At 43.3% G+C, this 144,179-nt stretch overlaps 3 protein-coding genes and 1 long non-coding RNA gene across 5 annotated transcripts; 2 read left to right on the top strand and 2 right to left on the bottom strand.

Annotated features, from left to right (window-relative positions):
• Window positions 1-11,437: 11,437 nt before the first annotated feature.
• ADPGK (ADP dependent glucokinase) lies at window positions 11,438-33,042 on the top strand. Of its 2 annotated transcripts, none has more exons than XM_081839094.1 (8): window positions 11,438-11,673; window positions 12,660-13,006; window positions 13,862-14,087; window positions 15,956-16,018; window positions 18,795-18,915; window positions 26,330-26,526; window positions 26,901-26,999; window positions 28,038-33,042. In XM_081839094.1, the coding sequence occupies exons 2-8, from the start codon at window positions 12,789-12,791 to the stop codon at window positions 28,584-28,586; spliced, it is 1,473 nt and encodes a 490-aa protein (XP_081695220.1). In that variant the 5' UTR covers window positions 11,438-11,673; window positions 12,660-12,788; the 3' UTR covers window positions 28,587-33,042. The 2 variants fall into 2 exon arrangements, with proteins under 2 accessions (XP_081695220.1, XP_081695219.1); XM_081839093.1 differs by having other exon boundaries at window positions 28,035-33,042.
• Window positions 33,043-34,845: 1,803 nt separating this feature from the next.
• Window positions 34,846-72,923, bottom strand: BBS4 (Bardet-Biedl syndrome 4). The gene is made up of 16 exons (XM_081839029.1): window positions 72,786-72,923; window positions 66,328-66,379; window positions 57,097-57,176; window positions 55,056-55,119; window positions 53,103-53,214; window positions 52,156-52,228; window positions 50,129-50,182; window positions 45,736-45,863; window positions 44,433-44,487; window positions 43,508-43,576; window positions 42,939-43,091; window positions 41,844-42,015; window positions 40,722-40,791; window positions 38,434-38,572; window positions 37,080-37,281; window positions 34,846-35,615 (listed from the first exon to the last, which is right to left on the bottom strand). The coding sequence occupies exons 1-16, from the start codon at window positions 72,807-72,809 to the stop codon at window positions 35,503-35,505; spliced, it is 1,560 nt and encodes a 519-aa protein (XP_081695155.1). The 5' UTR covers window positions 72,810-72,923; the 3' UTR covers window positions 34,846-35,502.
• A 2,649-nt stretch (window positions 72,924-75,572) lies between these two features.
• LOC309329017 lies at window positions 75,573-78,976 on the top strand. Its single transcript, XR_014151020.1, has 2 exons — window positions 75,573-75,915; window positions 78,075-78,976. It is a non-coding gene; the product is annotated as an uncharacterized lncRNA (long non-coding RNA).
• ARIH1 (ariadne RBR E3 ubiquitin protein ligase 1) lies at window positions 78,225-136,788 on the bottom strand. Its single transcript, XM_081839006.1, has 14 exons — window positions 136,157-136,788; window positions 120,130-120,197; window positions 114,362-114,506; window positions 99,683-99,775; window positions 98,766-98,821; window positions 93,141-93,207; window positions 91,654-91,760; window positions 91,256-91,298; window positions 90,577-90,648; window positions 89,291-89,421; window positions 88,929-88,986; window positions 87,868-88,128; window positions 82,682-82,794; window positions 78,225-81,375 (listed from the first exon to the last, which is right to left on the bottom strand). Exons 1-14 carry the CDS (start codon window positions 136,538-136,540, stop codon window positions 81,291-81,293), a joined length of 1,683 nt encoding a protein of 560 aa, XP_081695132.1. The 5' UTR covers window positions 136,541-136,788; the 3' UTR covers window positions 78,225-81,290.
• Between the last annotated feature and the right edge of the window lie 7,391 nt (window positions 136,789-144,179).

Raw genomic sequence — 144,179 nt, 5'->3', positions numbered from 1 at the left:
TAATGGGCTCACAGCCCATTCTCTCACTGAGTGAGAGATCAGAAAGCCTCCATGCTATGTATGCTTATGGGTAGCAAGTATACATGGGCTGCCTCAAAACCAACAGGGAAAGGCATTTCTGAAGGCAGTAAGTTTTCTGCATTTTTGTGCATAGCTACTGGTGAAAGAGCTGTAAGATTAAAGAAAGATAGTGTGGGATTATTCTTATTTAATTTTAATCCATATATTGAATGCCGCAAGTTGGCCTGTAAGACATTTGAAGGAAACCAACCAGTGAATCACCTAGCAGGTCATTTCTCAGTAAAAACAGGCTACCTCACTCTCTGTTGAAAAATTCAAGGGGATGCAATTCATGGGACATTAGACAGAGTGTCATATGTAGTCCCAATAAAGCCTCTCCATAGTATCCGGGATGTGTATGAAGTTGCATTTGCCTTATCAGCCTGCATGATCCAGTGGTTAGTATTGAGCCTAGATTGAAAAGACCTGGCTGCAAATCACAGTGGAAGGAAATTATAGGCATTCTTGAGTAAGTCTCAAAAGAGTTGTTCCCTCATGTCTCTCACACTGAATGTCTCTTCTAAGATTTACACTTGTGGCAATGCAAGCGCTCATCTCGCTCTATAGGCCGAGGGAGCCAGCATTTGTCCTCAGACAGCTTCTAGGTCATGTGGCAAGCAAGACTAAGCTGCTTCTGGCGAACCGATTACCTTCCCGCTGGAGCGGTACCTATTTATCTACTTGCACTTTGACGTGCTTTCGAACTGCTAGGTTGGCAGGAGCAGGGACCGAGCAACGGGAGCTCACCCCGTCGCGGGGATTCGAACAGCCGACCTTCCAATCGGCAAACCCTAGTTTCAGTGGTTTAGACCACAGCGCCACTTTCGTTCATCATCTAAAACAGGGGTGGGGAAACTTCCTCCACCTCCTCCCGCAGCTGTCATTGGACTATACCTCCCATCATTCATGACCCTGGCAAAGACTGATGGGAGCTGCAGTCCAACACCATCTGTAAGGCTGCAGCTTCCTTAGTAAATGTAAAGGGACCCCTGACCATTAGATCCAGTCATGACCAACTCTGGGGTTGTGGCGCTCATCTTGCTTTATTGGCCGAGGGGGCCGGCGTACAGCTTCCCGGTCATGTGCTGACCTTCTGATCAGCAAGTCCTAGGCTCTGTGGTTTAATCCACAGCGCCACCCACATCCCGCAGCTTCCTTACCCCTGCTCTAAAAACAAAAAGGAATACCTTTCACTGGTATGGTTTTGGTCCAGGCTTTTTTTAGCCATAAGACTGGATCATGATATTGCAAGATTTGGTGTGTTTTTTTAATCTCTGTTATTACATCACACTGTCAATGATTAGCCAACTGAGATTCATTTTATCGGCTAAAGGATTGAAATATGTTAATAAACAAATTACAGTACATTTAAAAAAAAATCACGATTGCACTTACAACAACAGGGTTCACCTAAGGACTTCTCTATTTGTAGGGTGTTGTTCATTTCTACACAAGTTATGGCCGGGTTGGGGGTGATCTGAGACAGGCTCAAGAGCTATTTCAAAGCAAATGGCATTGGAACGCCTTGGAAGAGAGGCCCGCCCCAAACTTCAACCCCAGATTTCTGACTGAGTGTTAAGTTAGTTAATGAACTAATCTAAAACAAGACTGAACACTTTGTCCTGTGTGATCCTGATTTGAGTGATGCGAGGTTGACATGCATTTTGCGGTTGTCGGAGACTTGAAAGCGTTCTGTCATTAACACGTCGCTGTATAATTAGGGAGCCCAGCAGGGAGGAAAGGAGGGGGGTGTTCTCTGTCGGCTGACAGTCCGTTTGTAGAAGGAGTGTTATGAAATCGTGTCAGGTGACAAGTGAAAATGAATTTTGCAGTTCAAATGAAACAACTTGGCACAGTTTTTCCATAGCTGGTATTATCTGCTCAACAGAGAGCGTGGAACAGAATACTAGGGGGCTATACTGCATGATCTTTGTATCGCATATGGAGCAGGCGTGTGAATTTGCATATCACATGCCAATAATCTTGCTTCCACCTTTCAGATTCATATATAATTGCATTTAAAAAAATAAAAATACAACTGTGAGACAAAATGCTTCCCAAAATAACAGTTTGCACAATTTGGAAGGGGGCATACCCTTTAAGAAAATCCAAAATCTTATTCTGTATTTGTCTTTGACAGAAATTGCAAACCTCATTACTGCAAAGTGGTGGGGGGTCTGCTGAAGATCAACATTGGGCTACATCTTTTGTTTCAATTTTTTTAAATTATATTTTTATTGATATGTCGATTCCTATACAAAAAAACATTAATGTTACGCAGACATAGCAAACTATAACCGTAACAAATAAAAATATAACCATACTCTTTTATAACAGCACAGTTAAGGGGATAAAATAAGAATTAGCAGACATGGAGTGAGTGGGGTCCCATCAGAAGAAACAAATCCTAGAAATAATGGAAGGGGGCAGCACACCCCAAACCAGGCAAAATAATAATAATAATAATAATAATAATAATAATAATAATAATTTATTTATACCCCGCCCATCTGGCTGAGTTTCCCCAGCCACTCTGGGCGGCTACCAATCAAATATTAAAAACTATACAGCGTTAAATGTTAAAAGCTTCCCTGAACAGGGCTGCCTTCAGATGTCTTTTGAAGATAGGATAGCTACTTATTTCCTTCACATCTGAAGGGTGTTCCACAGGGTGGGCGCCACTACCAAGAAGGCCCTCTGTCTGGTTCCCTGTAACCTCACTTTTCGTAATGAGGGAACCGCCAGAAGGCCCTTGGAGCTGGATCTCAGTGTCCGGGCTGAACGATGGGGGTGGAGACGCTCCTTCAGGTATACAGGACCGAGGCTGTTTAGGACTTTAAAGGTCAGCATCAACACTTTGAATTGTGCTTGGAAACGTACTGGGGGCCAATGTAGGTCTTTCAAGACCGGTGTTATGTGGTATTGGCGGCCGCTCCCAGTCACCAGTCTAGCTGCCGCATTCTGGATTAATTGCAGTTTCCGGGTCACCTTCAAAGGTAGCCCCACGTAGAGCACATTGCAGTAGTCCAAATGGGAGATAACTACAGTCCAGAGAATATAAGCCAAAGCCTTACAGGTTCCACCAAATAAAGTCATAGTACCATTCAGCTCAGCTAGCAGCCTTGTACCTGACAGTACTCAGGAATTAGTTTTTTAAAATGTAATTTTGCAAAATTCATTCTGCCATCTTGATTCAAAATGGTGTCTAGTTGCAGCTAAACATAGGCAAATGCTTGCTCCTTGATCTCAAGAACCACCATGCACAATGTGATTAAAATCAGAGCAGTTTTGAAAGGCTACCTGCCATCTTGATTCAGAATGGCACCCAACTGTATTCAAACTTAGATGAAAACTTGCTTTTTGATATCAGGAACCAAAATAGGGTTAAGAGGAGTCCAAAGGCACAGCGAACAGATAAAACAACTTTCCGGAAGTATGTAATAGCAGAACAGAGGAGGTGGCTTGGATCTGCAAGATTTCTCACTTGCACACTCCAGTTCTAAGTCATCTCGTGTCAGAAAGTGGCTTAATAGATTAATGAGTGGAAAAGGAATGGGCTGGAGGTTCTTTACCAAGGACATGGCTCTTGTTGGAAGAACGCAAATGCGGATTAGTTTCTGGTAATGTTCAGATGATGAGTACGGCACATATATCTGAAGGAGCGTCTCCACCTCCATCGTTCTGCCCTGACACTGAGGTCCAGCACTAAGGGCCTTCTGGCGGTTCCCTCACTGCAAGAAGCCAAGTTACAAGGAACCAGGCAGAGGGCCTTCTCAGTAGTGGCGCCCTCCCTGTGGAACGCCCTCCCACCAGATGTCAAAGAGAACAACAACTACCAGACTTTTAGAAGACATCGGAAGGCAGCCCTGTTTAGGGAAGCTTTTAATGTTTGATGTATTATAGTATTTTAATTTTTTTTTGGAAGCCGCCCAGAGTGGCTGGGGAAGCCCAGACAGATGGGCGGGGTATAAATAATAAATTATTATTATTATTATTATTATTATTATTATTAGCCAAGGGTTAGAAGGCATGGCAGGTGGAACGCATGGCTAAGCATGCTAAGATGTTGGGGTGACGAGCTACATGCTTCCTGCCTTTTGCTTTTAAAGAGCAGGGCTGGCAAAGCTTTAGCATGGCAAGCAAGAGGTGTCTTTCAACTGGGCAAGCAAACGGGAGCTCCTTCAAGTGGCTATGGTCTGAGTGGTCTTTTCACACCGGTGCTGGCATTTCCATGTCCCCAGGCGATGCAGGAGGAGAAAGTGCCCACTCATGTCAGACTTGTCATCCAGGGTCTCCTCTGTGGGTGCAAGCTGATTGACAGGAGGGGGCACCATAGGTCATGCCTGAATGGCAGAGTGCTGCTCAGAAGCATCAGGACACATAAGGATGGACTCCTTCTCTGACATTCTCCTTGGTCCCTTCCAGGGATCGGACTCTGTGCTTGCAGCCTTCTGCTCAGCAGTCTCTGAATCTCCCCAGGAACTGAATGAAGCCCATACCAACCCACTAGGACCCTACCCAGGACCATCAGACTTTAGTTCTTCAAGCTCCCCTTACCATTTTTCTGATCTGACCATCCCCTCTAGGATGGCAGGAGGAGCATGCTGGAATATGAACTATCCCCACCAGAGATTAAGTGATAGTTGAAATGGCTGGAACAAAGAAACCTATTTCTTTTCAAAGTACAAAGCTACTATTTCTATAAATGCTAATTAACCTGAATTTTATGTGTAAATCTCTTTCTTTTTGGTGATGTGGATGCAACCACCCTATTCCAGCCCTTTGTAGTCTGAAAAACTGTCCAGAGAACCTAATAGTAGAATATGATCTACAGTATCAGAAGTGGGAATCTGGGAGAATTCATTTCTATATCTTGACTCAAGGAAATGAGAGGCGGGGAGAGATGTGGCTCATGCAAGAGAAACAGAGAGACAGGAACTTTGACTTGTGCTTGGTGTAGTCTTCTCCTTTCATTAGCAGCACATTAGAAAGTAATTAAAAACCACCCTGAACTGGGATCATAGCTAATAACCTGTGTGCAGAGTTTGTAAGCAATCTGCTTGCAATGTGGCCCTCTGATTAAGCCTTACTAATAAAGGAGTCCCTGAACTGTGACAATACTTTTGCTTGTTGCTGTCTTAGAGGCATGTCTAATTATGATGTTTGGTGACAAAGAATAGGCTCCTCCAGGTTGAGATCTTATTGTGCTGAGCTTTGTCTACTTTTAGCAAGCTTCCCTACTGCTTACATGGCCATAACTTAAGTCTGAAAGTAACTTCCTCTATCAGGAAAGGCATAAAGCAGCAGCGTATTGCATTGATCTTCAATAAGTTATGTTGCACCACTAGCACTGCGCCAGAATAGAAAGATGGGGAGTGGTAGAGAGGTGAGAGAATAGCAGTTGGTTGTTTGCAGTGCTGCATACAAGCCACTTAGTTGTACGCCTGTCCTGCTGGCAAAATGTGTAGCATTTAACTTGTGTGCATTCAGCTTTACGTGCTTGGCAAATTAAAATTAAAAAAAAATAGGGGGTGGAAAGCAGGAGAGCATCTGGGAAACAAGACTTTGGCAATCCCACTCACCGTTGAACCCAACTACAGACGATTTTTACTTTAGGCGTGATCCCCAGAATCTAACCCTAATATAACTTGAGGGCTTCCTCTACTACCAATTTACACCACTTCTATACTGGTTCAATAGGGACGCGGGTGGCGCTGTGGGTTAAACCACAGAACCTAGGACTTGCTGATCAGAAGGTTGGTGGTTCGAATCCCCACGACGGGGTGAGCTCCCGTTGCTCGGTCCCTGCTGCTGCCAACCTAGCAGTTTGAAAGCACGTCAAAGTGCAAGTAAATAAATAGGTACCGCTCCAGCAGGAAGGTAAACAGCGTTTCCGTGCGGTGCTCTGGTTCGCCAGAAGCAGCTTAGTCCTGCTGGCCACATGACCCGGAAGCTGTACGCCGGCTCCCTCGGCCAGTAAAGCGAGATGAGCGCCGCAACCCCAGAGTCGGTCACTACTGGACCTAACGGTCAGGGATCCCTTTATACTGGTTCAGCTGTCATGACTTCTACCAGAACATTTTGGGCACTGTAACTTGGTGAGGATAATAAGAATTGTGTATTAGAATTTTTCTCTCTCTCTCTCTCCAAGATGAAATGTGGTTTCCTTCCAACAGAAGCACAATAGAAGGCATGTGGGCCACGTGCAAGAAATATGAAGCACATGCACATTTGATGGGGGTAGGAGAGGGGAAACCCTGATTGGATGGACAGGCTCCGGCTGTTTTTGTGTAATCTGTGTAATCTGTCGCCAGCCTACTTGAGGATCGAAGTGGTTAAGCAGAAAACTTAACCTGCAGCAGCTGTTTGTGCAGCATAGATTTCTTCTTCAGGGACTGCGCTCCACAACTCAGGCACTTCAATGAAATTTACTGCAGCTTATACTAAAAAAGATTGTGAGCTTTATTAAGAGTTTCTCAAGGGCAATTTTCCTTCCCTGGAGTTATATCTCTTTGATTTTCAGTCGCAGCAAAGGGAAGAGGTGAATTCTTGTGGAAAAAACGAACAGCTTATAAAAAAAGGAAAGGAGGGGAAGAAAACACCTAAGGATTTTCAACAGAGCTCTTCTTCATTTTTCTTTACAACTTTGAAGAACAAATACTAGAATTCAAGCACTAAGGAGAAAGGATAAGCTAGGCTAGAAAGGAAAGTTTTAAAATCAAAATGGAGGCCAAGAGCCAGTGATGTCTTTTCAAGTATATTTCTACAAGCATGAGGGTTAGCAATGGTGTTTTTAAAATCTGTGGTTTCCCCTCCCCCCCCCAAGGGAATAATGCAGTTTTTGGATTTAAAGAACCCGCTGTAATTACATGTGAAGTTGCCACGTACTGAGCCAGACCACGGGCCCATCAAGCTCAATACAGTGGTACCTCAGGTTAAATACTTACAGTACTTTGTTTCGGAGGTCCGTTCTTAACCTGAAACTGTTCTTAACTTGAAGCACTACTTTAGCTAATGGGGCCTCCTGCTGCCGCTGCACCACCGGAGCACGATTTCTGTTCTCATCCTGAAGCAAAGTTCTTAACCTGAGGTACTAGTGGAGTCTGTAACCTGAAGCGTATGTAACTTGAAGCCTATGTAACCTGAGGTACCACTGTATTAGCTACTCTGACTGACAGCAGCATTCCAGGGTTTAAGATACGTTATCATCTTATCCTTTTGACTGGAGAAAGGGATGGGAGAGAAATCGATCCAGTTCACATTTAAACACAAAGCTAACTAATTTGCACTTTTCAAAACAGGGAACTGAAACACAAGACATCCCTTGGAAACCACACATCTTCAAATTTTGCAACACAGTTAGTTCTCCAATCAAGCAATGTGGCACAATAATGTGTACAGTGGTACCTCGGGTTACAAACGCTTCGGGTTACAAACACTTTGGGTTACAAACTCCGCTAACCCGGAAGTAGTACCTTGGGTTGCGAAGTTTGCCCCAGGATGAGAACGGAAATCGCATGGGGGCGGTGTGGCAGCAGCAGGAGGCCCCATTAGCGAAAGCACGCCTCAGGTTAAGAACGGTTTCAGGTTAAGAACGGACCTCCAGAACGAATTAAGTTTGTAACCCAAGGTACTACTGTATTATAAAGTGTGCAAAAAATGCATATATTTTTGAAAATTTGACAGGAGCTATCTGTCCATCTCATGGCAGACTGATGGGCGAAGGCTTAGTAGGGAGAGAAGTAGATATCAGAAAGAGAGGGAGAAAAAGGAAGTCAGAAAGAGAGAGAAAATATCCATGGGTACTCAGAAGTAATTTCAGAGAGAGTTCATTAGGACTTTCTCCCAGGTAAGGGTGAATAGAGTTGCAGTTGCAAGAAGAATTGGAGGATTATAAGACTGGCTAATTATCTTAGATAAAACAGAATCAGACCAGCACTGGAAAAGCGATGGAGGAAAATGAGGTTTCCTTTCATTATTGGTGGATGCAAGGAGAGGCCAACATGCTTTGGAGTCTGATTTTATGTGCACTCCATAAGATCTTGGAAGAGAGACATAGTATGGATTATTATTTTATTAAAAGGGTTTTGTTGACTTTGGCTAAAAGGTGAGTTCCCAAGGATAAAGAGGCATTGCTGTTTTACATGATTCTGGCAAGCAGAAGTATAGCAGGTTCTAAAACTGAAGGCATGGTTATTTACAGGCCCTGTAAATTGACTTGGGCTGGATCTAGACACATCAAAGAAGTGTTTCAGTTTAAAGCGGATTTAAACAGGGAAATTTAAACAGGGAAAACAGGTAGAGAAAAACGGGACTCCACATCGCCATCTGGTGGCACATACACAGTGGTACCTCGGGTTACATACGCTTCAGGTTACAGACTCTGTTATCCCAGAAATAGTGCTTCAGGTTATCAACTTTGCTTCAGGATGAGAACAGAAATCGTGCTCTAGCAGTGCGGCGGCAGCAAGAGGCCCCATTAGCTAAAGTGGTGCTTCAGGTTAAGAACAGTTTCAGGTTAAGAACGGACCTCCGGAACGAATTAAGTACTTAACCTGAGGTACCACTGTAAATCGCTTTTTCTTTACCAGTCTAGCTGAGTCCTTGGTCTATTAGGGTCAAGTCAAGAATTGTGCTCTGTAAATAAGTTGGAAGAGGAATGCACAGGGTTTCAACATTTCTGGAATGATAAACAGAATGTGGTTTGTTGATATTCCTTTCCCTTCACTGTGAACTTGGTTAGAAGCATGTTTCTGTGGGTTGTTTTTTGTTTAGTTTTATTTAATGCCATAAAACTAGGGAAGGAACCCTTTGTTATTTTTGTAATTGCCTCAGCCATGTAAGCCGAAGTAACCACCCAGTGGGATGCCTGCAGTGACTCAGGCTTAGGAAATTACATCTTTGGTTGGGGAGATTCAGCAGACTTTAGGGTTTAAATTACAAGCCCCTAACAAAGAAAACTAAGGAAAGAAAGGAACTCTTATTAGCATACCACTTCCGTTCTTAGGTGTTTGGCTTTCATTAAATCTCACCCTTTTCCAGATTCACCTGACAGTGAAGGGTCTAGGATCTGCTTTGTTTGCGGACGGTCCCAGGTTCTCAGCATCTCCACGTCCGAGTCCTGTCCAAACTCCTGCCAGGCTGGTGTAGACAATACAGTGGTACCTCGGGTTACAGACGCTTCAGGTTACAGACTCCGCTAACCCAGAAATAGTACCTCGGGTTAAGAACTTTCAGGATGAGAACAGAAATTGTGCAGCTGCGGCACAGCGGCAGCATGAGGTCCCATTAGCTAAAGTGGTGCCTCAGGTCAAGAACAGTTTCAGGTTAAGAACGGCCCTCTGGAATGAATTAAGTACTTAACCCGAGGTACCACTGTACTGAGCTGGAAATGTGGCCAGCCAATGCAGGCAGTACTGACTGGCCTGCCTTCGTATATGGCAGCTTTTTATGTTCCTATGATATTTGTCTCCTAGAAATCCATCCATCACCATCACTCAGTGGAATGAAACACAGATAGACGTGCTCTGCCATTAACTTCAGATAACAATGTAAGAGGGGTGGTGGAGGAAATGTTCTCGAACATGTACAAGGTGTGTTTCTATAACCATTGTGACTACAGTTATGCTAATCCAAGGGCAACTGGGCCTCTAAATCAAATGGTGACAAAGAACCTTGAAAACTAGTAGGCCCCCCATACCCCCCAGAAAGCCCCAAACAGGATGGTTTAATAGAATTGTAGAGTTGGAGGGGATCCTTAGGATCATCTAGTCCAACCCCCTGCAATGCAGGAATATGCAGCTGGATCACCTACAGGGATCTAACCTTCAACCTTGGCATTATCAGCACCACACTCTAGCCAACTGAGCTATCCAGGTTTACAACATAATAACATAATGCGCAACATGATGTACATAACATCCATTAAATGAAACAAGAAAATAAGGCAATTATTTTAATGCAATACATAATACATAACAAGCAATGCCAGCAACTGAACCTGGGATTTTTTTAAAAAATTCTGCTTTTGTCATGCTACATGTGTCCTCTGCCATAATTGCTGTCAACCCAGGCTGGCAGCAGCTCTCCAGAATTTCAAACTTGGGGATTGAAACTGGGATCCTTCTGCATACAGAGCACCGGGTGAAGGAAAAGAACCCTTTTCTGCCTCTTCTATTCTCTCCCTTTCGCCTCCTACCCATCCTGAGTCAAGGGCTCGCCTTCCTTGGAGGCTTTTAAGCAGAGGCTGGATGGCCACCTGACATGTATGACCTAGCTGAGATTTCTGCATTGTAGGGGGTTGGACTAGATGACCCCCAAGGGTCCCTTCTAACTCTGTTGTTGTTTAGTCATGTCCGACTCTTTGTGACCCCATGGACCAGAGCACGCCAGGCACTCCTGTCTTCCACTGCCTCCTGCAGTTTGGTCAAACTCATGCTGGTAGCTTCGAGAACACTGTCCAACCATCTCATCCTCTGTCGTCCCCTTCTCCTTGTGCCCTCCATCTTTCCCAACATCAGGGCCTTTTCCAGGGAGTCTTCTCTTCTCATGAGGTGGCCAAAGTCTTGGAGCCTCAGCTTCACGATCTGTCCTTCCAGTGAGCACTCAGGGCTGATTTCCTTCAGAATGGAGAGGTTTGATCTTCTTGCAGTCCATGGGACTCTCAAGAGTCTCCTCCAGCACCAGAATTCAAAAGCATCCATTCTTTGGCGATCAGCCTTCTTGATGGTCCAGCTCTCACTTCCATACATCACTACTGGGAAAACCATAGCTTTAACTATACGGACCTTTGTCGGCAAGGTGATGTCTCTGCTTTTTAAGATGCTGTCTAGGTTTGTCATTGCTTTTCTCCCAAGAAGCAGGCGTCTCTTAATTTTGTGGCTGCTGTCACCATCTGCAGTGATCATGGAGCCCAAGAAAGTAAAATCTCTCACTGCCTCCATTTCTTCCCCTTCTATTTGCCAGGAGGTGATGAGACCAGTGGCCATGATCTTAGCTTTTTTTACTAACTCTACAATTCTACGATTCTACAAAGGGCATCATTACCACCATCACCAAACCGGTCCAAGCAACTAAGGAGAACATGTATGCGTACACCCCCGCCTTGCAACGCCTCATGGTACATTCCTCTCCCTCCCCTTTCTTTATTCTTTCCACTTTCCATCTCTAGTCGCCCACCCCTTTCTCCCGATGATTGGTTACGTTCCCATTTGATTGGCAGCTAAGCTTCGCCCGGCCGGCTTCCGAGTTGCGGCGCCCGACGATTCTGCAAAGCTCGCCGCGCCGACGAGAGGCCGCCCGCCGCGCGAGAAGTTAGGCAGAGCCGCGCAAGCTGCGCAAACTCCGCAAAGAGGCGGCAGGGGCCCCCTGTCCTGCCGAACGGGTTGAGTAACGCGGCCGGCGGGATACGGAGATGGCGTAAGGGAGGTGCCCGCTTCTGAGGCGGCCTTTCGAGAGCCTCGGGCGGCGGAGAGGCGCTGCAGGGCCCGCGGCCGGCCGGCGGTTCACCTCGGGGACGGGAAGAGCCGCGTTTCCTGAGGGGAGCAGCCCGCGGCCTGGGCTCCGGGGAGGGGCGGGAAGGTGCCGGGCCCCTGCTGCCCCCTCAGCTGTGAGGTAAACCAGCCCGCGCTTTTCTCTCCGCCGGAAGCCAGCGAGGGGTTTACCTCAGGGAAAGGGAGGGAGGGGCTCGGGGGGGGGCTTCTTTCCCCCCTTGGGTCGTGTCGGGGGGGGGGGACTGTCCCCTAAGCGCGCCGAAAGGGAGGGAGGAAAGCTCGTTTTGCCGGGTAGGCCGCCTGCAAGACCCTCCTTCGCCTTCCCCCGGGGTCGGGGGCTGGGGGAGGAACGAAGGGTCCGACCCCGACCCCGGCTTCTCCTCCTCCTCCTCCTCCTCCTGTCCCCGTTCCTTGCTTTCGTTTCCTCCTAATCGAGGCCAGAGAGGAAAAGGGGTGGGCGGGGGGGGGGAGAGTAGGTATCTCTATCTTTTATATATCACGAGGGGCGGACTTTGGTAATAGGGCGCCCTGAGCCAGAACAAAGTTTGGCGGGCACCCCCCCAAAATATATATATATATTATTTTCACAATAATTGAGTAGGTACCCGTATAAATAGAGATGTGGTGGTGTTATTTTGCATCCCTTTGGTTGTATACCCTGTGGGGGGGGACGGCCGTTTACACAGCCCTAAATCCGACTCTGGTTACACGCATGTGTGTATACACACACACACACACGTGCCCAACACTTTATCTCTCTCAGTACCCCCTCCTCTCTCTGGGGGGTGCAATTTCCCCCACAACTAACTCAGTAGGTCTTCTCTGCACCCCCACCCCATACCTTATTGTACAGTATAATGAAATTAATAAATATAACAGAGACGTATAATGTATTTCTGGTTTTTATGGAAGCCGGCCAGAGTGGCTGGGGAAACCCAGCCAGATGGGCGGGGTACAAATAATAAATTATTATTATTATTATTATTATTAAACCTAGAGGAAGGAGAAGGAAAAAGGAAAAATAACCTAGCAAACTAGAAGGATGTGATCATGAGGTGGGGTTTGCTATACAAAGTCTAATGCTCATGTTTAAATATTTATTTATAGGTTGTGAACAATTATAAACATGAAGGTGGCCGTTGTGGAGAAAAACAATTTTCAGGCCGGATTTACGAGAGCTGCCATATAAACTTCATTCACCCTCTTCACCTTGAGCTTTCACTTCAAGACATCAGCATGTGGAACAAGTCGGTTTGTGTGGCCTTGTTGGCTCTGGCTACAGGCTACGTCTTCCTACTGGACTCTGATCTGCCAGATTCAGTGCTGAAGTATCTCTCAAGCTCCTTCCTGTATCAGCTGCAGGGGGATCTTACGTCCCCAGAGAGCAGCATGGCAGCTGCCTGGGAAGTGCTTATCACTCAGCCGGGCAAACAGTGGAACAGAGTTGCTGTCGGGTGAGTGATGTCTTAAATTATTGTGTATAGATCTCCCTGAGTGTTCTTTGGAACACTAGCTAATAAAACGTTCCTGCTGTAGATCAGTGGTCCTTATATTTTCTGCTGTGGAGGAACGTGTTGCCATTTATTTTTGACTACTGAGGATCCCCTGCATGCTTGCCAGGCAAATAATCTAGGGCACATATTAGGGTGCAAACTTCAATGTAGAATACTAGCCAGTCCTGCTGAGCCTTGATGCTACTTTGTATAAACTAAGTGTAAACTAAGAGCATGCATTAGAACACACTTATTTGTGGTTGTGCATTGCAAGGGAAGGTCAGATAGTGGTGGGAAAGCTTGTGCAAGTTAAATGCAAGGAAGGAAGTTATTTTTGCACTGGGTTTTCCCAGTATGAAAAGAGCCTTTAAGCTCTTTGACTTGCTTGGAGGCAAGGCTCTCTTGGTGCACCAGTTCTGGGATGCTTTCGCAAGTCCATCCAAGTTCCCCTGAGATCTCGTGTGAGTACCCCTAAACTTTCTTAGCCAGTACACTGTGGGGGCCTTGCCCAGCAAACAAGACAGAAAGCTTAAACACTCAGAGATCCATTTCTCAAATACAGAATTTATGAAAAATCTAACTTTCAGCTGCAATTTCATACTCTCATGAACTCAGTAGGACTTACTTCTGAATAGACATGCATATATTTCCATTGTAAGTAAATAGTAGCAATATGATTCCTCAGTGTTGTTTGTTAAACTCTACAGAATACTTATGTCAATAAACTGCAAAATAAGCTTGAATGCATATATCCTTGTAGATATGTTCCTTAAAAATTAGCCTAGATTATAGCTTTTCATCTCCTGTTATTGGTAGGGTCAATGCCTGTGTAGATGTCGTCCTTTCTGGTGTGAAGTTGCTGCAAGCCCTTGGTCTAGATTCTGGTGTTGGGCAAGACCACTCAATCTTGCATTCCACAGAAGATTTGAAGGAAGCCTTCAGCCACTTCATGGGGAAGGGAGCTGCTGCAGAACGCTTCTTCAGTGATGCAGAGTCCTTCCGCCACATTGCAGAGACTGCTTCGGCATATCCTGGGGCACAGGTACATTCTCTAGCTTGGAGCAAACTCTTTATCCCTCTGTGACACATAATACACTGCATATATCCAATACCTCTTTATAGCTTCTGTGGTAAATTGTTTAGCTTTCCCTTTGTTTGCTATCCTTTCTGCTCTCTAGAGCAGAAGTGATTTAACATTTTCTGGCTTCAGGGCCACATCCATCCCTGGCAACCTTCCAGGGCTACATGCAGTTGGTGGCTGTAGCCACCCAACACTTTGTAGTACACATGCAGGCACACAGCCCCAATTTACATATGCAGCACTGTCTGTTTTAATTTTGCTTGAACTGTTATCTAGGCCCCCAAACTGGAAGTTAGCAACACGCCATAGAACTGCTAAGTAGCCACTATGTGGCTATTTTGGGGGGAAGTATGGCCTTCAGCTGATGGTACACATTTTTCAGAAGAAGAGCTCTGTAAATCTGCAGTAGCAAAAAGACACAAACTGTCTTTTAGGCACATTGTCTCCATAAAGAGCTTGGCAATCAGCCTCATGCTTCCATGCTTACTGCTTTACCCTCACTGCAGGGAAAAGTGAATCATTAAGTGATAGTTGTTATTCTTATTTTGGAATATTTAAACCATCAGAATTTAGCCTTCCTTTAAAGCATTGTGTGCTCAAATAACCATTTTCCTATAATTTTATCATTCTTTTTCCCTGTAGTTTGGCAGGGATGGAGTGGAATGGGGAAAATAGTGTCTTGTTTGGACCCAAAGCATTTTATATGTTATGAGTTAACTTTGCTTCATCAGATATATAAAGTGCAATCTAATAAGCTTTACAAAGCTTATGCTACACAAACTACTATATATCAAGAGCCCTGCAGTTTTTTCATCTTTTGTATACACTTAGTGATGAGCCCTTCTCAAAATGTCACTTGTATGCACTATTGTATCTTAATAACACTATTAAGAATACTGCCTAGTATAGTAGAGATGAAATTCTGTCTGACAAGATTGGCCTTGCAAAATATATGTTAATTATTTAAAGTTGCAGGCAACAACATGCAAAAAAGCTTAAGAAACATGAAACTTTTCCAAAGGTTGGAAGGGTTGAAACTAGTCTTTCAGGACAACTTAAAGCCATTGCTTCTGGGAAAACCTGTTTCTATATTTAGGGTTTCTAGAATAACTTGTTTTTACTGCTGAGACTGGCAGTAGGCTTTTGACGAAGTCCTCCATGATATTCTTGTGAGGAAGCTGGTAAAATGTGGGTTGACCAAGGTAGCTGTTAGGTGGATTTGTAGCTGGTTGACTGACCGAACCCAAAGGGTACTCATTAATGGTTCCTCGTCATCCTGGAACAAAAGTGATAAGTGGGGTGCCACAGGGTTCCATCCCTGGTTTTGTTCAATGTCTTTATAGACTACTTGGATGAAGGAATTGAGGGGATGCTCATCAAATTTGCAGGTGACACCAAGCTGGGAGGGGTAGCTAATGCCACAAAACACAGAACAGTATTCAAACTGACTTTAGCAGATTTGAGACCTGGGCCCAAGCTAACAAAATGAATTTCAGTAGGGACAAATGTAAGGTCATGCACCATGCACGTAGATAGGAAGAACCAGGTGTACAAATATAAGATGGGGGAAACCTTGCTTACTAGCAGTACATGTGAAAAAGATCTAGGGGTCTTAATTGTTTGTGAGAGCCAAGCAGTCAGTGGCTAAAGTGAGTAGAGCAGTCTTGCTGCAGCTTTGGCATACTAGTAATTAGATAAGTGAACGTGTTTATTCCACTGATGGTTATATTCTTGATAGTACACATATAAAACTCTGCAAAGGACTGTGATCATGTAAAGATATGTAGAAATTGCAGATTAAATGTGTGCACAAATTTGTGTCTTAACAGTTGTATGTGGGAGGCAATGCTGCTCTCATTGGCCAGAAAATTGCAACAAATCCAGACCTAAAGGTAAGAATATCACATGCCAACTCTCACTGATTACCTATAACTGCATACCTCCTCTCATTGGTTTTCCTGTTTAAAATTCTGAACGTAGCATCTAATCATTGTCCCCATTTTATCCAGTAAATATGCAGGCATGATGCAGAAGAATTTTTCAGTGGAAAAGTTCATTTTCCTTTCGATGACAAACTTTTACTAGTGATGCACATGCTTGTAGCTATTGCTTGAGGCACTCCGGTGCCATGCCTGGCTTTTTGATTATGCTTTTGCAAGGCAATGAGTAGCACATGGGCAAAGTACTGGGTAATAATGTATGAAATAAGTAAAAACAGCACAAGCAAAGGCAGTTGTGCAAGTTACTTTACTAAAGTGTAACTACCATTGGTTCCTGGCATCTCTAGCTGAGAGGCACACGTGTGAAGAATGTTACTCTAATAAAAAATAAAACCAGGCCTCTGACTATGAGAAGCAGTATATGGCTGAGAAAACAGCAATTGCAGCTTGGTAGCAGAATGTGTGGAGCTTCTGAGTGAACAAATGTGATCAGACATACCAGGAAATTAAAAGAACTTGGAGGAAAGTTCTAAACAATATTTCACTTAACTCTTTGGAAGAAGGGGTTATTACTTTTTTCTTACCTCTAGTATTGTGCATAGAGATGTACTTGGAATGTCAAAAGGAATCAATCCGTAGTGGAATGTCACTTTTTCCAAGTGTCCATATACATTTGTATATGTAACTTAGTGCAGTGTTTCCCAACCGGTGTGTGCCGCGAGACGTTGCCTGGTGTGCCGTGGGAGGGAGGCGGGCGAGTCGGGCGGCGAGAGGCCTTAGGCGCCCTGCAGAAAGGCGTCCTTTTTGTGGGTGGGTTCTCCCCCCTCCCTTAGCGCATCGTATTTAGTTGGGGATTCTGGAGAGGGGGGCGGGGGCGCGCTGGCCCCGAGCGGAAGAGACGCGCCGTCGTCCCCACCTCCCTCTCCTCAGTAGCTCCAAGCCGACTGACTGAGGGTGGGACTCGGCCAGTGGCGTCCTCTCTCTCTCTCTCTCTCTCCGCCTCCCAGCACCGCTTTTCCCGAGGCAGGCGCGCGCCTAAGGCTGAATGGGAGCAGCCTGGAGGCTTGGCGGCCTCTCAGCGGCTCATGACGGGCGTCCCCGAGGCGGGAGGTGCTGAGCAGGGGCTCTGCGAGAGGGCGCGAGGGATGCGTGGTGGTGCCTGCGCGCGCGTGACTTAAGAGGGCGACCTGCTGCCTCTCCTCTCTCTCCCCTCCCTCCCCTCATGGGCACGGAGTCCCCGGCACAGCTTGGCGCTACTACAGCTACAGCTGCTGCTGCTCCTGCTTGGATGAAGGCGGCTGCTTCTTCCTAACGCCCAGCCTCTGAGGGACCGCAGTCTCCCGCCCTCTTTTTTTTTTTTTTTTTTTTTGGCGGGATGCTGAGGTAAAGGATCCCCTCGCGCGCGGGCGGGCATCTCTTTGGGCAGGGCGCGTGTGGAGGCTTAAGGTGGGGAGTGTGGAGGGGTTGCCGCTTGCGAGGGGAGGGTTCATATTGTATTGGGCTGCGGTGTGGGCGACACGGCTCTCCAATGGCCAGCCCGCGGAGGAACATTGAGTTGGAGCATTTCGAGGAGAGGGACAAAAGGCGCACTGAATAAAGTATTTTATAATTTTTCATATTTCTGTTTACTTACTATTTCATAATAAAGTAATTATAAAATACTTTCTTTGTGTTTATTTGATTCCTATTAAAGAGAGTTACTTTATATATAGTCAATATAGGCACAGAGTTAATTTTTTAAACATTTTCTAATGGTGGTGTGCCTCGAGATTTTTTTCATGAAACAAGTGTGCCTTTGCCCAAAAAAGGTTGGGAAACACTGACTTAGTGGACCAAGTTATTGGGAGCTGTCTGCTTATTTCAGCAGTTATATGTAATAGTAGCTATTCATATTATGACATCAGTATACATGGTCTTTTAGAACAGGGGTGGCCCTCCAGATGTTCCTGAACTACAAGTCCCAGGGATGACCAACATCTGCCAACCTTGCAGTAGTAGTAGTGACTTGTGCTATGAGATTTTGATATGCAAAATTGTTTGTGTGTCTCCTCCCCCCGCCCATGCCCCACATATTCCTAGTACAAGAAGCTCTGCACGGCTTCATTTATTTTTTTTAATAGGAAGAACTCATTGTTAGAGAAGAAGCCAGACATAGTTCAAACTCGCATGCTCATTAGTCCCATGGATAGGAGAAAAGTTGCGTTCTTGGTTCTTCCATTTCCAGACAACACAGAACTCTTATTGTTGGTGATAAAGATGTAGTACTAAATGTCTTTTAAGCAAATTTGGATATACAGAGAAGCAAAAGACATACCCATTTTCATGGGAAAGTTGACTTAACATCTCAACTGTGGATGTGATCCATATCGTTTGTAATTTGCCTTCTAGTGTGGAGATGTCATATTAGGGTGCTTATTGGTGTATTGGTTGTTAAGTGAGTTGACTTCTCCCCACCCCCACCCTCCACACTTGATGCTCAACTGTTTCTTCAGAATGGGCTTTGGAATCTGAGAGCTTGTTACAAATGGTTATTTTATTTTGAAATATTCTGACAATAGAACTGTATGACCTGTCTACACACATAGTTCATCTATTTGGAACAGGACGGAAAAGTGAATGCATTGGAATCCAGTTTATAGTGTCTGTATTAGAGTGAGAACCATCTCATTGAAGATTGCACTAAACAGAGATGATAAGAGTTAACTGGTATCAATTGGTTGATTTGTAGGTTCTGCTGTGTGGCCCAATTGGTCCTAAGCTGCATGAGCTGCTTGATGAAAATGTAATCGTCCCTCCAGAATCAATGCAAGAATTTGATGAATTTCACCTCATTTTGGAGTATCGAGCAGGTATGCTTTATTGAAAGATGCAAAAGGCCCAAAGCTGTACAGTGGTACCTTGGTTTACGAACTTAATCTGTTCCAGAATTCCATTCTTAAACCAAAGCGTACTTAAACAAAGGTGTGCTTTCCCATAGAAAGTAATGGAAAATGGATTAATCTGTTCCAGGCGTTGAAAAGCAAAATAGCAATTTTACATGAATTTTACTATCTAACAAGGCCATTGATCATAAAATGAAAGCAGTAATCAATGTACTGTACTATAAAATAAGACAGTATTGCAGATGATAAAAATGAAAATTAAAAAAAATTATTACCTGCACTGATTATAGTCATTGTTTGGATTGGGGGGGGGGGCTTTTATCTATTTCCACAATCAATCAGCAGCTGAACTGGGATCCACACAGATCCTGCCCCCCTCCCCCCGCTGCTGTGGGAAATGCTCCCTAGAGCGCACGCCTCCCACAGCGGCATGGGGGGGGGGTTCCCTTTGCCTGGCCGGGCTGCGTGAGGAAGGCGCTCTGTTGCGTGGTTTCCCCAGACTAGAGCCAGCTGCTTTGTGGGCATGCAAACCCCCACCCCACCCCTGCTGCTGCGGGAGGAGAGTGTTTCCCGAGGCCAGACAAAGGCAGCGTGCGAGCTCCATCCAACCTGCCCGCCTCCCTTCCCCGGCCATGTTTACTCGGAAGAAAGTGCCATTAAGTTGCATGGCACTTACTCCCAGGTGCGCAGAACGGCAGCCAGCTAGAATTGCCTCCTCTGACTTACTGGGGCAGGCAGCCAAGGCAGCTGTACACACGCCTCCACATAGTTCCTGGGGAGCGACCGCCGCCGTTCTGTGAGCAGAGCGCCTTACTTCCACAGCCAGGCAGGACAGAGGGAACATTTTCTTGCTGCTGAGCTGCTTGGGAGACGGAGGTGCATGGAAAGGCCGCGTGGTTTTCCCAGACAAGAGCCAGCTGGTTTGCGGGCACGCAGCTTCCCTCCCTCACTGCGGGAAATGCTGTGACGATCCCCTTCTCTGCCGGACAACGGAAGTGTGGCACTCAAAATGGAAGTGCACCTCTGAACGGAGTACGTTCGTATACAAAACAAAAAAGCCCCCCACAACCTGGAACACTCATTTCCGGGTTTGAAGTGGTCGTAATCCAAAAAGTTTGTTGGCTAGGCTGTTCGTAACCCAAGGTACCACTGTATTTGTATATATATCAGCATTAATGTGTTGTGTTGTTGGTGTAGCACAGTGCTTAAGAAGTGAGCTAGCTATCAGCTGGTAAGTCTGCTTCAGTTTTCAGCTGTGAACCCACTGGGTAACCAGGATCTCTCGGCCTCATCTTCCCATTTGTAATTTGAGTTTTATAATAGTGGCCTACCTTTTATATTGTGACCATAGAGATTACAGGTGTTTATGTATGTACATTGAGCACTGAAAGAAACTGCTATATTATATGATCAGCATTAGTTTGAAAATTGGTGCTAAATTAAAGAAGGCAATTGCTTAATGGTCTTCATGCAGTGTATGTAAAGTTATAGCTTTACATTTTTCTATGTTGAAGAATTGCTTGGAAAGCTGTTATCAAGAGTTGTGTGTTTGCTGTGAGCTGCTTTCCATATCAAAATCGTAATTAGCTTCATAACATCATCTAGGAAATGAGAATCCTCCTTCTCTTTTTAAATGTGCTTAGAATAATGTGACAACCAAACCTGCTATGGAAACTAGAAATATAATTTGTATACTCCCAGTTGTGGTGTTCTTAGGAAGTGAGAGTATCTAATATAGAAACCCTGATTACATTTTTTGAAGACACTGCAAGTGCAGCATAGAGGTACTTTGGTTCCATTGATGAAGAATCCCTTGTTCTTCACAAAATACTGCTGCTTGTTAGTTGTAGCCCAATATAGAATGTGGTTCAGTTATTCAGAGGCTTGGTTTGATTCATCTGAAATTGATCCAGGGTCTCTGCTGTCAGTTTTAAGCTTTTAGCAGCTTAAATTAAAATTGGACATGGAGATTGCATTGTGAAGTAGGTGCATGAGTGGAGGGAGTTCTTGATATAGTGAGTCACACTCTGAACTCTGGTACAGAAAGTCCATAACTACTGAATAATTTGGTTCAACTGCCATGCTGTGGAGTGCGGGGGGGGGGGGGGGAGAGAGGTTTGGCTTTGTTTTGAGCAGTGCGGGTATCCATGTGACAAATAAGCAGTTCCCTGCTGTATGGGAGTGATGATCCTAGCACATGCTGGTGTCAGGCAGGAGGTTACACCCTGCCCCACATAATCTCAGAGTCCAATGCCATATCAAAAAACAACCACGCTGCAAGAATGAGAGCTTGTTTCTAATACATTCGATTAATTAGATCAATAGTATTTCTTTTTCAGTTTCCTGAGAAATTACAAACACCATATCTTTTCTGCAAACAGTAGACTGAGTAAATGGAAAAGGCCCTGTGACATTTAACTAACTCATGGTGTCCCAGGAACACTCCACCCATTTTTACTTGTTATAAAATGTCACTCAGGTCCAAGATCAAACTCTGTGCAATAAGCCCTTTCAAATTCAGGATGAAGCAGTATGATGTGTTTTTCCTAAATGTGGGTACACAAAATATCTCCATTTTGGTCTAGCCTTCTTCCCAGGAAGTTGGTTTGCACCACTTTGGATCAGTCTCATTAATAGTTTCTTTTCCATTTGTGTTGTCTCAAATTATGAGCCTGAGGCTATGGATTTTCTGCTCATTTAGTATTTGTAAGCCTTCCTTAGAGACTTTTTTGGCTGAAGGGCTGCATAAAAATGCCATCAACACCACATATTCACATAAATGTGGGTACTGGCACACTAGCGAACAACATATATCTAAAAATGGCAAAATACAATTGTGAATATGACACATGCTTCTGAATGGCTGTTGACTTGCTGTTTACGCAGAAGAAGCATTTTGGAAAGGATCCATGCTTATTAAAGGGGAACATATGGGACCATTTAAACTTGAATTGTATCTGAGTTGAAATGTGAATTTCTAGAGATCTGAAAAAGTCTACTGAAGGAAGAAAAAACTGGCAGTGACACCAGTGCACCACACCCATTGTAATACACCACCAAGCAATCTGATGCAACCAGGATCTTTATTTCCTATAGTGAGTGTTGTGAATAGGTCTGCTTTTATAAATTGGTGGTTCTATTACAGGTTGCTCAGTATGAAAGCAGAAAACAATAAGTTCATTTTCCTTCAGTGTGTGGAAATTGGCGAGGTGTTTTCTGATTTCATTTAGGTTCATTTAGTAGAGTTTGAGAAGCCCAACATGAAAGTCGTGATGACTTTTGGCAGTGAACGTTGTGCTCCAGAAAAAGAATTCAGAGCATTAAGCAGTTACATATTTTTTTTTACTTGAAATACAATGTGAAAATGACCCATTTCTGCAACAGGTTTTTGCAAAACTTCTTGCAAGAAGACAATCTAGATTAGATTGATATTTTATTATATTCTGTCTGAAAACTGTATCTTCCGCTTTAAATGACAAAAATGCTGATTATCAGATATGGTAGGATGTAGGTGATGAGTCATTTCGCTGTTTCTAAACTTTGTAAGTGGGTGGAGGAGTAACCTAAAATTTATGTGTTACCGCTGCAAGTGTTTCTGTTGCAAGTGTTCTGGGTGGAGCCTTAGCTTCTTAGAAGTGACTCTTTTTTTAAGTGGTGTAGTTCCATGTGATACTTCCCTTCTGAGTACTTTATTATCTTGGGAACAGTTCATTGAGTGTGCTGATTCTTCCTAGACGCTGTCAGGGTTAGAGAGTGAGGAAATCCTGTTCTTTGAGGTGTTTAGGTTAACTTAGTGGGGAAGATGCATTTGTTTGGCAGAGTTCAATGATTTCAGATTTTTGTAAACTTGAGGGGGTTTTTAAAGTTGCTTAGATGCCACCATGGTACTGATTATAACCCTAGTTTATTTTTGACTTTATTATTTACATCTCAAGTAAATTTCTTAGCAGTCAAGCATAATCTAAATTAGAATTAGAGCTGCCAGTTTTGGTGTCTGGTACTCCTGCTGGATTTATGCAGCTTCCTAGGTTGCTGGGTGAAGCAGCAGCATAAGCTGCAGCAAGCTGCTCTTTTCCATTTAAACTAGAGCCCCATAAATGCTCTTCTTCCTCTATTTTCTACAGCATGGCTATACTCTTAGTCTTTAGTGTGCTTGCATGTTTCAAAGTGAAAAATCTAAATGATCTTTCTTTAAGTGGAGTTGGAATGAAACCTATAACCCAGAATTCACTTGATCTTCTTATAAATTCCTGGCTTGGTTGGTGGTAATCGAGAACATTTCTTAGTTTCTTCCTATGGCATTGTGGATGAGTGATAACTGGCTTCTTCTCAGAGCAAATTGAATATATGCTTTGTGAGAATGAAATGCTGGGCATGATTGTGTCTCCAGTGCACATTTTATTTCAAGTCATCATTTCTATCATGCTTTTCTTTCTAAAAAAATAATTTTAAAAGCATTATTGGGCTCCCAATTTTGCTTGATACACAGAGAATAGGAGCATGACTGGTTCCAACGTATTAAAAATAAACTGACTCTGTGTTGAATTCCTACCTGCTAAAAATGTTAAGAGGAGCCTGCTGGACCAGGCCGGTGGCCCATTCACTCCAGCATCCTGTTCTCAACAATGGCCAAACAGATGCCTTTGGGAACTGTTATAAGAATTTTAAGGTCTTAGATTTATAATTAATGTACCAAGCAAACACGTACATAAATATATAAACCACATGTCTGGAGCAGCACAGGAAGACAGCCCTGAAACCATTTTGACTCCCAAACTGACCAAATGTTTCTCTGCAAGGAGGGAGGAGGTGAAAGAAACCTTCCCATTGTCTCAGGAATTAAGTAATTACCATCTCAAAGGAATGGCCAGACTACCAGGAAAGGCAATCAGATAAGGCGTTATCAGACAACCTGGCAGACAGGAAAAACAACAAATTCAAATTTCTGTTGTAGACCGCCTTTTCTATAATGCAGGTATGATGTATCTGGGTGGTGGTCTTGGGCTACACCCCTTCTCTGATGTATGTATGATGTTTCTGGGGGTTGTCTTGGACTCCAGGGCAGGCAATTTAAAATGTCTATATAAGGGCAGGCACACCTTTGTTCTGGGTCCTTCTCCGCTCTCCTGTGTGTGAAGGGAGCATCCTGTTGCAACAGTGTTAATAAAAATCAGGCTTACTAGCTGCTTTTCTTCTCAATATTCTCTGGTTGGCTTCTATTATTTTCTCCTACCGATGGAGAACCTACAAAGGACTCTATAAGGGCTCTTGTGTACCCCGTAATGGAACAAGACCAGATTTTGTTTACAACAAAACCCACAAGCAGAACCCGAACACAAGAGCACTTTCCCCTGTATATGGTGCCCAATCCTGTTAGTAGTGCACATTTATGCAAGTTGAGCATTAGCAGAGCTCTCATAGGTTTGGCACTTGGAATTTACAGGGGGAGCAGAGAGAGTTACAGAGATGAGCAGAAGGTGTGGGCGTCTTAGCGACTGATTTTATAAAGCTATGGATGGGGTATGATTTTGCTGTAATTTGTGGAATTCAGTAAGGGGCATCACCTCTTTCCCCAAAATTCTATCACTGCACTGGTCTGAAGTGCCTGTAGATTGTGGGTTTGCTACAGTATAGACAACTGTCTTAGTAGGCAGCCCCTGAAATTATGGCAACAACCAGATGATCACATTTCTTCCCTCTTGGCTAAAAACATTCATTGCAAGAGAATCAAAAGAGATATGTGTCCAGGGTTGCAGCTGCTACACAAACACATTTGCAAATCTGGGCTTTGGAAGAATCAAAGCTGCCAGTGTTTGGATTACTGTATCTGAGACGGAGAAAGGAGAGAGATTTCACTTCTTTAAAAAGGTCTCTTGAAAGAAAAAAAATGTAGCCAGTATTGCCATGTAATTATTAGGATAAACCCAGCTCCCAAACACAGGATATTGTTCATTGATCCACATTAATTTATCTCACATTTTGTTGTTCAGCATAGAATTTTCCCTCATGCCCACTGAAGGCTGCAGCTGACTGTAGGATTCAAATCCTCTCAAGATTGTGAGGAATTCACGAGCTGTGGCTAAAGGGATAGCACTCTGCTTTCATGTTAAATTACTAATGCATGGCAGTTCAGCAGGGCATGGCTTGCTTGCATATTCTTAAGCAGCATCTCTTCAAAATGCCTTAGGCTTCAAACAATGTGGCTTCATTCAGCAAGGGTAGAGGTACTTAAGAATAAAATTATTGAACTATTGAGACTTAGTGGGAGTCTCATGAAGGGGATACAGCAACTCCCCTATGAAGAAAGGTAGCAGTGTTTGGGACATCTTAGTTTAGAGAAAAGGCAAGTGAGAGGTGACATGATAGAAGTTTATATATGATGCATGGCATAGAGAAAGTGGATAGAGAAAGCACCCCCCGCATCTCATAACATTAGAACTTGTGTACGTCCAAAGAAGCTGGATGTTGGATAATTCAGGACATATAAAAGAAAGCTGTTCTCCATGCACTGCATAGTTAAACACTAGAACTTGCTCTCACACAAGGCAGTAATGTTCTAACCTAGATGGTTTTAAAAGAGGATTAGACAAATTCCTGGAAAACTAGGCTATTGACAGCTACTAGCCATGATGGCTATGCTCCGCCTCCATAGTTGGAGGCAGCAATGCTTCTGAATACCAGTTGCTGGAAACCACAAGAGGGGAGAATGCTGTTGTACTCAAATCCTGCCTGTGGGTTTCTCAAAGGCATGTGGTTAGCCACTGTGAGAACAGAATGCTGGACTAAATAGTCCATTGGCCAGATCCATTAGGCTCTTTTTATGGTTAAACCAGAGCCTAGGACTTGCCGATCAGAAGGTCAGCGGTTCAAATCCCCGTGACAGGGTGAGCTCCCGTTGCTCAGTCCCTGCTCCTGCCAACCTAGCAGTTTGAAAGCATGTCAAAGTGCAAGTAGATAAATAGGTACTGCTCCGGTGGGAAGGTAAACGGCATTTCTGTGCACTGCTCTGGTTCGCCAGAAGCAGCTTAGTCATGCTGGCCACATGACCCGGAAGCTGTACCCCGGCTCCCTCGGCCACTAAAGCGAGATGAGCGCCACAACCCCAGAGTCGGTCATGACTGGACCTAATGGTCAGGGGTCCCTTTGCCTTACTTCAGTTTGTAATAGTGCATTGAGTAATGTGGTGTTGATATTTGTATCCTGCAGGAGGACGCAGGATAACACTGTGAAGCAGATGGGGAGAAATAAAACCCACCCTACTTGCTACTCTGATGAAAGGTCAAAGTTCACTGCTAAAGAAAAGAAGCCATTAAAACTGTAATTCAGAGGCCTATCTATATGGATCCCATATAATTGTGTGTCTTTTGGGGGTATTCCTTAGGTGAAGAGTGGGGGCAGCTGAAAGCCCCGAATGCCAACCGCTTTATCTTCTCTCATGATCTGTCTAATGGGGCCATGAACATGCTGGAAGTATTTGTGTCCAGTCTGGAGGAGTTCCAGCCTGACTTGGTGGTCCTCTCAGGTCTGCATATGATGGAGGGACAGACAAAGGAGATGCGTCAGAAGAGACTCCTAGAGGTAAGAGCACCTTGTTCCCTCAGACTCTAAAGCATTCCAAGGTGCACTCTGTTGGTCCTTCTGTCACTGTGCAGGGCATTAGGTACAGTCATTGCCCTACAAATGACTTGTTTTTAATTTTGTAGCACTCTAAGATATGTGTGGGCCTCTGTCCACTAGCTCATTTACTGGGCAATCCTATACATGTCCACTGAGAAGTAAGCCCCCAGGGTTCAATTAGACTGTTGAATTCCATTAGACTACTTTTATGGGATTGCAGCTTTATAAATATGACAACATCTGCAGCATATATAATACTGTACTTTTTATCAAGGTCATTCTCTCTCCACCCCCTTTTTTCCTACTATTAAGTTTTTTTCCTTTGTTTTCTGCAGGCTGTAGCTTCCATCTCTGACATTCCCATGGGTGTACCTGTACACCTGGAACTGGCCAGTATGACTGACCCAGAACTTATGAGCGCAATCATTCATCAGGTAACCTAAATGGCAGGGTATGACCTGTACCTCAGACTTCTAGTCAATTAACTTCTTGTTCCCTCCCGCAAAAGTCTTACCTTACTAATCTGTTAGTCATTTGAGTCAACAAGCAGACAGATAGAGGTGATCAATTGGAAACTGTGTATTTAGACTTTCAATAAGCTTTTGACAAACTTCCTTACTACTAAGCTTAGCAGTCAAAATACATAGCCCTTTGTGGATCAGTAGCTGGTTAAGAAACAAGAAATAGAGAGTAAGAATAAATGGACAGTTCTCCCAATGGAAGGGTATAACAAGTGGAGTCCCAAGACTCCATATTGGGACCTATGCTTTTTAACTTTTGCATAAATGCTCTAGAGCTAGGGGTGGAAAAGAGGGAGCAAAGTTTGTTGTTGATAACAAATTGTTGGATTGTGGAGAACTTCAAAAAACACCTCCAAGCTGAGTGAATGGGTGGTAAAATGGCAAATGCATTTCAAAATAAGCATGTATAAAGTGATGTCCATTGCAGCAAAATTATATGAATAAATTTCACATATGCATTCTTGAGATCTGAACTGGCCCTGACTGACCAGGAATGAGATCTTGGAGTTGTAGTGGATAGTTTGATGAAGGTATCAGAACAGTGTGTGGCACCTGTGAAAAAGGTGAATGCCATGTTAGGGATCATTAGCAAAGCAGTTGAAGATAAAACTGCCTGTATTATAATGCTGTTATAGAAATCTATGGCGTGGCCACATTTGGAATTCTGTGTAAAGTTCTGTTTGCCTCACCTCAAAAACATTGTAGAGCTAGAAAAGCTTCAGAGAAAGGCAACCAAAATGATCAAGGTGATGGAGCAACTCCACTATGAGGGAAGGTTACACTTGTAGCTTTTTATTGAGAAAAGGCAATAAGAGGGGACGTGATAGGTATGTAAAATTATGCATGATGTGGAATATGGATATAAAAAAGTATGGTATATGTTTGTCAAAGTCTAATCTAAAAATTGGACTCCCCTGAAGCCAATCTGTCACTTGCTCTGTTTGTTAGCAGGTCTTCCCTCTTGTGAACTCAGTTGGTTTGAATGAACAGGAGCTACTGTTCCTCACTCAAGCAGCCTCTGGACCACATGCCTCACTGGCTTCCTGGAATGGTGTCCCAGATGTGGGTGTTGTCAGTGACATTGTCTTCTGGATCTTGAAGGAACATGGAAGGACTCCTGGGAAGGCATCAGATCTTACTCGTATCCACTTTCACACTTTGGCCTATCACCTCCTAGTTACTGTGGATGGATATTGGGCCAACCAGGTGGCAGCTGTTGCTGCTGGTGCAAGAGTAGCAGGGACACAAGCTTGTGCCACCCAAACCATTGATGCCAGCAGAGTTTTCCTTAAAGCGCCACTGGAGTTTGCCACTTCTAAGATGGAGGAGGCCTCTACAGTCTCCTTAAATCCCCACGAGCCTGTGTCAGAATGGCACAGGGATGGGGTAACATTCCATTACACTCCTGTTCTGGTGTGCAAAGATCCCCTGCGGACCGTTGGCCTTGGTGATGCCATTTCTGCTGAAGGACTTCTTTATTCAGAAATCTACCCTCATTAACCTGTGGAATTAAGATACACTCCACACAAAAATTGAACCATGCAGGCATGGGCTGGAAGTTAGCATTTAGTAGAAAGCCAAAGAATAAAAGTTAGGCACAGCTCAGCTGCTGCGTGTTGCTACAGGGATGTCTACAATTAAATAGTGAGGTATGACTTGTTAAGTATATGGGCTGCCTTTTGCCCAGAATGACAACTTAAACCAAAACAGCTTCTGCTTTAAGTAAGCCAGTCTTATCTGCAGTAACTTAAAAAGCTGGGAACTGAAAGAAGTTTGATGTGACTAGCTATCACAGGAAGGCTATTTTGGTCTTTTACACCGTCATATTTCTGGGAAGGCAAAGGTAAAAGATAATTGTGTTACCTCTTATCACATTCCGAACATGGTAAGAGCCATTGTTTTGTTTGGTAGTGGTGGAATGAAAAAGTATAGCACTTGGGCTGCACCATGCCAAAGGGAACACTGTCCCAAGCGAATAGTACAAAAGCTTGTTCTGTAAGCCCTACAAATGGGAGGCAGGCAAGATGAAAGCATCATAAATTGTTCTGTGGCAAGGAAAGGATGCTGAATGGTACCTTTTTTCTCCTTTTTTGGACCTCATGAAGTGGACATCAAAATATTGGGAGTGTGGCATTTTGTCACATGTGCTTCCTCAGCTAGTGTATGCTAATTTTGATCCTCTGTTTTGTTTTATTGCTGGCAGGTTAATCTACTTTTAATACAGTTGCATACCAAATGCTCATGCACACAATTATTTTACCTCTCAATAGCCTCTTAAGCAGTGACTTAGAGATCAGTACTATGAGTGAGAGTTTACAGTACAATTGCTGGTGACAATTAGTCTGGGTCAAATTCCAAAGAAATGTAATGTACAAAACCTGAAATGACTCCTAATAAATGGCATAAACATAATTTTCAGTGGAGAAGAGGCTAGGGACCTGGCACATTCTACTATTCCACGGTTACTGTATTATTCTGCAAGGTTTTGTGGAGCTGTGATCACATGATCATAGTAAGTGTTGCTCATAGCACAGGAAATTCCATTGAACAGGTTGTGTGTGTGTAAAATCCATATTCCTTTCTGTGTACTTACACATAGCAATAGAACTATATAGAATCTGAGATACGAAATTTGACTTCAGGATGAGGACAAAATCTGGCAGTGATGTACTATGTTAGCAGAGTGTTGGGTTTGGATGGGAGAATCCACGTGCAAATCTGTACCCAGACATGGCTCTCACTAGGCTTTATCTTTGCCTAACCTACCTCATGGGGTTGTTGTGATGTTAAGAACTGTACTAAGCCTCAGAGTAAGGGTGGGCTACAGTAGTAAAAAATGATGAAACTGAAAATTCCCAGAATGCCAGTAGATATGATTAAAACAGGTCAGGGTATGATTAATGCTGGTAGATCTGAACAGGGCTTTTGGTAGCTAGATTTGGTAAGATTTGGAATCTTACCAAATTCCTTTACAATTAAGGAACATAACAGGATCTGCAGGACTCCATCTGATTAGCACAGATTTTCATTAGTTTTTTACAATGTGGTGAGCAGAAATTTTGCACTGTATACGTAATATATTCCAGATTTTGTTGTCTCTTAAGGTCAAACTAGATGTTACTTCAAATGTTTTTAAACCTATACTATGGGTTCTGTGTGCCTCTTCTACCAAAAGCAGTGGTGGGGCCTCTTGAGTGAGAATCAGGGAGGATGACTTCAATTCTTCCCACGCTCTGAGTGCCACAGTCTTGCTGAAAGTTTTCCTTTGCTGCAGATAGTGGTCTGGAGACTGGGTGGGGGAGGTGGTTTTTTCTATAGAAAAAAACATCAAAAGGACTTTATAATAAGGGCTGATAAGGTTTGACTTCAGAATTACAATTGACATATAGGTCTTGAACCTGATCAATGATGTGTTCTCACACTAAAAGTTTCAAAACAGTGGCTTAGGGCATGCTGACAAGTTTTACATCAAGGTATAATGCTTGTTGCTCAAATTGCTTTTTCTGTCAGTCCAGGGGTGGAGAACTGTGAAGGATGGCCTCTTCTTTACTACTTCAGTGCTGCATTTAAAGGCAGTAGCAACAGATGATGCATGCAGTTAGCTGCTGAATAGCTGTTAGAGGTGGGGTAGCAACTTCAGGTGAAGAAGTAGCAGTGCAGAAACCATTCCTCTGCTTTCTGTTCTCTTCACTGCTTACCCCTGGCTATTTTCCTCTTAGCCAGGTTTATATCCAAAAATTGAGTCTTCATAAGAAAAGAAGAGGAAGTGATGGAAAGTTGTGGGCAAAGGAAAAGTTCAGAACCTTTGCCCAGTGGCGGAGCACTCATTTTGCATGCAGAAGGTCCTGGGTTCAGGTCACTGGCATATTCAGATAAAAGGATTTAGTAGCAGATGACGAGAAATACTTTGATGCGTCTGAGACGCTGGAGAGCTACTGCCAGCCAGCATGGACAGTACTGGATAGAGGGACCAAATAGTCAGACCTGGTTCAAGACAGCTTCCTATGTTCCATTTTCCTCTTCATCTGGAACTGACATCTCTTCCCCTATTTATACCAGTATGGTAGAGAACTTTGATAATACAGATGTTCTACCATCTCAGCTAGTTTTGTCCTTAGTCAATTGGCTTCTCTTGGCTCTTTGCAGCAGAGTAGGCCTCACTTGAGTGAGCCCCACCTGCAGGCATTTTGTTACCCAGCTGCAGGCACTAAGATGCTAGCTGTGTCTATTTACAGTCATATCCTTGCTGGCATAAACCGAAGTACGGAACGTCAGTAGAACACTCTTACCAAAACATCACCTTGCAAAAGTGTTGCTTCTGTGTGCATGAATAGTATTACCAAAAAGGACTCCAAAGGGTTGCAGTAGACCACGGGCTGTGCTTTGCTTGGATGAAGGTTTAAGAACAGGGAGCTTGACTGTGCTACATAATCATGTTCTTGTTTCTGTGGGAAGGGCTTCTGACTTTAGACATCTCGAAACAGGTCACTAGGAAAGCATAATGTTAGCAATCCTGAGCTGTAAGACTGAAGTATTCTCTTTGCATTTGCTGCTTTTGTGAGACAAATCATAGTGGTTAAATATGCAGCTTTATTTTCCAGGTTTTGCTGTTGAGTTTAGGATGTGCTGTACAAAGCACTATTGTAGAACTTGTTTTCATTCCATAAACAAAGTAAACGAATGGCAGCTATACAGCAGTGGTGCTTGTTGGGTTTTTCTTAGTTCCTTTGCTCTTCGCAAAACTGTATCCTAATTAGATCCACATGTCGTTATTTATTATCACACATATTCCAGTGGTGACAGCCTCCATTTGTACATGTGTTTCTCTACTTGATATGTGAGGCCTTGGTAACCTTATCCCCCCACCACTGCCACTCTTGTTAACACAGGTTTATTTGAGTTCAGTAATTCCTACCTGAATCAAGAGTGGCCCTGGGTAGAGGTGAACCTACTTCTGTGCACTCTTGTATTTTACTCACCCTTTCCATTAGAAAGACAGAAGGAACATGAACCCCAAAGTCCTCTCCTACCAGCTAGAAGCTGAAGCCTCAAGTTAATTGTGTCTAAGAGTATCTGTAAAAAAGATATTTGAATGCATTGGTTTTAGTACTTCTCCTGAACACTGCCTACCCCTTTCCTCTGCCTGTGGTGCTTTCCTGTATACAGAATCATAGAATTGTAGAGTTGGAAGGGACTCTGAGGGTCATCAGTTGCTATACTAATAAATTGTTTTGTTCAGCCTACGGAATGAGCCTATCCACTTGGCCACAAGCCAAGCCAGCTTTAACGGCAATAACAATGTGAGTGCCCAGTGCCAAGGCCTCTTACCAATGGGTGATGTGAGACAAAGTCTTCCTTACAACTCTCCTTGCACTAGGAAAATATTCTGTGAAGCAGAATACTGAAGCAGGTTCATCCTCTCTATATCTGAAACCCTATGGATAGAAAGTAAAGCTTTGCTAAGAGTTCTAGCCCATGCTTTACACCCAGTTGTTTCTTTAATGTGACAGCTAAAGTGAACTTTTTGCTCTTCTGAATGGTATAGTTTCTTGCCCACATTGTCAAATTGGAACAGCTCTCTGTCCCACCAGAATTCTCAGGGAGTTGCTGAGCCCAGAATCTAGCATGGGATCAGAGGCTTCAGAAACCAAGCATCTGTCATCTTGGTGCCTGGCACTTGCTAATACAAAGGGTGGCGAAAGTCACCTGTGCTGTGCAAGCTACACTTCCTGTTTTCTTCTTTTGTAAATAGCAGGGATAGAATAGGTGTATTTTGCAAGAGCTAAAAAGCATCCTTGAAAGCAAGTTCTCAATAACTTCTGTTGCCAAATTGTTTTGCCTGTACAATTCCTATGAAAAAAAGTATTTCTGGACATTGTGTTCTGTTTCAATGTATATGATTATTAAAACCTTAAGACTCTGGCGTTACCATAAAACATTCCTTTTGCATTTAGAATGTACTGTGTTCTCTCTTTTTTTGGCAATTACTTGGTTTAAAGTTCCATGGCTTTGAGTGTGTGACTAATCTAGAAACATCAGAAGGTGCCTTATACGAAGATCATTGGTCCATAGAGCTCAGTATGTATGGCCTGCAATACTAGAATGCCTCTCCAGGGCTTTGTATAGGTAACTTTCCCATTGTTACTCAGTTGTCGGAGATTGAACCTGTAGCTTTTGCATTCAAGGTATGTTCTCTCCCACTGACCTATGGCCCTTTCAGCTTTTTTTATCGGGGGAAACTACTCCATAGCAAATCAGGGATTGTTAACCTTTCTACTGACACCATGTCAAAGGTACCATACAGCCTTGGCTTCAGGGCAGTGGTGCAGTGCCTCTAATGCCTGAATGCTGCTTTCCAAAGCCCTATTCAGATGTGGCTCAGTGACAAAGCACTCAAACAAAACAGGAGACAATTCAAAATTGTCCACTGGCTACTACTGATCAGAAAACCACAATCAATATACAATTTGAACAAAAGCTCTTTGAGAGGGTGGCATTCACAATAGGCTGTGAGTCCTTGAATGGTGTGGTCTGGCTAAGAATGAAGAAAAGTTGGTAGGATGGAACTGTTGGCTAGTGAAGAGCCTATGATTGTTCTAGACATCCTACAAGAACAGTTTCACAGCCAGGCCCCCCTTACTGAGTTTTGCTTCTAGATGCACAGCTAGTACTAGGGCAGTGTTTCCCAACCTTTTTTGGGCAAAGGCACACTTGTTTCATGAAAAAAATCTCGAGGCACACCACCATTAGAAAATGTTTAAAAAATTAACTCTGTGCCTATATTGACTATATATAAAGTAACTCTCTTTAATAGGCATCAAATAAACACAAAGAAAGTATTTTATAATTACTTTATTATGAAATAGTAAGTACCGTATTTTTCATCCCATAGGACGCTCCGTCCCATAGGACGCACCTACTTTTTTTGGGGCGGGGGGGAAATAAAGGAAAAAATTTTTTCCTTTATTTCCCCCCCCCCAAACCAGGTCGGGGAACAGTGGGATGGCGGTGCTGCGCCTCCCCGCTGTCCCCCGAGCTTGTGGGGCTGGCCCATGTCTGCCTGGCGCGAGGGGCGCTCTGCTTCAGGGCGCCCCGCGCGTCGGGTGGCAGGCTACAGTCCTCTGTTTCAGGGCGCCCCACGCGCCCCCCGGGTGCGCAAGGCTTGCCAACACGAGCGCGGAGCACGGGGCGTCCTCCGAAGGGCGCCCCGTGCTCCGCGCTGCCGGCTTCCACCCGCAAGCCTTGCGCTCTCGGGGGGAGATCCCCCGGGTGCGCAAGGCTGGCCAACACCAGCGCGGAGCACGGGGCGGTCGACCGAAGCGAGCGGCGATGGGATGTGGGAGGGAGCTCGCTCGCCGCCCCGCGTGTGCTCGCCGCCGCCGCCCCGCCTCTCGCCGCCCGACTCGCCCGCCTCCCTCCCACGGCACACCAGGCAACGTCTCGCGGCACACTAGTGTGCCGCGGAACACCGGTTGGGAAACACTGTACTAGGGGCTAGGATTGCCTCTGTCAAACTGAAACTGAGAAGCTGGCTGAGCCCTTCCTTCATGACGTGCCCCTATCCAGCTCTGATACATTTCTCAGGTATCTAATCTGGAACCTTAGGTAACATTGCTCTTTTATTTCATTTGCAACTGAGACTAGTCGTCTTGTATTTGTTTTCTAATACTAAGATATATATGTGCCAGGTGAAAAGATAGCAAACATAATCCATCTTCAAAGTTAATAAGGAATCAAGTAATACATGGGACAAGTTAAATAGAAGCGTTTCAATCCTTTTATTAAATATTTCTATTTACATCTTTTAAAAAGCTCCCCCTATATATAAAGTAATTCAGCCAAATTGGCTGTAGTGATAAATTCCACCATTCAGTGATAGAAGATATCTGCTGATCATTGGTCTGCTTGATCTTTCTGGGATCCTAAAGCAATAGCTTAATCCATTCAAAATTTGAAAACCTCGGAGAACTTGGTTTGAGAGTACAGATGCTTCAGGCTGCCCTTTAGCAGTTAGCCACTGGCTACTATCAGTACAGATATGTTAGGAGAAGGCAAGACAAAAACACAAGGAATGCTGCAGTCTCAATTTTTAGGGCACCTCTCTACAGTTGTGTTTTTCTGTCAGTAACTTGAAGAATAACTGTAAAACCCAACTTCTGCTGCAAAGAACTTAACTTTTTCCAGGACTACTCCCAAATTTCATTTGCTGTTATCTTGAGGGTATCTTTCATAATCCCTTTAATTTGGAATATTGAAGAAAGTAGATTTTAAACATTTCCCAAGCATCCTGCTGGCTCAAGGATGGAGAGAGAACCACTTGCTGGAGCAAGGCTTGGGTGATACCAACTTTACACATCTTGCTCCTCTCGCTAGCAGGGCAGGTTCTGCAGCTCTACAAGCTGTCCTGGTAGTCTCTTCAAGTTTCCTTTTCTTGTTCCATAGGCGGCTCCTGCCCTTCAGCTGATGCAGCTTTCTCTGGATCAGAGGCAGGCTTAGGCTCCACTGGCTTGGCCAGCTGAGTTCCAGCGCCTGAAAATGAAAGTGAGCACAAATCAGCAATTTGCTTTTCTCTTCTAAACAAGAGAGAGCTTTTGGTGGATGATGAAATTCCTAGTGTTTCTATATTGCTTACCGTGCAGGTTAGCCCAATTTCATGAGCAGCCTTTGCTCCTGAGCATCCTTATGGCTCAGTTGGACCAAATCACATTGTAAGTAACCTGGAATTTTTTTGTCTGAAAAACAAGCATTTCTGAAGTAACAAGCATTTCTCTTTGGCCTTGATTGAGGAAGAAGACTTCTCCCATTCCAGTAACTTCTAGAACCATCGAGTGAATAAACTATTGCACATTTTTTTTTGGGGGGGGGGGGGCGATGTGGGAAAATGGGTCACCCTGAACAGCAAGCACACGTGCCCACAGAGGCTTTTTCTACTGCCCACATGGTTTTATTCCCCCTGCTAAAATTAGGCTTGACAGAAGAAGCATTATATCAAGAAATCTGCCGGGTGTCTGTGATGCCCACAGCAGTTTCTCTGGTTTGCAGATGTGCCCTCTGGCCCCAAAAGATGGGAAATATCTGTTAGTGGGTAGAAACTGCTTAGAGGTTCTATCTGTAATGAAGCAGAATATACATTTTGTTAAATAAACAAATGCTCAATAATTGTGGTTAGATTTGTCTGCAGCAGATAATGTCTTTTGCAAAACTATCCTGAGGCCCCTGCCTTTTAAGAGCCAGAATGATCAGTGGAGATCATGTACAGATTTGTGAGGATTCCCTGTTCCCTCCTTTATTCCCTCTGCTCCTGCTCTACACTATCCTGCTACTATCACTTACTGAGTAAAAGGCAGAATATACATAAAACCAACACTCCTCACTGCTGAACCTAGACCTCCTGGGAACATTTTCGAGCACAGACTAAAACTAGTTATTATATGCATGGTCTCCAAGCTGCCTGGAGACATCACCTGCTATTTTTGCAAGTTATATGCTAGTAGTGGGCACAGAATCTGAATGAGGATCCACCCTTGCCGTTAAATTCAAACTTGTCCTTGCTGGGGCATAACTTGTGTCTATATGAAAGTTGCTAACTCAACTTTTTCTTTCTGCAGAAGTACGCAGGACCTACTTCTAAAAGTTTTTCACAGTTAAGGCCAGCTCTCCATTTAACCTGAGCACTTGCAACACTGGGTTTAACTGCTTGAAGGCTAATCTCCCTGTGAGGTTACAGATGACTAGTGAACACTTACAACTGCTACTGTGTAGCTCCCGGTTGTCTAGCAGTGTTTCCCAACCTTGGGCCTCCAGCTGTTTTTGGACTACAACTCCCATCATCCCTAGCTAGCAAGACCAGTGGTCAGGGATGATGGGAATTGTAGTTCAAAAACAGCTGGAGGCCCAAGGTTGGGAAACACTGGTCTATAGCATTCAGACAACGAAAAGAAAAAAGGGAAATGGTTCTGCCTATGCAAATAGACATGGTGCAGACAGGCATACCTGGAATCATGGTCTTGGCATACCCAGCTGCAGAAGACATGGCCTGTCCCAGGGCTTGGTTAGAGCCCAAAGGCTGTGTGCTGGAGGATTTGCTAGATGCAGTTGCTCGCTGCTTTGATTTGGAGTCTTTAGCAGGCTTAGCCCAGACTGCAACCTCTCCCAGTTGCAAGGCAGCACCTAGTCTCTGAGCTACATCCACCATCTACCCAAGTGTGAAGAGGGAAACGGGGGGTGGGAAGAAATTGAAAATCTGGTCAGCAAACACCATTGCCATCAAATCATATTCCAGTTATGCTTCCATATAAAGCAGGGGCACTAACCTGTAGCCCTCCAGATGTTTTTGACAACTCCCATTAGCCCCAGCCAGCATGCCTTGTGGTCAGGGAAGATGGGAGTTGCAGCCCAGCAATATCTGGGGGGGGGGGGGCAAAGGTTCTCCCTGATAAAAGGCAAAGGAGGAAGGAGAACTTGGGGGAAACGCACGTATAACCTCTTGCCATATGTTCCCCTGAAGTACATCATCCTGCCCAACCAAAGATCCTGAAGCAAAAGACAACTTGGACAGCCATGCTGATATATAGCAACCTGCCTTTCACAAAAAGCAGACCATTGGTCCATCAAGCTCAGATTACACTGCCTGCCAGCAGCTTTCCGGGGCTTGCAAAAATCTTATATGGAGGGGCTGGGGATTAAACCTAGGACGTTTTGCATGGAGACCATGTGCTACCCCCCCCCCCCTTTTAAGGGCAAAATGTGAGGGGGAAGGGGTGCTCATCTTCCTGAACCTTGGCACCTCTTGCCCTTTTTCTGTGTGCCTGCCTCCCTGTCCCCAGAGGTGCCCAAACTCCCCACCCCCCAAATTTCAGGGAATGCTATCTAGGTCCACTGACAGCTAAGAAGGCATCCCAACCATGCTACTACAGTGGTACCTCGGTTTTTGAACATCTCAGTTTCAGTTTTTGAACGCCGTAAACCTGGAAGTAAATGCTTGTTTTCAAACACGCCTCGGAAGTCAAACATGCCACGTAGTTTCCGTACTGAGTTTTCCGTTTTTAGGCTTTCATACTGTGTTTCGTTTTTTGAACATTTCAGAACTCCAACGGTCTTCCGGAACGGATTACATTCAAAAAACGAGGTACCACTGTATTAGTTGTTTCTGATTTTTTAAAAATGGATTTTGTTACATTCTCATTTTAAAGGGCTCTATTTGTGATGCATCTATGATCTCTTCTCTCCCACCCCTACCCCTTAGTTGTCTCAGTAACCACACACTCTGTTTGAAGTTCCGCTAACAAAACGACCCCTCGCTGCGTAGCTGTTTGGGAGCTGCAAGCAGTGGTTTAAACTAACATACCTCAGGGTCAAACTCCGGTGTGCTATCCACTAATGCTTGGACCTTTCTTTTCATCTCATGATACTGAAGAACTGCCCCCTTCTTATCGCCCTGATTGTAGAGCAGGCTTGCATAGTTCAGATTTATCAGCGGGCAGAACCTGAAACCCAGGAGAGACAACATGATAGTATAAATAGTACCGGTGCTAAAGGGAGGTAAACTGCACTGTTGTCAGCAAATATTGCAGCCAGGACCAAGACCCATCTGTGAGATCTCTTAGGCCTTTTGCTTGCTGAAATTATTAATTGGATGAATTAGATTTCTTGCCCACCCTTTAGCATAAGGTCCCAGGGAGGGTTACAACAATAAAATACACAGTTATATATAAAAAATTTACAACCACAACACAAGGAAAGTGTCAAAACAGTTAAAAATAAGTTCATCTAGTAAAGCAAGTCCACATATAAAAACAAACAGTTGCAGTACAGATAAAATTAAGAGTTCTGTAACCTAGTAGGTCAAATTCTACTTTTTTCAGAAATGAGAAGAATAGATAATAAAAATGATGTAAGTGTCCAAAGGTAATTTTTATCTTACATATTAGATCTGATTAGCTGAACAAACAGTAAGAGAGTAATGAAAAACCGAGAGCCTGTACATGGACAAGGAGCTGTACGAAAGTGTAGCCTCAGGCAGAGAGACCCTTGGGGCCTTTAACACATCCTACGTATCCCCTTTCAAGTGTTATCTCCAAAACTATATGAATGAAGACAAAAAACCTGGGGTTTTTTTTAAATGGAAATGAAGGTTCTTAAGCGCATGTCTAATGATTGTGCTGGAAGCCAGATTTTGAAGTTTTTAAAGTGCCTGGGAGCATGCACTGAACTTGTGTCTTGGGCGTAGCCAGGATTTATTTTAGGAGGCAGCCTTTATGTGGGGGGGGGGGAGAGAACCAAGTTATCTGCAATGCAATTGGTCAGTTCAGTATTTTTATTTACTTGATGGGAGGGTTCCTGCCCCCCTCTGGCCATGCTTATGCTTGGAGTTCAGCAGCTTTTAAGTGTCAGGATTGGGCAGGATTTGGTGCAATGTGACCAAAATTAGCTCCATAGTTCTGAGGCAAGATAATAGTTGGTGCATAAACAATCCTAGATGCCACAGTTGTAATCCCCCAACTGCAAGAGATTTCCAACTGGGTTTGAAACTCGCGTCACACCTGTATGGTGAGGCACATGTTGAAACCTATCCCCAAAATACCTTGCAGTTGTAGGGCAAAGCACCTTATCATAGTCCTGGAACTTGCAAGCTGGCCACTGTTTATTGATCCTATTCCAACAACATGGAGCAGATGCAGGTCAAATACTCTAATCCCAAGGGAAATACCATATTTTTCGCTCTATAGGACACACTTTTTCCCCTCCAAAAATGAAGGGGGAAAGTGTGTGCGTCCTATGGAGCAAATGCAGGCTTCAGGAACTATCTGCAAGCCTCCGGAGCCCGGCAGGAACTCCTGCTGGGCTCCGCAGGCTTGCGGATAGCTGCCTGCAGCCCGAAGTCCGGGAAGCACACCGCTGTGCACCCCGGGCTTCGGGCAGCTCTTTATCCCCCCCCCCTAAAAACTAGGTGCGCCCTATGGTCCAGTGCGCCCTATGGAGCGAAAAATATGGTAATTTTTAAAAAACAGAAATGCCTCTCCCAGCTGGTCTCCAAAAGCCACCCCAAAAGGTGAGGCAGGAGATGGTTTTTATAATGTGGCTACCAAGAACACCTTCCCAGGTAGCACACACCTTATCTTTGAGATCATGACAAGAAGGAACTGGGAAGTGATGCTGTTTGCTGACCACTCTTGCAGATTTTCTAAGTTTTTAGGTCAGCAATAATGCAATTGCACTTGAAAGAAGCAAGTGAAACTCAGCAAACACGAGGCCCAAGATTGTCTCCTTTACAGAGTACATTTCCAGATTAATCTGTGCAGGACAACACTTGCACACACCTATTGACTAGTGGAACTAGGTTCATATGGCAAGTTCCAGAGGGAGATTTAGTGTGGAAAACACTTTTCATGGACTAGAGCCCCCTTACAGAAACGTGCATGCACAACCTCCTGATCCCCCCACTGCCTCCCATTAAAACAAAAGTTGAGAAAGTGTGATCCTAAGAAACAAGAAAGCTCACAGATGGTGCCAGCCTTAAGGTACTGCTAGTGAGGAAATGGGAGAGGATATGTGCTCTATGGAGCCACTCTTGGGTAGGTGCAGAAAGAGCACTATTTAACAAGTAAACTGCCCCAAGTAAACTGAGAAACGTACGTGTCCAGCGCTGAAGCTTTTTGATAGGCGAGCTTGGCATTCTCTACATCTTCAAGATTTGTCAAAGCAACTGTATCAAGAAAGGGGAAATGGGATAACTCTTGCTGGCAAAGTGAAGAAATTCTAAATTAATTCTGCACCCTTGGCCAATGTCTTTATTCTCATATTGCAGCTGGGAAAAGGACTGAGAGAATGACTTGCCTTCCAAGAAGTTGATGGTGGAGTAGGGTTTGCATTTTATTCACCGCCCCCTGCCCCCCATGCAATGCTCTTAAGGAAGGGTCAAAAACACACTAAGCTTGCTGAGAGAACACACAAGCCTCTTCAAGAGAAGCGTTCAGGTTTGAGACAGGGAACAACAGTCTTCTCAGAAGAGCTGTAGGTAGAAAGGCCCTGCTCAGGTTTCCAGGTCCACTCCCTGCCAACTCCAGTTAAAGCAGAAATGGGGAACCTGTGGCCCTCTGGATGTTGTTGAACTGCGACTTCCATATGCCCTACCCAGAATGGCCAAGGGCTGAGGGATAAGGGGAGTTGTAGTCCAACAATGTCTGGTGGACCAGAGGTTCTTCATCCCCAGCTAAAGATCTCAAGTATTGGGTGATGGGAAAGACCCAATGGCTGAGACACTGGAAAGCTACTACCAACCAGAAAAGGCAATACTGGGCTACATAGCCCCATTAGGTATAAGCCTGCTTCATGTGTTCAGGATCAATGCTAACCAAGGATAGGAATCGTCCGTCTTCCTTACCCATGGATCTGGTACTTTTGCATCTGCATCGCAGCTGATTTTATTTCAAGCCAGAGTTTAGTTCACTGAACAGAAAGTTGGATGTGAACCTGGGAGATCTGGATTCGAACTGCCTATTTAGTCATGACTATAAGAGGCAGCCTTAGGCAAGTCAGTCTCTTGAACTAAGTCCCCAGTCTGTATAATGGGAATAATGTCTACTGGGATTATTAAGGGGAGAAATGATATCATCAGTATCGAATAAACCACGTGCTTAAAACACTACATAAATTTATACTAGTGATTTCAACCAGGGTGGCATCCCCCAACGTCAATAAGAAACAGAATTTCCATTGTAGTAACCAGGCAAGGGTGGCAGGTGTGTGTGGTGCTACCTGCTAACAACATGTAGAGTTCTGCCAGCTTTGGCTGGAGATGGATGGCAGCACTGATGAAGTGGAACGCAGAAGCATACTGCTGCATTGTCAGATGGACGAGGCCAAGGTTGTACAGAATCTTCCAGTCAAAGGGAGCAAGGTAGTTTGCTCGTTTCAGGCAGCTGATGGCCTGCAGGGGGAAATGGTTCCGTTCAATAAGAGAGAAGGCAAAGGCATTATGAAATAGCTGCTTTAGGGGTAGAGGCCAAGGGTACAATTTTCTTGATCCTTCCAAATAAAAACGCCTCTCAAAAAGAACTCCATTCATTTATTTTATTATTTATTAAATTTGTATGCTGCCCTATACTCGGAGATCTCAAAGAGGTCCAAAACAGAAAAATATAAAATAAAATATACAAAGCACAGAATAGATAATAAAAACAAAAACAAAGACAACCCAATAATCCCCTCTTCCACAACACATTTAAAAGGGCATTAGATCCCAATCAGCCAAAGGCCTGATTAAAGAAGAACGTTTTCACCTGGTGCCTAGAGGTATACAATGAAGGCACCAGGCGATCTTCCCTTGGGAGAACATTCCACAGATGGGGAGCCACTGCAGAAAGGGGCCATTCTTGTGTACTTCTCGTGGAGACGCACGAAGAAGGGCCTCAGAAGATGATCTCAGGGTATGGGTAGATTCATATGGAAGAGACGGTCCTCGAGGCATTGGGGGTCCTGAGCAGTTAAAGGCTTTATAGGTCAAAACCAGCACTGATGTTGCTCTCCAGTTGCCAACGCTAGCTAAGACGGAATTAACAAAACCCTGACTGCTTTTATCTTTTCCAAACATCAGTGCAAATAAGATAAAACCCTACCTCTGTTTGTGCCAAGGGGTAGGTGGGCATTTCTCTGCTTTATGTTGGGGTATGGAGAAGCCAAGAAATAGCCAGAGGAACCCCAATGCTATTGAAAGAAATGCCTGCCTCCCCACTTCCAATTCTGCATGCCAGAGGATTGGGGAGAGGGGAAGGGGGGGGGTAAAAGACAATCACAAATGGATGCAAATTCAGGAAGGTAATAGGGTAGGCAGATGACACAAAACACACCTACCGCCACATATTTCTTTTTGCCAAAGAAACACATTCCAATGTTGTTCCAGAGTGGGGGGCTTTCAGGAACAGCACAAGCGACCACTCGATACTTGGTGAGGGCTACGTCAAAGTCTCCATGCGTCTGCATCATGCTGCCAGCTGCCAAGATGGCCTTTTGAACACAATAAAGCAAAAACCAAATCGTAGGAGGCTAACAAACTGGCTTTTCACCACTGTCGGTGAGTAAAGAACGCAAAGGCATTATCAGAACAATGACTGGAGACAGGTTTTGCACATCAGGAATACACCCAAAGCCACACATACCTGGAACCTTGTGGGATAGGCAGGACCAAGGACTAAGAAAGATCAGCCTTCCCCAACATGGTGCCCAGCAGATGTTTTGGACTACAACTAGGGCTGACGAAAGTTGCAGTTCAAAACATGCGGAGAGTGCCAAGAAGGAAAGGGCGCTTTAGTGACTCTGACCAGCTCATCCAGCTGTTTACTTAGGTTACCATTTTGTGACATTCATATTGATTTTCTTCTGTTTCCGCCAACAATTCAATATATTCCCATCCCCTGAGTTACCTTATAGTTGCTGGGATCATACGTGAGTGCGTTCCCAAGATACTCAAAGGCTTTCTGATGAACCTCGAGCTAAGTAAAGGGGGGAAATATCAGTAGAATATTTAAACAACTGAAGCACAATACATTTTTCACTGCTTTCTACTCCACGGTCATAGTTACTTCCTACGCCACATGCAGGTTCTCTAGGAACTGCAACAAACAACTCTCTGAGATTCATCCAACACAACCAGGAAGCCACTGCGCACTCTCTCCAGAGGACTGTTGTGCATCTTTGGCTGACATGCTCTAAATCTGGCTCTCCCATGAGAAAGGACTCAAAAGTCAACCAGCCCCAAATATCACACCCCATGATTCAAAGCCCTATCATTTCCTCCTGGGAAATCAACACTAGAAACCTAATAATCTTGGGCCATTACTGAGGCTGCTAGGAAATGAAGAAAGCATTTGGATGAGGAAATCCTGCCCAGAGACAAAATGGAGGCCCAAGTTGCATAAACAAGAACCATTTTGGGAGTGAGCTAGAGATTTGGCAGAATTATGGTACAGAGAAAACTGTCGACTCACAAAACTGTGTGACATTGCTTATCCCCAGGAAACTTTAAAGCCATTTCTGAATTTCTCTAAGGTGCCTTTTTATCCAATACGTGGTCCTTTCCTATATAGGAAACTCACAAAGCTACTTTTCCCTTCTTCATATACTTGGACTAGCAGGTTCTAGAAGCAGAGCCATTCTGCATTCTGCTTTGGCTCAACTGCGTAAGATAAGTTCCTTCCTGTGAGGATCTAAAGCACATATTTAGAAGAGATAGTCTGGTGTAACTTTTTGAGAAAAGTCTCAAAGCAGCAATGGGGATGCCTCAACATGAATGCCATTAACGGCTGCTGGACCAAACTGAACAACTAACCAATTAGCAACCTCCCATACCTCCAGGTAGAGCAAGCCCAGAGTTGTAAGGAGCTCTGTGTTTTCCGGAGAGAACCTGAAACAAAGAAAAAGAGACCAGAGTTTTATGGCATCTGGTGCCCTCATTAATACATTGTTATGCAAGGGCATAAATGAGTTTCACGCAGAGATGGCCCATGACATTTCTGCACCAGAAGCAGAAGATACAAATGTTCCTCACTATCGTGATAAAAATAAACGACAGTAAATATCGTACAAGTTGATACCCTTTGATGGGGGCCCAAAATTTGCCACTTGAAGTGATCTGCTTCCTGCGTCATAGGAGGACTAGTCCCAATCATGCATGTGAAGGAGACATTTTATCAGCCTTAAAGAAGGACTACCAAGCCCCCATCTGCCACTGTGTGGCTTGAGCAGAAGACTATGGCAAATGACATGCCGGGCAGAAATCTTTTACTTGCTGAAAGCAAGGGGCTCACAGAAAGGCTTAAATACACTTGCCTCTGGAATATTCCAGGGCTAACAAACCCATCCAGTTGCCATTGCTGCGTATTTTAATTGGCTGGGGCAGCAAATGCAAAGGAGCTTTCCCCCACTCTACCAGAGGTATTGTTTGTATTTTGTTTTTGTTTTTCAATTTATATACTGCACCACAGCAAAGCTCTCTGATCGATTTACATTAAAAGGCCATACAGCTGTTCTTATCGTTCCTGTCGGCTTTGCAGTGCATGGCTGTTTTATGTGCTTTTGTGCAATTTGTACTCTGCCCTGGGATCTACTGCGATGAAAGGCAGGTTCTAAATGCACTTATTAAATAATAAATAAATACAAACCGGGGAAGGAATAAAAGACAAATGATTCCTTTAAAAAAAAAAAAAAAAACCACACACCAAAACATGAACAAACCTAATTCTATTAGAGGCTATTTGAACAGAACCCCTTTTGTTGGAAATGGGGCTGACATATGCTCCTCGGCTCATACTGTGAGAACAGCAGCAGCAGATTCTGTTTCCCCTCATGAGTGCTATGAAAATGGTCGTGTTAGCATCGAAACAACCTTCAGAAATAGTTTGAAGAAGCTGATTTGCAGGCTGTCACACTGGCTTGTAGCCTCAGGGTTGAAGACCTGTGTGAATTCATGCGCTTCAAAGGGACTTGAAAGGTGGGAGCAGTAATCCAAAACTGTGCCTAAAATGGCTGCCTGGGCCACGAGAGAAGACCTTTCTCAACGCTTCCTAGTTCTGTACAATGGGGTTAATTCCTGGTCACAAGACATCTTTCCTAACCTCCACCCCCAACAGAACAAGAGAAGAAAGGCTCTTACTCCACTGCTTTCTTATAGACTTCAATGGCTTTGTCAGTCTGCCCCTCCAACAGGTGGATCTTCCCCAGCATCATGTATGTCAGGTCATGTCGGTTGAGCTCCAGGGCATTATTTAGCTGATCTTTTGCCTGAGCAGAGCACAGAGTGTATTATTCATTTTCAGGTATTTATATGCCACTGTTCAGGTGGACTTCATGAAGTGGTTCACACTGAAATGGTAAACCTATATAATAAAACACCAAAGATGAGCGACAAAATAAATCTTTTTGAAATCTCTCCTTACTGAAATTGGCAAAGAGCCAGCCTGAGCACTGGTTCATTTGCACTAGGATAGCAAGAGAGAAAAGAGGTGCATTTCTGCAGCCAGTGGGCTAAAAAATACTTGTAGTCTTTGTGGCTGCAAAAGCCTGAAAGCAGAAGGGCAGTGTTTGGTGGTCATGGTGTGGTGACTCAATGATCCAGAAAAAGAATGAGCAAATAAGTTTTGAGCTTATTCAATTGCACTGTACGAAGTCAGACCACCCATTGATCTACCTCAACGGCAGTGGCTTTCCAGGGTTTCAGACAGGAGTTTCTACCACCCTCACCTGGAGATGCTGGAAACTCAAGCTGGGACATTTTACCACTGGGCTGCTGCCCTTCTCGGGCTGAGAAAGTCCAGCTATCTGTACAGTGGCGTAGCGTGGGTTGTCAGCACCCGGGGCAAGGCAAGTAATTTGCACCCCCTAACCCGTGGATTTGCGCCCCGTAACCCTAACCCCCAGATGTTGCGCCCGGTGCGGCCGGCCCCCCCTGCACCCCCCACGCTACGCCACTGTATCTGTATCCCTTTGAACTGGAGATGTCAGGGATTGAACCTGGGACCTTTGGAATGCAAACCAACCAGGTATCTGGGGTCCCACTCCCTTGCTGCATATATGATGCAGCTACACGCATAGGAGAAAGACAGAAAAGCAACCAAGCTAACACATTCACCAATGCTCTCCCCTTTGGACAACTGTGGATGCCTCACAATTTTAAAAACTCCCCTTGCTTGTTTTGCTGGTCCAACTTGAGCTCCTCTGGAGATACTTTTTCTTTTCTTTCTCTCTCTTTCTTTCTTTCTTTCTTTCTTTCTTTCTTTCTTTCTTATGGACGGAATATAATTTCTTGCATGAAGCTCTTGGGATAGGCCCTTTTTTCTAACTCTCTCCCTCCACTGCCAAAACAGGTCCTATAGTAGGCGAGCTAGGAGCAGAGTTCATCTCCTCCTTCCTTTCCCCCTGAATGCTCCAGCCAAGTGGGCAGTGGGCTCAGCCACAAAGGTGGGGCTGCATTTGCTTTGCCCGTCCCCCTCCTGTCTTCCTGGGTGCTTTCCCGAGTTAAATAGGCCTAGAAGCACTAGGAAGCCAGAATCTGCGGACTGGCAGGATTGGATGTTACCGAGGCTTTTACAGCTCATCATTCCACAAAATGCTTATCCCAGCACTGAGCCAGGAGGGCTGCTGAACTGCACAAAGGAGCAGAACTGCTCCTCCTGGGCACATTGTTAATCCCCTCCAATGAGAGGCATCGATTGCAATGGCCTCTTTTCCTCCCCTGGGCCCAGCCGGTGGGACTGGAATGAAAGGTTGCAGGTTTTCTTCTCTCTTTTTTTCCAGGCACATTAAAGGAGAGAGATGCTGACAAAGTAAAAAAGAATTATGCAGCCATGGGATATTCATTGCTAAAAAGCTAAAATGCCAGCACATTCTATAGGCTTCATTATATTTTATAGGCCCATGTGACTCGATGCAAGGAAGCAGCATGGTGTACGGTCGGTCGGGGCGCAGCAAAGGGGAAATGTGAGCAGGAGGAAATTTCTCATACTAATGGCCCATTAACACCTCAGTGCAAATGTTTGTGTGCCCCAAACTGGAGAGAATGGACCATTTTCATGGCTTGCAAGAATCAAACTGGTACATCTTCCTAACTGGTGACAGTAGAGCGAGCTATGACCCGAGGGCTACAGTATTCTCAGTAAAGACAGCATTGCTATCTTGGATACTTTCTGCAACTGGCTTCATCACTCAGAAATCTCCCACTATCCCTGACCATTGTCCATGCGGACAAGGGCTGACGCAAACATCTGGAGGGCTACAGATGCTAAAGATATGGTGGGAACCAAACAAACAATACATGGAGCCCAGGCATTTTCATGCGATCGTCCGAAAGCCTCCAGGCTACAGCTCAGGAAACAGGTGATGTGCTCGCCAAGTCCGAGGCTCCCTTTTGTGGTACTTCTTACTTCGCCAAACCTTTATTAGGCATTACAAGTATAGGCCATCATAAAACATCCATATATAAAATTTTAAATATGCAAAAATAAACAGCCATGTAAAATATATAATGACGAGGATTCTTCTAAATCGCTTTTGTGCCAACGACACATGGAATATGGCATTCAGGTCATACTCAGATATTGTCACGGGCTGATTGGATGTAGGAATGGTGAGAGGAACCAACTGGGAAAGCCCCAAGGGAAAAAGGCTCAGAGCCAGGGGATTGGTGGCGGGACGACAATGAGTGATCAGAGGGAGAAGACTGTGGGGAGAAGGTGTCGAAAGCTGGAGAGGTAACAGGGCTCAATGAGTGAGGGTAGTCTGTGTCAGAGAGAATCAGAAACAGAGGCTGAAGCAGGAAGAGGGAGGCCAAGAGAGAGAGATGACTGAGGCTGCTTCATGGAGGCAAGACCTGCCAGAGATGATTTGCTGTACTCATTAGGCCTGACGCTCCTGTGCAGATTCTGTTTTTGCTTATAAATGGTTAACTCCAACTTGCTTGGTGTGGTTTGCCGCTGGCTTGCTCCTGTCAGATATCAGGATTTTGGAGCATTTCCAGCTAGATTCTTCTACTGTACAACTCCATGAGAGGTATCTCTGCTCTTCCAGCTTTCCACTCAAAACTCTGACAGCCAATACGTGGTGTGGATTTGGTTTAACATGCAGAGGATTCCGCGTTTAGGGTCCCATTCAAACAGCAAGCTAATAGGCCTCACGTTTTGCAGAGACTGAGGAGGTCTGGGCTGTTTCTGTCAAACACTCACTAACTATAGGAACATGGGCTAGGTACTCCAGGGGCCATACACGTACATGCTGCTCAGCCACATATAATTTCCTGTCTATTAACAGCAGTTCTGCACACTTCAATCCTATATCCAAGCCTTCTCCAGCCTAATGCCCTCCAGATGTTTTCGACTATAGTTCCCATCAGCCTCAAACAGCATGGTCAATGGTAAGGGATGATGGACGTTGTGGTGCAAAGCATCTTGTGGGCACTAGTCTGGGCAAGGCTGTTATACCCCCATAGCTTCCCCCCAACCACTCCTCTATGTGTCAGTCCTTGATACCCCACCCACCAAAAAGGCTGATTTCTGCAATTCAAACCCAAATCCTACCAGGTTGTACACAAAGTTGTACACAAAGTAATATTATGGGAAAGTTTCAGTTGCGCATAACTTATTGGATGATAATAATAATAATAATAATAATAATAATAATAATAATTTATTATTTATACCCCACCCATCTGGCTGGGTTTTCCCAGCCACTCTGGGCGGCTCCCAACAGAATATTAAAAACACAATAAAACATCAAACATTAAAAACTTCCCTAAACAGGGTTGCCTTCAACCCTTGTTATGACCATAGCAGCTGTTTTAGGAAAAAACAAATATTGTGGTTCTAACATGAAAATGAGAGGCATACTAAGGACCTGTCAGTCATGAAAAGAATCCATTCCAATGTTTGCAAGAACAACCCCCAAGTCCTTTTATCAAGTTGCCCTCTCTGCAACGTATCTGCCAATTAGGACTGGAATAGATAATTATGAAATTATTGTGAGGTTTAATAAGTTAACTGTTTATATTTGGAAGGAGAAAAATAATCATTTCCTTAAAAACCAACTTAGACTGAGTTTCAGCACACATGAAAAACTTAAAACAAATCCTTATTTCCTTATGAATAGCCTTTGGACTATAATGTAACTTAAATAGAAAACTATCTTTAGAAAGATTTTGTTCCTCCAAAAGCATTTTATTTTAAAAATCCAATTTAAATAAAAAAACAAACATTTTTTTTAAAAAAATATCCGACCACCCTGGTATAAAAATTCAAAAATAAATAACATAATAACCAACAAACCAATACCCATCCACCCCCAGTTTAAAAGACCATAGATTGTTTAATGAGCCAAAGGCCTGGGAGAAGAGGAATGTTTTCACCTGGTGCTTAAAGTTATGTAATGAAGGCACCAGGCAAGCCTCCCTGGGGAAAGCATTCCACAAACAGAGCCACTGCAAAAAAAAAAAAAAATGCCCATTCTCAGGCTGCCACCCTCCGGACCTTTCATGCTTGCCAGACGACTGCTCCCTTTACCTTGTTGAAATGCTTCAGGTGCATGTAGCAGACACCCAAGTTGTGGCAGATCTCCTAGATGTGAGGGGAAAGGGGGCATGTGTAAATCAACATGTGATACATGAGGGGATAGAACCTCTTGTCATTATTGGTCTCAAGCTCACAAGTTGCAAAACCACAGGTTCAATATGCTCAAAAAAACCAGGAATGGCACAATCTATTGAAACATCTCATTTTCTCAGATTGGTAACAAATCATTTCCATTCAGTAGAATATTAACAGTACTAAATGCCCCAGATCTGAGCTTGACAAATCTCTTCATTTACAAATAGCCAAATTCTGGCCTCATTCACACATCACCGTAAACCATAGTTAATAGTTTACCATGAACATGCTGATCTGAGCGGCTTCGCTCATCCCCACTAGTTCATGGAAAGAACAAACCACAATCCCTACTATGGCATTATGTCTGAACTGGGGATTATGACTGGTTTTACTTCAAACAAAGCATGATTTTTTGCTTCCTGACTGACTAGGTGTAACAAAACTACTACGATCTCCAATTTGGATATAATGTTAAGCCAAGAAACATGGTTTGTTGCTGTGGTGTGTTAATGAGAAGCAGCAAAGTGGCCCAGATCTGCATGTTCATTGTTCACAGTAAACCATAAACTATGGTTTATCATGATGTGTGAACTGAGCCACTGTAACTTACTTGTCTTCCAGAATCAGAAAGAAAAGTTCAATGGATCTGAGTTGTTATCTTTATGACCAAAGATGCTACAGAAATACAATTAAACTGAAAACCCAGCAAAGATTTAGCCAGACACATCTGTTAATCTTTCTTTTAACAACTATCATTGGAATTCTGCATATAAACCTGATAGATGAGCTTATGCAAGCAGAAAATAAATACCGGGCCCAATATACATTTACATCATGTAATAAGGAAGATAAATTTAGTTATAAGGCTTGTCAGTGTGCCATTTCAACAACAGAGATGCTGTCAGGCTTCTGCAGAAGTACAAGCCATCTTGAGCACTATTTGGGTACAAAGGCATGATATGCATTTAACAAATAAATGAACACTAGATTCACCTGGGCAGAGTTCAGTGTCTTTTGTGTGCCTGGCAAGGGCATTTTTTTGTTTGCTCAAGCACTTTTCGAGTGTTTAGAGCCTTAAATTTTAAGACTTCTGATTTAATATGTCTGGCACTGATATATCCTGGCTGCTTTATCCATGTTAATTGTACTTAGGCTTTTTGCTGCTTCTAAATCTTTGTTAGCTACTCTGAGAGATCTTGGCTGAAGAGCAGGGTAAGAAATATGACAAATAAATGAATGGATATGCCTTGGCAGTGATCATTTTGGTGTCCGTTGTGGTAATCCAGCTTGGTACACAATGTTTTGCCTAGGCTGATGCTCTGCTGTGGTGGACTCACCACCCAAGATGCGGCATTCGGTCCAAGAGCGAGTATCAAACCATGTTTTGTTTTCCTGCTGAATATTAAAGCAAGGAGCCATCTGTGTGCACATCTGGCAGAGACACTAACCAGCGCCTCCTCTGTTTTGATCAACTATGTGGGAAGGTTGTATATTCCTTCCTGTATCATGGAATTTATGAAACAGGCTTATGTCTTCAATGCAACTAGACTCCCAATGGGACTAAGAGCTGATCCACACAGTCCCTTTCCCCTATAAAGGAGCAGCCATAGCCGTCCTTGGTCATGTGACTGCACATGATCACAATGGGAAACATATCCAACTGAGAAGTACACGCAATAGAGGCAGCAGCAATTCCTGCTGTTGCAGGAGCACTTTCTCCACTTGCCACAGAAATCATTAAGGCTGTGTCTGTGTAGATCCAGATTCATATTAACACCTCTCCTCATAAGCTGCATTCCGAGGAGAAGGCTGGTGCTGGAGCTGCTGTCCTCGCACAGAAGAAAGTGCTGCACAAAACTGACCCATAGGTCAGCCATCGATCTGCAAGTCTCAAATTCTACTCCTTTCTATTTACAAGTAGCCAAGAAAAACCTTAGGCATACCCAGTCCTTCTGGTTGTATTGGGCCGCATCGTTGTACACTTCAATGGCTGCTTTGTGTTTTCCCAAAAGAAACCTGCAAGAAAATGTCAGATCTTATTTTTCTTACCCTTTCCTCCCAAGGTATCACTGGACCATCAATTGTGTGTCAGTCAGAGGATCAAAGGGAGCTCTAGGGAAGCCTACTGTGCTGTAGAGTCAAACAGAAGAATCCAATACTTGTCCACTATACTGGGGATTCATAGCATGTCGCAACGCCTGTTAAAAGGACTTTATTAGAAGGCTGGATATTCCCTATTTCTTGCTTTCCTAATGCAGGGACAGATAATGTCATGTCACATGATATGGATCGTATCTGCCCACTTGGTGCTACCATCTGAGTTTCACAGCTGTTGTTCCTTTTTACAACTCTTTTTAATAACTTTTAAAATGTTATCCACCCTAAGGCTTGGGGGACTGGAGAGGTTTTTAAAAATAGTGACTCCTCTCTCTTTTAAGTGTGTGCTGTGCTAATAGTGCCGGATCTGATAGACATCATTTTTCCTCCGGTGGTGATGGCCACTAGGTTAGACAGCTTTAGCAGACAAATTCATGGGGGTTAATTAATCGACAGCTAGTAGTAGGAAAGGCGGCTGCATGGAAACTCAGAGTTCAAAGGCAGTATGTCACTGAATACTAGTTTCCGGGAGACAAATAATGGAGGCAGGCTGTTGCTTTCATGTCCTACAGGTGTCTAGTTGGCCACTGTTTGAAATAAGATGCTGAACTAGATGGTCTGAATTGGTCTGGTCCAGCAGGGCTTTAATGTTTTTAAGTGTGTGGACAAGGGAGGGTGTATGATTAAGTAGCTCGCCTATGCAAATTTGAAGGCTAACAGGAGTAAAACAGCCTTCGGTGACCCCACTCCCGTCATGCAACACCCAAAATCTGACAAATAAAATGGCACCTACAGCGATCGTGCCACCTGCTTGAGGTTGTCTGCACTCCGGGGCGTAAGAATAGCACAAGTTTGGAAAAGCTCAAGTGATTCATGAATCTTCCCTTCCAAGCGAAATATCAAAGCTGAAAAACAACGATGCACAGCATGTTAATCGGGAGTCCTTTCGAGGAAGTAAGCTGCACCCTGGGCAATGCTGAAATGTATAGAAGTGCAGGAGGAGAACCTACCCCCACCAGCTTCCCAGCTGAAGCACACAGCAGGCTTTTGAAGAAGGTAGGTCACAGCAGAGCGGAGCTGGCAGCTGGTGGGTTCTGTATCTGGAAACCATGGTGCCATCTGCACCACTGTTCCTTTGTGGTAAGCGTAGCCCATGGGGTAGTTTAGCATTTCTCTGGCCCGCTTGTCCTAAAAGAGCCATAGGATCGCTTTTGTCTGTTATCACGGCACAAACTAGACACACCAGCAGTGGCATAATGTGTGCAGCTGCAGCAGACAAAGGCACTTTTGCAGTGTCAGCAAGGACCACAGTCAATGAAGAGTTCAAAGCTCCAATCCCTGATTCAACTTTCTGCCATGGATTTTAGCATCCGACTAGGAAAATTATAGAAGCCGTCACATCTTTATCCTATAACAGTGAGTTCTGCCTTATGTCCCACACACTGACGGTTAAAATGTAAAAACAGCAAATGATGCATTTCTACTAGCTCCAGTAGGTATGACGCCATATAGCCTGGACAGAAGAACCGTACATAAGTTGCTCTAAGCTGCTCAGGGGAGAAGAATGGCCTAATTGTAAGATAATAATAAATTTATAATAAGAGTGCAATAAGTGTTGAATGTTTGTATTGCTGATTTATTGTAATTTTTTGTATCGTATGCCGTGTGCCATTTGGTAGAAAATGTAGCTAATGAACGACTAAAATAAATACCACCAGTTCTCAGAATCCTGCAGTAATCTTCAGTTAAATGTGTACTGAATATCAACTTTCTTGGTAGTTTGTAAGTACCTTAAATATTTCAGGGCACACTTTAGAGAGAGAGATGTACAACTGTCCTCTTTTTCAGACTTCTAGTAATATGTCAAAGTAAACTGTAGTTAGCAGTGAATGTGTCTCTCTGTGCTATTGTTCCCCTCCCTCTTTGCACTGGGAGGTAACGAAGCACGGTTCCTGGCCTAATATTACATCAGAACCAGAAGTCGTGGTTTGTTTTACTCCAACAATCCACAGTTGGTAAGTAAATAAGAAATCTTAGCTGCAGATTGTGGTTTGTTGGAAGTGAAAAGCTAAGTCAAGGATCATGGTTTGTCTCCTCCCAGTATAAGCAGATGAGCAAGGAAAAATGAAATAGGAGATATTTGCTTGTGCATGGTAAGCCACGCTTTTATGTTAATGTGACCTGTGTGTTTTGAGCTATGTTTATCAGATTTATCTCTCTTGCTGTTGTGGAAATATTATAATATCATTCTGGGCTACATTTCATGTTCCCTCCCATCCCCTTAAGAGTGAGAGATTAGGCAAGTGTCCCATTTTTTATAACAAAACAAATTCCTTCCAGTAGCACCTTAAAGACCAACTAAGTCAGTTCTTGGTATGAGCTTTCGTGTGCATGCACACTTCTTCAGATACGATGGTATCTGAAGAAGTGTGCATGCACACGAAAGCTCATACCAAGAACTGACTTAGTTGGTCTTTAAGGTGCTACTGGAAGGAATTTGTTTTGTTTTGACTATGGCAGACCAACACGGCTACCTATCTGTAACTGGAACTATGGAAGGCACCATTTTTTATAGTTTTCTAATAATGAGGATTATGTGGACTATGGAAGCACCCTCGTATTTTTGGAACTCACTGAGGGAGCCAGTGAAAGAATTTTATTTTCAGCCCTAAAGAGAGGTTGCTCTTGGGAAATGTGTCAGACAAGGTAGAAGCATGACAGCCATGGGAGGGTGCTTGTAGCTTACCTTGAACATAGACTGCATATTCACATATCCCACGGGTCTCTTGGAGTTGCTCTTTTATAAGAATCTGAACCACAAAGTAAAGAAGTTAAGTTCCAATAAAAAGATTTTCCTTTTTTGGATAAGGGGCAGAATGTTGTCAACTCTACCCTTTAATAAGTTAGCCTCAACATTAAGCCAGTATTTGTTAATGAAAGGTACCTAAAAGATCAGGGGTGAGGAACCTGTGGCCAGCCAACCTTGTCAAGGGTCAAGGAAGATGAATTTTGTAGCCTAGCAGTATCTGGAGGGCCACAAATTCCCAGTCTCTGTGCTAGAGGGGGGAAATGCCTAGAATTTTCTCCTTTTTTCAGAGCAAGGAAATGCCTGTTGAAACCACTACCTCTAGCGCTGGTAATTTGTCCTTCCTGGAAAAGAGCCTCCTGAAGTCAAATTATCCAAGAGCAGGAGCTTTTTGATGGCTTTGACATTGGCAAGGCTTTCAATTTCATTTAATGGCACTATAAAAAACCCTTTTGCATTAAAAAATGTTAACATTAAGGCAACGACCTCTGAATAGGTAACATTAGGACAAGTGAAACTCCTGCCACCCAAGTACTTGTGGAATAGATTGCTGTTATCCATCTATTGGAAAATTAAGTGCCTGCCTTGATGGTCCTTAGAAGTGCACACTCTCTTCGCACAGCACCAAGAGTAAATTATTTTTCAAAAATAGCCAGAGGTTCCCAAAGGTTCCTGTATTCACTACAAAGAGAAAACTGCACCTCTAGGAGCCAGTATGACATAATGGTTAGAGCAGGGTGGTCCAAATTTTCATACCAAGTGGGCCACAAGCAGCGGAGGGCAAGAGGGGCACAGATTTCTGAGAGCCCCCACAACAGGCTCCCTCATCGGGCTGAGCTCCTGCTGCCTCCCAGAGCCTCAGGAAGGCAAGCCGTGCCCAGAGCGGGCCTCCTTCTCCTTGTGGCCAGCTAAGGGACGCCCATTGGTGCCCCACCCCTGGGCTGGCTGAGAGGCCGAGGTGCCCAGCAAAAAGAGGAGTTGTAGCAATAGGCCGCCACCACAACCACAACGGGGGGTGGGCATGGCCAGCAGGCAACAGCTGGTCATGCAAGAGCAGCCCTGAACTCTCCCAGCACAGGTGCCAGCCAGTGTGCTTCCCACTGCCCCCCAGCCTGGCCAGGAGAGGGGCACCAAGCCATAAAGACAGTTGGCCACCAGCAGAGACAGCAACACCAGCCATGTGCCTCCCAGGCTCCATTCTTGGGGTCCCGGCTGCAGCAGATGGGGCTCCCACTGCTCCGAACTCCAGAGTAAGTATACATAGGATCACCAGCAGAGGCCCGATGACAGTGAGGAAGGACCGAGTGGGGGGAAATAGGAGGCTGCGATTTATTCAAAAGGAGAAAGTGGCTAGCTGCATTCATGACTCTGACAAGTTTTGGTAAAGGGATAGCAGTTCCTAAGGATGGAACATGTTAACGTGCTGCCATCCTCTCATTAGATTTTGAAGCAAGCAACCAGCCAACCAACCAACAAAATGCAAAACAAAAATTCAGTTAATTCAGTTAACAGGAGGCTTTGGGAACAGAAAGAATATTAACCCTTACTAGGATTGTTCCAAACCCGGGGTATGCAAACCCACTTCAAATCATGGTTTGGAAGCAATCTTGATTAGCGCAAACCATGGTTACCTCTGATTCGGGTTTAATAAGAAACTCTGGATATAATGAACCAGAGAAGGGTGGAGGAACCTGTACAAGGAGCCCTTGGTATATTCCCTATCTTTAAATCTTGTTTTGGAAGTGTTCCAAGAAGAACCGAAGTCCTTCTCCAAAGCAAAAGCCTGGGTACTTCTCTGAAGTTATCTTTAAAAGGCACTAATGGCAAAGCTATAGCCCTACAGATGTTGGTTTGCAATTCTGATAATATCTGGTCATTGGCTGGGGCTGATGGAAAACGGAGCTCAGCAACATCTAGAGATCCACAGGTTCCTCACCTCTGATTTAAAGTGCAAAAAAGTCAGGGTATATCATATCCCTACCTTACACGAATCATAGTCTTTGCGAATGTAGTACAAGTGGATCAGCCAATTCCTACTCTCCAGACTGCGCAGTTCTGGCACTGTGCAAAAAGGCAGCAAAACAAACATTTAGAGATCTAGTAGATGATGCCTTTTGAGACCCAGTTTTTGTACTTCACCCAGAGAGAAGTACCAGACCTGCTACATGAGGTTCTTGATTGTTTATGCTCCAATGAAGCAGAAAACAGCAGGAGGCAGTGACAAAGAAGTAAGCAGGGAAGGAAACATCATACTAAGCATTATTACTGTAGCAGAGCCATGAAAGGTGGGCACAAGAATAAAGGATGGCTGATCATTACCCATTCACTAAATATTTATATCCTAAGTTTCCATCTCATTTCCTAGTGGTACAAGGCAGCTGACTATCACCTTGTGTTAAAAATAAAGGCAAGACCAGCAAGCAAGATCACCCTTAAATAAGCCACGAAACAACACTAAAAAACCCTGACAGGCCACCGGAAGAAAGACGTTTTCATTTGGTACTGGAAAAGAGCCTCGTGGATCTTCCAGGACAGGGATTTATGCAACCTGGATGCTGCCACAAAGCAGCAACTGCACCTCTGACAGTAGCTGATGGAGCAAGATTTCTCTGGTTGATCTGAGTGGATAAGCAAGATCATATGAAATTGTACTTTAAATATACAAATCTGAAGTCAGAACTTTAGAGGCAATAACCCAATGGAACCCAGAACTTGTTCTACTTGTGAGTAGACCTAGGGCAACTGCTTAGCTATTGCAAGGTAGACTTTGGGACAGAGCCAGTATTGTAACTCTTATCCTCTCATTGCATAGTTACTGCAGAGAAATCAGTGTTTAAGCTCTAAAGAAGTACCGAGTCACAATGCAATCAATGGCAAGCATGGACACTGCTTTTCCTGATACTATTTAAAGTTTTCAGAACAAGCCGCTGTTCACATCAAATGGGCACGAGTTGCAGTTCATCAAATTCATTTCTGCATCTGAAATTATGGCAACCCAAAGGTAACCATAGCAACCAATAGGAAAATCCAATGTCTGCAAGCCAGTATCACGATGGAGAAGCCTAGCAGGAAACAAAGACAAAAGACTGCCAGAACAAGAGCACCGAGTTGATGGTGAAGTAGGGAGTGAGAATTTGAGAGAAAGCACCTGAGAAGGGAATAGGTAAAGGTAAAGGGACCCCTGAGCGTTAGGTCCAGTCACGGACGACTCTGGGGTTGAGGCGCTCATCTCATTTTACTGGCCGAGGGAGCCGGCGTACAGCTTCTGGGTCGTGTGGCCAGCATGACTAAGCCGCTTCTGGTGAACCAGAGCAGCGCATGGAAATGGCGTTTACCTTCCTGCTGGAGCGGTACCTATTTATCTACTTGCACTTTGTGCTTTCAAACTGCTAGGTTGGCAGGAGCAGGGACAGAGCAATGGGAGCTCACCCCGTTGTGGGGATTCGAACCACCGACCTTCTTATCGGCAAGCCCTAGGTTTAACCCACAGCACCACCCCCCTTCTAATAATAAGAGTAAAGCCCCCTTTAAGTTTGCCCAGCTCAGACTGAGGCTTGAATCCTGTGTCTAGCATGCCTTCTCTTCAAGGTAAAGAGACTTTGGTTTGGGGAGATGGGAAGCTTCATGGAAGACTGAATCAAGTTTTCTTTTTAGTGTTCCAACTGAACTGGAAAACACGCCTTTCGTCAAGTGTTTGATTGAATCACATAAACAGCTCACTTTATTTTTAAAGCAGATAGGAGAGGCAAGTGCCCTGTTTTTGGTGAAGCGCTACAGGCAGCCTATGACATAGCATACTTACAGTCAGCCAGATATGTGGGCAGACATTTTTAATAACTTCACCACAGGGAGGGGACACCAGTGGAAACCATGTGCAGTTACTGTGACATAAGCTACCTGAAGGCGAGTCAGTGCCAAAGCATCATCTCTCTGGACCCAAACTTGTTACCAGCCCCCCCCCCATCCCTCTCTAGTTTTGAAATCCTAGAAGATAGATAGGCGTCCTTTAGATTATTCAAGTTCCTTTTGCTTAAGCTCACAGCATTTCTGGCTGTCTGATTTGGATTTATAGCCAGGCATGCCAGTGTGACATGTATGTATATTCGTTATATGAGTGCACAGGCTTTTTAGACATTGTTCCCTATCCCTGAGATTCAGTGCCTGATCTTCTCTGCCCACTGGAAACTACGGCCTCACTCATTTGCTCACATCTGATCTAGGGCCTGTAAATTACATCAGCAGAGTTGGTTCCAGCTGTCCCGGAGAGCTCATTGTTCCTGGTTATGCTGGTGCTTGTCCTGTCCTCCTGTTGCCACACCCTGTTAGCTCTTCCTGCTTGTGCATGGAAAATACCTGCAGGAACTCCAGGACTTCTAATGATTGAGAGAGGCTGTTGCACAGGCTGGTACACTTATTTGAAAGTTCACAAATTACAATTACAAGTCGTACACTTTCCCATATAATAACACATTCTCTCTCTGAGGGTCCTAGCCAGCAGTTCACTGGTCAGAGTTTTGCTTTTTCTGTTGTAACACTGTTTCTGGTTGCCTCCAGTAAACCGCACAGGATCTCGGCACACTGTATGTAGTTCCTAGGAAATAAGTCTGTATAAACAGCCTCAAGAATGACAAAATAATTTCCCCTCCTATCATAATAGGCTTGCAGCTCTGCTGCCTCACATCCTGAACTTCAGTGACACATACAGTGGTGCCCCGCAAGACGAACGCCTCGCAAGACGAAAAACCCGCTAGACGAAAGGGTTTTCCGTTTAGGAGGCGCTTCGCAAAACGAATTTCCCTATGGGCTTCCTTCGCAAGACGAAAGCCCATAGGGAAATCTCCGGGACAGCGGGGAAGCACAGCGCGTCTTCCCCACTGTCCTCGGACCTCCTCAGAAGGCTGGCGGTGGGGCGGAGAGACCTTCTCCCCGCGCCAGCTTTGGGATGGTTGCTCCGAAGGCTGGCGGTGGGGCAGAGAGACCTCCTCCCGCCGCCAGCCTTCGGAAGGCTGCTCCGAAGGCTGGCGGTGGGGCGGAGAGACCTCCTCCCGCCGCCAGCCTTGGGATGGCTGCTCCGAAGGCTGGCAGTGGGGCGGAGAGACCTTCGCCCCGCGCCAGCTTTGGGATGGCTGCTCCGAAGGCTGACGGTGGGGCGGAGAGACCTTCTCCCGCCACCAGCCTTGGGATGGCTGCTCCGAAGGCTGGCAGTGGGGTGGAGAGACCTTCGCCCCACGCCAGCTTTGGGATGGCTGCTCCGAAGGCTGGCGGTGGGGCGGAGAGACCTTCTCCCTGCGCCAGCCTTCGGATGGCTGTCCTGAAGACTTGCGGTAGGAGGAGGGTTTTCCTTCCCACCGCCAACTTTCAGAATGCTGTTCTGAATGTTGGCGGTGGGGAGGAAAAACCCTCCTCCCACCGCAAGCCCCGGGAACAGAGGAGAAGCGCTGCGCGCCTTCCCCTCTGTTCCCGTACCTGTCCTGAAGGCTTGCGGTGGGGAGAAAAGCCCTTCTCCGCACCGCCAGCCTGGCAAGCGGTCTCCATAGGAACGCATTAATTGATTTTCAATGCATTCCTATGGGAAACCGTGCTTCGCAAGACGAAAAACTCGCTAGACGAAAAAACTCGCGGAACAAATTAATTTCGTCTTGCGAGGCACCACTGTACCTGTTTCTGTCTCCCCCCCCCCCCCAATTCTTGGGCCGTGAGAAAATTCAAATTCACGCATGCATTAGATTATGTCAGGGATTGTTCTAAGCACAAATTATTAACAACTAGCAGGGAGTGCCTGGCACTGCCCAAGAATTAAAAGAAACCAAAACATACTATGGTTTTTAAATGTAGTGTAATTTTTGAGTTTCGACCTGCCATGCCAAGAATAAGTGAGGTCATGCCAAAGTCATGTTTTGGTCCACCACTTTGATTCAAAATAATGTCTGGTGTACAAACAATGGCAAAGACTGCCAGTCTGCCACCCCCATCTCGGGAACCTTGGTGCCAAGTTTGGCAGCGATATCTCAGGAGGTGGCCAAACCTATACCAAAGAAGCAGGCAGGGTCATGCCAAAGTCACATTTTGGTCTGCCATCTTGATTCAAAATGGTGGCTGGTGTCCCAGCATCAAGGAGAACTGCTGCTCCCACCTTGGCCACCCTCCTGCTGAATTTGGCAATGATATCTCAAGAAGCATCCAAACCTATAGAGAACAGATAGAGAAGCAGACAAACTACTTTCCAAAACAAATAGTAGGTAACACTCAAAACCTCCAATTTTTAATAACAGCAATGTTTGCTTTCCCATTTCTGCTACTAGGGAAGGCAGTTCCAGATGTGGGGTTTGGTATTTGTGGGGCTTTATTTGTTTTGCCTCGTTTACTGCCAACCTGTGGGGAATAAATCTGTGACTGTTTCCATTTTTTTGCAGCTTTAGAATTATCCAGGCCAGGGGATTTATAATTCCTCTTTAAAAGAAGCAAGGGAAACAGGGGTAACAAGGGCCTAAAGAAACAATGGCAACAGAAGAGCAAGGAGTAAGGATTCTGGCACAAAATGAAAGGCAATACGCTAGCATGAATAAGTCTTACATCCAGTCGGCTGCCATCGCTTCCCTTTAGCAAGGATCAGAGAGGAGGATTAAAACGTATGCATGAGCCCTAGGAGACCTTCTAACATTTCTCTTTACAGGCCAGTGGTTTAAAATCCCTTAGCCACGAGGTGTAAGATGTCTTTTACAAGAGATTCTGTTTTCACCTAGGATTCCAGAGATGTGATCACACCCGCAACAGGAGAAGTGAAGGGTTTGCTTAAAGATGTTAAACAAAAGAATAGTGGCCGGCATCTACAAATATCCATGATCCCAAGGGCTAAGAATAATCACAGATGAAGCATGACAAACTCATCTAACCACAAAGGTGCCTTACTACACTGCGCACACAGACTCAAAAGCACATGCAGGTGATAAGCCCATCTCCTGGCACACACACACAACAGAAAGCTTTGAAATCTCTCTACTCCCCAAGACACAGCTGTTGTCTCATTGCTTAGTGCTTCTTTTCCCTTTGCTCACTTTTGCAAACAGCCACTGGAACCAACTTTAAATCAAACAATAAACCTGTATGGCTCACAGTTATTTACAGTCAACTGGGTTTAATAAAACCCATCATATACAATTCTGATGCTTGCAACAAAGCTATAATTCATCTCACTATTCTATATTAATAGTCCCCATACACACAAAAGGAAAAAATTGGATTGAAATTGAAAAAATAAGAACAGCGGTTTAAATATAGAACAGCCATTCCTGGCTCCAGATCTCCCCCTAGTGGAAAATGGACTATTTGACAAGTTTTTACCTCCCTTGTTTCTAGATTCCTTTAAAATAGCCAAAAGGAAAAATGGGAAGCAAGATGCTATTATAATTTGCATGCCTAAAACGTGTTTGTTTGATGGCTGATCACAACAGTGCAGGTTAACTGAGACTGAGCAAGTCACAAGTCCTCACTGATGTCCAGTCTTGGCACGCTAGTCTGTAAGAATGATGAGGGTATTTGCTGGCAATATCAGGAAGCTTTTTTTATAGTTCTGCATTGTAGAGGCTGAGCTACACACCAGTTTACAGAGCTAGAGGTATCCTGTTTCTTCAGAGAGACAGAAAATGATCCCTGTAAAAAAAAAAAAGGAGGCCAAACAGGCAGTTTGTCTCATAGTGGCTTGTGAAAACCATGGAACAACAGCAACCACCACCTTGATCTAGGAGACTGGGGCCAAGTGCTGGTCTTACTGGGTTTTCTGCTCCCTCCTCTATTTCTATGGGGAGATTGGGAAGGGGGGCATCCTCCCATGCAGACAGAAGATTATCAGTACTTGCAAGGGCTCCAACTAACAGTATTGAATGTGTAATGAGAAGGGGGGGAGAGAGAGACCAGAGTTGATATGGAGATGAAGAGGCCAAGCCCTAAATAGTGAACTTCTAATCCAGGCATCCCCAAACTCAGCCCTCTAGATGTTTTTGGACTACAACTCCCATCATCCCTAGCTAACAGGACCAGTGGTCAGGGATGATGGGAGCTGTAGTCCCAAAACATCTGGAGGGCTGAGTTTGGGGATGCTTATATCTGTCTACTATTCTTTAACATTCATAAGCTGTTTCTTTTCAGTACTGTTGGAATCTTTTTAAACTTATTTTTTAAATTTAATATTGAACCAGCATGCCCCATCACTTCAAAAATATTTCCAGGTTCCCTGATAGCAGGGACAGGCCCTGTTTTCTGGTATTTGTCTCTGGCAAACCAGTATCCCTGTTATGTCTTTGGGGAATGCTGTGTTAAAAAACAACTATAAGAGCCAGTTGCCAGTTGTCAGGATTCAGTTCACTTGCCAGGGTTGCAAAAAGTTATGTGTCTGTGTGGATAAGGTACGGATCCACCGTGCATAAACACATGAGGGTGGCCAGTTCACATACACCACAGCTGCCAAAGTATATTTCCAATGGCTGATAACTGACCATAGGGCAAGAGTGCTTTTCTAGGCTCTCTTTAATCAAAGAACAGTCACGCTCCAGCCTTCTGAATCCATGGGAGGCTATTTCGGACTAAATTGATAAAACATTCAACAGGTAGAATAGAATCATTGGCCATGTATAATTGCTTTAAAGCTCTAAATGGCCTCAGTCCAATATACCTGAAGAAGCGTCTCCACCCCCACGTAATAGTCGCAACCCCCCCCCTTTTTAAAAGGAAAAATCAGCACAAAAAATGTGACCATTAGGTGGTGAAATGCGGTATTAATACTGCTGTATGGTGCCCAAATTATTTTATGTGACTGTGATATACACACATATATTTCATGTTATAGAAAGATGTTGGCTGTGGGAGCCACTGCTAAAAGCAACACTAGAAATGTATCTGTGCTCATAGCAAACAAAGTATTCCTCACAAAAAACATCTGTTTCGTACTCATCCAGCAATAAATTCAATCTTTCCCGGCCTTAGTCCATTTCCCACTATTTTGTGTCTATTTCAACACAAGAAAATCCAAATGACTTAATTCCATTTAGCGTTCTGCTCTCCACAATAAAATGCCTGTAATGAATCTGGCCAAAGACCTGGACTGAACACCAGAACAAATAATTCAGGAGATATTTCTTCTATAAACTTAACAAACAGGGCTTAATCAACCTGAGGCTTACCGTTTGCAAAGAGCATTTCCTTACAAAGAAAGAAAATAAATTGGAGTCCTGCTCCACACGACCCGCAGTATACAAAGAGAGAAATGCCTTCCCCAGTATGATACTATCACTAACTACAAGATGATTTGATTGGAATGCTCAGGGAGAGGAAATGGGTATGACTGGAGCTAGACATTTTTAATTCAAAACCAGAAAAGCATTTTAGAAAATATCCAATTCATTTACAATGAAGTAGTGAGATTAATATCTTGACACAGCATGATTATTATTAACCCCATGCTGCTTCAAGAAGCAGAGCTCCTTTTATTCAATCACTGTTTGATTCTGGGTGGGGAGAAACTATTTCGAGTGTATTCTAGATTTTGAGGCACAAAGGAAACTGGTTTTTCAGAGAAGGTCTACCCAGGAGGTAAAGTAAGTGTGTGGGGGTGCAGACATGAAGGTTTCCCCTGTGAATGTGTTAGTCCCTGAATAATGCCAGGCATGCAGCAAAGCTCTGAAGGGTTTACTTCCTTCAAGGACTTTCACTCAGAAAAGATTTCAAGGTTCAAGATAATTGGTACAACATAAAATTATCTAATCATTTGTCAAGTGTTTTTTAGCTACACCATTAAGAGTATGTATGTTGAAGAATCCTGTTGGAAATTAAATGGGAGCAGAAATTGCCCTAATATGAATGTTCGTCTGAGATCCAGAATATGGGCAGTATTTGCTGTCACCCCTTTCAGTCCACAAATGTGGACATAAATAATTATACGATTTTCTGCATTGTTTTTGATCTTTCTCTTCTTCCTGTTTTATGCTTCTTCTTGATTCAAGCTGTAATGATGAATTGCCTTTTGAACAGTCCCAGTCCCAGTCTCAGTCCCAGTTTCTGTTCCTGCTGGCTAGTACATTTTTGTGTACATTTTATTTTCAAGGCTGCTGAACTGTATCAGTCACACCATTTTCTGTTTCTGCAGCTATGCTGTACAGTTCTGCAAAAGCAGGGTCAGCCTTTCCACCCCATCTGGTTTAAATTATTTAAAAGTGAGGAAGTTTATTCTTAACTCTGACTTGCCTTTGCCTTTCCCTCAGAGGAAATTCCAGAAAGAGGGCTTAGCTTTGCTCCTCTTTGCCTGCTTAGGAATGAGAGTGAATAGTACACAAGTGAAATGCTATGCTTCAGAATAATGCTAAGGAAAAGGATGCAAGGACTTTAGTGGATATGGGGGGGGGGTCAAAATGCACTCAGAAGTGGACTAGTAATATAAAGCTGATCTCAAGGACAAACATTAGGTACAAAATGCAGGATTCATATTCATGAGATAACTAGTTGGATAGGACATTGCTTAGAAAAACAGACATTACAGTGAGTAAAAAGAATTTTCCACTCCTCTACCCAGCTGATATGCTAGGTAACATGCAGAACTCTACTGGCACATATCTGTAGTAATCCTCAGTAAGCCAATGCATACAGAACCTGGACACATGGTAGTTACTTGAAAAATGTGGTTATATGTCAGTTTTCTGTTATTTGTACTGAGGGACAAATGGATGGGGGGAAGTGATGCAGGGGCGAGAATGTTCATCTCCCCACCCAGTTTTGCCTGCTTTAAGCCCCCTCCCCCTGCTATATAGCGAGTGAGAGTGGCTGGGGAAAGAAACCCAGCCAGATGGGCAGGGTATAAACGAATAATAATTATTATTATTAATGAGAAAGCAGACTGATTATGACACAAATCCGATGCTAGCATGATAGTTTGGCCCACAGGTATCCATTGGGCCTAAACTATTTGTCACTGCTAAGTGGTACCAATATCAAATGAAAGACTGATAGATCATTTTCAAGATTGCAATGATATATGGAAATGTCTCTCCACACCAACCTGTAAATCACAGGTGTGTGTGTGTGTGTGTGTGTGTGTGTGTGTGTGTGTGTGTGTAGAATGGATCTGATTCACTAGGTTGGGTCAAAGCAATTCAGTAACTGCAAAGGGACAGCTCTGTTATTTCACAAAGCGTTTTACTCATGAAATAGATAAGCTAGAACAAACCTCTTGCTGAGCGAGCTCTTGGAGGTTCTTTGGATGCTGGGAAAGATGCAGGCTGAAATAATACAAAAAAAGGCATTAAAATTGTGTCAAAATGAATAACACAGGACTATCCAGAGATGAAATACAGTCTAGGCTTGTTCAAACGCTAATAATTGTGGACTATGACAGGGATGGCCCTCCAGATCTTGTTGGACTCCAACTTCCATCAGCCCCAGTCCTCATGGCCACTAGTACAGGTAAGATACACATACATTAATAAAGCAAATAGCACATTATCAAAGATCTTGTTCATACGGAGGTGATAAACTTGCAATATACAACTTCAGAATATACACATCACAACAAAAAAGCAAACCCTGACACGGTTTCTACATGCAGGGGTTTTTATTTTTATTTTGCATTGGAGCAACTTTCACTCATGTGAGCCCCCACTGCTCACAGCCTAGATACAGATTCACCACCACAGTGAGAACAAGGCCTAAATCTATAAAACATTACTTCTACATTTATTAGAACTGAGAAGCAAAATCTCCTCTCTAGAAAAGCCTAATTGCCGGGCTGACTGAAAAATTCAACCATGTGATCAATAAAACAGTTTTCTAGTGACAGAAGCAGAGAGTCAAGCAAAGGAAAGGTTTCTTCGGGCTGCGGAAGTTAATGTGGAACTTTATTTAATAGAAGCTTTCAAATCTGTTTTTTTTAAGCCTGTAATATCATAGTATCTTTTTTAAGAAGCATTTACTTAATGTAACTTTTCAAGAAGCTCATGCTTTGAAGAAATTTCTGCAGGGGTTGAACATCTTGTATATCAGGCTATGCCTTGTTTATGCTAGGCGTGTAGTAAAAGCTACAAAAATAATTTAGCTACAAGGGATGGAATGGCCAGAAAAGGCCCCACTTTATCTTTTGCCACAGAAAATTAAGAGAAAACGCCGAACGTTTAAGACACAGCTATCCATTCTTGGTCCTCCCCTGCCCCCACAATCTCCTTCCAAATCCTGTAATTTGCAATGGGAAAATAATAGGAGAGGGGTAAAAAAAAATACACGCTCCCAGTGGCACAAAGGGTCTGGTTGTTAACCAGAAAGTTGGTTGTTTAAGCCCCCCAGGGATGGCTGTGGGCAGGATTCCTGCACTGCAAAGGGCTGGACTAGATAACCCTCAGGGTCCCTTCCAACTTTACAATTCTATGATTTTGCTCCAGTCTTTCTGTAACACTCACTTCTCATTTTCCCAATTGTATGTATCCTGTTTTTGGTACAACATTATTTAATTCCAAGAATAGCCTAAATGGAGAAAAGATGGGTATTATAAGATGTTAAATTTAATGTTTGTTCTTTTTTCTGTCTATTATCTGTTTATTCTGTCTTTTCTCTACTGTATTAACAAAACTCTTAATAAAAAAATTTAAAAAAAGAAAGAAAAAAGAATAGCCTAAATGGAAAAGAGCTTGGAAGTGTTCTGGTGGGTCCATCCACTCCAACATCCTATTTCCTACAGTGGCCACACAGATGCTTCTGAAGAGCTTACCATTCATTCATTCATTCATTCATTTATTTATGAAATCAATACAGATCAAAAAGATCCTGCCCTCAGGCTTACAATCTAAAAAGACACAACACACAAAAAGAAAGTAGATTGGGAGGGAGTAAGAAATGAGGAAACGCAAGTACTTATAGTTCCAGGGCTAGCTCAAGACATTTTGGCACCTGAGGCAAAAAGCAAAATGATGCCCCCCTCTCTGCCAGGGAATAAGGGGTGAGCGCAGATCTATATCAGGAACAAGGGGGTGTAAATAAATAAATATATGCATTGGGATTTGCTGCCCCTGTGAATCTTTCTGCTCAAGGTGGCCCCCTCACTTTGCTAGGTGGGCCAGTCCTGACTAGTTCTAAGATGAAGATTGAGCAGAGCGCCCCGCGCGCCAGGCAGACATCCGCAGCCTGGGGAGCCCTGCGGGAGTTCCCGCAGGGCTCCCTAGGCTGTGGATAGCAGCCTGCTGTCCGGCGCGTGGGCGCCCTGAAGCAGAGCGCCCCGTGTGCCGGGCAGACATACGCAGCCTGGGGAGCCCTGCGGGAGTTCCCGCAGGGCTCCCTAGGCTGTGGATAGCAGCCTGCTGTCCGGCGCGTGGGCGCCCTGAAGCAGAGCGCCCCGTGTGCCGGGCAGACATACGCAGCCTGGGGAGCCCTGCGGGAGTTCCCGCAGGGCTCCCTAGGCTGTGGATAGCAGCCTGCTGCATGGAGCGCAGGGCGCGCTGAAGCAGAGCACCCCATGCTTCGGGCAGACATCGGCCAGCCCCACAAGCTCGGGGGACAGCGGGGAGGCACAGCGCCGCCATCCCGCTGTTCCCCGACCTGGTTTGGTTTCCCCAACCTGTTTTTTTTTGGGGGGGGCGAATAAAGGAAAAGAAATTCCTTTATTTCCCCCCCCCCAAAAAAAACTAGGTGCGTCCTATGGGACGGAGCGTCCTATGGGACGAAAAATACGGTATACTGCTTCTGAACATAAAGGTTCCATTTACCATCAGAGTTAACAGCAGGTGAATTTGTCTAGTCCCATTTTAAGCTATCTAAGCTGGCGCCCCCTCACCCCCATCTAATCTCGAAGCAGCAAGTTCCATACATTTATTATGCTCTGTATGCAATACTACCCCCTTATGACTGTTCTGAATTTTCACAGGTTGATCCCCGAAAAAAGGGGGGCATTCTCTCTATTCACATTATGCACGTTTACTTTTCTCAATCTCTGACATGTCACCACTTTTTTAAAAAAAACTTTCTATAAAGCCCCAAATGGTTCAGTTTTTTCTTAAAGACCTAACAGATGCAGCTTATGCTCTGTTATCAACAAAGGAGACAGAAAGCCACCACAAAGCTGCTGACTGCATTATATCTATTATTAGTAACAGAATTGGATTAATTCCACTTACTTACACCTGCCATCCTGCTGCTGCTGCTGCTATTGATTATATGGATTCTGACAGTGTGCAGAACTTTTAAAGTTGTAACAGAGTTGCTGCCTGTCTTGAGTGCTGAAATTTTGGCCTGAAGCTGGACTTGCACACAGAAAAAAACTAGATTATTTTTTTTAAAAAAATCTATTGTCGAGAGCAGTGGCCATGCATGTTTGTGAATATATATGTGAATCTCATCACCACAACATGGTGATCCACTCCCTGCTTTGACAATTGTATCTGCTGCCTAGATTGGGTTTACTTTACACTAAAACCAGAAGAGGGGTAGCAGAGGAAGCTAACTATGGACTTATTTACATTTAGCTTTAAAACTAATCAATTCCAGTTTCAACTGCTATGCCTCTGCCAACTGAGGTTGGGGGAATTGAGTCATAGGAAAATACAACTTCCTAGAAATTGAACCGTTGCTCATTTAGTACAAATGATCCATACATTTTCCTTCAGGGAAACAACTATACATTTGCTGTGCCATAAGCTACCCTTGGTTTGCACTTCCCAGAAAAACTACAGAAAGATCAAGCTGTAACCTGAGAACCTTCTCTCATGATTTTGGAGAACGAAGCTGGGGGTGGGGAACATTGTCAGAACAATTAGGTTCTTAGGCTGGAATTCCTACTAGATCTATCTGTTCTTTTATTTGGACATCCAAGTGGCTGGAGCAGCACAAACCATCTTACACTTGGAAGGTTGATGCATGGCCTCTCCTAGACAAAGACAGGCGGCCACAGTTTTTTAATGTTGTGACAATGTCCCAGCTGCATTAAAGTTTTATGCTGGGCTGCCTACATACAGTTTGGGAAAAATTACAGTTGGTAACCTAGCAGCTGTATTTTGTACTAACTGAGACAGATGTATGTTGCTACTCTTAAAACAGTTTCACAGAGTAAACATCTGGGTCCTGTTCAAGATGCTAGCTGAACCTTTAAAACCATACATTGGTTAAGGCCAGGATACATTAAGGACCACCACCTGGACACATACATCTGCCTGATTTCTGGGATCTTCTTTGGACACCCTTCTTTGAGTCCCTCTGCTAGAGACCTGAGGCAAGTGGTGATCCACAAGAGGGTCATTTGAGCTGTGGCCCTCAGACCCCTGGAATGCACTGTCCAGGAAGACTCAGCTGGTGCCAATAATAATAATGTCTTTTTCGTGCCCAATGAAGAAAGATATTATTATTTCTCCATGCTTTTTAAGCTTTAATCTAGCCATCTGCTTTTAATTCCTCTGCTAATGTTTTATGACATTTTATATTGTTATTATGTACTTAAGTGTATTTTCTTAGCCACCCTGTGGATTTTACCTGAAGAGTAGCACAAAAATTCATTCAATAAATTAATGTTGTAGCTTTCAGGCAAACTGCTGAGACACAGAGTACAGCTATGAAGACAAAGGAGGTTATTCATCATGATCCATGTGTGTCTGCCCAGGAGGAAAGCTTTATGTCACATTATTTTATTCTTAGAATTGCTGCTTTTAAGCACTACTGCCTGCAACGGTTAATGGAAAAACAAAAGTATTTACTTTAAATTAATAGTGACCTGGGGCAATGATGTAGCAGTGCTGGATAATGAAGGTACTTTAGTTTTAAAAAATCCAATGTAAAAATCATTCTGCAACCAAGACATCAAAACTTTCTCACTGTACTACCAAATATAGTCACATAGAGCAAGACAATCTTGCAGATCAAAATCCTTCTGCCTAACGTGAAATGCTGAGCTGAAACCACCATTAAAAGAGCAACTAAAATTCCTGGAATGTACCATAAAGAATCTTGGTTCTAACTATATTCTCCAGCTGTGACCACCAAAAAATTAACACCAGTGAATCATGTCCTTTGAAGTGATGTACTGGAGGTTATTTTAACAAATCTAATGTTAGAGCACACTGCCATAAAAAGATACCTTTAAAATCATCATTCTGTATTGTTTTTAGGGGTACAGTGGTACCTCGGGTTAAGAACTTAATTCGTTCCGGAGGTCCATTCTTAACCTGAAACTGTTCTTAACCTGAAGCACCACTTTAGCTAATGGGGCCTCACACTGCTGCTGCTCAATTTCTGTTCTCATCCTGAAGCAAAGTTCTTAACCCGAGGTACTATTTCTGGGTTAGCGGAGTCTGTAATGTGAAGCGTCTGTAACCTGAGGTACCACTGCATTTTATCTCTTTTACAAATCTTCTTGTACCCTAGGATTTTGTTATGAGGTGCATACTATACATACTTTAATAAATAAATTGCAGCTACTGCTGAGATTCCCCACCCCCTCAAATATTCTCTCTACAAGGGGAAGGTAGCCTGGTGCATTCCAGATGTTCTGGACTACAACTCCCATAATCCCTGGCCATTGGCCATGCGGGCTGAAGCTGATGGGAACTGTATGTGATGAAAACCAGGACTGATGTAAGGATTAGAACATTTAGCATAAGCACGGGAGACTTGGTTGTTCAAATCCCTGCAAAGCTTAGAGGATTACCTTGGGCCACTCACTCTCTTTTTCCTCTTTCCCCCACCACTGACAATATGGAGATGATGCCGAGTTTAAAGGGCTATTGTAAAGATATATTAGAACCAGGCCAGATAATAAATAAATAATAATTGAAGGTTTTATTTTATTTGTTTTTTATCTTCTATTTTGGAAACGTACATCCATATTTTTTCCTTTTAATTTTCTGGGGGTCCCCAAAACCGGGGGGCCCTAAGCTATGGCTTGTTGAGCTTATACGTAAATAATAATTGAAGGTTTTATTTTATTTGTTTTTTATCTTATATTTTGGAAACGTACATCCAGATTTTTTTCCTTTTAATTTTTGGGGGGGTCCCCCAGACCGGGGGGCCCTAAGCTATGGCTTGTTGAGCTTATAAGTAAATAATAATTGAAGGTTTTATTTTATTTGTTTTTTATCTTCTATTTTGGGAACGTACATCCAGATTTTTTCCCTTTTAATTTTTGGGGGGGTCCCCAAGACCGGGGGATCCTAAGCTATGGCTTGTTGAGCTTATACGTAAATCCGGCACTGATTCTTGACGCTCAGAGCAAATCGCAAAAGCTTGCAGCCTTGCCCTTATTACCCCTGCGCCAAAGAGCCACCGGCAGTGCTTATATCAATAAGGATTATAACATCCTAGAGGCGGAAGGGAACCCCCCAAGGGTCATCTAGTCCAACCCCGCGCCACGCAGGAATGCCACGTTGTGAAGGAATCTGGGGGGTGCGAAGGCCGGGTAGGCAAGCAAGCAGGGAGCCCCCTCGGAAGACGGTGCTGAAGACCCCCCCTCACCCTCCCCAATATCTACACGTGACGGGGAGGAAGAGGAGTACCGGCGCCTGCCCGGCCTGCGTGTTTCCAAGCCAGGCTTTCTGGTAGCAACCAGGCCGCGCGGGCTCTGAGGGAAGGACCCCGACCGCTTCCCGAGGGGAACGTGAGGGAAACGGGGAGTGAAGGCAAAGGGGGCAAGAGACGAGACTACAGGACCCCCTCGCTCACCGGTCGCACGGCCACCTCCGCCATGGCGCCTCACTTGCTCAACCAGGCCCGGCAAGCCGCTTGTTGCTATGGTTACCAGACAACGCGGAAGGTTCCCGGCGCCGCGCGAGGAACCCGGATGCTGTTGCCGCGGTAACCATGCCTCTCCTCGATCCCGCCCCCCCCCCCCCCCGACGAAACGGGATTTTACGTCAGCGGGAGAGGGGAAGTGAGGATGCGGCCGCCGCGAGGCCTGTCGGGAAGATGGAAGGAAGGCGCGGCCGCGACATAATAAGCTCCTCCCCCCCTCCCAGTTTTGGCAAATGGACCTTTCCCAGCGAAGCCTTGTAGAACGCGCAGCCGTAGAATGGACTGTACCACTTCGGAGTGGGGGGAAAACATATTTTGTATTTTTGTAAAAAAATAATACCCCACCACATCCCTGCAGCTAGAATAGAAGTGCAAGAGGGGAAAGCGCTGGCAATTTTCTATTTACAGTGCTAACTTTTCGGGCGAAATCATATTTTTAATTCCCCGCTTGCATTTTTATTAAAAATAATACCCCACCACATCCCTGCAGCTAGAAAACTAGTGCACGTGGGGAAAAGCGCTGGCAATTTTCTATTTACAGTGCTAACTATTGGGGTTTTTTGAAGGACTATTTAAACAAAAAAAAAACCCAACACTGGGATATTCTAAAAAGGGAACAGTACGCAGCCTGTTTTAACTCATAAGAGGGAAAAGCAGTGTCTTTACTGGCGCAACCATAATTTCAACATAGTGAGCTAGCTTTCGAGTTTCGCATCAGGCTGGATGGTAAACAGAGCAGGCGAGGAAGCGTGTGTAAAAGGCTCGATGAGCATTAAAACCATTAAAAAGTGTGCACTGATAACCAGTCTTGACAGGGAGTCGTAGGAAAGATATTCCTTGCCTAAGCTATTCTACCATCTTATTCTGCTTTACTTTTTGGGCTGCATCAATAGGAGTATAGCATCTAGATCAAGGGAAGTAATAGTGCCACTGTATTCTGCTCTGGTCAGACCTCACCTGGAGTACTGTCTCCAGTTCTGGGCACCACAGTTCAAGAAGGACACTGACAAACTGGAACATGTCCAGAGGAGGGCAACCAAAATGGTCAAAGGCCTGGAAACGATGCCTTATGAGGAACGGCTAAGGGAGCTGGGCATGTTTAGCCTGGAGAAGAGGAGGTTAAGGGGTGATATGATAGCCATGTTCAAATATATAAAAGGATGTCACATAGAGGAGGGAGAAAGGTTGTTTTCTGCTGCTCCAGAGAAGCGGACACGGAGCAATGGATCCAAACTACAAGAAAGAAGATTCCACCTAAACATTAGGAAGAACTTCCTGACAGTAAGAGCTGTTTGACAGTGGAATTTGCTGCCAAGGAGTGTGGTGGAGTCTCCTTCTTTGGAGGTCTTTAAGCAGAGGCTTGACAACCATATGTCAGGAGTGCTCTGATGGTGTTTCCTGCTGGGCAGGGGGTTGGACTCGATGGCCCTTGTGGTCTCTTCCAACTCTAGGATTCTATGATTCTATAAGGCTTTTGGGGCTTCACTTTGCTCTCCTCACCACCCACTGCCTCATCGCAGGCATCCGTCAGTGTGATTTCTAGCCTACAGCAGCATATGCCGTGAACCATAACGTCTTTAAGGCGTTTCTTACCCTTTTTCAGCTAGAGAGAACAAGGACAGAGCAGTCAGGTTGCTGGTTCCCTGAAATGAAGTGTAGCCGCTAGCTTGCAGGTTTGCGTATGAAGTTTTAACTGTACATGCAGGGGAAAAAATAGGAAATGCTACATTTGTCCCATGAAAAACATGTGCATGCACACAGGCAAAGGATGGGCATCCATGCATAATGATACAATATATTTCTGGTAGATTTAAGCAGTGCTTTTTTTTTCTGGGGGGACGCAGGGATACACATACCCCTAAGCATTTTGTGAATCTAAGTTTGGCCTCATTGAGGGTAGTATTTCAATACGAGTAGGAAAATGAGAGTACCCCTAAACATTTTCTTTTAGAAAAAAAAGCGTTGAATTAAAGTACTGTATCTGGGTAAGATTTTTAACACAAAGAGATACATGTTTCATTTAAGTCGGTATTGTTTTAGAGCAGGGAAGAGCCACCTGCAGCCCTTCAAATATTAGACTCCCAGCTCCTATCACCCCAAAGCCACCATGGCCAAAAGTGAGAGATGATGGGAGCTCTAGCTCAACATCTGGAGGCTCACAGCTTCCCCACCCATTGGGTACTGAGTTGTACTGAGATCTACTGGTACTGCTAAATTGAATTATTGATGCTTGTCGGTATTTGTAATTGAGTATATAGTTTTGAATGGAGCAAATGAACAGTTTAAAACACTTATGGCATAACCCAGTAGAAAAGGGGCACACACTTTTTATGAACAGTAGGGAGGGAAATTGCAAATATAAAATGGAAGAATCAGCAGTGAAGTAAAATTTTATTCTGTTTGGCTACACCCACTTTGTACTGCAGCAACTGTGTGGGCTGGATCATGCCCATCATGACACTCACAGAACTGGAGCACTGGTAATTCTTGTGTTCATACATTAATGTAAGCTAGGAACTTTAAAAATGAGATTGATACCTAATTTTGCACATCTACAATTCTTCAGACTTAAAGGGGTTAAGTAATGATTTGAAATCTATATAAAATACTGCCTTTTAAAAACACTAAATTCCATAAATTATTGAGCACATTGGGAATTTTGTGGAAATTGCTTTTAATGAAATACTTTTCAGTGGCTGCCTTGCAAATGCTCTTAAACCACACCAATAAAATTTAGATTTTGCTTTCGTTTAACAAAATTGGCAAGAAGCAGGATGCAACACCTTTGCACCTAAAGTCAGTTTCAGAACTGCAGGTGCAACAAGTGACTAAAAGCTCATGAAAAAAGGTGGATGAAAAACAGCTATGCTTCTACCCTTACGAGCAGCAAGATGGATTGCAGAAGGGTTCTGTTTCTATGGAAACAGTCCCCAACTGTGTTGAGCACACTGTCATAGTTAAATTGCTAGTTGCCTAGAAAAAGGCGGACACAGATGTCATTCTTCTAAGGCTTCATCGTTAGTATACAGCCTCTCCTCAAAACGCATTACAAAACATCATGGCAAGCATCTTTTCATTTGAGCAGTTTCTGTAATCGGTGGGAAAGGTTTCCCGGGGGGGGGGCTCCAGAGAAAGTTTTCAGAGGGAAGCTACTATGAAAACATATTTTATGTATGCCTGTTGCACCGACTTCACATTTCTGCCACAAAACAGTTTCATTCCTAGTGTCCCCTCTTACTCACTTCCCTCCTCCTCCTCCTCCTCAAATTGCCACTCCCTCATGATCCTAGTGCTTTACTGTTATTGTCAAAGTACATGTAATTTAAATAACTGCCTATTCTTCCCTTCCTCACCCATCTCTTCCTTCCTCGTTTGTTTCCCTGTATCTACTGCAAGTCTTTTTGGTAAGGACCTGTTATACCACGTCATGTAGCTGAATATTGCTATATAAAATAGAAATAGAGAGGGGCAAAGGTACTACAATATAATATCTGAATACTCAAATATGCCTCAATGCCCAGTGTTGGTTCTAGTTCTGTTTGGCCATTTTACAACAGCTTCTGCTTGCAAGCTCATTGAATAACCTTGAGCAAGACACTGTCAGGGACGATGGAAGTTGTAGTGCAGCAACATCTAGATGGCCACAGGTTTTCCACCACTGAGCTACAGGGAAGGGATCCAGTGTGTTATCTGAGCTCTTTGGAAGAAGGGCTAGATAAAAATCATATGGGTCAAGCAGTAGAGTCATGCACAGACAAGGAAGTGGAGCTGCAGACATGTGGAGTGTCGGTACATCTGTGTATGTGAGGGGTATGTTGAGATTTGCATATGGGCGACAAACCCACATCAACAGTGGCTTCATCCCACCACCTGGAACAGAAACAAATCCAAACTACCATCTGGCTCATTCTCTAGCTATTCCCTAAGCTGGGAAGTTTTCCTAACTTGTTATCACACGCTTGTGTCTGCCTCTGCCCCTTAAAATGGTCCGCAGATGTCTCACTGTGGAGTCAGACAAATGTGTTAAGCGTCTAGAGGAGCTGGGAGCACTGTTATACAGTGGTTCCGCTCCTTCCTCCAGGGCCGTGCCCAGAAAGTGGTCGTGGGGGATGGGTGTTCAGACCCCTGGGCCCTTACTTGTGGGGTGCCTCAGGGTTCTGTCCTCTCCCCCATGCTTTTTAACATCTACATGCAGCCGCTGGGAGAGATCACCAGGGGGTTTGGGCTGGGTGTCCATTAATATGCAGATGATACCCAGCTCTACCTCTCTTTTAAATCGGAACAAGTGAAGGCAGTGAAGGGCCTGTGTGAGTGCCTGCAGGCGGTTGGAGGATGGATGGCGGCTAATGGATTGAGGTTGAATCCTGACAAGACAGAAGTACTGTTCTTGGGGGACAGTGGGCAGGCTCGTGTGGAGGACTCCCTGGTCTTGAATAGGGTAACTGTGCCCATGAAGGACCAGGTGCACAGCCTGAGAGTCATTTTGGACTCACAGGTGTCCATGGAGGCGCAGGACAATTCTTTATCCAGGGCAGCTGTCTACCAGCTCCATCTCATACACAGGCTGAGACCCTATCTGCCCGTGGGCTGCCTCGCCAGAGTGGTGCATGCTCTAGTTATCTCCCGCTTGGACTACTGCAATGTGCTCTACATGGGGCTACCTTTGAAGGTGACCTGGAAACTACAACTAATCCAGAATGCAGCAGCTAGACTGGTGTCTGAGAGTGGCCACCGAGACCATATAACACCGGTCCTGAAAGACCTACATTGGCTCCCAAAACGTTTCCGAGCACACTTCAAAGTGTTGGTGCTGACCTTTAAAGCCCTAGATGGTCTCGGCCCTGTATACATGAAGGAGCATCTCCACCCCCATTGTTCTGCCCGGACGCTGAGGTCCAGCGCGAAGGGCCTTCTGGTGGCTCCCTCAATTCGAGAAGCAAAGCTACACGGAACCAGGCAGAGGGCCTTCTTGGTAGTGACACCCATCCTGTGGAACACCCTCCCATCAGATGTCAAAGAGATAAATGACTACCTGACATTTAGAAGACATCTGAAGGCAGCCCTGTTCAGGGAAGTTATTAATGTGTGACATTTTAATGTATTTTTCATCTTTGTTGGAAGCCACCCAGAGTGGCTGGGGAACAAATAATAAATTATTATTATTATTATTATTATTACTACTACTACTACTACTACTACTACTACTACTACTACTACTAGAGTTGTCAGCATTTCTGACTTTAAGAGATGGAGCACCCAACCCAGCAAGCTCTTTAAAAAACAACAACCAGGCAGTGACAGGAGATGCCTGCTCCAATTTAGAAGCAGAGGACAAAATTACTGCAAGCAAACACAAAAAAACTAATGAAATAACAAAATAAAAGTTTATTAGAATTAGGAACACTTTCTCTCCCTCTGTTTAGCCTTAACACGGAACAGTCCAGCAGTTACAATGAAGTCTAATAACAGTTATTTCCACAGCATGAGGTGCTCTCTAGATGGAAAAATTCGAAGATTACAAGTCTTCAGTCCTTCACAGCCCAGTCCGATTGTCATACCAACCCCCAAGTGCTGAATAACAAAACCCTCCTGTCCATGGAAAGGTTCTCCAAAGAGCACTGCTCTTGTCTCACGCAATAACTGATTTTTAACACAGCAGTTGTACTAAAACATTTCAGGGTTAAATGGTTTTGAAAATTAAGACTGTCTGATACATACACTACAAAAAAAAAAAACCCCAAACAGCTGCAGTGAATTAGGTGGAACAGAAAGAGGGTGGGTGCTAAATACAGACCATGCTCTGCTCTCCTGTTGTGTGTGGCTAGAGGCCCTCATTCAATTAGCCCATGATAAAGTCAACACAAACCATTATTTAAGCATATTGCACCAACCAAAGCTTGAGTAGCATCTTCATTGCCAAGTATTTGCTTTTTAAGGAAAGAAGAGACTGTTTAAAGGAGAGGAGGAGGAAAACTGTCTAGGATTGATGAGCAAGCCTTTACAAGAGCTTCTGTTCAAGTGATCTCACTCCAAAGCCCACAGAGTTTTAGAAAGTTTTCCAAAATTAAGTGTACGATCCTCAGGAGCAGAAGATACAGCAGATTTATATACAGTTTTGGATTTTTTTAAAAAAAAATGGACGGGGGGAGGGTATGGCAAGAGCAAGGTGTTTGGAAATGAGAAAAATCTGGGGGAAATGCTGAAAGTATGGAACACATTCATCCAATTTACACACCCACACAGCAGGGCCACCTGTTCCAATCAGCCCAGTTCTAGGCAAAGATGCTAAAAGAACATGGAAAAGAAATCTTAACTAGACTGGAAATTCAGTCTGAGCAGCAGTGTGCAAAAGCATAGTAAAAGACATGACAGAAAGCCTTAGAAGGAGAAGTATCCAAGCAACAGTTGCACCACTCAGTTTAATGGAGTGGAATTCTTTGAATAAATATTCACACCCCACTGAAGGCGAGAACTCATCTTCCACTGCAATGTTACCAAGTCAAAGCTGAAGTTCCTCTTCCCTCTATAGCTTCTGCCCGACTCAGCTTTTGGGACATTGCAGATGGGCAGCAAGCAACTAAATAAGCCCTGCCAAACAAGTTATGTATGAACAGATGCAAAGCTCGGCTTCTTATTGTACCGCTCAACAAACAAGCTAGGCAGCATTAGATTAACCCAAGAGCTCAGCAAAATCTTATTACTCTTTTCAAGAGCAGGGGCTCAGAAATATTTCACATGCTTGCTGCAGTTCCTTTTTTTTTTCAGAAGTCTTTGCCAGCTGACATAGGAGGCTGCTGTTCTGGAAACACAAGCCAAACCATCACTGGGGACTCATGGAACTAGCTGAGCAGATCTTTGGATCCGGGCCACAATCTCTACTTGAACGAGCAGCAGAAGCTGGCTTTAAATACCGCTTTAGCAGATCTACTTTTTCTCTCTCTCAACTTGAAAGTGTAAAACACTGCCATCGTGGAAAAGTACCCACACAACGCAGGAGCAGATTTTAAACAAATTGCTTCCAAGTGGTGCTTTATCATAGCTTTTATTACAAAAAAGGACTGTGTAGATGAAACTCAACTCTTCCCTCTCACTGGGGTGGGGGGGGTGGGGAGAGAGGGGAAATACCCCAATGACTTCAGAGACTGCAGATCCTTGCAACTAGATGGAGTGTTTGCTGTATCAGGCACTTTTTCCAACAACCAAGCCGCAAAACCGTGACCCGGAGGAGCTCTGTCTCCCTTTTTTCGGTGTTTCACAACTGACAAGACAAAGCAACAAGGAATGTTCCATTTGAGCACTTCAATCCACAGAGGAAAATTCCTAACACTTCCTATGTATGACGATGATCCAGGTGTAAGGTGAATGTTGGACATGCATGGAAATGGACAAGAGAGATGGCTATTCTGAGCAAAAAGACAAAGCAGCCAGAATCACTACACTTTCATTTCCAAACGTTAAAAACACACACCAAGGTAAACCAGTTTGCATCAGAAGCTGAAGTGCAAATGGGACGGTGTCCGTTGCCAGCAATGAACACACCCAAACCATGGAATAGTTGCAAAGGAGCTGCAGGAGGAGGAAGAAGGAAATCAAAATCTCTCAAACAGAGAGAGAGAGAGAGAGAGAGAGAGAGAGAGAGAGAGAGAAGGAAAGGGAAAGATTTGTTACAGCAGCACACACTGCCCCCCCATCCCAATCTCAGGTAAAAAGCAAAATGAAAGAAAAATGCACAGCAAATAGACATCATCTTGAAGATTTTTAAAGAATAAATATTTTTGTAATTAAACATTATGCAAACACGTGCCACGCTTGCTCTTTGTCCATGCATATGCGCTATATACAATTTTGAAAAATACTGTGTTGTCCTCTTTGTTTTTTTAAAAGTCATATACAAAGTTTTTCCTTGCTGTGTGCCCCGCCTCCCCCCGCCCCAAATCCTCTTTACAATAAGCCAAACAACATTCACCCATGAACTTGTGCATGTGGGGGGGGAGGAGGGGAGAGTAGAGAAGGGGAGAGGGAGGGGAAAATCTCATACCAAAGTACATCAAAATGGCTGGTTGGACATGAAAAGCAGTGTCAAGAAACTGTTTTAAGTTTTATCTGTAATACGCATAGGAGAAAGAAGGAGGGGAGGGGAGTCAGCTTGGAGAATGAAGCTACATTACAAGTTAAAGTTGGAGGGTTGTTTTGTTTTTCTTAGTGCGTCTGTCACACTTACTGGCCACCTAGAATACTGTTGTACAATGGTTTATCTACCTTTTTTATTACAATATAATTTACTTAAATTTTTTTCCATTAACAAAAACAGAATTCCGGTACTACAGACCAGCGGTGTAATAGGCGTAGTGCCCCTTTTTGTGTGTGTTTTGCTTTAATTGCATGAGCACTCTAGATGGTAAAAGGTTTTCAGAGTTCGTTTTATGCAGGCCAGTCTCAGTCCTCAATATACTCCCACAGATCCTTCTCGTAGCCTTCATGCACATGCTGCAACAAAACCCTTCGCCGGCTCTCGCAGTATCTGCAAGGGGAAGGGCGCACAGTTACAGTTAAGAAAACAAAGGCTGAATATTTCACACACAATGCATTTCAAGGCAGCACGGAAATAGTTTAGCCAACAGCAGCTCGCAGTGGGAATGTCTACCTTTACCTTGCTCAGAATGGAAACAGAGACAAAGGGCCTCCCATCTGGATAATTTTACAGGTGAGAGAGATTATGCGCTGAAGCAGAGCAGGCAGGACCTATTACCATATAATCATTATTTTTATTACTGCTATGACAGTTGAACTCAAGCTGTATTTGCTAAGCATGGGTCTTGGCCCAATTTCTTAAAAGTGGAGCCTATTAACTGTGAGGGTGGCACAATATTTACAACCTGGAATTTTGTAGGCTGAGACAGTGTTCCTCCCGTGCAACACAAACTAAACTAAACCCCTCATCTGCAAAAATGTTATCCCAAGGAAACCCACTAAAGGAACCATGCCTTGTAGGTGTAAAAACTACCTTTTGTGACCCCCCTTGTGGCGCTGTGGGTTAAACCACAGAGCCTAGCACTTGCTGATCAGAAGGTCGGCGGTTCGAATCCCCGCTACGGGGTGAGCTCCAGTTGCTCGGTCCCTGGTCCTGCCAACCTAGCAGTTCGAAAGCACGTCAAAGTGCAAGTAGATAAATAGGTACCACTCTGGCGGGAAGGTAAACGGCATTTCCGTGCGCTGCTCTGGTTCACCAGAAGCGGCTTAGCCATGCTGGACACACGAACCCAGAAGCTGTACGCCGGCTCCCTCGGCCAATAAAGCGAGATGAGCGCCGCAACCCCACAGTCGGTCATGACTGGACCTAATGGTCAGGGGGCCCTTTACCTTTACCGTTAAGGCACAACTGTGTCACAAAACCAGTGCCATGTGCCAATTTCTCATTCACTCATAAAGGCAAGATCATGTCCTATAAAGCAACAGAAAACCATATTCATGCAACCTGAGGTCAGTGGCCTCCTTCAGCTCAAGAGCCGGCAAAAAAATAAGGACTCGCTTGCTAGGTAAGAATTCAAAATGTTAACAGCCAAGAAGCCCCTGTAAACAGGGCATGATTTTCCCATGTGCTGCAACTTGCTGTTTGTCTCCAGCTGCTTGATTCAACAGCAGCAGTCGATCTGGTTGAAAGCCAACACAGAAAGTTAGCTGGCTAGCCTCCCTCCACGACAGATTGTATTGGGAGTAAGCAGCAGAATCTCTCTCAGCCATTTCCTGTAAGTTAAGCCACTTTAATGCCTAAGAGACTGGCACATGAAATGAATTAACAATCCATCAGTTTTGAACAAGGAACATACCTGTACTTATCTTGCACTTTCTGCTTTATGTCTTGCAGTGAATCTTGAGATATATCTCGCTCCAGATACCCAGAAAGGACCTCGGTAGCATTTTCCAAATCTGCTTGATTATTCTAGGCAGGCAAAATACAAGGCACACTTTTAATAAACTTAAGCAGTTCCTTGAATTGAGAATCACCACATGAATGGAATTTATCCCTTTTGCTAGCAAATACTCATTGAAGCCTACTTTGAGTATTTTCCTAGTCTTACAGCGGTTCTCTCATTTGGTTGTATGAATAGCAGGCAGGAAAACACACTAACGTATTGGAAAACTTACCATCACCTTCTATAGCACTAATGACAGACAAAACCATCTTGTGGCTGCAAACCAAGTAGATGTTATTCTGGGCAATCATGACTTCTGACCAACAGCCATTACTCTTTCCCATTAAGAAATCACAATTTTTAAGGGCATTTATCTATGTGACCAATTCACTGCTCCTGTCTTGGAAGTCAGGTGGAAGCTATATTATAATTGGCTCCAGCAGTTAATTATTTTGCATTTTATAAGCTAGGAAAAAACCTATTTACCAACCAGGCCTTTCTATCTGGCTCTCAAAATTATCACCAGCTCATGCCTCTCACTGATCTTGCTTTACAGCATCACTGAGTGTTTTCACCTGACTAAAATGTGTCTGATAATGCCTCTCGCTCATATGGATGGAGGCATATTGGGTGGGTGGGTATGTAAAAACTAACACTGTAATAAGGTAAAATTTATATTAGTTACTCCACACACATTTGTCTCTGACTCCACTCACCATTTGTGGCATTTGTTAAGTTTCCTAGAAGTGGGCCCCACCCCTACACTTGTTAATTGGTGAGGTAGCAAGGACAACACTGTTTACATTTTTGGGCTGTTCCTGTTCTGATATCCCACAGGAAATGAAATCTAATATTAAAGATTGCCTTTGTGGCAAGGCTGAAGAAATGAGAGACAATTTTTACTTGTTAAATTGTGAATTTGCTTACACTTCCTTTTATAACTCCAAAACGTACCTATACTGCACTTTTGGTAATACAGCAAGTTGAAATTTATTTATTTGCATGTGTTTGGAAAGTGGTTTTATTTATTTGCATGTGTTTGGAAAGTGGTTTTTCTGTTCACTATGCATTTGGACACCTCTTAAGATACCGTGAACAAATTTTGCACAATGGTTCCTAAGATCAAGAAGCAACTTTTTGTTTATGCTGGGATACAATGGGATCTCATGTTGACTCAATATGGCAGACAATATAAACATAAATTTATATTGCTAGAGTGCATAACAAAGTAATAAGGTATTAAAATACAATAAAAAAGAAAATAAGCTGTAGAGACACCAACTAAAACAGTAAGTTTATCTGAGTAGAAAGTAAAAATCAAAACTGCTACAAGTTAACAAAAGAGCTAAATCTGGTAGTTGTTTTTTGTTGCTGTCACTTTGCTTAGTTCCTAAATGATGGTACCAAGCAGGCCTACCTAGAGAAGGCATTCAAAAGGCAAGGAGACTCTACTGACAAGTTATGTATCTCTAAAACAAACTTTGATTCCCACCATTCTGAAGAAACTTCACAACTTTTGACTTTTGAATAGTTATGGGAATTCTTCAACGGGACACTTTGCAAGGTGGCTTACAACAATGTGAAATTAAAGTGCATAAAAACAAAGAACAAACTAGAAACAGCTGTCTTTTTGTGTTCCTCCCCTCTCTGAACTGCCTCCTGCAGTGACCCTCCACCTGGTCATTATATAATTTCATTACACAAGTTTTGTGAAAGCTGAATTTGCATTTACTTCTTCCACCATTCTTTCCTAATCATGTCTCTAGTCAGGGCAGGCCAGAAAGCAGACAAATCAGGTTCTATCAGTAGAATGCTGGTGATTTGCAGATTGTCAAGGAGTCCTGGAGGACCTGCTGTCTGCCTTGCAGGCCTTTCTCACCTGGCCTGGGAGGGTGGGGCCCAGACTGACTCCAGCTAAAAGATGTTGAGGCTGCTGAAGGGACTCTTGGGCTGGAGAATTGTTTGTGGGGTTTTGCTGTGAACCCCCCCCCCCTGTTGTTGATGTGTGTGGTTTTTTGTATATTTATTTTAAATCTTACGATTAATGTGAAAATTGTTCAGTTTGGTTGTGCATTTTTAATGTTTTATTTATTGTTTATGGCTACTTTTATATTTTAGTTATGTATTTTTCCCTGTTGTCAACAGCCTTGAGCAGGGTCTGATCTGTGAAAAGGCAGCATACATATAAAATTATGCCTGTATGTATGTATGTATGTATGTATGTATGTACGTTAACACCTGACCCACTGTTTTGCATCATGTATGCCCACCCCTATCTTGTTTGCGAAGAAGTGAGCCATTGTATTAAGTTGTAAATCACTTGCAGATGCTTTTGCTGAAAAGTGGGATGTGGTAAATAATCAACGAAGTTAATAAGCCTATATTGCCAATCACCCCAGGCACTTGCATGAAATTGTTTTTGTTTAACTAAGGAACACATACAGAGTTCGTGGCCGACAGGACTACACAACTCTGGAGCCATCACAGAAAAGGCCTTCATTACAAAGCCCCTGGAAAAAAATCACATAGTTGTTACAGAAAGTCCAATTTAGGGGCTGCACAAGTCACTCATCCAATGGACCATAACACTGGGTAACAATTTTTTACTATTTGAATGTTGTCTAGATTTCTACAACTGATTTAGGGTGTTTTTGCACTGCTGATTCAGGAAATGGCATCCGTTTCTCTCCATCAGGTCAGGTTGACTGTAAACTGAATGGTGGGCATTGATAAAGATAAGTACACGTAAATTGCATGTTGCTTCACCATTTTTCAAACTTCAGGGCTTCAACTTCCATTTCTTGGAACTCCTGGAATGCTCAGTGGCAGGGAGGTCTCTCTTCAGAGTCCAACAGTAGTCAGCCATCATGACTGCGTCCCAGCGACCCTGATACCTGGTCTCCATCTCTTTCATGTCCTGATGGAATCTCTCCCACTGCTCATCACTCATTGAACCCAGGTTCTCAGGAAACCGGTCCATATGTGAAAATAGGTAGCGCATCTTGACGCTCATGTTGCAGCCCAGGTTTCTGAAAGCAGTCAGCATATTGTTGACAAGTTCTGCGTAGTTTCTGGCCTTATTGTTGCCAAGAAAGTTCTTCACTACCAGAACAAATGCCTTCCACGCTTCCAGTTCCACTTCGTTCATTGAATTTCCGAACTCTGGATCTCTGATGAGCTGACGGATCTGAGGACCGTCAAAGATGCCAGCTTTCAACTTCTCCATGGTCAATCCTGGAAAAGCCTGGCACAAGTAAGTGAAGCTGTCACCATCCTTGTCCAGAGCATTGGTGAACTGTTTGATTAAGCCGAGCTTGATGTGCAGCGGTGGGAAGAGAATTCTGTCTCTGTCCACCAGAGGGTTGTTGATGACGTTCCTTTTTTTGCAAGGCACCAATTCCTCCCGCACAGGCCAGTCCTTCTTCGTGTAATGCTGAGCACGGTCCCTACTATCCCACATGCACAGAAAACATGGGTACTTGGTGAAGCCAGACTGTTGTCCCAACAAAAAGTTCACCATCTTCAGGTCAACACAAATAAACCACTTATGCTGATCGTAACCAATTTTCTCCAGCACATACTTCACAGCTTCATAGTGTACTCAAGTGAGCCAGGGGTATAGAGGCAAACTGGTTGCCGTTGTGTAGCAGAACACATTTCAGTGATCGCTTGCTGCTGTCAATGAACAGTCTCCAATCTTTGGGTTCGTACTGTGGCACTCCAAGCTTGAGCAGAAGCTGCGCAATATCTGCACAGTACACCAAGTCCTTCTCTTCCGAGAAAAAACGGAGGTACTCTTGATGCCTGTTGCGGAAGAAGCTGATGCGAGCACTGTCAGAGAGGAGGTTTTTTTCCTTCAATCTGGATGCCAACAGTTCGGCAGAGTCCTTTGACAAGCTGAGGTCGCGAACTAGATCATTCAACTCCTTTTGGGAAAATGGACGTGGAGCATCATCTTCAAGAACCACTTCTTCTTCTTCATGTCCTTCAACACTGGAGGCATCTTCGTCACTAATGTCAGGAAGTTCTCCGAAGATAGGCACTGAAATTTCACCACAATGAGCTGCAGGACGACGTGCTGATTGAAGATCAGGATTAACTTAGTTTGGATCCCCCAACCTTATGCTTTGCTGCACCAATTTATGGACGATTTCGAGGTTTTATGACTTCAAACTGATCCCTTTTCAACATAATCACCCAGAACTATCGGACCTGAATACTTCTTGTCATTAAAATAATCATTTCCAATCAAAACAATTATTCGACATGGCATTTTACTCCCACCAACTTCTTCTAAAATGCTCCACACAAGCATAAAGGTAAAGGTAAAGGTACCCCTGCCCGTACGGGCCAGTCGTGACCGACTCTGGGGTTGCGCGCCCATCTCGCTTAAGAGGCTGGGGGCCAGGGCTGTCCAAAGACACTTCCGGGTCACGTGGCCAGCGTGACGAAGCTGCTCTGGCGAGCCTGCACCAGCGCAGCACACGGAAACGCTGTTTACCTTCCCGCTATAAAGCGGTACCCATTTATCTACTTGCACTTAGGGGTGCTTTCGAACTGCTAGGTGGACAGGAGCTGGGACCGAACGACGGGAGCTCACCCCGCTGCGGGGATTCCAACCACCGACCATACGATCGGCAAGTCCTAGGCGCTGAGGTTTTACCCACAGTGCCACCCGCGTCCCACCCACACAAGCATACATGTGTACAAAAACGTAAAAAAACCGACATGTGGCCATAGCTCAAAAACTTGACCTGATTGAGCAAAACCAATGGGATTTTTGGATTCAGCGCATCAGATTCGGCCTAAATCAACTGAAAAAACGCAGACAACATAACCCGAGCTACTCATCAACAGCTACTATAACTAGCTTCAGAATCTGAGGCAATAAGGCTCTGGATTGCTGGTTACTAAGAAAAAGGATTGGAAGAGGACTATTGAGCTCATGTTCTATGTGTGGGATTCCCTTAGGCATCTGGTTGGCCACTAGGGGAACAGAATATTGGACTAAATAAGCCTTGATCTGATCCTACAGGACTCTTACGCTATGCTAGGACCAAACAGCTGGGTTAAAAAAATGTCTGGTAAACTCTCCTTACCTCAAAGATAATGGACTGATTATTCTTTTTGAGGTAGAAGGCAAAGACGTATGTGTACATGAGTGTGGCACGACACTGGCAGAGAACATCGACTGCTTTCTTCAGGAACTGGACCTCAATCCATGACATGTTGTGCTGCTGCATCTCCTCCATTTTCTGCTTGACTTGGGCATAGAGTTTGTGCTCAAAGCGCAGGCTCTGCATATGGTTCATGTAACGGTTGCAGTAGAAGAGGTACCTCTGCAGGGCTGCTCTGGATCGCTGTGTTAATTCCCATTAGGGAAAAAGAAAATCAATAGTTAAAACAGAGTAATAGCAGATTGACTTGCCCTGTAAATGAGGGGCCTCAATGTGGCCACAACAAGACAATGTTCTTATTTCAAAGTCCCACAGTACTCCTTTTGCTTTGAGTCTGATCTTGTTGGCACTATGTGACACAGAAGAGAGAGTTTTAAGCAGGTGGAAAAGAAAACAAAGAGTCCCTTGCAATCCCCAAACAGTGCTACAGGATCATGGAGCCCTGAACAGGGACTTAGGATATACTTCATTTTGTTGCAATTCTCTACTTGCCACATTTGTGGACCTGATAAACTGCATATACCCGGTCATGTGATGAACGGACATTTTTATTTTTCCATATAAATACATAGAAGAGGTCTTATTGGCAGTGGGTTCTGTGGCAAAACTGCCCAAGTGCAACATGGTGAAATAAACTGCCTAGATAGAAATGATATCCATACAGAAATTAATCTGGTAGAAAACCTCTTTCAGCAATAAGCAACTGCCAAGAAAGGTTTGGCTGGTAGGATATGGGGTTGGGCATATTCATACTCAGATTACTGCTTCCAGTGCCCAAGTTGGATAGTTTTACAAGTTGGCCAGGACAACATCAGGAAGCAGTAACAAAATGGGTCAGCCTCTTGTGTCAAAGTCTAACAGTTTTGTGGAGTTCAGCTTGAAAGCTAGCAGTGCTCAATTGGAAAATGCAAGCACAGTGAAAAGCTAAGCCAAACCATCTTACTGAAGCTGATAATATTGGTCACCAAGAGTTATGGACTCACCTCTTGGGCATCTCTTGCTGCCTTTGCATCATCCTCATTATAGCGATTACAGTTGTACCTGAAAAAAGATTTTTATGAGCATAGTGGATTCCAGAACTTCTTTTGTTTTTGCCGCTCTGAGGCTCCAAGTATTCTTTGGTCAGTACATAACTGTAAACATAATAAGCCCCTCTGATACCTTGAGCAGAGGCTCAACAAGAAACAGCCCAGACCTTTCTCACCCTAAGAAGTATAGACATATGCACTAGCTACTGCTCTGTGTTTTTCTCCCACAGAAATTATTTTTGCAGGGTACAGAAACAAAACATGGCAGTACAATTAGACACATAAAGAAAGCTTGGGAGGAATTCATTTAAACTTACCAGGCGGACCCATGAGGTTCCCAGGGACCAAGACACACCCAGCAGAACTCTGCTTTACAATTCTGGTTCCGACAGACCATGTGATTGCAGCCTCCATCCTTTTCTATGGTCACATGGCATTTAGGGCATTCCTGTGACGGGTATGAAGAGTGGTGGAAAGAAATAAAAGTGGGTGTCTTCCAACTTAAAAAAAATGGGGAGGGATGCAGACAGTGCTTTGTGATGTTACAAAGAATTTGAAATAGTGGCTCTTCTGGTTACACATTCAGCTGTCAGCTGGCTTCCCACTGCTGCCTTAGCAATGTAGTGAAAAGGTAGTCTTATAGCAATATAATAGCACAAAATAACAGATCAATGCCAGGAAAAGTTGCACTTCTTCCAGTTCATGGGATAGCTTAGATAGGAAGCCATTTGCAAGTAGTGGGACATGTGTGTGTGTGTGTGTGTGTGTGTGTGTGTGTGTCACGCTCAGCTTTGACACTTGATATTAAACACATTCTAGATCTACTGATTTAAGTCCAGTGAGACTGGGTTCCACATGCACTGAATGAACATACTAAAGGGATGGGTCATTGTGAAGTGAAATAGCACATGTTTTGCAAACCAAAGGTAATAGGTCTAACCCTTCACATCGCCACATAAAGGCTGGGAATGGCCAAACTCTGAAATTCTGGACATCCACAGTCAGTCTCCATAGGCAATACTGAGCTAGGTAGAACCAATGGTCTGATTTGGCCTAAAGCAATTTTCTGTATTCCTATACTCAGCAAACCACATGTAAGTACTTCTCAATCTATAAAGTACTGAGATGTTTGCCAATTTGGCACCTCCCTTCAATTTAGCTCTAAAAGCCTCATTTTAAGTAGAGCTAGACAGAAGCCTGTTGTACCTTTTGGTGGTAATGTTTGGCTTCACTGTGAACTTTGAAGTGGGGGGGGGGATAGGAAAACACAGCCCATTATTTACATGGAGGACTTACCCCTCACTACTCACAATGGAAGTTCAGGATTTGACAGTTATGTTTTTGTAAGGGAAAAGCAGCTCTGCAAATGTGAAATTTTGAGCATCTAACATATTGGCCCAAATATAAGCCTTTTTTTTCCAAATTCTGATTGTGAAAAGTTAAAGTGCAGCTTATATTTGCTGGCAAAGCCCCCCCCCCCCCCCGGAGCACAGGGCAAAGGTGTGCAGCCCATCCGCGGCTCCCAAGCCTCCGAATTTTAAAGGTGCAGCTTATATTTGGGCCAATATGGCATGTTTTAAAGAGAAATGCGATGCTACCAAACCTTTGTGTTTGCTGCAATCCAGTTTGAAGTTTCACTGTCATCATCACACTTCTTAATCCATTTCTTTAACCACTGTCAGGAGAGAGAAAAAAGAATGGTAAAACAAGAGAAGAAGTGAAAAATGTGCATCTGCACCTCATGGCTCACAGGCTCCTCTGAACTGGACATATCATATCCTGTTAAGCAAGGCTTGCCCATTCAGATCCAACACTCCAAGATAACACATCAGGATTCCAAAATAAACCTTCAAATAATTATGTATCGTGGATATCTCTTACAACTATGATTTTCTTCATGTTTGTGTCAAATATCCTCTAGGTGGAAATAAAAGATCTGAACTAAGGGGAGGAGTGCTTATTTTGTTGTGACAGTCAAGATGGACTATTCTTCATGTTTGTGTCAAATATCCTCTAGGTGGAAATAAAAGATCTGAACTAAGGGGAGGAGTGCTTATTTTGTTGTGACAGTCAAGATGGACTATTCTTTCATACACTTGTTACCCAGAGTCAAATAGTTCAGGGTGAATTACACACAACTTAAGGGAAATTAAACAGGTAACCATGGCAAAGATGTCTGAATAGCTTGCTAATTATCATCGAAGTATTTTACAACACTACAACTGTGATATTTAAGCAGAAAGGCTAGTTTACTTTTCCAGCACTCTGCCATAGACACTCACCTTGCATTTAACAGGATCATGCCAGTTTTCACCACAGTTAAAGCTGTAAAAATAAAAAGATTTATACATATTACACAGTCTATGGTTATGCAACACAAAAATTTAGAGGCTTGCTCTAATTCAAGCAACTGTAACTGTTACCTCCTAAGCCAAACATTATACCAGCAAGGTAATGTGGCTTGATGGGTACCTGAGAACCTCAATTTTTCAATCCCAGACAGGAAGCAAAGACACTCAAGTTTATCAGATCCCAAACGGACAGTGTTTGGCTTGCTGGTAGTCGGCATGGCTAGGCCTACCAAGGCAACTTGTCATTTGAAGAGAAACAGGAGCCACCTTCCGCTTAGTGGTAAGTAATCCAAAATCATTACAACCCAACACAAGAAATGTTTGCTTACCAAAACTGACGGCCACATTTACAGCGAACAGGCTTAGCATCAGGATACTGAACTTTAACAACATGGTGGCAATCTGGAGCAGGACACCATTTTAACAGCCGATTGCACTGCAAAAATAAAAAGCTACCAGATCTTACTTGGAAATTGACCAGAATTAAAGATATCAAAGTGTGGTATTTCCCTTCCATTTCCCCAGAAGTCTCCTTTTAGCCAAAGCTTTGTTTCATCTTGACAGGAAAATGCCACAATTCTCATTTTGCTATAGACCCTGTCCCTCCACACCAACAGCCAAGCAGAATACGCCAAGCCAATTTCACAGAATCCGTTATAAAATGAGATGGGGGGGGGGCAATGTTGCCCAGGATGACCTTCTAAATAGAACCAACTCCAGATAATCAATTTAGTCCCCCACCAACCTTCCCAACTGTCACCAAGACTACAAATGCAACCTAGAAGAAAATCCATTCTGACGACAAAAGCAAATTAAGATACTCTAAAGGTCATAATCTAAGCCTAAAAGACAGCCACCCATTCATCCTAAAGTATTTTGTTCCCTTTGGCAAAGCTTTAAAAATCTCAATTCCAGCTCAAAAATAAGCAAGGTAGCTTGACAAGGTAGTTTTAGAAATGGCTCATCTTTCATGTTAAGTGGTTTAATTTTTAGGGGCCAAAGGTCCGTGATGTTCACATATGGGCCGCCCACATGTGCTGTCTGCTCAGGAGAACCTGGCAGTTTTGTGGCTTAGCGTCACCCCAGTGAAGGCACATTAACGAAGATTGAATTGAGGGTCACATGTGGCTTTTTGTGATTCTTCAGTCCTCTTCAGCTTAGGCTTCACCGGCATTCCACAAATTGAATTCAAAAATCCTTTTATTACAAATGAGGGGACAACAGCAAGGCTGTTTTTGTGTTTCCTCAAAGGTTCACCAATTCTAAAGTTGTAACAGATCTGCTTAAGTAGCACCCCACAGTAATACTGGATTCAGTTCAGAAGTACCTGCTCTAGGTTCTGATGAAGACACAAAAAGTTTGTGCCTAGTTGTTCTCAAAGGACTATAAATCGAGTGCTTGAAATACCTGGCACATAATCAGCAATGTGCCTTTAACAACTATTACCTTCTTTAATCTCCTGAACAGCTGTCTATAGCCATTACATTAGGCACTGGGATTTCAAATTTCTGCTGCAGAATGCTGTGCTATAAAGCAACGTTCCAGCTTAAAGTATTTTCGTATTTGAAGCAGCATTCTAGCTAAAATCATGCCACCTATTAACAAAAAGCTTAACACTCTCTATCAGTATGAGCCTATGTAAGATCAACCCTGTTAATTGGGGTGGGGGAAGCAACCTTTGCAAACAACTGAACAAAATCTGACCCCCACCCCCACCATGAATACATGTAAATGCCTGCTAAGACAAGAAAGAGATGGGCGAAAGCCCTCAAATCACAGCCTGTCTCTTCAGCATAGTTTGAAACATAACACTCACCTCTACAAAACTATTAGTTATTAAATGCTGGTACTTTAATTTAACCTTTGAATCTGTGATGAGGCGCCTAAGAAGAGAAGGGAGAAAAAACATTTCATTGAGAACATTCATTTTTTGGCAGTCCAGAAATTGTTTGCTACATCAGCTTTATTGCTTGGCAGAAGCCGTGAGCAAGGAGAATCATTTTCGCAGACTGCGTAATTCCCCACCCCTACCCCCACAATTTTAAGGCATGCTGTATTTTTACTTGGCAAACACACATTTTAAAAGCAGAATTAATACCCTGCTTAAAAAAAAACAACCAAACAAAACCACCACTGTTTTCGTTTCCTGCTTGGCAGGGGGTTGGACTCGATGGCCCTTGTGGTCTCTTCCAACTCTATGATTCTATGATTCTATGTGACCAGATTTTATTCGCTCTCTTGTTCCCCAGATAATATGTTTTGCTTATTTCTACTCAGTTGTTGGCATGCCTGCAACCATTTCCTTCACAGAGCCCAGAACACAAAGGCAATGTTTAATCTTGATTTCCATCCCAATGTAAATTAGTGAATGGACATACAACACTGTACTTGCAAAGTCATAAGCAAAATGAAAAACGGACACTAACTAGTGCAACATGCATACCACTCAGAACCTATCATCAAAAGTTAAAACAGACACCTGTAGATTTCTGGTGACACCAATCAAATATTTAAGAGACTTTTTTTGTAAATAACCATATACTGCAAAACAATAATGTTTTAATGTAGGTTTCATGCATTATTGAAGGCAATAATCCAAAGTAGTACACAGTGTGATAAATGAAGAGCCATAACAAAGATCAAACTTTCGTTTAGTATTTAGTGACAGTCTCTGACAGTGATGTTTAGCATATGCTTTGCAGCTTTATTTAGATACTTCTGCTCTAAAACAAGTATACTAGACACAGCTCCCAATATCTGCATTATTTATTCCATCTACTAAGTAAAATTTTTACTGTGGAGATTAACTCAAGCAGCTTTGCAAATGGGCATCTTGTGGCATATGGCCTACAATACTTTTGTTGCTTTAAAGGACAAGTACAGGGAAATATACGTGCCATGTCTGCCTGCAGCATGTCTTCCCTGCACATGCCATACTGAAGCCCCTGGTGGTTCTGAAAGATGTATACAGTGGTGCCTCGCAAGACGAAATTAATCTGTTCCGTGAGGCTCTTCGTATAGCGGTTTTTTCGTCTTGCGAAGCAAGCTCATTGACAGCTTAGCGGATTAGCGCTATTAGCGGTTTAGCGGCTTTTAGCGGATCAGCTGATAAGCGGGTTATCAGCGGATCAGCTGATAAGCGGCTTAGCGGCTTAGGAAAAGGGGGGGGAGGGGAAAAAACCCGCAGGAACTCGCAAGACATTTTGTCTTGCGAAGCAAACCCATAGGGAAATTCGTTTTGCGAAGCGCCTCCAAAACAGAAAACCCTTTCGTCTAGCGGGTTTTCCGTCTTGCGAGGCGTTCGTCTTGCGGGGCACCACTGTACTTAAGTGTTTTTTATGTTGTCCTGGGTTAAGTCCTAGGTATCAGCCAAATAAATATTTTTAGTTGTCAGGCTAAGCCTTTCTTTCTTTCTTTCTTTATCAGAATTTGCATACCACTTAATTGTAAATAAAACCTCTAAGGAGTTTACATGCATGACAATACCTAACTAGTGGCACAGCAATAAAACTGCTAGCGCATTGGCATGGGATGGGAGACGGCGTATTGACATCTGCATTGCAAGGGTTTGGACTAGATGACCCTCGGGGTCCCTTCCAACTCTACAGTTCTATGAGTTATGGAAGGAATCACAAGCCAGGGGTGCCACCACAAAAAGCTACACTTTGGTCCCAACTAACCTAACAGGCAGATATTGAAGTCAGTCTGGGCCTCCTGGGAAGACGTTGAAAAAAGCATGCTGGGGTTCATATGAACACAGACACTTAAGATAGACTGGGGCCAAGCTGCACAATTGCTATATAAAACAATAACTAGCACTTTAAACGTAGCCCAGAAGATAACAGGGTGCTTGTGCAAACCTTGGAACACTTGTGTCACATGCTGCCTCCTGCTAGCGTTCAACAAAAGGCAAAGCAGCTGAAAGACAATCCCTGCCTTAAAGTTAACCATTTGACGCAACACAGAAGTGTGGGGAAAAGGTATAGTGAGGGAAGAACAAGAAAATTCAAACACCACTAGGTAAAGTTAAATATAGCTGAGCGAGAGGAGCAGCCAAACTGAGTTAGTCTTACATCAGAGCTGACAAAGGGTATCAACAATACTAAAAAAAAAAAAAACCCAAACAATACATTTTTCAAAGCACAGGGATGGCAATCTGCTTTTTAAAATTGTGTGTTAGAACACACTAGCAGGCATGCATTTAACAGAATTCCTTTTCCATTAGTAGACAGCTATTCAAAGTTAAAATCATGTTTTGTGATTGAGGAACTGCATTTCTGATACTGATAAGCCTCCTCACGTTTACAAGTGTCCACACACAAAAATAATCTGGTAGGTACAAAAGATGGTGGTGATTATTTTTTGCCTGCCTGGCCCCTAATCTTCACTGCAGAAGTTAAGTCCAGAAACCCTCAATATAGCATTTTATTGCATTGTTGTATTACTTTATGTATTACTGCTGTTCTGCCAAAAAAGGTCCCAGAGGAACTTACTAATGACTACAAACAGGAACTGTCCCTGCCCTCAGGCTTACAGTCTAAAAAGACATAATATAAAAGTCAAATGGACTGGGAAGGAAGAATAAATAAGCAAATTCATGTACAGGTTCTTGATTACAAATTCTTCTAATGATGAGCTGGAGTAGAAACAGATTAAGCAGAGGTGGCACCAGATGTTGCCAGTCTCTCAGCTACACTAATGAGAGTGGCTCAGCATCGCTTCTCACCCCCTCCTCTGCTGCAGCCTGATATAATGGCTGGTGCCTGGTGATAAGAGGGAGGAGTCTTGCAGATATATCTGAAAAGGTTCATCTGAAGCATTACTTCTGTAACATTTAATGGGCTGCAGATGCCAGCTCTACTGAAACTCTTTAAAATGAGGACTGCTTCAATGTGTTATTGTTATGTTACCTAGCCTCGTATGGGCTGCTTAAAGAAACTAGAACTTCCATGGCCCCCGAAGGCGCTTTATGTGTACAAACCAAGAGCATACTTTCATTCTTTTAATATTACACTGTTCGTTACTGAGTAAAGATTTGTCCCATTTCAAGCTTTCTACCTACAGGAAATACTTTCCATGTTGAGAAATCCACCTTAACTGAAGAGGATTTGGGGGACATGTTCAGGGGTGCACAAAGTTTTTGCAGAGGTCTACTGGGCCTCAATCCTGTCCCATATGAACTGAGTGTAACAGAGAGAGAGAAAGAGAGAAAGAGAGAGAGAGAAAAAAAACAAACACACACTGAGACACAAATCCCTTCCTGTAGCCACATTGCAGGGGAATTTTGGTAACTGTGCGCAAGCAGCCTTTCTGGGTAGTTTATCCTGCATTACTCATCTTCTCAATTAGATACACCCAATACGTTTCTGAAGAAACATGGGTATCCCCATAAAATTCAAGTTTCAAAACCACTGCATTAAGGTGACCTTAGAGTTACTGTCTCCTGCCTCTCCTCTCCCTGTGCTCCTTGTCTGAAGAACAAGGAGGCAAGCCAGCTAAACCACACATGCTAAGGCATATTCCAGAGCACTGGCATACTAAAACCCACAATACTAATTTCCAACTTTTGTACACTAGACTAGATGCTCTTCCACTTTGCACTACTGGATCAAATTATATGTAACAATTGTCTAAAAAGATATATAGGACAAGAAACTTTAGAAAGAAGACATCCTTTCATACAGATGGCCATGAATAGAGAGATGTGCACTATAATCTAGGGATTTCCATTAGCATATTAAACACTCAATCAGTGAACTCTAAGGAAAACAAATGTATTAGCTGGTCACATACAATCTCTTTTTTTTGGGGGGGGGGGGTCAAGGAAAGCTGCAGAAGGCCATTATGTACCTGGGGCATATGGTGTCCGCTGTTTACCTTCTTGTTTATTCATTGGCTGGCACTGGATATAAAGTGTTGGCTGCTAGGCAGCATAACAAATGTTTCAACCTGTACTTGGGGAAGCACACATTTTTAAAGGGTACAGATCAGCCTTTGCTAACCTGGTGCCTTCCAGATGGTTTGGAATATGCATGGTATTCAATTAAGTTTCACCACTGAAATTAATGAATTCAACTTAGTCATATCATTAATTTCAATGAGTCTATTCTGAGTAAAGCTGAACACCACCCTATAACTCCATTGTTCTCATCACGAGAAGTGCACTGATTTGATGCCTTGAAGATTTTAAAGCAATCTCCCTCTGTCAAAGTGCGCCATACCTGAAGCATCATCCACCAGTTGCTTCTAATGTGTTTTGTAAAGATGTGTTTTTTTGACTGAAACTATGAGATTGAACCCTATTAACTGAATTTCAGTTTTTATTGTTTCTATATTGTATTTCTGTATAACAGGGCTTTTCTTTCCTTTTAAAAAAGTGATTTAGAAATGCTTTTAAATAAATAACAAACATAAAAACAAATTACAACTACAAGAGATTGGGGGTATAAGTCTCTGTGAACCAAAACAAACCTAGGTCTGACAGATACCTTACCTGGAGACCACCTGTGAACCTCTGAGATGCTTGGACAATGAATGGAACACAACATTTAAAACTATGGGGATGTCAGACAGAGAAAAAGATCCGATACACAATGACCTAACATTTACTGCTGGCACAGTATTCCACTCTGAACAGTTCTCATTAAAAATATATGTAATTTGTGTATGTGGAAGAAAAGGTAGGATACCTAAAAACATGTTCCTTTTTGTTTTATGCTTTTTGAGGACAGTCTCAAAAGTACTCCCTTGCAACTGATGTTGTATTACAAGATAAATCTAGTTTAATAGTGTTTTAGTCAGATTATTTTAGGCTCTATGAAAACAAACAGAACCTTTTACATGGGCTTCACATGATGAAATAAGTACAGTTATACCTACTTTCCATATTTATACAAGTCCCAACTTAAAATGGAAAGAGTAGAAAAAGGACCACAACAATAATTTAACACTAAAAGCAATCTACAAAGAATGAGGGGTGAATAAGGCCAAACTCAGGATTTTATTCCTGGAAAGGATTACACAAGGTTGACTAAACCATCTAATGTAAGGCTGTGAGATCATGAACTTAAATTTATTAGATGACCTAACTGCAGTTCAGAGGTCTCTTACTTTAAGTCTGTGAAATCAGCCAATGGAAAACGTCAGCAACAGTCATTTTATGACTTTGTCAAAAAGCTCCTGCAAGCAAAACATACTGCAAGCAAAAAGGTGAAGTTGATGGCAAAGCAGAAGCATTCTTTGGTTTCCATTATGGAGACTAGAGAGGAGGCTCACTTCTCCCAAGGCATCCAAAGATGTCCATGGATGATCATATAAGACTGACCCATTATATTTCGATAAAACACAGCTTTGAGCCAGTCAATCCTTAACCGATCTGTTTTAGCGCTCAACACAGGAAGGGAGGGTATTACTGAAGTCATGTATCAACTATAATACTTACATAACTGTATTGTCATCAACCAAGATATCACAGCCATGAGCAGGGCATGAAATTGTCTGGTGAGGGGGGGAAACAGGAGTCAGAAAGAACATCTGATTTAGTTTGAATGGCAGTGAAGAATCTCTAAGAACTGTGTACACTCAGCAGCACTTCTAAAACACAACACAGGTTACAAGAGGTTGGCCAGCCAAGGGCTTAAGCTCCAAGTTTAACTGTACTCATCAGCTGTAATATAAAACAAACCTCCCAGGTGATTGTTTTAAACACCCTCCCAAGGCAAAACCTAAACAAAGAGTCCACAAATTCTGGTTGTCAAGCAGGTCTGTGGTTGCCAAGAGACTGGTTTTTGACTGGGGAGATTTGAAAAAGCAGGTGGGTGTCTTATCCCTGAACTTGCACTGAACCTCCAAAACGCAGCACAGAGTGAGGGACAATTCCCTGCTCCAAGCTTAGAGCTGGGAAGGCAGGTGAAGGATCATTTTTGGATTTGCACTGCATGGAAGCATAGCTTGATAACAAGAGCCAGTTTCCCTCTTCGGTTCGCAGCTGGAGCCAGGGCTCCGAGGTGCTTCTAATGCAATGGAATGCCTTGAAAGAAGAAAGTCAAGCCAGCAAGCTCTCACCCCTTCAGCACAGAGCTGGAGTGAGTGTTAGGAGTTTGTCACTTAAGCACTGCGCGTCTGAAGCACAACAATCCTCAGGCTTCCTCTCAACCTGTGAGCAGGGGAGGTGGGACAGGAAGGAAACTGGCCAGGTGCAGTATAACTAGAGGGGCAAGCCCACCTCCAGCTTCATGGTTGGGGCAAACCCTAAGGCTCGCCACACCTCCTAGACACTTGAAATGGCGAGCAAAGTTGCGGACCCTTGATCAAACAATTCCTTCTCCGACATCAAAACATAATGGAAAAAAGTTTTACCTGTCCCATGCCTTCCTCCATTATTTTGGTAGTTAAATATTCACTCCAGCACTGCATACAAAACTTATGTCCACACTCCAAACCGGTGAAGTACTGCAAAAAGAGAGAATGTTATGTGTACTGTGTACTCTTTTCCCACTGCTGAAAGATTAGCTGTATGCAGTTTTTCCTGAAAGAATCATCATCTTGCAAAATGTCAACATCTTCCCTTTAGAGCAGCCCTTCCCAACCTGGTGTCCTCTAGATTGTGTTGGACTACAACTTTCAACAACCTAGAGACTGAGGCTGATAGGAGTAGTCCTGAATAATCTGAGGGGCACTGGGTTGGGGGAAGGCTGTTAGTTATCATTACTGCTATAGCAGTTACTTTAGAGCTTCTTTCAAGTATTAACTGACCTAACTGCACTCACCTGCTTTAACCAGGAAATCTTATGGTGCAGTTAGTCCCTTTGTTTCAGAGTTCAAATAGCACATAAAAAGTAGATATCCCCACTCTTCATTCTCATAATGTAATAAATAAATAAATCACAAATCAGAAGCGCAGGAGAAAGAAAACCAGAATACATGATCATAAACACGTTACAGTAATTGTTGTTGATGTCATGTGTCTGTCTTGAGACAATGGAATGCGCCTCCTCTCTGAGGCACAAACTTAGGCATCCTGGGCTGCCCAGACGACAAGACCATGCTCTCAGCCTCACTGTGGTCCATAGGAAAGCAGAGCAATACATTTGGCACCAACTTGGCTGCAGAAGCTGTCAGAAGGAGGCGTACTAGGCACTATCCAACCATCTTAGGGACTACATTCCAGATGTGTGTAGGGTTTATTCCTTAGCCTTTTCTTCTGAAGGTGTCCCGCAAGGCAGCATGTATGGATTTTTACTCAGGGCTTCTTCCCAAAGCATTTTTTATAATAATGCCAGATGTCCAAATAGTACTCTGTGCACTATGGAGTTCTCTGGCCAAGGCATCATCGGAATCAATGCTAGGGAACCATTTTTAGGCAATGGGTCATATTTTTTTCTGAGCAACCTTTGGGGGGGAGGTGTCACATGAGAGCGATGGATGTGGCCAGAGGCAAAACTGAGCAGAGCAATCAATCCTTTTGTTACCTTTGCATAGAAATTAGCCTAGTGTTCAAACTCACAAACCCGTCTATCCTCCATCAAGGGAAGAAAGAGGAATTATTGGAGTTCAAGGACACAATGCAGTCAGGCAAAGTCTCTCAAGGAAGATGTGAAGCAGGGACAGTAAGGGGGTGTGGCCTGGGGAGAGTTCAGAGGGGCTTGGAGGGCCATTTCTATGTGATATATCAAAGATAAAGGTGGAGGCAGAAAGTTGTAACCATGAGATTTGTAACATGAGAGAGCTAGAAGCAACATTGGCCTCTTGTGCATCATTTAATGCACTATTGAATGATTATTTTCATCACACTGGTTCTCAAAACCTCCAATTTGACTTAAATCTTCAGATTAACCTCCACACATATAGTTTTTGTGCTGGGGTGGCTGTGACTACTGCCCCCTTCCGTATCACATGCCCTGCCAAGCCCAACCCTGCCAAATTCTGCATTCCATGCAGAGGTCCTGGATCATGTGGAACATGTACACTTTGCATATTTTCCACTCAATGCATAGACACAGAGGAAATACATAATCAGAGAGGCATGGGCAAAAAGCCTGCTCCCATCCACATGCAGAGTTCATGAATGGCAGTTAACCTGTGAGAGTTATAATCACTGCCTTCTCCGCTCTACTGCCCCCTCCCCTCTGCTGTTCCCATGTCTCAACTAATTTCTGCACATCCCAGTACTTCCAGTCCCCACACCAACACACACACACAGAGAAAGAGAGAAGAAGAAGAAGAAGAAGAAGAAGAAGAAGAGGAGGAGGAGGAGGAGGAGGAGGAGGAGGAGGAGGAGAATTTAGCCCAGTTTTCCAGGTATAGTAGCCCGAAGGGTTGAAAGCTGAAAGATGTGAGTGCAGGCTTGTTGACAGCATTTCATTAATCATTTTCAATGAATCCTCTACACTTGCAAAAAGACATTCCCTACGTGTAATAAATGTAGTCTACCAGGGTAGGGAAACTCTTTCAGCCTGAGTTGTATTAGAACTTGCCTAACCTTTAGTGGGCATACACAAAAAGCTTCCCCCCCCCAAAAAAAACCCCCAAAACATGTGCCTTTATTTCCCCACCCTTGGCACAAGCACACATCTCTCTCTCTCTCTCTCTCTCTCTCTCTCTCTCTCTCTCTCTCTCACACACACACACACACACACACACACACACACACACCAGGTAGGCACAAACACAGTCAGCATTTGTAACCTTCTCCACTCCAGCACTGAGGTACGGGTGGCTGGACAGATCCCCGCCCACTCCTTAAACAGCTGCATTTGTACCCATCTGCATCCCAGCACTGGAGTGGGGGTAGGGAAAATTTTGCCTTTTACTGTCCAGGACGAAGCAGGAAGCTAAAGTATACAATGCAGCTATTAAACATACATACTATTTGTGACAAGAAGTGATGGTTCCCAGCACCACCAACAACCCCAGGGCTTTTTTCAAGTCTAGCTTCACATGAAATTTAGGCTACTTTACTGCAAAAATTTCAAATCTGAGGACAACAACTGGCAATACAAATATATCTCATAAATTCCCTCTATCTAAATGTGCTAAGCCAAGGGATATTAAATGCATGGTGTTAAACCTCCACTGTTGCCTTCTCTTCAGGGCTTCCTCTTAACTTGTTGAACTTAAATCACGTTTATGGACTAGTCAACAGACTTCAAGGAAAGGAAACGGCAAGAAAGCCTGGTCTAGTAACTAGCTGCTGACAAAAGCAACGGCATGAGAAGCTCCCCCACTCAGAAATATTTGTTGCCAGCTATTTATATAGCACCTCTCCTATTTTGTTCACCCTCACCAGGAGATCTGAGAGGCACGTGTTTAATGCAGTGCAGCAAGTGGGCAGTTAAGAGCGAAGGCTCAACCAAACCCAGTAAAATCTGTAAGAGCTCTGGTATCTCACCCCAAGCTTATTCGTCTGCGTTGTTTTGAGTTCAAGTTTTGTGCTGCCTTCTGCTGTGGAATGAAGTGCGTAAGTATTTCTATAGCCAAGTTTAAAGTTCTGCTTCCTGGACTCTGCACATTCAGACTCGGTATATGAGAGCACATGCTTGCCCTCCCTGGTAGCAACATAAAAGTTCCAATCAGTGCTGCCGCTGGGCTACTACCACCCAGTCCCTGCGACATGCAGCCCTGCAGTCAGTGTTCCTGCCCAGTGGAGCCAACTGTCATACGTGTGAACTCTGGTTGTTGTAGTTGTTGGCACCTGTCTGTCTCAAGAGACAATGGAGTGCGCCTCCTCTCTGGGGCACAAGCCTGGGCTGTGTGTAAGGAAGTCCTGGGCTACCCAGACAACAAGATTCTTCTCTCAAGCCTCAGGGGTTGCTGGAAGTACCTCCATATTAATTATACCAGTTCTGCCTCAATATATGTATGTCATGGGTGGGGATAACATAATTAACATGGTGGGGCTGAAAAATATCAGGACATGGCCCGGGGCCTGATCAATGCCACCACACACACAGGCCCTGTCAGCTGCTGCCATGAGAAGGCAGTCCCCGTCAAGACACACTATGCTATGTAAAAGGTAAAGGGACCCCTGACCGTTCGGTCCAGTCGCAGACGACTCTGGGGTTGCAGCGCTCACCTCGCTGTACTGGCTGAGGGAGCCAGCGCACAGCTTCCTGGTCATGACTAAGCCACTTCTGCTGTACCAGAGCAGCGCATGGAATAGCCATTTACCTTACCGCCAGAGCGGTACCTATTTATCTGCTTGCACTGCATGCTTTCAAACTGCTAGGTTGGCAGGAGCAGGGACCAAGCAACGGGAGCTCACCTCATCGCAGGGATTTGAACCGCTGGCCTTCTGATCAGCAAGCCCTAGGCTCTGTGGTTTAACCCACAGCACCACACTACGCTATGTGCCTGCCTCTAAAGACCTAGCCTTTGTTCAAAACAGAACACTGAACTAGATGGGCTTTGGGCTGATTCAGGAAGGCCATTTTTTTATTGCTATAGTCGCTAGTCACTTTCAATTACCTGTGGGAAATACCTGCTCTGCTTCTTTATAAGTCCCAAACTTTGACTCTAGCATCAGTATTCTTCCATCTAATTTTGCTGTTTCACAAGCAGAGATCTGCGCTCACAGCAATATTCATAAAGCTGCATCATCCTATGCAAACAGCTCCACTGAACTCTTTCTAACCCCTGCATATATGGCATTACTCAGAGGTCTCTGTGCACCAATGGCCTGGTCACAAGACACTGGGGAGCGAGCAAAGACAGACAAGGGGGAAATTCAATTTGGAATTAATGAGAGGAAAAACAGAATCTCTAATGTTTAATTATACATTTTCATCTACTTCAAGAGAAGGATATGTATTTTGGTATTACCACTGGCAAAACCCCAACATCACCTCACATTTTCTTCAAGATTAATTCATTATTCTACACTTTTTAAAAACATTGCTAACGAAAGGTAGCTAGTCAGTGATAAGAATTAAAATCCCACAAAGATTAGTTGGGCCTAAATCCATTGTTCATCCATCTGCCAACATTAATTGTGCTTAACTCCTCTTGGGACATAAGAATATCAGGTTGAATTTTTTTTTTAAAGATGACAAACTATTATAAAAAACATGTGCTAGGGGAGGATAACGGATATTTGGAAGTGCTATACAACAGGATGATGCACCATGGACCAAAACAGATTAGAACAAAAAAAAATAAGGATCCCTTTGTACAACAGTTTACTAAATATACAAAGGGAAATAATTTTAGAAAGAAATTAATTTTGAGAACTTTGGTTTATAGGCAGCCCCCTACTTAATACGTGTTCATAAAGACATCACTGAACCATCCCTAAAAAAGCAGAAAGGGGGTGGGGTGTTTTGCAGGGTTTTTCACTGGGTTTCAGTTATACACATAATTCCACAAATGGGGAGCCACTGCAGAAAATGCCCATTCTTGTGTTGCCACACTACAAACCTCTCATGGAAGAGGCACACAAAGATCATCAGATGATAATCTCAGGGTCCAGGGTAGGCTCATATGGGGAGAGGTGGTCCTTGTGCAGTCCTAAGCCATTTAAGGCTTTATAGGTCAAAATAAGCACTTTGAATTGTGCCTGGAAACTAACTGGCAGCCAGTGCAGTCGGACCAGGATCGGTGTAATATGCTCAAACAGTCTTGTCCCAGTGAGCAACCTGGCTGCTGAATTCTTCACCAGCTGAAGTTTCTGAACCATCTTCAGAGGCAGCCCTATGTATAACACATTGATATAATGATACTAGAGCATAGAGAGGCTCTAGGCTGGCTCTGTCCAGATAGAGGTACATGGGGACCACCAGCCCAAGCTGATGGAAGGCACTCCATGCCACTGAGGCCACCTGAGCCTCAAGCAACAGCCAAGGATCCAAGCTGCATACCCAACTCCTTCATAGGCAGTGTAACCTCATGAAGAGCAGGCAGCCACACACTAAGGAACCACACACTAACAATGCCTCAATCTTATCTGGACTGAGCTCGTTTGTTGGCTCTCATCCAGTCTACTACCGAAGCAAGACAACAGTCCAACACAAGCACTGCCTCACCTGCAGATACAGAGAAGTAGAATTCTGTGCCATCAGCATATTGCCGACAACATACTCCAAACCTCTGGATAACCCCTCTCAGTGGTTTAATGTAGATGTTAAACAGCATAGGGCACTGGTTTTCAACCAGTGTGCTGAGGCACCCTGGGATCGCTTGAGGAACATTCAGGGTAGCCCTGGGGGGCACCCTTTAATTAACTTGCAGCCCATATCTTCCTGCATATTCTCTCTCTTTTTCTCCCTGAGGAACATTCGGGGAACTGGCAACTTTAACCTGCAGCCCATTATCTTCCCGAAATAAAACAGTGGCAAAAAAGTGGGGAAACACTTTTACATGACTTAAATCTCCCCCCCCCAAAGAAAAATTCTCCCCAGCTTCAGTAACTAACAGTTCCTTAGTTTTACACTTGAGAAATGTAAGAAAACAGCAAAGTAGCTCAATGGTGTGTGTGTGTGTGTGTGTGTGTGTGTGTGTGTGTCCTATAAGGAGGGATTTAAACATAACCCTGAAAGTGAGGAGCGTCTTCTGTGTTTCTCTCTCCTTCTACCCTCAACATTCCTCCTCATTCTTCTTCTCTACCTCTCCCTGCAGGCAACCCACACCTCCTTAACAGTCACCAAGTTTTATGGGGACAGGGAGAATGTTGCAGGAAAGAGCCATGTATGCATGTGTGTCCTGTGCTGTGTTTCTCGGTTTCCTTCCCCACAATAAGGAAATACTTCTGATCTTAATATTGTTTTGCGCTCTCCCCAACCCAATGTACACTCTAATTTCAGGAAAGGCAGGCTAGGGTTGCCACGTGGAGTGCGTCAGCTTGGCCCTGCAAAGCAGCGGCATTGCTTGGGTTCCCACCGACACGTGCTCCCACTTACAGACATGCCAAAAAGAGGGAGGGCAGAATGGGAGAAGACCCCACTTATGTGTGTCCTGTAACGGAACCCCTGTGTAAGTGGCTGGTGGACTCAAAGGGAGCCATGGACTCAAAAAGGTTGAAAACCACTGACATAGGGGATAAAATTGAACCTTGCAGAACCCTACATTGAAGGCTCCATGGGGAACACCCCTTAAGCAACACCCATCCAAGTAGGATCCAAATGCTTTGGAACATTGTGGTGCACTGTATGCCAGCTGAAGGAGTAACTCAGTATCAACTGCAAGTATATAAGCATTTGAGACTCTGCCTTGAAGTTGGACAGCATTCATATATACAATTATGGTTTAACTTGCACAATGATCCAAACAAATGATATAAGAACCAAAAGGATACACAATAAAAAAAAAAATGAATGCAAGACAGCACATGAAGATACTGCATTTTACTTAGGAAACTCAATTTTTATTACTTGCTGACTGGCATTAGAACTTGTTATAAAATTAAATTACATGAAGTCAGAAGTACTTGGATAGATATCCCATAAAACAGAAGCAAAGTTAAAAGACTGCATGAAATTCTAAGAAGAACAATGTTATCAAGAGGTTATTGAGATGATAAAATGGGACTTCCGGAGGCGGCGCGAAGGGTAATGGCTGCCCTTTCCTAACGGGGAAGGGAAGCTCCGCTCGAGAAGGGTCGTCCGCTACGGCAGCGGAGACCCAAAACGGAAAACCGCAGGCAGCAGAAGCCTGCGGTCCTGGGACCCGGCGGGCGCCAGCAGCGGCCACCGAAACGTTGAAGGAACCCCGTAAGGGGCTCCGGATCGCGGAGGAGGCTGCGGCGCTGTGGGTCGTTCCGCAATCGGCGGAGTGAAGCCGCGTAGCCGTTGCCAGTGAGCGCTGACCTTTCTTCCTGAAATTTATGCTTTGAAAACAACAACCCGTGAGTAAACAACTGACTGTATGCAATTTGGGACTTTAAAATATCAAATTTGGCTGAAAGCGGAGTGACGAAAAACAGGAAGTCCGTCTTCCGCTCCCATTGAACTTGAACGCAAAGAGCTGGAGGAGTGGAGGCAAAGAGAGATCTTTTAAACTATTTGATCTGAGCACCCATTGAACTTTATTCTAAGTGGAACAATAACTTTATGTGTTGGACTTTTATGAATTTTAATCACACGGGGATATCTTTCTCCCTTTGGAGCTACATTCTAACTAAAAACCCCAGGCGCTGGAGCTGCCTGAGAATCTGAGCTGTCAGCTTGCAGTTTGCAGTTTGGATACTTTGAATCTGAACTTTGAAACAATCTGAGAGAGTTTGAACTTGCTACTTTAAGGCATTTGGATTACCAGCTTGCATCTTCAGAAACACTGTTGCTGTTCTAAACTCCAACTCTGCTGAAAAATCTTTTTATTGAGGGTTCCTGGACTTAGAAATCTGACTTTATTTTAATTGAAATTGATCTCCTTCCTGAAATATTTTAAACTCCCCCTAGAGGATTTGGGACTTATAACAGTGACTTTTATTTTACTTTCCTTTTCCCGGCCCTCTGCTGACTGCTACCATCTGGGCCGTGGCTTTCTCATGGGAACAACTCAGCTTGACCTTGACTTTTAGATAACTTTGGAATGAGTGGTACAAGAAGGAGAGGAAGAACTAAACAAACAACTTTGACAACTTTAACCGCAGCCTCACAGGCACGTAGATCATCTGTGCCTACTTTGCCTTCTGAGGTGGAAGCTGTTTCTCTGCCTCGGGCAGGGGAGGGAGAAACTGAGGAATTACAACTGGAAGATATGGCCTCAGGGGCAAGCACTGCTATTTTAGAGAAAATTTTTGAAAAATTAGAATCTTTGGATAAGAAAGTAGAATCTTTGGACAAGAAAGCCGATGAGCAAACATATAAAATTGAGCAGAACACAGAATGTTTAAATAAATTATCTGGACAAGTTGCACAGAATACTCAAGCGATCGCAGAATTGAAGGAGGCTGCAGGGGAAAATCGGAAATTGGCTGAAGATACCAGCCAAAAACTTGAAAATTTAGAACAAGAGGTAAGACCACTCTGCAAACAAGTAGGTGAACATCAGACCTATTTGTCCATGCTTGAACTGCGGAACAGGGAGAGCAATTTAAGGATAAGAGCAATACCAGAAGTGGAAGAAGGCAACCTAGCTGAGTTTTTGACTAAAGAATTTTCCAAATTTTGGAGTTTAGAGGAAAAGGACTTTAAAATTGTTTCGGCTTTTAGGCTCGGAAGACTTCTAAAGAAAGAGAAGCCCAGAGACTGTTTGATAATACTGAGGTCAAAGGAGGAAAGGGATAAGATTTTGGGCCTACACTACGGAAAATCACTGGACATTTTGGACAAAAGAATTGAGATTTACAAGGATATTCCTAAACAACTGCTAGATCTTAGATCTAACTATTTGGAGTTGACAAGGCTACTAAGGAAGAACTCAATCATCTTTAGGTGGGAATTTCCTCAAGGACTATCTTTTACTTTTAGAGGGAAGAAGATCAAAATCAGAACATCGGAAGATAGAGATAAATTTCTGAACGTATACGGAGAGGACCTTCACAAAGGAATTGACCAACTTCCAGGGCCTGAAACACCAGAGGTACCTGCACCCTTGGATCCTGAAGATCCTCTGAATAAGATACCACCCCTTGAAAAATAACCAGATTTATTCAGGATGTCTCTGCAACTTTTGAGCTGGAACATTAATGGCTGCAACATCCCGGAAAAAAGGAGGAAAATTTTTCATATATTAAAAAAAGAACAATTGGATATTATCTGCTTACAAGAAACACATGTGACTAGGCTCCATAGAAAGGTGTTAATAAACAAAAGACTTGGTCAAGAATTTATATCTTCGGACAGAGTAAAGAAGCGAGGAGTGGTGATATATACAAAAGAGAGCCTGTCACCTAAATTCTTATTTAAAGACGAACATGGAAGAATATTAGGAATTGAGATACAACATCAAGGAGAAAAGATTTTGATATTAGGAATTTATGCACCAAATGACGGGAAATCGGAATTTTACAAGAAGTTGCATGAGACTATGCTGGACTATCTGGACTACAACAACATCATTATGATGGGAGATATGAATGGGGTCGTATCGACAAACATGGATAAGTCACAAAATCAAAATGTTACAAAAGACGGCAGACTGCCAAAGACCTTTTTTGAAATGGCTGACAATATGGACTGGATTGACATTTGGAGAACTAAGAACCCCCTGGGAAGAGAGGGAACATTCTTCTCTGAAGCCCAACTGACTTGGACAAGAATCGACCAAATATGGATATCTAGAGGTCTGGCACCCAAGGTCAGAAAAGTGGAAATCTGCCCAAAGACCTGCTCCGACCATAATGCGCTGAAGATGGATATGACACTTTTGCCAACTGGCTCCTTTAGATGGAAGATGAATGATAGCTTGTTTAGAGATCAGGAGATTGTCAAGAAGGCCCAAAAAACTCTGAAGGATTATTTTGAAATAAATATGAACACTACGGTGGAAAAAAGAACTATCTGGGACGCAAGCAAAGCTGTGATGAGGGGGTTCTTGATACAACAGAACACTGTAAAGAAAAGAACACAAAATGAAAGGAAGGATAAGATTTTGCAGAAAATCAAAGAATTGGAGAAGAAATTAAGATCAAATCCGAAGTCACAGCCGATTCTGAGAGAAATTAAACTGTATCAAGCTCAATATTCCAAATTGATAAACCAAGAAATAGAATGGAAGATTAAATTAATGAAACAAAAAACTTTTGAATCGGCAAACAAATGTGGGAAACTGCTAGCCTGGCAGTTGAAGAAGAGACAGAAACTAAATACAGTTACAAACCTAGAAATTGAAGGAAGAAATATCCAGAACCCCATGGAAATTAGAAAGTGCTTCCAGAGATACTTAAAAAAATTATACACTCAAGGGCCGCAAGATGAGGTTGAGATTAAACAATTTTTGGAAAGAAATGGACTAACAAAGTTGTCACAAAAAAACAGATTAATCCTGAACAACAAAATAACACAGCAAGAGATTGAACAAGCTATCCAGAACATGCAATTGGGCAAATCTCCAGGGCCAGACGGTCTGACCTCCAAGTATTATAAGACATTAAAAGACTATTTGATCCAACCATTGATGGAGGTCTGTAATGAAATTATGGAAGGGAAGAAGGCGCCGGAATCGTGGAAGGAAGCTTTTATCACATTGATACCAAAATCTGAAGCTGAAAAGACACAACTTAAAAACTATCGTCCCATCTCCCTTCTGAATGTGGATTACAAAATATTTGCAGACATTTTGGCAAGTAGATTTAAAAGAGTTCTTAATGAAGTAATCCATAAAGACCAGGCAGGCTTTCTCCCAGGCAGACATATGTTTGCAAATACTAGGAACATTATTGACGTTTTGGAACTTTTGCAAACAGATATAAATACAAAAGCAGTGTTAATTTTTATAGACGCGGAGAAGGCCTTTGACAATATCTCTTGGAAATTTATGAAGGGAAATTTGAATGAAATGGGAGTGGGACGGGGGTTTGAGAATGGGATTGATGCAATATATTCAGAACAAAAGGCTAAACTAATAGTTAACAATGTGGTCACAGAAGAGTTCAAAATTGAAAAAGGAACACGACAAGGCTGCCCGATTTCCCCTTTGTTATTTATTTCGGTTCTGGAGGTGCTCTTGAACTTGATCAGAGGGGACCGGTTGGTGGAAGGGATTCAGGTCGGAGCGAAACAATACAAACTGAAAGCTTTTGCAGATGACCTAGTTTTGACTCTGCAGGAGCCAGAATCTAGTACGAAAAGAGTATTACAACTGATACAGGATTTTGGTCGGGTGGCAGGATTTAAATTAAATAAACAGAAAACTAAAGTGTTGGGAAAAAATTTGACAGATATAGAGTCGGAAAGGTTTCAGAGAGAAACAGAACTAACTATGGTTAAAAAAGTAAAATACCTAGGGGTAAACATAACAGCAAAAAACCTGAGTCTATTTAAGGATAATTATGAAAAATGTTGGTCTGAAATTAAGAGAGACTTGGATAGTTGGACAAAATTGAAGCTTTCTTTGTTAGGCCGAATTGCTGCTATCAAGATGCATGTATTGCCAAAAATGTTGTTTTTGTTTCAAACATTACAGATTGTGGACAAAACGGAGTGCTTCCGGAAGTGGCAGAAAGATATATCCAGATTTGTCTGGCAGGGCAAAAAGCCCAGAATTAAGTTTAAGATATTAACAGATGCGAAAGAAAGAGGGGGCTTTGCCCTGCCAGACTTAAAGTTGTACTATGAAGCCGCAGCTTTTTGCTGGCTAAAAGACTGGCTACTTCTCGAAGACACTGACGTGTTGGACTTGGAAGGTTTTAACAATGCTTTTGGTTGGCATGCATACTTATGGTATGATAAAGTTAAGATCAATAAGGCCTTTAAGAACCATATTGTCAGGAAAGCAGTGTTTAATGTCTGGACAAAATACAAAGACTTACTGGAAAATAAAACTCCAAGGTGGCTCTCACCTCTGGAGGCTAAGGCCCTAAAAAGACCCAATATGGAGGCTAAATGGCCAAAATATTGGGAAATATTAGAAAAAGATGGAGACAATTGGAAATTGCAGAGTTTAGAGAAAATGAAGGATAAGGTGCGAGACTGGTTACATTATGCTCAGATTAAAGAAGTTTTTAAAAATGATAAAAAGTTAGGGTTCCAGGTGGAGAAATCGAAGTTAGAAACTGAATTGTTAGAACCAAAGATTAAGGTATTATCTAGAATGTATAACTTGCTGTTAAAATGGAATACACAAGACGAAATGGTTAAATCGGCTATGATAAAATGGGCACAGGACATTGGGCATAACATTATGTTTGAGGACTGGGAAAGGTTGTGGACCACTGGGCTGAACTTCACCGCATGTAATGCTCTGAAGGAAAATGTAATGAAAATGATATATAGATGGTACATGACCCCAGTTAAACTTGCCAAAATATACCATTCGTCTGATAATAAATGTTGGAAATGTAAAGAAAACGAAGGAACATTCTTTCACCTCTGGTGGACATGCCCTAAGGTGAAGGTCTTCTGGGAAATGATATATAATGAGCTGAAAAAGGTATTTAAGTATACCTTCACTAAGAAACCAGAGGCCTTCCTTCTGGGTATTGTCGGCCAGAAGGTGTTAAAGAAGGACCGAACATTTTTTATGTATGCAACAACGGCAGCAAGGATACTCATCGCAAAAAACTGGAAAACTCAAGATCTACCCACACTGGAAGAGTGGCAGATGCAACTGATGGACTATATGCAACTGGCCGAGATGACTGGCAGAATCTGTGACCTGGGAGAAGAGAAGATGGAGGAAGACTGGGAGAAATTCAAGAAGTATCTACAAAAACATTGTAATTTGGTTGAATGCTAAGAAGGATGCTAGATTATAAAAAACTGGCCACCACTAAATTAGATTTGAAATTTGACGATAAGTGAGACTAAAGAAAATATAAAATTTTTTGGAAGAAGTGCTAGATTATATTTGAATGAGTGGACATGAGATTGTAAACAAGTTGATAATTTGTTTGGAAAAAACTTTTAACGATGTAAATGGGAGCGGGAGACGTGAGGGAGCCCAAAGAAGTGATGAAATTATGTCTGTGATAGAAGTAAGACTGTTTATTATTTGTGCATTTATATTTAAAAACTTTAATAAATATTTATAATAAAAAAAAGAGATGATAAAATGAAGCGGATAATTTTCCAAAAGAGCATTTTCCAAATATTTGAGAAACCCTGGGATTCCCTAGTAAAGTCAAATAATATGTCCCCGCAAAGGCAGGTTGCATGTCACTGTTAATCTTCAATATGGAGTATACTGGAAATGTTGGTGACATTGGAAGTCACAGAGAATGCAAATGGAGTAACACCGAGATTCAAAAAGGTTTGCAGGAGTCCAATGTGAATTGAGTATGTGTCCTACAACATTCCCCCAAATCTTCTGCTGTAATACAGAAGAGGGAGGCTGTGTCTTGGCAAGCAAGTCAATGAGAGTAACACTTGGAAGCCATATAATTTGAAGAACAATGTCAAAGATCCATATTCAACTAGAAATATGAGCCTTATTCAAATTATTGGTTAATAGCTATACCTTTTGATTATTCTTGAATCATTAGAAATACACATTACTCACTAGTGTCATATTTATTACTTGCACCAAAACAAACAGCAAAAATTCTGGCAAACTTCAAATCTTTAGCCATGAAATAAGAGTTAAATAAAGTGTGCTACACAGCTCAAACAATGAAACAGTAATGCTTAAAGAATAGACTGTATAAAAACTTCAAGGAAAATTTAGCAATCATTTATTGTGTTCCAAAAATTACAATATTGATACAATTGCATTATGATAAGCTTATTAGTTTTGAAATACATGTGTTATTTTCCTGTTTCCTATTTGTATAAAATAAGTTTTATTATTAGCCTAATATATAGCTTTACTGAAATATTTATATTAAAAGAAAAAGAAGCCTAGTTCTCAAACAACAAATGAGGAAAACCTGTTTCTACCATGTATCGCTTCAGCCTGTAGGAGGTGGTTCACATTACAGTGGTGCCTCGCAAGACAAAATTAATCCGTTCTGCGAGTCTCTTTGTCTTGCGGTTTTTTCGTCTTGCGAAGCACGGCTATTTGCGGCTATTGACGGCTTAGCGGCTATTAACGGCTTAGCGGCTTTAAGAAAAAGGAAACAAACTTGCAAGAACTTGCAAGACGTTTCGTCTTGCAAAGCAAGCCCATAGGGAAATTCGTCTTGCGGAACGACTCAAAAAACGGAAAACTCTTTCGTCTTGCGCGTTTTTCGTCTTGCGCGTTTTTCGTCTTGCGAGGTACCACTGTAAATGTTCCTCTAGTCTATACAAAAGAACTCCCTGTGCAGGGAAAACACATGTGTCAGAGACAAGATAGCTAGATGAAGGCCAAGACAGATACAGGAAAGACTACTGGCTATTATCTTCCATAACAACCCATATATAAATTGGCTAAATTGCAGACATCCAAAATAAGAGTTTAGAAGTCAAATGAGACAATGTTTTAAAGATTTAAATGCTTTAAATGCCTTTTTTTAAAGTTACTCACAGAGTTAGGATAGTTCAAATAGCAGATCTGGCAAGGCATGTCCTGTGCAGATGACCTTGTGCTCATCTGACGTGTTCGAGACTTTTTACTAGGATTAATTACATGACATTCTGCAAAGAGCTTCTCCAGGTTGCCATCAAAGTACCTGCATGAACACAAAAGGGAAGTGAAGCCAAATGTTTAAAAACAACAAAATAAACTGTTCTTCACTTGAGAATAGTAGTTAGAGATTGAGTAAGGAGGAGCTTTTCGGGCCTTATTTAAAATGGGAAGGGTGCCTATTCTTTCTCCACCACCTATGCCTCACCTTGCCATTTGTATTGGCCCTGTAAAACTGTGAAGATGAGGCAATCCAAATAGCCCTGCAATGTTTGCAGCCAGGAAAGCACTAGCAGTCAAAGGATACAAAGTTCAGGACAGGCGTATCTAGGCTGCCTTGCTTCAAGTACTTCCTGCATCAATGGAGTAGTTCAGGTTCATGCCCTTCCTAGTATATGGGCAGTGTTTTGGATCACCTACCTTAGATTTGTAGGTAGCCAAGACATTTTTAAAAACAACTATAAAACAGTTGTTGTTTGGATTGTCAAGATGGCAACTTATCAAAGCATCTTCAAATTTAGCCTTTTGAGTGTAAATTAGGACTTGCACAGACAGCAGGTCTACTATGCAACAATTGCTCACAGGGGGGAAAAATCTTTCCAGTTTCTTCCGAAGTTACATGTGAAAACTTTGGACAAATTCTTCTGTTTAGCAACTCTAGTTTCCAAAATACATAACATTTCTGTACTCTCTTATGCTGCCTAGGGCATACTTCATAATAAATTCATCCCCACCCAATTCCCAGCGCTGTCTTAGTGCACTTTTTAAAAACCTCAATTAAAACAACAACAACAACAACAAGCAAGCAAGCAAGCAAGCAAGCAAGCAAGTCCATCTACCTGTGCAGATTAATACCTCAAGAACCTTCTCTAACAAGCCATGCTTTCAATTCCTACAGTAATGTCCTGCCACTTCCGAGTTTCTGCAACAGATCTTCCTGCCTCTATTAAGATTAAACAGGAGTTGCATTAGGATAGGAGAAACTATGCTGCTTCAGCTAATGGTTTTAGTTCAAGTAGCAGACGAGATGCTTTGCAAGCAGAGGCTGCCAGGTTCAGTTCTCATCCTCTCCAAATTGCATTCAGAAAGACCCCCTCAAAAGCCCTGGAAAACTGTTGTCAGTGAGTATATTAAATGTTGAGCTAAATGGACCAACCATTTAGGAAGCAGCTTCCTATGGTTCTAATCCTTGCAATTTCTGCAGCTGCTGCTCTCATTGCTTAGAATAACTAACTGCCTGATGTTGAGCTATCCCACTGGAAATTTCAAAAGCAGCAGCCATCTTTATTTCTTGGGTGACATAATAAATGGGCAGTGTCTGAGTCAGGTCTGTGATAGCCTGGCATTTAAGGCCACTCAAAGAATGAATGGAAACCACTGAATACTCTGGGGGAGAGGTGGGGGAGGAAAGAGCTTACCCAGTTGGGGCAGCTGTTGGAAACTTGCCCTCTCACAGGTCTTGCTAAACTCCTTGCAGGAGAAAAACAAGAAGGAACTCTTAAATTATGCCAAGATGGGCATCTCCCATTATCTAACACAACTAACACAGTGTAACGTAACGTAACATAAAATATTAACAAGAGTGTTGCAGCACATTTTTGTACAGGCATCAGATTAATCTGTTGCTTAGAAGAGTGTGTTGATAGTAGAATGGCAGACATTTGCCATTTACCGTATTTTTCCGTGTATAAGATGAGGTTTTCTGCTTTAAAAAAATTAGTGAAAAATTGAGGGTTGTCTTGTACACGGAACATGGGCATCTGGGGGAATTTTTAAAATATTTAAGCATATGTTTGGGATTCTGGCTTGGGCGGGCTGAGGTGGTCCCTCCTGCTGCCATCCCCCCTTCCTCCCCCCCCCAGCTACATGCTAGCGACTGGCTCACCTCCTGAAGCACCTGTGGGCTCAACCACCAGATCGAGAGCAGCTGTCACCACAGCCGCTGAGAGCTGCCTCAGCTACCTCTCCTTGCCCTTCTTTCCTCGTTTTCCTCTTCCCCTCTCAAACTCCCACCTTGCCCCCAGCCCGCTCATCACCTTCCTCAGCCTAGTTTGCTTGATGGCATGGCCCAACGCAGAGTGTCCGCTGCCTTCCTCCGGCTCTTCCTTGGCATCCTGCTTAGGAGCCTGCTTCCCCGCAGCAGCAGCAGCTGCAACCGAGGGGAAGTGTGTGGTGCCCTAGTCGCTGCCTTTGCTTCTGCACAATGGTGCACTGCATGCACCTCTTGCTAGACAATTTGAGGGTGATCACCCTAAAAAAGATCAACAACTTGCTGCCACCAATCATCCAGATTTTCACTTCTATTTTAGAGTTCCATTTTCTTAATTTTGGGTTCAAAAAAATAGGGGTTGTCTTATACATGGGGGCATCTTATACATGGAAAAATACGGTATTTATTCCAACAATCTGCACACCACTGCTTATAAGTACAGTGGGTTTACAAACAATACAAAACATAAATTCAGTTAAAATTAACTAAGAAGTCACAAAAGCTTAATCAAAATGCCTGAAGTTCAACAGGGCCAGGAGAAAGTTACACAGAATTGGGCTGATATGGAACACACGGTTTCTAGTGCATGGATGCAAGCCATGTGGCTATACCTCCAGTATCAGAAACATGTCTTGTGATTCTCAGCAGCTGGTATTAACAGAAGAAGAGTGCTATTACACTCATTTTCTTCTTGTGGGCTTCATATATGCATCTGGCTGGACATGGCGAGATCAGAATGCTGCACTAGTGGGGTCTTGGGTCTAGTCAAATTTAACATGACTTGGAAGCTGAACGCCGGCTCCCTCGGCCAATAAAGTGAGATGAGCACCGCAACCCCAGAGTCGTCCACGACTGAACCTAATGGTGAGGGGTCCCTTTACCTTTACCTTTAAGGACAAATATTGCTTTGCCATTGTATAACAAGTTAAAATTCAAGTTTAAAATCCTAATCAATGCTGAATCAAGCAACCTAGCTATAATAAGCAGAAACTGCTTCCTAGAATTACTGTACAATATCATGTGTAATTGGAAATGAGACATGAGAAGAAAAAGAAAGTGGGAAATCCAAAGGATTTGGAATCAAAGAGATTCTGGAAGAATACTTCTATCATTTCAGAGCAAGGGATTTTCCTAATAGTTTGCCCAAGAGGATTTCGAAGCTAAATAGCAGATTACATCAGTTTACACATGGAAGAGCATCCTTTAATAGATTCACGAGCATTACGGGAATGAAAAGCTATATCACAAATGGAATCTGTTCCTAAATAAACGTAATCAAGTTATCAATAATGATCCTTGGGACACCTGGAATAAGTGCCACACAACTAATGTATATTTTTCCTACTGGGTAGTGTTTGCTATGCCACCTGAAAGCTATGATCTTTAAAACAAAAAAACAAAGCACGCAAACAGCCAGTGTCATGCTTTATTCTTGGTGAAAACATGGACCACCAATAGTTATGTGATTTTCTAGCATGAAAAAAAAAGCATAATGAATCCATTTACAACTTTTTGACTTTACTAGCAATTTTTCTGGTGTAAGACACAATTACTCAACCTCATTTCCCTACCCAGTTGTCTGCTGTTCCAAACAAGAGAAAAATAGGCAGTTCAGATATGACTTTACCATTCTCTTAACTAAGGTTGCCATCTTAAACAAGCTGTCAAACCAAATGTTAATATGCAAGAAATATAAATTAGCCTTCTCTTTTACACCAATATTTTTAATAGCTGAATCCAGCTATTTCTAAATAGATTTAAATCACATTTCTCATTTACAATCTTTTCTTGGTGATTTAAATTCCTCTAACTTGAAAGCAGCTGGAGAACAATGAAGAAGGCCACATTTTAACTTGGATGAGGAATCAGCAAAGCACCAGATTCTTCAAATTTATCTTTGAAACTAAGAAGGGTAGATTGTCAATCTCAGAACTACTGTCAGGGAAGAGTTAGAAGTTTCCAGTTTCTCAGAGGGAGAAAGCATTCCCCAAGGGGGGAGGGGAGGGGAGCAGTGAATCTAATAGAAGAGAGCAAGAGGAACAACAGGGAGGGACCGGCTGTTCCCAGGAAAGGCAAGGGTTCAGTTCTAGCTCAGATTCGGAGGACGGGAGATACAGGCCAGCTCTAGCCAGGAGGTTAGAAAAAAAGAGCGGGAAAACATTCGCCATTTTGAGAGTGGCTGGTCATGGAGAAGCAGAGCTCAGAAAGTATCTGAAAGAAGTGACTCTGAGGAATAATAGTTAAGAACCGTTTATAAGATTGTTTTGTTAATACAGTGGTGCCTCGCAAGACGAACGCCTCGCAAGACAGAAAACCCGCTAGACGAAAGGGTTTTCCGTTTTGGAGGCGCTTCGCAAAACGAATTTCCCTATGGGCTTGCTTTGCAAGACGAAAATGTCTTGCGAGTTCCTGCGGGGTTTTTTCCCTTTCCCCCCCTTTTCCTAAGCCCCAAGCCACTTATCAGCTGATCCGCTGATAAGCCGCTTATCAGCTGATCCGCTAAAAGCGCTAATCCGCTAAGCTGTCAATGGGCTTGCTTTGCAAGACGAAAAAACCGCTATACGAAGAGCCTCACGGAACGGATTAATTTCGTCTTGCGAGGCACAACTGTATGCAATAAAAAGTTTTATAAAAGAACAAGAAGCATTTGTGTGGTGATCTGAAGAGGACAACAACCAGGCCTGACAACTATGGTTGGGGATGAAAGTAGCTGCAGACTAGCAGCTTCTGACAAGCCACAGACTCCCTACCTCCATCACTTTTTCCACTTATATCATATTTCTCATGTTACTCTTTGAACTGGGACTTTAAAAAGATTTTTTAGACAGTGTGTTGTACATTTTAAGTGCAACAACAACGAATGCCGAAAGTACCTCATGCCAGGGCGTACCATCTCCATGAGTCCAACTCTGAACTCCTCATGGGAGTTAGAGAAGGAACTCTTTTGATTTGGGACTATTTGGCTTCCTTGCAGTTGCTTAACCCCCAAATTTCCATGTTGGCACAGTTCAAATACAACTTGCAAAAAAGAAACAAGATCTGCATTTCCTGAAAATAGCGTTTTATTATAGCAACACTCAAGCTACAAATTAAACGCAGCAAGACACAAGTCAGTTAGCTCTGCCCACATTATATGGTTGTTCAATATATGTCAACAGCAACGTAGACTGACATTAATACAATGAGTATTGTCAGGTACAAGCAAGGGCGAGAGCCAGGATAACTAAAATCACCCAGATTTGAAAACTCTCTCTCCAGTTACCACCCAGGACCATGTTTACAGTTGCACTGAGGGTTATGAAACCCTAGGGAAAACACATTGTAAAAGACTGGCATATTCAATATAAAAAGGCAGTACCCTGCATGTATCTCTTGGGAACAGGAGGCTTCTCCCTGACCCCACCCTTGTCCTCTCCACTCTGCCACCACAACCTTAAAACACACCAAGTCTCGCATTCAGCCATCTGATTGCCTCTAACATAGGCAACTGGTGACTGTCTAGATAGAATGAAGCACTCAGGGTGGATTGAACACCATTTTCTTCACTAAGAGAACTTGCTCTCACAAAAATCTGAAAATCATTGTGAATGCTAATCTGCAGACAAGTATAGATAACTGAAATACTAAACCTACCAGGTTACCAGAACACTTTCCAGAAGGAGAAAAGCAGTTTGCTTACCTTTCCATCAGCTTTTCTTTATCCCAGTTGAAATGACTAAGGAGTATCCTGGTGATAGTTGCTGGATTCTAGAAAAAGGGGGGGAAATGTCATGGTAGAAGTTAATGAGCAGCAAAACAGAGGCATGCCCATGAAGAACTGGAAGTTTAACATGCGTAGGCATCAAAGCTCCAATACACATTTACATCCCCCTTCCTCCAAGGAGCTCTGGGCAGTACAGTCGACAAATATTTTGCACAGGGGCTCTGTTGCCCCTGTACACGTTGACGGACATGATTTGACATGATGCTAAGCTCTGGAGGTACTCAGTGTCTCAGAGTCGCAACACAAGTGCAGTGTCACAAATGGGTGAACCTCTGTTTATGGTAGTGGTGGGAAAATTGTAGCCTTGCTAATATTGCTGGACTACAACTCCCATCATGCCTGACATCATGCTGGCTGGGATGATGGGAGCCCAACAATAGGGAGAGGGTCACAGGTTAGCCACCCTGGCAAGTAAAAACAGTTTTTAAAGTTACATTAAAAAAACACAGACACCTTGCTTTTGATTACAGTGTGCCTATGTTTCCTGTTTTCCTAAAAGAAATCTTAAGTAATCAAGGGTTTTAGAAAAACAAAGCTCTTAAAGATGAAGACAACTACAGATCCTTCACTATCCCCAGACTTCTCTGCAGCTGAATTTCCTCTACCATATTTTGCTAGCTACACCTACCTGCTTCCTAAAAACAACACAACTTGCCAGTGTTCAAAAATCAGATATATTTGCCAAATGGTACCTTAAACCTAGATTACAGTCTCCACAATGTAATGTCTAGGTGCCATCCCTGCCCTCCCGGTGGAATTTGTTATTGTTACCATCATCATAATTTCTACACTGCTTTATATTTTAAAGAACAAAGCTCAAAGCAGTTTACAACGCATTAAAACATCAAATAAAACAACCCAGAACAAAACAAATTCAAGCTTCAAAGAAAATATTTCAGATCCTTCTCTAAATGACATTTTGCTTTCTCCAGTTGCCAATCTGGCATCCGAAGATCTCCATGTCGTCACAATTGGACCCACACTAGTCGCAAAACGTGCCTGGTACCTTTCTAACACTACAACTTACACTCAGCAACAGGAATCTGTTAAGTGAGAGGACTTCATAAGGCCAGGAAGACTTACAAAGGGAAGTGCCTGAGAACGGTAGGTTGCCAGGCCCCAGCACTACTGCTGCTAGAAGGTAAGGTTTGGGGAGGGAGAATGACACAGGGCAGGGAGCCTTGAAAATGGCATTTGTTTATTTATGAGCCCAGCTGAAATACAAATAGTATTTTGACTCATGTCATAAAAGCTTATTTTATTTCTAAGCCCTACTCCATCCCAGTTGCAAAGCTAAGCAACATCACTGGTTCTAGCACCCATGGACAGAAATTCAGAAATGGCTCCAGCAAGACATTACTTTACACAATGACCAATATTCTAATTATCCAGCACTACTTCAGACTCATAGCACATACTACCTCAAGTATCCCAAGTATCAAAGGCCAGACATGTGGAATTTTTTTAGTAAGCTGCTATCTGGAACAAGAGTTACACTACCCAATTCTGAGTGTTGCGATTTTGACAACAGTTTTTAAGATGACAATATAAAGCCATTCAATAGGTCACCCGCCACATTCATAACCTATTTCTAAAGTTTCTAAACGTTGCCAGAAGCCTACAGTAACAATTTGTTACTTCAGAAGACTAGTGCTAGTAAAATGAATGTGCAGCACTACAAATATAAACCAAATCACAAAATCTGCCACTGTATATTACAGCCAAGGTAGGTGGGTAGAAAACGTGTGGCACACATACACACACAGCCTGATATTATTGGACTCCAACTCCAATCAGCCCCCCCCCCCCAAATAATCAATGATCAGGGACGAACTGATGGGAGTTGCAGGTTTCACAACATAGCATTTAAATATCAAGTTGCTTTGATCACTTCATTTCTATTATAGTACTATGCTACAGTTGTAAGAGATTATGGGTTTGCTATCTCAGAGGAAACTGTCAATCCTAGAACCCTGTAGAATTTGTATCCACACAAATAATCTACTAGAATGCAACAGTTTCACTGAAAAGCAACTTTGTTATGCTTGTTTATAATAGAAACACCTTCAACATTCTCTTAGACCCAGAAACCACCTTTAATCCCAACACACAACACAGGATCCACACTGGGAGGGAGGGAGATGCAGAAAAAATCCTCAGATAATCCATTTATGAGTCCCACAGCACCAGTTGAAGACCAATATCTAACTGATCTCCAATTGCAAGAAAGTCAAGAGTATGCCCACAGCACAAAACACATTTGAAGTTGCAACTCAACTAGCATGGATTCTTTTTAAAAGCATCTAATGGGAGTTCCCACATCACCTTCATTCATACCCTACTCTTTAGCTACTAATGTAACACTGGAGACCTATACAGTGGGACGAGGGAAGGAGATATGTGTCCCGCCAGACAGTGTTGGGTTCCAACTTCCATCTGTCTGCCAGTATGGCCAGTGCTCAGAGGGGAAGGTAGCTGTGGTCCTACAAAGTGCTGACTTCCCTGGGCTTGTTACAAAACTCTTGCCCACAGTATCTGGAGGGAGGAGGGGGGAAATAACAACATTAGGTCCAAGCTCTGTAGTCATACCTTGGGTTACAGACGCTTCAGGTTGTGTTTTTTTGGGTTGCAGACCGCCAAAACCCGGAAGTACCGGAACAAGTTACTTCCGGGTTTCGGCGGTCGCGCATGCACAGAAGCACTAAATCACGCTTTGCGCAGAAGCCCCGAATTGCAACCCGCGCATGCGCAGACGCGCCGCTGCGGATTGCAAACGTGCATCCTGCACGGATCACGTTCGCAACCCGAGCATCCACTGTAATTACCTAGCCGCACTAATGCAAGCGAGATTTTGTTGTTTTTTGGTATGAATTCTAAACGTTAATTAAAAATCATCAATTGTGTTCATGGCTACACACCCTAGGGTTGTTCAATACAAGGGAAATGGAAGACACTTGGAAGGCAAGGAGAGAGCAAGAGAGAAACTGACTAGATATTCAGCAATATTAATCTACCTACAGGATAAGACTAGCAAAAATTCACTATAATTTGGGAAGGAGCCTCTTTGCATCCCAAGCACTGGATAGGCACAGTGGTAGTTCAATGTGGAAAGACTTCAGGAGTGCTGAACTCTTGGCTCTCCCTGTGGCAGTCATAGTTCAAATGTAAAAAAGCACTGCCCAGTCAATTCATCCATTTGTTTTGAACGCATGCACACACACAACATTTTAGCTAATAAAGAAGCATTTCATTCAGCATTTCTAAAACACAACTCAAAATTACCAAAACATTCCGGCCTACCGTTCCATGTCAAACAGTTCCTGGCTAAATTTAAAAATCATTTCTACCTAATTAGACACACGCTTGACTCACAAAATTTCAGATGGCATTAGCTCTCCTACAGGCCAAGGCTTAAGGTAAGGGCTCCACTTCTGTACACGTACCACTTCTACTGGCTTCATTACATGCTTAGCCAGCAAGTGTCTCCTACCCTTTCCCACTGAAATCCTCAGAAACCGTTCAACTGCACAAAACTAGTCACCTGAAAGTACATGGTATCGAGGAGAAAATGATGAAGCTTAAAATGGAAGCTAGTTTTGGTACTTAGAAGCCCGGACTCATCATTTCTCACATTACTGTTCCACTTTCCTCCAGGAAGCTCAGGGTGGCATAGATCAATGGGCTTGTCACATTTTATGCACTGGCTGCCCCAATGTCACCCAGTGAGTTTTGTTGCTTGTGAGTATTCAAACTAGAGCTCCTTGAATCTAAGCTCAAAAACTAACCAGGATTTCACACTAGCTCTCAATGAAAGGAAAGACACTAGCACCAGAAAACTAATGAAAGGGGAAAGGTAGTTTTTTCAATCAGCTTCAGTGAAAAGCTTTACACTAGAAATTTGAGACAATATTACTGCAAAACTACTTTACCTGTATCCACTTCAGGAACTGACAGTGCAAAGTGGGAAGCCCTAGAAATATTATTGCTTCAGAAAAGAGCAGCCCAGTTATTAAATTTCCACCTTTACTCATGAATGAACTATGGGCTTCCATATGGTTCCACCCAAAGCTTCATTCTACCAGAAAAGTAGGGTATTCTTTCAGAGGGGAGGGGAGTTTTGGCAATCTGTTTGGGAAGAAGGAAGAGAGTGGGAGGGTGAAATATTGCGTTTAAGGAAAGTGTTTCATTTCGTTGCATGATGACCTGACATGGTGTACAGTACGTGTCCACATATCTAATTCTCTATTTTTGCATTTAAAATAAATGTGAACAGTGAATGGAAAAAGATCACATCTCTGTTTGCATATATTTTAGTGACACGCTTTACGTCTGTGTCATTTCATACAAAACAGAGTATCCTGGCATATTAAAATTTGCCCAAGTGAAAGCCATCATGTAGGAAGGGTCTCTTAAGATATATGGCAAAGGAAAATGTGAGTGAAAAGGAAACACATTTGAAAAAGTGGAAAAGAGATATCAAGGATATTAATGTCTTGTGTTAGGCATCTGCCAGTATATTTTGAAGGAGACAGCAAAAACACTGTGGTGGCCAGATATTTGAGTTACATGCTAAAATTTCAGACATTTTCCAAAAACTAAGCTTCTAAACAGTTAGATGTCCTTAAGGGAAGGGCTGTAGTCCAATGGTAGAGAACATGTTTTGCATGCAGAGGTTCCCAGGTTCAATCTCTGGCATATTGAAAACTGAGAAAGACTGGTGTTAGTACAGGCAATAGTAACTACATGGTGGTCCAGGAGTCTGACTTGTATAAGGTGATTTTCCTATGTTAAATATTCAATATGGAACAATCCACAGCAGCACAATATGCATTTGATTAAACAGTACTGCTAGAAGGATTAATTAATACATTATTCCGGGAAAAACTAGCTTTTACCAGGGCTTGTTGCCTTTTTAAAAAACAACAACAAACTTTTCGTATCCTAGTAAAGGCCATGCCAAGTCTCTTGGGCATTTTCTGCAAATGTCAAATTTACATAGTACCCATGTGTAAGTGCACCTACACTTACTGTGGTGGTGTAACGTGTCCTCACAGATTTGACAGATGTTAATGCCCATACAATACAACCGAATAATTTAGACAGCACTGTAATCAAGATTTTATAGGAATAGATTAGTATCAAGTGGTCACTAAGTGCAACATGCCACCCTTTTAAGAGGGAGTCTTCTCAAATGGGTTTATGTTATACAATTTTCACTGCAGAAAGTCTACTGAATTTCTACAAAAAAAAAATTCTAGAGGAAAGTCAGAATAAATATCACAGGTATTCTCAAAACACAGCAATATGATCTGTTGGCCCCCAAGAGTTATTCAGGTTACGCATGTTTTAAAAAATATTTGCAGCCTAAAACAAAAACCCCACATAACTCAAGCCAGCTTATTCTAAACCCTCGGAGAGCAACATGTTACATAACACCCCCTTTCTACTTAGGTCTGGGCTAGGGTGATTACATGTGTGCTCTTGTTGCCCAAAGACTGCTAGTGGCAAAATAAACAGCTGTCCTATTCCAGTAGGCAACCCTCCTGAAGTTAAAAATATATCAAGGATCTGCAAGTCACTTAAGCATTGAAAGTGACAGCTTCAAGTAATGGTCTTCATTTCTGGAATGGCTGCCACAATTAGCACAGAGCTGAAATATCAGCAATATTTCAAACAAATCTATTTTACAGCCACAGAGGCTCAGAAACCTTTCAAAATACTCCAAGTATGAAATTACTTTGCCAGGTTTCAAACAGAGACTATAAAAGCCTCACATTTCTTCAGTACCAATGGTTTCAGTGTGCATCATTTTAAATGACAGACAGCCTAGGCCTTTTTTTGTACATTGGTGATAATATATGAAGTTTTGCAAACAAAATTAATGCTAGATGCAATTACAGAGCTGGAGATTGCTCCGCTATTATATTATAATCCTTCCCTTTCTCTGAAGAGCTCAGAGCAGAATACACCCCCCTCTCTTTATCCTCAAAGCCACCCTGTGAGGTAGATTCAGCTGAGACCAGCTCAAGGCTCCTCAGGAGGCTTTGTGGCCAAGCAGGAATTTAAGGCAGGGTCTCTCCAACAAATCTAGCTACAGTACTACATTACACGAGCACAGTCCACCAAACCCAGAATCAAAAGGCTTGCTTTTCCTACCACTGTCACAAGTGGTAGCTATTCATCTGCTTTCGAAAAACAGAGAAGTAAGAGAGTCAAATTCTGGTTGGCCAATGAGGGCCTGCAGTGCTGCTATTTCCACAACTGCCTCCATTAGCCAGTGGCAAAAAGAATATAAACCAGGCTTCCTCAACCTTAGTCCTCCAGATTTTTTTTGGCCTAAACTCCCATGATCCCTAGCTAGCAGGACCAGTGGTCAGGGATGATGGGAATTGTAGTCTCAAAACATATGAGGGGCTGAGGTTGAGGAAGCCTGATATAAACCTTTCTATTTATTGTTAATATTAAAGAGTTGCTTCTCTGTTAAAAGCACTCAAAGCACTGCTACAATAAAATAAACAAACGCATGAAAATAGAGTGTCAAAGCTTGCTTACAAGCCAATGGCAAGTGATCCCAAAACATCCCTGGGCATCTTTTTCGTGCTACATTATCATCATCACTACTAGGGAGTCCTTTCTAACATTCAGCCTAAATTTCTTTATTAAAATTTTGTGCTATTGCTTCTTACCTTAGAAACAAAAAGCATTACACCTGATCATGATCCTTCAATAAGACAGTTTCACATATATGAACACTTGCCAATCCACTCTCATTCTTCAAACTCATGTCCTTTCAAAGGCAATGCCCAACTTTTAAACCAATTCAATTTTCCTCCAATTCTGCTTCCATCAGCAACCACTCCCTGGAAGTCCAAATAAAGTGGGAATCCAAGGAACAATGAATTTTGAGCTCAATTTCAGTCCAATCCATTTTCAAGAGCTTATCAAAGGTAAGAATTAGAACTAAAATAATTTATAACACATATCTAATTTGTGTTATCTCCCAGCTTGTACAGAAAAGGATATGGATTCAGAATTTTATAGACCTGTAGGGGAAGGGAGTTCTCACAACTGCTGGGGAGACACAAATAACACCTCTATGTTCTGCTCCTTGGAATTGGAATCAAGAGTCATTTCCCATCAGATGTCAATCTTATTCAACATCTTTATCAACGACTTGGATGATGGACTCAAGGGCATCCTGATCAAATTTGCAGATGACACCAAACTGGGAGGGGTGGCTAACACACCAGAGGACAGGATCACACTTCAAAACGACCTTGACAGATTAGAGAACTGGGCCAAAACAAACAAGATGAATTTTAACAGGGAGAAATGTAAAGTATTGCACTTGGGCAAAAAAAATGAGAGGCACAAATACAAGATGGGTGACACCTGGCTTGAGAGCAGTACATGTGAAAAGGATCTAGGAGTCTTGGTTGACCACAAACTTGACATGAGCCAACAGTGTGACGCGGCAGCTAAAAAAGACAATGCAATTCTGGGCTGCATCAATAGGAGTATAGCATCTAGATCAAGGGAAGTAATAGTGCCACTGTATTCTGCTCTGGTCAGACCTCACCTGGAGTACTGTGTCCAGTTCTGGGCACCACAGTTCAAGAAGGACACTGACAAACTGGAACGTGTCCAGAGGAGGGCAACCAAAATGGTCAAAGGCCTGGAAATGATGCCTTATGACGAACGGCTAAGGGAGCTGGACATGTTTAGCCTGGAGAAGAGGAGGTTAAGGGGTGATATGATAGCCATGTTCAAATATATAAAAGGATGTCACATAGAGGAGGGAGAAAGGTTGTTTTCTGCTGCTCCAGAGAAGCGGACACGGAGCAATGGATCCAAACTACAAAAAAGAAGATTCCACTTAAACATTAGGAAGAACTTCCTGACAGTAAGAGCTGTTCGACAGTGGAATTTGCTGCCAAGGAGTGTGGTGGAGTCTCGATGGCCCTTGTGGTCTCTTCCAACTCTATGATTCTCTGATTCTATGATTCAATCAACAAGATTAGCCAATGTCATCAATAGCACCACAGGCACAGAAAGGTGAAAACAGGTTGAAGCAGGAAAATTAAGGGCTGTTGACAACAGGAATAGTAAAATAGTAAATTTGGCACTGATCATTTGTATTTTTCTCTTGTTTTGATCTTGAGGTGAGAAGTGGAATGATATAACTTTAGGCTTTTCTTTCATATCATGGGTGCATATGCGGCTTTCTGTTTGGTGCGGCTTTTCAGTTGGTTCATTCTTGGCACTTTTCAGCCTTTGTTGATCTTAAGGTGAACAGTATTCCTCAAAGTATGCATATGAATCACATGGTGGTTTAAGGAACAAGACTAGTTAGCTTCCTGTCAAGGAAGCTGGATGACTTTGCTGCAGCTGAACTCTCTAGTAGTTTTTAAAGATGTTTTGAAAAATGACTTACAAAGAAGCTTTTTAAATATGTTGAGAACCACCTGAGGAAATGTTACCAGCTACAGAAATATTACACTATTTAGGGCTTTTTAACTGGGGAAAAGGTGAATAATGAGACACAACAGAGTTGTATGAAATATTGGATGGTGCAGGAAAAGTGGACAGATAGGTTTGCCTCTCTCTCTCGTAACACTAGAACCTGAGGCACTCCATCCAATGAAGCTGAATGTTGGAAGATTCAGGACAGGGGGAAAAGGAAGTATTCATTCACACACAGCATAAATTATGGAATTTGTCCCCTCAAAAAGCAGGCCACCAATTTGGACAGGCTTTAAAAGAGGAGTAGACAAATTCAAGGAGCATGCGGCTATCAGGGACTCCTAACCATGTGGTTATATGCTCTAACTCGACTGTTAGAGGCCATATGCTCCTGAATACCAGTTGCTGGGCATTATAAGTGGGACCAGCACTGCTGCACTCCTCAAGTCCTGTGTTCAGTCTTGTTGTGAACCGCCCTGAGACCTCCGGGTATAGGGCGGTGTATAAATTGTAATAATGATGATGATGATGATGATGATGTAAGACACATCAGGTTGTCAACTGTGAGAACAAATTGCTGGACATGACTGGTTTTTGGCTTGATCCAGCAGTACATGGGCTGAGTGCATGCTGGGGGTCACATCAATGAATGTTCCTCCATATCAAATAAAAATTCCTTCCCCATAGAAAAATAGGAGTCAGGGCCCTTTCTGATATAGCGTGCTGTGTGTAGGATCACAAGAACATCATTTTGCACTCCGGTGTGGTACATCCAGATAGGCTAACTACTGATTAAGCTGTATGTGAGAACTAGGCCTCACATTTATCTTTTTTCTGAGCTAATTCCGATTTTACCTTCATGCTGACTTTCCTTGGGTCTTAAGAATCATATTTATCACATGATGTAATAACAGTTCCAAAGCATGCTAGCGTGTTATATCCCAGAGGTTTTCAATCTTTTTGGGTCGACAACTCCCTTGACCAACTACAGTGGTACCTCTACTTACAAATGTGATCCGTTTCGGGGTGCCGCTTGCAGCCCGAAAAGTCCGTAAGTAGAGTGTCGCTACTGCGCGTGCGCTTCTGCACATGTACAAAGTGCGCAGATCGCTTCTGCGCGCGCGTCAAAACCTGGAAGTATACACTTCCGGGTTTGCCGCATCCGCAACATGAAGCAAACGCAACCAGAGGGATGACTGTACATTCTTTCTGCAGCACCCCTGTGGGGATCAGGAGCCCAGTTATGTCACCCCCTGCCTGCAGAGCCAGTAGCTCCTCACGCTCCCTTAAGGAGTGTTCCCTCAGCCTCCTCTCCTCTCTCCATGGGAGTCCTCTGGGCAGCCACTGTTGCTGCCCCTGGTCTCTGAGCTGCCCCCCTGCCCCAAAGAGAGGTGCCTCCTCACACTGTTCCACAGGAACCTGGAAAGTAACCACTGGCCAGCCCCAGAAGCACCATTCGCTTGGGGAGCTAGTAGCCAGGGCTGCTGCATCAAACAGCTGCACAAACCTTTGGGAGGCAGAGATGCAAGAGGGAATCAGGGGAGGAAGGGAAGGCGAGTGAGAAGGTCAGAGGCTAGTATTGTCTCCGGCACCCATGACCGTAATTCAAGGCACCCCAGGGTGCCATGGCACACTGGTTGAAAACCACTGCCATAACCCATTGGTTCCAGATACAATATGAGAAGATAGCTAAACACATGGATTCTGTGACTTCAATTTGTGGCACAAGCCCACTGGACAAGAATGGAGTCTAAAGTGAGAGAAGAGGGTGAATGAAATTTGGGGGAGGAGAGAAATCAGAAAAGAAACAAGCAGCAGTGTTGTTAAAGAGGCCATGGGTAGCTGTGTCTTCCTAGCAGCTGACCTCAGGACAAAGGGAACAAAATATTCCTCAAGCCAGGGGCCACAAATACACTTTCCTCACAAGTAAGGAGGCAGAGAACACAACAGAATCTGGACTCAGTTTGCAGGGCTGCCCATAAAAGGGAAAAAACAAGGAGATGCTGACAAAGCAGCAGCTCCAGAACTGTTCTTGGACCAAGTCTGGGTGTTTGTCAATCCTCTTCCCTTCCCAGCCAGAGCATGTGTCCAACAGGTATCTGTGTGAGTTCTCACTAATGCAAACTCGTATCTATGTGGAAAAACCCCTATCCTACTCCACATTTTGAGGCATAACACTCAAAAGCTTAAGAAGTTTCAGTAGTATTCTCTTCTTCCATGCAAAGTCCCATATAGAAAAAGTAAAGAAAAACTATCCAATGAGAACGTACAGAGAAACAGTACTAGCTACTTTATGGGAAGTATTGCAAGCAAGTTGCAAGCCTGACTGTCAACATAACAATTTTATACAACATCACTAGTCCCAGAGTAAAAGCAAAATAGATCAAATCTTTCTATTAGAAGAGCTTGTGTGCATTTCTTATCACTAGGCAAGAAGCCATTCAGAAGCCTACTTGTATTCATTCATCTGAGTTGTCTCTAAAAAAATGAATTTATTTCTTCATGGTGATGGGGATATGCTTAGTTACTTTAGACTGTAGCAGCTTGTAGTTCCATCTCTCGTATCAAAAATATACAGTGGTGCCCCGCAAGACGAATGCCTCGCAAGACGGAAAACTCACTAGACGAAAGAGTTTTCCGTTTTGGAGGTGCTTCGTAAAACGAATTTCCTATGGGCTTGCTTCGCAAGACGAAAATGTCTTGCGAGTTCCTGCGGGTTTTTCCCCCCTCCCCCCCCTTTTCTAAGCCGCTAAGCCGCTTATCTGCTAAAAGGCCAATAGCGCTAATCCGTCAATGGGCTTGCTTCGCAAGACGAAAAAAACCGCTAGACGAAGAGACTCGCGGAACGGATTCTTTTCGTCTTGCGAGGCACCACTGTACCTGACTATTGTCAGAATCAAAATGTGTTAATTTTATTATTTCATAATGTACCAAGTAGCATTTTATGTGGTAACTGATAAGTCATTTAATGCATTTAATGTTCAACTTCCCCTCTCTTCTCTAACCCTCTGCTCAAAGCCTAAGGGAAATAATGTTTAATGGCTTCAATTTTCAAGGAATGTTAGGTCTGTGCACTTAACCTTTAAAATGCAAGCAATCAACAATTAGGAAAGGATTAGTTTTCACTTTCGTAAGAACAAATACCAACACATGCATTTACTTCTGTCTGACACTAGCTTGGTATTCTGTATTCTGGTATTTTTTCCAAAAACAAAAATATCTTGCGTTAAGTGGACTCAAGCACCTCAGATTCAGAAACACAAGTAGTAATGCAATCATGTTCTGATAATTTCCAAAGCCCATTTCAGGACTTTTCAATAAATAACTCACATTTGAGAACCATGGTGCCTGGATGAGAATTCAGCAAAATAACTAATGACGACTTAGCATTCAGCATGCTTGCAAAAGTAGTATGTAAACATGAGCATGAGATGTTATATAAGTTAGTTGAACTACTCCCTCCTGCTCATTATAGACTTTTGATGCAGATTTTAAGACTGAGCAAGTAACCCCACCTCATTCCAGCATTACAGAGTGGTAAGTCATTCCTGTGTCTGTCACACACACAAAACCAACAACCCAGAAGGCATTCATTCTAAAGTTTCTGTTTGCTGGGTAATATATTGAAGACAACTTCAATATATCACAAGGCAGAAGTGGTTAAGCAAGTAAAAAGCATGTGCTAGCTCAGCCTCACAAAAACTGAAGACCTGAGGAGCAAGAGCTGGGAAGCCGATCATATAACCCAACAGCAGCAGGCTGGGACTGGAGATCCAGTTGACCAAGCACATTTGCTCCCTGAATAAAACTCCAATCTTATGTTTGACCTTGAAGTGTCAGACACAAATATACCAAGATACACACTTCTTACATATCTCACACTACAGATTAAGGAGAGATAAACTTAAGATCAGGGTCTACTTGAACAGAATTGAAGCAGAAGCAATGCATCCACACCCACTGTTACTCACTCTGCAATAACAACCACCCAACCCTTGCAATTTGAAATCAAACTCAAGCCATTTTTCATCTTGCCTAAAAAAAAAAAATCACCAAAGGACTAAACCTTAAGGCTGAAGGTTCCCAAAAAGCAAGAGTTTCACTACTAATGTGAAGTAGCCAACATGACTTCGAATGACAAAAGTACATAAATTGTGCTACAAGTTACTTCACAAGTATTTTCCTACTTGCTGTCAAGTCAGAATCTATTGCAGCCCTCCCCTGTTATGCAAAACTTTGTTGTATTTAAAGTGCAAACTGCCAGGCTGCAAACAGGGTGGGTAAGAACAGATAATGACACAGCAGCTGCAATCTACAGGGCAAAGTACACTACCTCTCACCACATCAGTGAAGGCCCTTAAAAAAGTTTGGGTTCAGTTTGCTTTCAGTTTAACTCTATAGATTTAGGGCTGGAAGCTGAGAGTTCTACGCCCAATATAAAACTGACATGCAGGTCTTCTGTTGGGAATAGGAGAGCAATCTCTGGCCACAATGACCCCTCTAGGACCCCAAATAGGTTCATGGTTACCCCTTCTCAATGCTTTTTATCTTGGAAAAAATGCTTAGGGGTACTCTCATTTTCCTACTCATATTGAAATACTGCCCTTCAATGAGGCCAAACTTAGAATAAAATGTTTAGGGTTATTTGTACCCCTGCATCCTCCCCAGAAAAAAGCACTGCCCCTTCTCTTTAGTCATGTTTAGGGCCAAATCATGTTTAAAGCCTCTCTGTATCATCTGAATGCATTTTCCAATCCTAGCTTCTCTCCTGTCTAATCACAGTTAAAATAAATGTTAGAATGCTGCCCCCCATCTCCTACTGCTTTTTCCACCTACCAGATATACCAGTACTACATCTCTTTTCCGCTCAAAGGACAGGAGGGAGATTTTGATTTGGCAAAGTATTTGCTAGAAAATGGTTACAACACACACATGCAGTAAAACAAAGGTCCCATCTGCACTATACATTTCAGGTACTCTTTAAGGTATATCACGTTAAAGAGTAATGGATTCACACAAAGAATGCTGGGAAATGTCATTTGTTAAAGTGCTGAGAAGCTGTTGGAAGACCAACATTCACCTCACAGAGCTACGTGGGAAGAGGGACTGACTCTTGCGAGAACTGAAGCTCTGTGAGGGGAATACTGTGCTGTGGAATAACTCTCAGCACTCTTAACAAAAGACACTTCCCAGGATTCTTAGGGGAAGTGATGAACCTCTAAAGTGGTACTGCTTTAAATGTATGGTACAGATGGGGCCGAAATCAGTCAGGGCACCATGCAACTTATCTTCTATATTATATCCAAGTTCAACAACCATGTGAACACCATGCAAAGTAAGGATGCCTGTACTTTTATCATCAAAGTAACTTCCTCTCCTAGTTGATCCACACAAAGGAGCTGCTGAAGGAAGAAGTTTTCAAACAGTTTTATGTAAGCCACTGATTGCCTACCCCCTGCTATGGCAACTAACCTGTGAGACAAGGGAGGACAATTATTCCTACCAACCAGAAGTAACATGGTTGCCAAACAAGAAAAGCAACTTGAACCAAACAAAATTAGAATCCAAACTTCTTTAGTACCTAAGGCAGAGTGCTCCTGAATCATGTTAATCTGTTATTAACTTTCCTGAGTAAGTCAAATGATATTTTGCAGGAATCGATGACTTTTCAGCAAGATCAGTATGTGTAGGAGAGCACTTATGTTTTATTCTAGTATATTATCTAAAGGCAAACCATTAAATATGGTTGTAAGTTCATGATGGTGAAGATGCTAACAGAATACTGTCTGCCTGCCTGCCTACCTTAATAGTTATTGTCTGTGTAAGGGGGGCGGGGTCACACACCCTAGGCAATTGTATGTCATCTTGAGGACTGAAAGGCACAGTAAAATACCCAGATAAAAGCATGAGATTTTCCTAGTTCTACCAGAAGAACCAGCAATCTTCAAGATAGCAACATGTAAGGATGCCTAATATGAATGATTGGTTAGAACTAAAAAGATTTAACCACCATCTAGCTTCATGACCACTATTAGGAATAAAATTGTTCACAAAAATCAATACACAATTTGTTTTGCACAAAGTGGAATTTTAACACACACCACCCTAAAATATTATAACAGCATCTCCATGTCCCCAAACTCATATTTTACAGTAGCCAAAAAGCATTATGTCAGACAGATGAGACCCCTTGGCAGTTGGAAGGCTCATCCCCCTTCTAGCAGACCTGGCAACTATTCAGCACAAACCCACTGAAATTAATGTACTGAAGCTAGTTGTGTCCATCAATTTCAATGGAACTACTTGAAGTATGATTAACCCTAGTTCTGAGAAAGTTCTAGTATCTGTGGAACCTGCAAAAAGTGCAACATGAACGAGTGTTTCTAAACATGTGGGTGCAGACTAAAGCATATATGAAACTATACAGCTCACAAGGCCACAACAGTACCTAAAAACTCCAGACCCACACCACTCCACACGCACATTCTTGAGCGCTGCCCAGTTACTTTTATTTTGCAATACTGAAAAGCTGCACAGCACAATCCAGAAGGCACACTCTACAAAGGATTGTTGGGGCTCAATTCTTGGGCCTGGGTGCAGTCCCTAAGTTCACAGTCCAGAAGCTTTTAAAAAGATGGCTAGGGATCATAGGGGTACAACCTTCTGAACAATGGTTCCCTAGCTGACTACAGGCTACAGTTCTTTAAAAAGTCTAAGATAACCGTGTTAACATCGATTATTTCTGATGATAATAGGAATGGCATATACACATTTAAGGTCCACAGAGAATTGTCACAGGCTATGCATACACATGCATTTCATGGCTATTAGTCACCCTCCACTGCTTACAAGTAAGAGTGTGTGTATATATCCGCCTCTCTTTCTTCCAACTGGGAACAATGCTTTATGCATCAGGGAACTCCAGCTCTTATAGGCGTAGGCTATTTTGTTTGTTGGTTTAAAGTTCCACAAAGCCGCTGTTTCTAACGCAGCAAGGCCCATTCGGCTGCCCCTCCGGGTTCACTGAAAACCCTGAGCGCGCACACACACTAACACAGCCGGCAACACCCGCATGAGCACATTCCCCCTTCCTTCCACCCATCGCAACAAGACAACGGCACCCCGAGCCACTGCTCCTCATTCACCCTGCTCCCCCTCCGCGTCGCCCCTGCCAAGAGGCAGAAATAAGAGCTTGGAGAGGGAGGAAAAGCAAGGGCCTCCCAAGCAGCTCGCTGGCTGGGCGAAGCGCTTGTGCGAAGGCGTGGCTGGAGCAGGCCGCGGCCGAGCCTCCGGGCCCTCCACGGCCCGCATTCCTGCACGAGCAGCGCCCCCCCTTCCCTCTCCCCCGCCGCCCGCCCCCCCCCCGAGCTTCCTCCAGCCGCGGCTGCTCCGCTCCTCTCCTCCTCCTCCTCCTCCTCCACCCGCCGCGTGCAAGCCAAGCCGGGGCCCCCCTCGAGCCGGCCGGGCCCCGCGCGCGCACCTGGATGACCTCGTTGACCTCTCGGATGCACTCCACCATGTGCTGCAGGATCTGCTCGGCCGTCAGGACCTCGTAGCGGTAATCCTCCTCCTGCTCGTGGCCCAGCCCTCCGCCGGGGCCCGGCCCGCCCAGGCCGCTGCTGCCCAGGCCTCCGCCGCTCCCGCCGCCGGGGCCCAGGCCTCCCGTCTCGCCGCACAGCAGCCCGTCGCGCTCGCCGCCCACGCCCAGCCCGGGCTCCACCAGCTCCACCTCGCCCAGGTCCAGGTTGTCGTCGTCGGGCTCGTCCTCGTCGTCGGGCTCGTCCTCATCCTCCTCGGCGCCGCTGTCCTCGCTGCACTCCTCGTCCTCGTCGAACTCGTAGTTGTAGCCTTCGTCCGAGTCCATGGCGGCGGCTGAGGCGGCGGCGGCGGCTGGAGCGGCGGGGAGAGACGGCGCGGAGCGGGGCCGGCCCCAGCGGGCCGCCGGGGGGACGGGCGGACTCGAAGGCTCCGGCCTGGCCGCCTCCCTTCGGCGGACCGATAACAAACACCCGCCGCTGCTGCCTCTGCCCGCTGCTGCTGCTGCTGCTGCTGCTGCTTCTCCTCACAGGCGCCGCTGAGCCAACAAAGGGACGCGTCCGGCCCGCTCCGTCACCTCGACGCACGCACGCACGCACGCACGCAGCCAGCGGCGGCGGGGCGCAACCCCACGTCGCGTGACGTCGCCGGCGTCGCGGGCCGGGCCAGAAAGAGCGGGGTGGGGGGAAAAAAAGCGGCGACAAGCCCCGCCCCTCTTTTCTCCCCCCCCCCTTTTTTTTTTTTTAAGGCCGGCGCGCTGACGCTTTTCTGAGGAGAGAAGAGGCTGGTGGTGACGGCCATATTGAGTGTGGCCACGCGCGTGAACAATAAAAGGGAGTCTCCAGTGCGGCGGCCATTTTCTGAGCGGGAGAGCTTTCCTTCCTCGCTTTGCTGGCCTTCAGAAAGGGAGTGGTTGGGCGCCTCCATCTTGGGTGTGGCAAAAGGGGTTTGGGGGCAAGTGGCGCGCGGTTTGTAGCAAGAGTTTGCTAGAGAAGAATAACAATTAATTTCTCTTAAGCCGCGCATCTGACTAGGTTGCCCCAGCTTCTTTGGGCGGCTTCCAACAAAATACGGCATCAAACAGTGCAAGCTTCCCCAAACAGGCCTGCCTTCAGACATCGGCGAAAAATTTTGTAGTTGTTTTAACTCTTGGGCATCTTGCAGGGAGGTCACAGTACAAGGTGTGGCCACCGAAAAAGGCCTTCTGCCTGGTTCACTGTAATTTCATTCTGGAAAAATGTATGCCATACTATCTCCTCAGCATCTTGTTGATTTGTGTTAGATGCCACATGTGAATTGCTCCCCATAAAACACCTGGCATCCATTTCAGTAAAATAAAATCCCACCGACAATAAACATATATTGGATGTATTGCTCCACAATAACATTCACAGGCAGGCTGCTATGGGCACCTGCATCTTCTATGGATTTGTCTAAATCGGTGATGGCCAAAGATGGCCCGCCAGCTGCTTTGGGACTACAATTCCCATCATCCCTGACCACTGGTCCTTTTAGCTAGGGATGATGGGAGTTGTAGTCCCAAAACAGCTGGAGGGCCAAGTTTGGCCATCACTGGTCTAAATCTACAGAAGTGGGCAACTGCCACAACATCTTGTAGCAAATTCTACAAGGTATGCAACTATGTACTGTGTGGAGAAGCCCTTTCACATCATGTTTTATTAGTATGCCACATTTCCATAACAATGTCAGTAAGTACCAAGAAAAATCTATACCCATCGTGTAGAGCAATTCAAAAAAATTGTTCTGATTAAATAACTGAATCAAAACTGAAGAGAAAATGATAACAAGCATAAACATTGAAGAATGGCATACAAAACTTCGCCTCATTCCAAGCAATGCCTTTGTTTCCAACGGTTAGATTTTGAGACTCATCTTTTCCAACATACGGTATATGTGAAGTTAGGCTTTTGGGAATGAGACCCAGTGGCATTTACTTCTCAGTAGACAGGGACACCACTTATTTTTATATTGCTCATTCAGCACAGTCATCTGAGCAGTTTACAACACTGTATAAAAGCACAATCAAGCCACATCACAAATGCATACTTCAAGCATATTAATACATAAAAATAAAACTGAAATCAGCAAAAAAGCAAGTCAATGTCGTTGTAAAAACTAGCACAGAAACAACGTAAAATGAGCAGAGAACCAGCCCTAATCCAGCATAGGAGAATAGTGCCAAATTCTAGATGCAGGAAACTTTATAAATAAAAATGGTCTTTCTCTGGTGCTGAAAAGTCTGCAACATAGGAGACCAGGCAAGTCTGTCGGGAGATAGGGTATTCTAGGGCTGCTAAAAAAAACCTTAAATTTTCTTGCAAGACTGCGTGGAGCAAAACATTCATAGTCATCAGTTTGTCTGACTAAGTTCATGTGATTGCCCTTCCCAACAAACACACACTTTGAGGGTCAATTGCTAACTGCTATTAAATGACTCTTCCTTTTTTAAAAAGAACAAAACATGCAGTCCACTGTAGATAAATACAGGGCACGAAGTATGAATCAAAAAGACAACAAGGAAAAGCAGTAAGCATATGCTGTGTGGACTGTGAGGGAATGCATTTTGTGGCTTGACAGCAATTAATGTCTTTAAAAAGCAATACTAACGCACAGGTCCACTGAGAAACCAGTGACCTGGAAACATCTGACCTGGGAAGTGCTGTTTTCTCTAATCCTTGCTTTTGCAGGACTAGCTTTTCCTACTCATTAGTAAAGCAAAGTACCCAGCACATGCTCAGAGTAACTCTCTTCTTGGTGATGGCATCACACATGAGAGTTCAGCCTTAGACAGCTTCCTCTAAGCTCTTTGTGTCCGCTCCATCTTTTTTATTATAAGTAAAAACGTATTAAGAATTTAAAATAACAAAACTACTACAACAATGGTTAATACCAAAATCAGAAAAATCATAGGGTATTCCAGATGCCCATAAATAAGTGAAGATTTATACCATTCATATTGATGTACCTGAAATTAACAGTAAAAGATGTTATTCCAGAAGCATTGCCAGGGATTCCAGATTTTGCATGATGTTGTTGCCACTGCAAGTCTTTACATATGGAATAAAGTTCCACTAAAAAGTCTCTGGGTCTTTCTGTACCTTTCAAAACATTTCAGTCGTGCTTATTAGAAATAGCAATGTTCCATATCCCATATGCTTCATATGTGATGCTTCCCCTTTCTGTGTGATGGAGTTTGGCTGCGGTACAGCCAACAGAAATTTTTAAAAAGCCTGTACATTTGATATTCATGTTTACCACCTCAAAGAGGGTAAATAGAATCATAACAGGGCCTCTAATTATATTAAAATTCATGACATACCTTTGATCAAAACTCCTGCACAGGCATTCCCACCAAAGGTGTAAGTAGATGCCTTTTTTGCCCCAGCCACAAATCTGGGGTGAAGCCAGGTATTCCAGTTGTCTCCACTGCTTCTGCAATGGGACTTGACTTAACATATATTCTCTCCTGATTGTATGTACTACTTACCTGCTTTCAAAACTACAAAAACATAATTGCAGAAGTCAAAAAACTTCATAGTAGAAAACAATGTTCAGAATTTCCTCTCTGGTCTGCAATGTCAGATGCCTACACTTCACTTCTCTGCAATCAAACCCAACCTAGATTGGCATAGTGGTTAGACAACTTGGGAAACCCTAATGAAAAACCCCATTCAGTAAACCATTAATTTGTAACAAGACTCTGGCCAGTCATTGCCTCTCAACCTAACCTACCTCACAGGGGTATTATGAGAATAAAATTGGGGTGGAGGAAAAAAAGGGCATGTCTGCCCTTTTAAACTCTTTCAGAATGCCCTCCTGCAAGAGATGCATCTGGTGCCACCAACATAGTCTTTTAAAATCCTGGTTGACTTTCCTGTTTGCCCAGGCATTTTTAGATGACATTTTAGTTGGAACAGCCTTTGCTCTTTTTTAGCCTGCCTCTTGTTGCTTATGTGTAATGGTTCTAGGGGTTGCTCGTGCGTAAACTGGTGCCACACCTGGCTGGGTTGCCTGAGTGAACCTTTTCCGTCCGGACAGCCACTCGCCCGTGGCTGTCTCAATCGCTGGCAGAATCCGTCAGTGGGCGTTTCTTGAACTTCTTCCAGCAAAGAAGCTCTTTGATGCCTAGTCTCTGCCTACTCTCCCTGTGCGGAAGCCGTCTGCACAAGGAGGGTGTGGGCAGCGGAGGACCCGTACTCTCCCCGCTGGTCCCCGGCGAGGAGTCATGGAGCCCCCTCGCCGCTTCCCCCATCTGCCCCCCTTCTCCACTGGTGCTACGCTGATTTCCTTCCCCAGAAGATGGGCTGCTTCTCCCCATCCTGGGACGCTCTCCGGAATCCCTCTGGAGCCCTCTCTCTCCCTCTGGCTCCGATGGCAGTTCCCTGACATTATGATTAAAGTTATTCGTTGCTGTTTTCTCTATTCTGCTTATATGATTGTGAATAATTTTGGTAATACTTTGGTACACCACCTTAAAACTTTTAAATGAGCAGCATTTAATAAATACTTTAAACAAAGTATTTAAACTAAGAAAAAAATAACATATTTATTTATTCATTAAAATATTTATAAACCACAATTTCATAAATCGGTTATAGGCACCACAATTTAAGAAGGATATTGACAAGCTGGAAAATGTCCAAAGGAGGGCAACCAAGATAATCAAGGGTCTGGAAACCAAGACTAAGGTAGCTGCGTATGTTTAGCCTGGAAAAAAGGAGACTGAGAGGAGATAGCCATCTTCAAATATCTAAATATCTAAAAGGCTGCTACATGGAAGATGGAGCAAGCTCTGGAGGCTAGGACCCGAAACAATGGATTCAATTTACAAGAAAGGAGATTCTGACGAAACTTCATGAAGAACTGAGCTGTTCAACAGTGGAACGGACTCCCTCAGAAGGTGGTAGACTCTCCTTCCTTGGAGGTTTTTAAGCAGAGGTTGGATGGTCAACTGTCATGTATGCTTTAGTTGACATTCCAGCGTTGCAGGAGGTTGGACTTGATAAGCCTGGGGGTCCCTTCCAACTCTATAGTTCTATGATTCTACGAAAATATATCAAAAGTTTACTAGTACATAAAACCATACAGTAAAAAACCATATAAAACTATTTAAATTGGGCATCAATTAACCATTTTGGAAAGACGTGTTATTAATTGCCTGAATAGGCCTGGTAGGACAGAAAAAAATTCAGCAGGCGTTTAAAAGTTGAAACAGAAGAAACCTGCTGAATTGGGCATGATAGAAATATAAGAAGCAAACTTTGTATAGCATCAAGTTGCAAATTAGTATAAGATTTTAAAGACTCATTATGCTTTATTCCAGCTTCCAAGAGACTGCGATCTACTCACAGTATAAAAAAAACAAACTGGCAGTACATACCCAGAGTTGTTCAGCTTTTTTTAGGGAGCCAGAGTTATTGAGCTTTTTGGGGGGGCAGGCTTTCCCCCCTCTTGGGTGGAGATCACAAAGGACACCCCACAACCAACCAGTATATCGTGGTCGACCTGTTGGACGTGCCTGTAATAACGTAATGAATGTTTGTGGCAGCTCCACTAAACAAGATTCATAACTCTTAATGCAATTATTATAGCCCTCATAATGGGATCATAAATGCCTTCGTTATCTTTGTTTGTAAATTATATTCTATTGAGTTTTATGTGTGTATACAAACTCCACACAAACAATAACTGAGCACAATACAAAATATTTATAATAATTAGTCACGGTGCCAGCCGTGATCTGTAGGTCAGGAAAAAGAAGAAAGATTTGGAAAGATTAAGTCTTGTCACCTGTTTTCCTTACCAAGTCTCTCCAGAAGGAAACATCAGTCTTGCGGGTAGGGCAGGCGGGCAGAGTTCTAGTTACAAAAGATTAGGAAAGGGAGAAAATAGAGAAAGATGGAAAGGAATTGCTGAAACAATTAATAGAAGTGGAATACAAAAAGGGAGGTGAGAGGAGGTCGATGAAACAAGGGAATGAAAGATAAGGCATTGAAATGGTATGATGTATGTTTTTAAATTGTTTTTGCTCTGTTTTGTTTAATCTAATGTGTTAATGTTGCATTGTGTATTGTTTATATATTGTATCATATTGTTTTTTCTTTCTTTTGCTTCTTCTTTTTTTCTTTTCTTTTTCTTCTTTTTTGTAAGGTTTAAAAGTAATAAATATTATTTTATAAAAAGAAAAAAAAATACAAAAGATTAGGAAAGGGAAGCATCCAGAGTCAAATTTGTTCCAGTGAGATAACCCATGTACTACTTATGCCACGCTCATTTCCCAAGAGAGAGCTACGCCACAAAACCACCCAACCATCCTTTTGCTGAGAGATCAAAAAAACCTCCCTAACTCTTAACACTTAGGCAAGGCAACCCTTCTCTCCCTGCAGGGAAACCACCTAAGACAGAGGGCTTCTCAAAGGCATCTATTTGGTGACTGGTTGGAGTACATATGGACTTTGGTTCTATCCAGCAAGTCTTTTCCTACACTTAAAGAGAAATAGATCCAAGATCTCCCGTATTCGGTTTGTACCTTTTGCTTGGACTACGTAGCTAATCGCCAGTCCCTAACTGCATAACCAGTACTTCAAGTGACTTGCTTATTATTATTATTATTATTATTATTATTATTATTATTATTAATTCATCTATTCAATATCCTGCCAGTCCCCAAGGAGCCCTGGTTAGCAAACAAGTGATAAAACTCTCTCTCTAATATATAAAACATACTAGAATCAGATGGACAACAGTACAACAGTATTTTATCAAAAGCTTTATTTGGCTGTTATTTCAATAAATAGACAATACAATGCAGTTGTGAGGGGGTGTTTTTTAGAGGGGAGGTTAGTCTGTATGAGTCCCTTCTAATCCCTGGGGTCCTGGGTCTAGCAATGGTTGCTCTATGCTAGAAGGCAAATGGGTGGGGCAAAGACAAAATCGAGAGATGTGTGTGAGAATTGGGCTGGAAGCAGGTAGAAGTCAGAGTGGGAGAGCCATGCTTGACTTCTGCTTGAATCCAGCATCCTGTCAGGGGCCTGACTTCGCCTTCCCAAAGCCCAGGAAGCTTCTGCCTGGTTTAGGGAGGGAGGCACAATACTTACCTGTGGGATGTTGTGACACCCCACCCACAAACCACCACCCCACCCCACCCCAACCGTCCTCTCAAGCTGATGCTTCTGTCTCTAACTGTTCCCCTATGGAAAATTTCACCGCAGGCCACTGAACGATCATCAGATCATACCAGTAAGAGTCATAGAATTGGAAGGAACCAGGATCCCTTCAGTGCTTCAAGCCGTATGAGGAGCAGTTGAAGGAGCTGGGTCTATTTAGCCTGGAAAAGAGGAGACTGAGAGGAAATATGATATGATAGCCACCTTCAAATATCTCAAGGGCTGTCACATGGAAGAGGGAGCAAGCTTGTTTTCTTCTGCTCTAGAGAAGGGGTCCCCAAACCAAAGTACGCAGGCCGGACTATATTTTGAAAAGGAAAAAAAATGAACAAATTCCTATGCCCCACAAATAACCCAGAGATACATTTTAAATAAAAGTACACATTTGATAGAAGAATGGCAGATGAAGATGATGGATTTTTCGGAGCTAGACGACCTAACCGGAAGAGTCCGCGACCAGAAGGAGGAGGAGTATCAGGAAGATTGGATCAAATTTAATGATTACTTAGTTAAATATGTTAAGTTAAACTAACTGAAAACAGCTTGCAGATACTTAATTGGCGTAGGATTTTATTTAAGGTAAATTATGAATTAATATGTTTAATTTCATAATGTGAAGATCTAAGGATGTTAATGTTTAAGTTAAATTATTTTAAGAACTATGATTTGGAAAACCGTTAAAAGGACATGCAATGAAATTCAACCAAGGGGAAGTGAGTAAGTCACTTAACAATGTTAATAAGCATAATTATTAATAAGATTATGATTTATGTTTGTTTG

The sequence above is a fragment of the Podarcis erhardii genome (genome assembly GCF_964252035.2).
Source record: "Podarcis erhardii genome assembly, chromosome: 14".
Classification (NCBI taxonomy): domain Eukaryota; kingdom Metazoa; phylum Chordata; class Lepidosauria; order Squamata; family Lacertidae; genus Podarcis; species Podarcis erhardii.
Note: the sequence above shows the minus strand (reverse complement) of the source record. Positions and strands in the feature narration are given on the sequence as shown.

What these genes read in the sequence shown, in the direction of transcription:
- ADPGK (XM_081839093.1), top strand. Translation starts at nt 12,789, where the DNA reads ATGTGGAACAAGTCGGTTTGTGTGGCCTTGTTGGCTCTGGCTACAGGC. An exon ending in CGGCATATCCTGGGGCACAG is followed by an intron (nt 14,088 to 15,955) that starts GTACATTCTCTA and finishes GTGTCTTAACAG; the next exon opens with TTGTATGTGGGAGGCAATGC. An exon ending in CAACAAATCCAGACCTAAAG is followed by an intron (nt 16,019 to 18,794) that starts GTAAGAATATCA and finishes GTTGATTTGTAG; the next exon opens with GTTCTGCTGTGTGGCCCAAT.
- BBS4 (XM_081839029.1), bottom strand. Translation starts at nt 72,809, where the DNA reads ATGGCGGAGGTGGCCGTGCGACCG. An exon ending in ACCTGAAGCATTTCAACAAG is followed by an intron (nt 45,864 to 50,128) that starts GTAAAGGGAGCA and finishes TGCTCTGCTCAG; the next exon opens with GCAAAAGATCAGCTAAATAA. An exon ending in AAAGCTTCAGCGCTGGACAC is followed by an intron (nt 38,573 to 40,721) that starts GTACGTTTCTCA and finishes CCTGGGTTTCAG; the next exon opens with GTTCTGCCCGCTGATAAATC.
- ARIH1 (XM_081839006.1), bottom strand. Translation starts at nt 136,540, where the DNA reads ATGGACTCGGACGAAGGCTACAACTACGAGTTCGACGAGGACGAGGAG. An exon ending in GAACCTCATGGGTCCGCCTG is followed by an intron (nt 88,987 to 89,290) that starts GTAAGTTTAAAT and finishes ATCTTTTTTCAG; the next exon opens with GTACAACTGTAATCGCTATA. An exon ending in AAAGTGCAAGATAAGTACAG is followed by an intron (nt 81,376 to 82,681) that starts GTATGTTCCTTG and finishes TTCCCCTTGCAG; the next exon opens with ATACTGCGAGAGCCGGCGAA.